Raw genomic sequence first — 121,896 nt, forward strand, 5'->3', positions numbered from 1 at the left:
TGCCATGGGGAGTGCTGGGTCTGGACAGTGCTCTCAGGGGAGACACTGATCCCCACACATGCAGATGATCATGCAAATAACTCTCCTTGCACTTGATTCAGGAGGCAGTGCTCAGGTGGAGCTGGCAGATAATTACAGCACAATGCATGGGTCATAAATATACATTTTCATGTCCTTTTTGGTAAGTAGGGAGGTAGTAAACCAAGATAAAGGCACAATGGGACTCTAAATACCAAGAGTCAAGTGGTATTTAACACCCAAATGGTGAGTTTGCCTCCAGTTTCCTCCCCCTTTTCAGAAATATTGGTGGAGAATAATCTCTTAGCACTTTTGCACAGATCTCAGTAACGGGAGCCTTTGAGTGGCTCTACAATACAGTGCAGACAAAAGCAACCATCGTTCAGAAACTAATTTTAACTTCACCTCCCCAGTCTGCATCCAGGGCACCACAGGCATCTTCGAGTCATGGCCTTCTCCTGGCCCAAACCCCACGTTGCTCTGATGGGTTTCACTTCCATGTTGTGGGGAGCAGCTCTGTTCAGTAATTGCTCTGATACACCAGACTGGGAAGTACTTACATGTATTCATGTGCATTTCTAGCTTTAGAGGGAAGTCATCACGTATGTTTGAGTGCAGTAGTGTGGAAAGTTATTTAAATGCAAATGCTACATTAGGCCCATAGAAATTAATGTCCTCATTGTTTATACTTGAAGTCAATGATTATTAATCTCAGGTTCCCGCTTCAGCCAGGGAACTAGCCCTGTTGGGGAGAAATTACTCGGGTCTTAACTATCAGCTGAGCAGAAAGATGCTCAGGAAGAGCCATGGGGCATCTCGAGATCCCCAGCCTGTTCCTCAGCAGAGCAGCAGGTTACCCACGGAACACAGAGCACCACACGGGTACGATCAAGGAGACTGACTGCAGGAGCACTGCACAGAACCGTCACGCACCCGCCAATCACTGGTATTCAGTTACGGACTTCTCCTTACCGCCGGCCGCTCCGTAGCCGTCCCCTCCTGCAGCCGGAGCCGTGGGTGCCCCGCGCGGAGAGCGGATGAATGAACCCCCGGAGCATCCCTGCTCATCCCGGCTCGGAGCGGGGCAGCGGCGCCGCAGGACACGGGCCGCGACCGCTGCCGGCCTCTCGTCAGGTACGCGGTCGGCGGGCGCCCTCTGCTGGTAAGAGCGGCTCCCCTCCCGGCGCTGCCGGAGCTGCGGCTGCTCCGCGCGTGTGGAATCGGCATCAGCCGGGCTGGGAGAGACCCTGATGATCAAGTCCAACCGTTAACCGCGCAGTGCCAAGGCCACCACTAAAGGAGCTCATCTATACGGGTTTTGAACACTTCCAAGGGTGGTGATTCCACCACTGCCCTGTTCCAATGCCTGACTACCCTTTTGGTGAAGAAATTCCTCCTAATATCCAATCCGAACCTCCCCTGGTGCAGCTTGAGCCTGTTACCTCTTGTCCTATCACTTGTTACTTAGGGATGTGCCTCAACACGAGCTTGACCCTCACAAGAACCCAGCCACAGCCCAGGGACCCATCAAAGCCCCACAGGGTTTATTTCCTAGGGAGGTGCCCAGAAGCCTCCCCCAGCTCAGGATGTCTGGCAGCGAGTGTCGGGCTGGGCCAGCACTGGACTCAGGTGCTTGCCATTGCTCTGGATGCCTGGGGAGCTGGGGCACGGTGATGAGCAGCTCCAGAGCAGAGGACCCTAGCAGCCTGGAGCCAGCCCTGCACTCACCTTCCTGGGCTGTGCCCAAAGCTGCCAGAAAGGCCAGGCAGACAACTGCCTTCAGAAGATGGAGCTCCAGCAGCACCTGAGCCAGCAGCCAGCCCACTCCCTGTTAAAGGCCCGCACAAACCACTGCTAAACCAGCGCCAGCTGCTCCTGCAGCTGCCATGCATCACGAAGAAATCAGGGAGGTCCATTCTCTGCACTGCCAGGACTGGGAGGAAAGGGAAGCAAAAAACAATGGAAAGAAACATAACACAGGCTCTGAACAAACCACCAGCCGCAGCCTCTTGGCAGCTCAGGTGTGAAGTGCACTCTGGCTTCACTGGGGCTGCTTATTTAGATGTGGAGTATTTTATCCACTCAGCAGCTAGAAACACTGCCCAGAGTCCTGGCATGCCCAGGGCAGAGACAGCATTTGATAGTGCACAGGGCAGGGAAGGGTGCTCCAGCCCCATAGCAATGCTTTGCACCTCCACAGTCTGCAACGGGAACCCTGGAGGGGCTATGGGGAGGGACAGGGCCGAGGGTCCCCCATGTCCCCAGGCACCCCATTGCCTCCTTTGGGGTGACTCCTCCCCATCCTGCAGTGAAATGGTCTCCATCTCACTGAGATCACTGATGATGGCTGAAAATGTGTGCAGCACCGTGCAAGGCAGCGGTCAGCAGAGTGGCAATCAATCAGGAAGAATTATAACAAGGACTGAATTAAGAAGGTACCCAGATGGGATGAAATTAAATATTAATAGCCACTCATCACTCAAGTCATCTCCCCTCGGCAGCACGCTTGAGTGAGGCCACACGAGCCATATGCGCACTGCAAGCCACTGGCTGTCTGAACGACTCCCAGCTCTCCAGGTCCTGGTGTCACACTGTCACAGCCGGACGCGCCTCACAACAGCATGGGGCTGAGGCATTGCACCCAGGACTGCTCAGGGGGAAGCACCCAGGAGCCAACACTGGCTTCCAGCAGCACACCATCAGCCCTGGGTAACTCATCCTCCCGTGGGCTGCAGCGGCAGCTTTGGAACTCCAAACCAGCCTTAATGGAAGTAAGTTTATAAAGCTGCCTGCACCTCAGCACAGGTACTGAGCCCCAACCTTAAACGCTCTCAATGCCCATTCAATAGATATCCCAGTTCTGGCACTAAAAGCTTTGCTGTCAGGAGAAGAAATGATAAATAGCTTAACATGAGCCTGTATTAGTTAGGAGTCCTGGGCAACAGGGAGTTTTAATTGGAAATCAATCATCAATTTACTGATAATGCTGACATTTACTCTCAGACCAAGGCTTCATTTGGCTCATTAAGTACCAGCATCACTGTGGGGACCTGCTCAACTCGGGGAGATCCCAGAGGAAGAACAATCTGGACGCAGGACAGACCTTTGATGAAACCAGCAGTGCGTGTGCATTAGGAAACTGTTTAATTAAGTTGCTTTATCTGGTAATAAATCTCATGGGTTAAAGCCTCCAGTGCACAGTGCTGAATGAGGACTGACCCAGTGTGGTGGGGACCTCTGGTGAGGTGGTGCCATTGCTGGGAGCTGGCGGGGAGCATGGGGCTGTGCCACACGGACACCTCCAGGGCGGGATGCTGACTGCACAGTGTGGGCTGTGATGGATGATGCCCTCCTGCACTCATCATGGTTTTCACATCCACTTAGCTGGCTCTGCTGGTTCTTTAGAAGCAAATGGGACCAGACCGTGAAACATGGTGCCAATGGGATCTGCTGCCCTGCAGGAAGGGCCTTTGTTCATCTCCTTGGCTTGAGCAGCCGTCTAAGCCCTCTCTTCCCTTCACTTTGGAAGAAGATAATCGCTCTTGCACCTTGTCCAGGGGAAGCAGCTCTGGCAGCTCAGCAGGTATTTGTGGAGAGGAGGCAGTTGTCAGTAGCAGTGGGCAGAGGATGGAGGCACAGAGCTCCTGGTCCTGAGGGGCCGCACCAGGGAGCAGGCAGGGGGCAGCAGGTACAGGCAGAGCTGCTCGGGGGACCAGGGATGGAGGAGAGGAACAACCCCTAACAGAAACCCACACTTGACATGAGAATAAGGGAGCTGCCACAGACCTCCATCCCTGGAGAGCCTATAGGCACTAACAGGCTCAAGGGGTGAGCTGCTGGAGGGACACGAGTGCTGTGTTGCGGTCCCCCTCTCCAGTGATAATTAACATCTGTGTAATCAGCTCTCGGAAAGCAAGCCTGCTCTTGCAATGCTTCACTGCCAAAGCCGCCCTCTGCATTTTGAGAGCAACACTAACCTCACACTGCTGCGCAGGCGAGCACTGACGTGCTGAACTGCTGAGATGGGCAGTTTGGTCCCCCTGCCTGTCCAGCGTCATCCAGCTGATGGTCCCCCTAAGGCACAGACACACCGAGGTCCTGGGGAGCTGATGTAGGCAGAGGTGATGGTGAGGTCCCTCTGGAGCAGGTGTAGAGTACAGCTCCCTGGCTGCCATCCTCACCTAGCCCTTCCCCACCCGAGGCAGCCTGCCCTGGGGGCAAGCAATAACACACCCGAAGGTGCCCTCACGCAGCAGGCGGCTTGTGAAGTGATTTCGTTACCTAAATGGATTTTAGATAAAATTTAAAAGCAGCAATGGTCCCTCTGAAACTTGGGGTACATCTTGGCTGGTGCAGCCCAGCACAACTCCTCCACACCAAGGGAAATGGGCAAGTTTACAACCCCTTGGAAGTCGTGGGGTGGTTTTTTATTGGCTCACATCTCCCTTCCCCCTGTATTTCACCATATGCCCAGGGCTGGGAGGAAGGAGCCCATCTGTGCTCTCAGGGGTTCATCTGAACAGACACCGTGGAACACACGCTGTCAGCCTTGGTGAGCCCCCACTCATGGCTATGGGGGAAGATGCTGTGGAATGGCCCTGGAGCAGGACCCTCGCCACCTCTGACTGAGGGTGCTGGCTCAAGGGATGAGGCATGGGAACGCCACAAGCACAAGTACAGGCACAAATGCTCCCAGAGGCAGCAAACACAGCCAGGGTTTTTGAGAAAAGTTAAGCAGTTTTATTCAACGGGATGAGTCCACACCCAACCAGTGGCTTCATCTACATGGCATCATCAGCATACATGACAGAGGACCCACTCAGACACTCTAGCTGAACGGCATCTCACCATACATTACAGGGACAACACCAGAGGAGGAGGACGACCGTTACAAAGGGCAGCCAGCCAGCGGTTTCCTATGGCTTCCCAGCAGAACTAAACCCATCCTCATCAGACTTCAGAGCCCACCCACTTGGAACCAGACCAGGCTCGGGACATCTACTGCCGCCTCATGAAAACCACAACACTGCTAGTTAAATAACACAGCCCAGGGTTTACAAAAAGGACCTACCAGGGGTACTTCAGCCTAAGGAAGAAAGTGCACTGTCACCACCACCCGGGGACCGACACACTTGAACGCGCTGCTGAAGTCTGTACACAGAAGAGGCTGCCGTGGGTGCCGCTGCTCTCGAGTCAGCACCATCGAAGGTGATGCTGAGCCCCAGGGAGGGAGGGCAAGCACCAAGGAGCCCCTCGGCATGGGATGGGGAAGGTCTGCGGGAGCCGAGCCGGAGGCCAGCACTTGCTCTGCACAGCAGAGAAACAGCTGCTCCATGAACACCTTGCTCTTGGTTGCCCCGGATCCCACCACCCGCTCCCGGCAGCGGCGCGGCCGGAGGTTGTCACAGTGAAAGCTCTGTGAGCTCTCTGAAGCCTACAGTCTTTATACCTTTAGAGAGGTATTGAGGATCGGGGTAAAGTCACTCAGCATATGAGCAGGTTCCAGTTATGATACTCCTACAAGGTAACGTGTTTCAATTTTGTGCCAAGTCAGCTTACAGAAAAATACATTTCTTCCCTTAAATTTACAGTAGTTAAAACTACAATTGGAATAGCGTGTTAAAAAGGGGTAGTTTATTCTCCAACAAAACGTCCTGGTATTCTTGTCTTTAAAAAGAAAGCAAATCAAATAAAAAAGGACTCTAAAAGCAATCACCCCAGCACAACGCAACTGTACAAAGGAAATCTCGATGTGTACAGCTCCTAGGACATTAAACTCCAAGCATTTGTTCTGGTGCTCAAAAAGGCACTTAAAGATAAGAAAACAACTGTATTAAAAACCCACAACGAAACAAACCAAAGGAAAACGAAAGGCAATAATTTAATAGGAAGACACTGGAACTTGTACCGCATCTTCAAAAGTAAGAAGGGAGGAAACAAAAACCCCAACCTCATAAACATGGTTTTGCTATCAAGTCATCTTGCAAAGTATATAAAAAAACCAGAACACTGGCAAAGTGAATGTTCTCCAGGAACTAAATGGAAAAGAAAGAAATAGAATTGCTGGCAACGAACAGACAGCTCTCGTGCCAAATGGGTTTCTTCCCACCCCCTAGAAGCACATTTGCTGGTTCATTACCAGACCAGACTGACAGCCTGTTTGAACATCTGCTGCCCGAAACGACAGAGGCGTTGACCTCCAGGTTAGCCTAAGTCAGGAAAAGGGGGAAAATCATGAGGAAAAAATAAACATCAGTACGAACCAGCTGTGGTAATTACAAATGTCAACAATGTTAATAGACAAGTACATAAACACCATTTCCCCTCACAGCATTATACGGAGGAACAATGACAGAATCACTACATACAGTACTTCTCCCCCACTGTACACTGAAAGGTTAGCTTTGCGGCTTTGTTTTTCACTTCTTTTTATTATTACCATTATTATTATTACTGGGTTTTATTTTTACATTGAGCTACCTACTAAGTGCAAAGATTTGGTGAGTGGCTTTCATCTAATCTTAGCCTATTTTTTTGTACAGTTTACATGTTAACAGTTACTTTCCAGCATTTAAGCAAGTACAGCAATATTTACAGAGCCGGGCAGGGAGGAAGGGACACATGCTTGTGCACTGGCATGGGAACAACACCGGGCTGATCCCGCCGGGGTTGTGATGGGTCTGGCACACGTGGAGGAACATAGGGCAAGCTCCCGGCTGAGACACGAGATGCAGCAGGACCCATGGGCTCAGCCATCGCTGCCTTCCTGAAGCCAGGCTGCTCCTCTGGCCATGGGCAAGCTGGGTGCTGCAGTGGTGCTGGAGAGAAGAGCAAGATGAAGGGGGGAACAAAAACCCACCATGGGCAGGGACTGTTGGATGAGGCTCGCTAGCTGCTTTGCCCAGGCACAAGATAACAGCAGAAATCAGAGATAGCAGGAAGGAAGGATGGACATGGAGGAGCCGTTAGTACACGGTCATGTGGAAGTGACCAAATAAACCATGGGTCATTGCATGGAAATCTGGGGAAGAAAAAAGTGCAGGAGAAGCACAGAGCGTCTTGAATTCAGCGCTTACAGGAGACTTGATTATCAAAGTACCATGCAACCCCCAGCTCTTTCTGCATATTTTTTTTCTCTGGGTGAAATGTTCAGACGGAAAACAAAATGTAGATTCTTTTGCATAAACTCAAACTGTTGTATTATATAGTACAGTATGGAAAGTGCAAAATACCACCCCATCAGATCAGTTCTGCATCTGATATGGTCAAATATGGCTCATGCTTTTCATGCAAGAAGATGCAATCTGAATCAAGACCCTCATGTGCTGCTGTGCAACTTCAAATAAAGGAACGTTATTGTACCAAAGCCTCCTCTTGCCCACTGAGTCCCATCTGTTGAGATACCATTAGGTTTAAAAATAAAGAAACAAATGTGTGGGGAAAGGGAAATGAAGCATCTCAAAACTGTGTAAGCGACTCTCTGCTTTACCACAGGTTTGTCACTAGTCCTTGTTCAGTCTGAAATCCGGAGTCCCGTGGACCCCGCTGTGCGGCAGGGCAGCACCGTACCCCAGTGCAGCAGCAGCATCCTCCTCCCTGGGTGAAGCAATGGAGCACACCTCGCTTTGTGTCCCTGCTCCTGGCCGGGGCATCACGGCGCACGCAAACGTGTCTCAGGATCCCGCTTGAGCAGACACTCCAGCCGGCCTAACACACACTGTCAATTGTGAACTTCCAGCTCTTCTCCATAGGCCACCAGTGAACAACATCCACTGTATTTCCCCCCCACCCTCCCCTTTTTGTAAATGCTAAGAGGTGCAGAAAGTAAACTCCAGGATTGTCCTTGTATTGCTCGACGCACAGCTGCTACGTACCTCCACGCACACACACGCACACAAATAGCCTGGGGAAAACTCAAATCAACCCAGCATCTCTAGAGAGCACATTTCAGAGCCAGTTTCTGAGGTAAATCTACTTTTTTTAAGAAGTCACTGAATTCTGTACACTTTGTTTTTAATATATACTTCTACAGAGGGTGTATTCTCCAGTGCCAACACATACACCCACCGCCTCCTCCTGCCGTCGGGCTGCAAGCTTGGGAAGTGTTTCTGTATGGATGGGGAGGTGTGTGTGCACACATATGTACATACACACACACACACGTATGTACAATCAACCACCAGGCCTAGGCTACGCACTTGCTCCCGTTCAGGAGAGGTTCCTCTTGAGCATGGATCTGACTTCCCGCTTGGCAGAGGGAGGCTTTGCCGAGCTGCCGGCCCTGCTCCCACACCATCCAGGCGCTGGCATTCCCGGCCCCAGCCTACATGGTGCCTGATTTATCCGCCGAGCTGCTGGGGAACAGCTTCTCGGTGGGGGTGACGGCGGGGCTGCCCACCCCTGAGCTGCTGCTGCTGCTGGAGCGGTGCTGCACCACTGGCCGCACCGGCCGCATCGGCGGGGGCCGCAGCTGAGCCCCGGCCAGCCGGGCTGACAGCGCTGGCTTGAAGGTGGTCATCATCTCCGTGGTGGAGCTGCTGCTGCGCCGCATGGCGGCATCGGGGTCCCGGATCAGGATGGTGTGCAGGGGGCTGGCAGGCTCTGAGTTGGCGGCGCCCATCGGGGGGTTCTTCATGGGCTCCAGTGTGTCCAGGACCACGTCAGGAGCCTGCTTGGCTGTGTTCTGCCTCTCCAGCTCCCGCAGCTCATTCAGTGCTGTGCTCATGGTCTTCTCGATGTCCTGCAAACGCCATCGACAAAGGGATGTCAGCACCAAGCCACAGCACCACCCAGCTCTCCTGCATCCTACTCTGTGGAAAGGCCCCCCCCATAATGGCATGTGTGTCTGTATGGGTGTCTCTGACCTAAGACAGAGCCTCCAGGCAAAGCAGGAGTCTTGAGACAAGATGTAAAGCCCCATCTCCGGCTGCACAAAGGCGTCCCATATCCCTCAGGTCAGGAGGAGTTTTATTGCCAGCTCAAAGGCAGCAAACCCCAACCACCACAAGTGGTGGGGTGAACACCAGCCTCTCCACATCTCCCAACAAGTCAGGGCATCTGCACACTCCCCCACAGCACTGAGGCTGGTTTTTCCCCAAAAAAAAGAAGGCCCTGCAGCCTCCATCAGATGTACAAGACCTCTGCTGCCCCTGTGCCTACAGGGTAATGGCATATGTGTGGCAGGAACACACAGGGACGTATGTGGAGTAAGCAGCATGATGGCAGCTTGCTCTAAATAGAAGAGTAAGAATTCTCCCTGCACGCAGGGAGGCAGCAGGGTGAGACCAGCCCCAGCCCCTCATTGTGTCTCTAGGGCATGGCCTCCATGGGTCTGTCCACAGGGACCCTTCAGAAGGTGAACCTGGTTCAGCTAGAAGTGTCCCTTTAAAGTAAATCAGCTAAACTGGCTACAACTGCAGTATTGATGGTCTCATTCAGAAAGAGAGAGGCTCTAGTTTGGCTTCACTTAAATCTGCCTTAACTCAGCTAAGGCTACTGACTCAGAAAGAGACCATCTGAAAGTGATTTAAGGCAACTGAATCAAGTGTTTAAAAAGTAGGCGTAGTTAACTCTTTGCATTGTCCTAGGATAGATAAGTCCTTAATTTTATAATGCATACAAAATGCTTGGTGAGCCTCAGAGAGCGTTCAGAGGATCAGCAGAAAGGAAATAATGATCAAGTTGGCTCCAATTAATTCTTTTAGGCTGGTCAGGTAATGAGTGAAAATATCCTCCCAGAGCTAAGCCACAGGACTACCAAGTCCAGCAGTCCTGCAGACCCAAGGTAAGTATTCATTTATATCAGATGAGTGAGAACCTTTCACAAGGCTTAAAAACAACCCCCCAAAAGCCAAGAAAATTGTGCCTCTTGTGCTCCATCCTCAGCATTCACTCATCCCTCTGGAGGCTCCACAGCCCTGCATTGCTGCAGTGCCCATCTGGGGCTGCTGGGGACTTCATGGGTGCTGCTATCCCATCCCAAGGTGGACCTGGTCCCCAGCTGAGCCATCCCTCAGGGCACATACTGCACTACGACCATAACTTGTAAATGGATCACACCAAACGCAAGCTCTTGATGGTCAGAAAAGCTGGATAGCATGCTGCAGAGCAAGAAAACAAGGAGCGTGGCTGGTGGAAAAGCAAACAGGACAGTCAGAGTGCTTCATCTCTGCAACCATCATTACTTATCCCACTGAAAGCAGCTGGTTCTACACACAACAGCCTGCCTAACCCCACGGCACACAAACTGCTGCATCAGTGACCATCCCACAGCTGCTGCTGCTCCTGCCTGAGGATGGCATGAAGCAAACTGCTGGAAACTGCTGAAACTGGGGACACTGAACAGCCATCCACAGCACTGCCAGCACCCAGGGCCCTGCCACACACATTGGTGGGGACTGTGCCTGAACTAGGTGGTCCCTGAGAGGCTGGGAGTTCTGAAACCTGCTCCCTGAAAGGACCATTCTCTGAGATGTTAACAGGTTTGGCCTGCAGGCTATGCTGAAGGTAACATGTATTTAATGAGCATTGTAGAACTGATGGCTTAATGTGCCACTGATGATGTTGCATGGCTGGAGGCATCATAGTGGGATCAGTCTAACAATTCTGAGGTCCTAGCTACAACAGCCCATACCAAACCTGATGCCTGTTCTCCAAACACTGATCATCAGTCAAATTCTGATTTGGCAAATCCAGTTTTCTCCTCTTAAAGCTCCTTATGGAGCGCCAGATGAAGATAACGCGCTTCCTTCCCTGCGGGAGGTAAGAGCTGCCAGCACATTTCAGTGGTGGATCGAATGTTTCTGCCTATTGCATTGAACAAACAAGGTTTGTGGAAGGAGGCAGCATCTTTTATTAGACCAACCGACACAGTTGGAAAAGCAGGCAAGCTGGCGGCTGCTCATCTTTATCTTTAAACCACTGCAGCCTCAACAGCACTGTAATTCTGGAGTGTGTTGAAGGGGCTCTGCGGCACTACCCCAGCGACTTATACTTCAACCTCTCGATCCCTGGGCACCGAGAGCCACTTCACAACCCTCTTACCTCAGCAAGCGCTTCTGCTTCTAGAGATTTCTGATCTCCGAGACTACTGTGTCTAGTCGATCCACAGGTCGATCTCAGCGGGTGGCCATCAGACAAGGCCTTCCTGTCTGGGAAATTGATGCTGCCTGCACTGCCGAATGTCGCCATTCTGCGCTTTTCAGGACTGTCAATCCTGCCCCTGTTTAGAGGTATTTTGTGGGGGCTGCTAGGGCAGGCCGCTGCTCGAGGAGGAGTGTCTATGCCAGGACCCATCCCTCGGGGCGGGCTGTGGGTGTCCCCCCCACTTCGACGGCGAGGGATAGCTGCACCGTCAGACCTCAATCTCACTCTGCAAAGAATCCATCACAAGACTAAGGTCACCGTCCGTCAGATCAAAAGCATTTGGTTGCATGCTGTAAGACAATCGCTCAGCTCTGAGAGCTCAGATCAAACCGAACTCAAGCCCTTCAGCTTTAGAAAACTGAGGCAAGAGGGAAGACAGATATTTTAGCCAGTGCCAAGAAAGGGACAGCATTGTACCTTCTTTACCTGTTAAGAACTACATTAGCAATGCACATGAAAACCCCCTCCATGCTTGTATTATTCTGCAGGGCTTACTGGAGCCTTCCCTTCTGTCTTGCCCTACACCACACACTGACTCTCCCCACACAACAGCAACCACATCTGTGTTCATAGGAAAATGAGAGTTTCCCTACCTGCCCATGACTCCCCCAAAGCCGTAGTCCACAATATGATCCGTCGGAGACTGGATGTCGTTCTTGGAGGAGGCTTTATCATCCAGCAGCGGTCCACTGCTTGCCTCGCTGTCTGCCTTCTGGCTCAGGCTGTCAGAGAATGCATCATCCCTAGGAAAAGGAGATCTCCATCAGTAACACGGCTCTGCTCCAGGAGACAGGCTAGGGCCCAGCCACAACATGAACCTGAGTATCACCACTCCAGCAGCTCTAGAGATTGTTAACAAAGGCCTGGATCAAGGCCACCGCTTCAGACAGCACCCAGAGCTTGGAAAGAGCAAACATCATGTCCCCATATCCCCCTGCACTGTTGTTGCCACTTTAATCTATCCAGGTACAGTACTTGTAATAGCAGCGGCATCTGTGAAGGACCCTAGGATGTGCCTACAGGCCAGCTGAACACTGAACAGTGCCAGATCAATGTACACAGGCAGCAAGGCCAGTATTAAGCTTGGGGTCAATGATATATGTGGTTCAGGCACACTGAAGTACACTATTTAGTGCTTGGCTTTATCAGCTTGAGGAAACAGATTTCTCACAGATCCACACTTCCACCAAAGTCATTAAACCTTGGGAAATCTGACCACCTATTTCAGGTGGCTAAAGGGAACCTTGTGAAGACATGTGATTTTAACATCCTGGATCAACACAACTCACATGTCTTGTACCACAATGTACTGGTGGGGTATGAGGCCATCCACACCATTGTGTCTCCCTTCCCACCAGTCTTCTGATGCCCGATGGTACAGGAGGAGCGAGGCCCCTTTCTTAAAGGACAGCTCTCGTGGAGATCGTCCGATGTAGTCAAACTTTGCTATGGCTTCAATCTGCTCCACTTCTGCCAAGGAAAGAAGCACAGATAGAGAAGAGCTTAATTCAAAAGTCCCCAGAGCACAATAAATCTAGAGACATCTCACCAGAATGGCAGTAATGCTGCTGCCCTAGCTTCCCAAGAGCATCTTTCAATGAGTACAAACCATCTTATTTTTAGATTGATCAAGTCTTTTTGTTCTTCCAGCCTTCCTGGGACTTCTCACAGACTCACAAACTACCAGCAATTACAAAAAGCTACAAACCAGATGGGGAGTAGTTGAAATTTCCCTGTGTGCACATGGCATCACCACCCACATTCCCATTTTCTACCTAAAAAGTGATTTCTTTAGTTACAGAACCCCATTATCCTCCAGACTGGGATCCTGTCAAGCTCTGTCAGATACTGTGATCAAAGCCCCACCTACCTTCTCTTCTTTTCCTAATCCTGGAGACAGTTTGGCCTGAATTATTGATGAGTAACGAATCCCCCTTTGGGGATGCCCATAGAAACGACGATACCGGCTCTGGTGAAGCAGCTGCTCTGCATCACTCCAATACATCTGCAGACCTTCCAGCACTCTATCTCACCACTTCTCCACTTCTTCTAATAGAAACTCTACCAAACACCAGGGATTCACAAACTGGGAGTTCAGGGCCTGAAATTCAAGTGGGCTGCAGGATGACTTCAATTTGGGAGGTCGTGAGCACACCAGGAACCTCTGAGCCCCTGGCCATGGGCATCACAGTGGGAGCTGCTGGTGTATCCAGAGAGGAGCCTGTTGGTATTTGGGAGCCTGTGGAGGAGCCCAGCTCTTCTGCAAGTCTGTTTCCAGCTGGGAGCACTGAATCCCAGGGAAAGCGCTGCAGCAATCAGAAGGTAGTGGCAGTGTTTCTCTCTGCAGTGGCAGAAGTCCCTGTCCTGCACTCTCTCTCACCTTGCTCCAAGACAAGGGTGAAAAAGCAGGCTGCTACCACCCAGCTACCTCTAGCTACCTTTATTGGAGCCGGCAAGCAAGCAGTTAATGTACCTTGATTATTTGAGACTCCAGATTTTAAACCCCACCTGGAGACAGGCAGACAGGCGATGAAAAAGCTGAAACAGGGCAAATCCACCAGTTCCTCAAGATCTGTCATGTTCGCATTAAAGTATGGAAACTTGCTCAGCACTGTCTGCGTTATCACTAACCACAGGCTCAGCATCAGCAGCAATCAGGATGTGATCTGTTGGTCTATTAGGCAACAAAACCCACACAGAGGAGGAGACAATAGAGGAGGACATGGAAGATGCTGCATCATTCCCCACCTCATGTGAGACAGGAGAGGTCACTTCAGCAGACTGATTTTCACCAGCTTAAAATACACATCCACATCAATAGGAGTGGCAGGGTGTTTGGGATCAATGGTGAATGCCCTGAAGGAAACGTGCAGGGGAAGCAGCCAGGAGGGCTCTCACAGCCCTGATGAAATGTTGAGTTTCCCATTAGGGAGGGTGTGTGGGGCAAGAGAGAGAAGAAGGAATAAAACAAAATAAAGCTGCTCCTCTTCTCTACACTTGCACCACAGTTAATCACCCAGAAACTCCAATCACAGCTCTTAATGCGACCATGCAAGCATAAAATTGACTAAGTGGCAGCTTGCTCGCCTTCATCATCTAGTCCTGTTGTCTCCTGTCTGTAGCTGAAAGCAGGTCCTGAGCTGTCGAGCCCAGCTGTGTCTTTCCCCTCCTCCCTGCATCCAGCAAGCCCTCCACCACCCTGAAAGTGTCAGTGGTTTGTCAGGGCAGGAAACAGCAGATTAATGGAATCTCATTGAACAGCTCCAGAAAACTAATCCCTGTATTCCACCATAGAAGCAGACCGCTGCAAAGGTCCATGTGCATCCTATGGTGAAAACCTATATGCAACTTCTTTTAATATTCATATTCATTACTCTAAGCACACAAAACCGCTGTCTCCCACCAAAGTGCCAGGCACTCTTCCAGCCTCTATTGTGATCAGGACCGAAGCGCACACTGCCCTCCTGCAGGCACAGCTCTCCTAACACAGACACAATTTTCTGCTGCTCACATTTGTACTCACCATCATCACTGGTGTGTGGCTCCGTGCCGTTGTCATGGTCAACCTCATCGATAGTGCCTGGCTCGCTGTGCGGGCTGTCACTGAAATGAAATACACCCTGCTTTCAAAGAAAGAAGGAGATTCTGTTCCTAAGGCACTTAATGAAAGCAAGCTGTTGAGGGAAATTCTGGCCACAGCGATACTTGAGAGAGTTATGGCTTTAGTTTTCATAGGACTGATGGTCATTGTAAATCACAGTAGATCTCTGAAATTGCTTTGAGAACAGCAGACACTCGCACCACAATCTTCAGGCCCAGAACACCATGTTCTGTTGCTCAAGCATCTTACTCATATTTGGCAAAACAAACACAAAGTGATACCAAGTTAAAATGTTCCATTCACCCATTCACAGTGGGTTTTAGCATTTTATTCTCCACTTGCATCAGTAGGGATGGTCTCAGAAATGTGTAAAACTTGTACTCAAATCAGTTCAAGTCTGTTATAAATACAGGTTTGTTAAAACTCAGATCTGGGTGTCAGTTTAGAATTCCAGCATCCTCCAGACAACTGTGTAATATCAATGTTAAAATCATCATTGATAACTTAATACCACATTAACCACTTCTAATGTGAGAGTTTGTTTAGGGAGTTCCTCCTGAGTCAGCATGAGAAAAGAGAAATACTCATTGAAACTGCCTACTCTGTTTTAACTAGCAAAGCTAACATCAAAAGTAAAACTGATACATCTAAGTAGAGACTAACTGGTATGCAAAATCCTCTTTAGTTTTAATGAAGGGAGTTATAACTAAGAACCGTGCAGACAGCCTGGTATGGAGTAAGATTCTTAACCAGTGTAAAACTGCACAAGCATATCAAATATATGTCACTTGCACCCCTAATTCATAACGTTAACAGGAATAAATGCAAAATGGCATGCCCCTTCTGCAGAGGGGCAAATTCACCCCAGCACTGTGCAGGGCTGCCCTGAAGACTAAGTCTAAATTTCCCCAAAGCTCTCCTCACACCCCGTCCTCTTAGGGATCTGCTCCCAAGATCCCTTCTCCTACACTCATGTGAGCTGGGGTCAACTCTGTCAGTCAGGAATCAAGCCAAAGCTCTGCATTTTGTCACAGGCTCACTCTTGATGTACAGTGCCAGAAGATAACCCTAACAGGGGATCTGGCTTGAAGTTCTCCAAATAATGAAGTCCTGTCCCCACTCCTTACCAGTACTCCTCCCCTCCAGTCATGCACTTCTCATAGACAGGTCCTTCCAGTTCTCTATGACTGGGGAAGATGCCCTCGTGGTTGATGATGATGGTTTTGATGACCTCATTGACATGGGCCTGGCAGGACACCGGATCCTGCCCATCTGGAATGTGCATCAGAGTGGGCCCAAAGCAGATGGCCAGGTTGTAGGGATCCATCATGTTCTCATCGCTGTACTGCGACAAGCTGCAAGCACAAGCATTAGGGAGGCACGGTGCTGACTTCCTGTTCCCTTAGAATAACCTCCCACCACCACCATCACTAAACCCCCACCACCAAGAAAGTGATCATCACTGAGCTCTTCACCTTTCCCAGACACACAGCTGTGGCTAGGCAAGGCCCATGTAGAAGCAAAATACAACTCTCCATGGCAATACCAGGAAGGACTTGAGCAACAAAGACAGCGGAGCCCTCAAAAAAAAAGGGAGGGCAAGGAGAAACCCAGTGAAAGAGGAAAACAAAACCCAAACTCACTGATTAAGGAAAGCAAAAAGATATCTCATGACAACGATGACAGCCCGAGGCAGAGTGATGATGATTTGCTGGATCTGGTGCACTCTCTCAGTGGGGTTCTCGATTTCTGGAACACATGGAGAAAACACATCTTTAAACCTTCTCAGGACCAGGCAATACAGCACCAGAGAGACTAGTTACAGATCTAGTAGCCCACCATGCAAGGAAAACAGCCTGTTTCCAGATTCAATCCACTGGTTTGGCACTAAGGTGCAAGCACAGAATCAGGCACAGCACTCTTCCGTGGGTGGATTCACACACACGTTCAGATTCAGTTCAACAGCAAATAAAGACATCTCCACAGTTTCACTTTTAAAATGTTTATGAATTATTTAGTTCATTCCTCAACAACTACTCTGTTCCTCAAAAGCTTGAGTCACCACGGCCCTGGAAAATGGAGCACTGCATTTCTACTGCAGATCTTTAAATGAGGTTTTTATTCATGGTACTCTCATGGGTTAGGCATCAAGTCCTTCTGAGCCTTTCTGCTCCAGTCTCCCATTGATTAAATTCCCACTAGGAATTTAATCGGAACTGATTCTGAGTCAGCACTTCAAGATTCACTTCTGCCCACAGCAATGCACAAAGCCCATAGCTGCTATCAGAAAGCAGCTTCTTCCTGCAGGAAGGAAGGAGACTTAGAGCCATCTTGCCCCCAGTGCCAGCTCTCTCGCCTGGGACCCCAGTGCTGCACCCTCATCATCCTGAAGCTCCACATCAGGAGGATGCTGAAGCCCCTGCTCAGGAGCCTCCTTCACCTGCATTGCTCCAGCACCAACCCACTGAGGGGGCTCAGCACCATCCTGCAGCAGCTGGCAGCACATTTCAGCCCCCAAGGGTTTTTTTAAGCTGCTTAGTGTATTATGTAGTTAATCAATCCTTCAGATTTTATTGTACAGAAGGCAGAAAAATAGTACCAACGCTTTCTGAGAGCAGTCAGCCTCAGACGCGTGGAAGAGATGCTTACTTTACTGTGCTGGCTCCAACTTTGACATTTGCTAACCATAATAAAATCCACAACAGCATGTAGCTGGGCTGCCATTTGTTCAAAATTCTGAGCAAAATCTGGCTTCAGTATAAAGATGGGAATCTTTATAGCATTTCATTTTGGCAATTCTTCCTTTTGAGGAATGCATTTATCCCCTGTTATTGCTTGCTGGGTTCTGTACTTCTTCAGCTTGCTCTTACTTAAAAGGACATTTGTTAAAAAAACAATCAAATAAATAGAAACTGGATAAAAAGCTGCAGCAATAGATATCTGTTCTGAAACCCAGAGGAACACATTGTCTCAAAGCACTTGCCTTTGTCACTTCGCAAAATGTTTCAATTGCCTGGAATTCAGAGAACTAGAGTAATCATCAATCACTGTACCACACTGGCACACCTCTGAATGAACCTTTGCAAACAAAGTGCCTTTTCTATCCATCTATTTCTCATGTGCATTTGAGAAACGCATTCATACAAACTCTCAGTCCCCCATAAGCAAAAGGAAAACGAGCCTTTCCTCTGCCACCAGCAAGCCTGGCTTCCCCATCACATCAGCTGGGAATGATGCAGCGTGGCAGCTTCCGGGGACACTCAAGAGGCCCTCAGACTTATGCAGCTGCAAAAAGCTCACTCAGAATAACCTTAGCAGGAGCCCAGGGAATCAAAGTGGCTCTGTGATGCACTGTGTTGGGGAGCCCAAACCACACGGCTGCATTTAACCTTTCCACCATAATGACAAAATGAGGCAGAACCTCTTACGGCGAGGGTGGCATTTTACTGAGCAGTGGCTCTCAAAGAAGGAAGGTTTCCTCAATCTGTTTGGACTATGACACCAATTACACAGCCTGTATTTATGTGGCAGAAAGTCAGATGCGGTTAAGGTCAGATTTTTAATGGGAACAAGGCACTTTAATTCATTTAAACTCCAGCCTTAATTGCAAGGTAGCAACAGCAGCAAGAAAAGAAAGATGAGAAAAAGGAAAATTCTTGTTAAGATGAGAAAAAAACAGAGAAAAGAGGATACTGTTCTGAAAATCAACAGATGATGTTTGCAACAAAAAAACCCCAAAAGCTTAATAAACTGTGCAAATTGGCATTAATTCGGGATGGTTCCAAAGCACAAACCTATCTGCAGGCACAGATCACATCACCAAGCGCATTTCCTGGCACTGAAGGGGATCTTTGCAGGCTGTGCCTTCTCAGGCTCCCTGCTTTGCTGCTGCAAGCCCCTTGGGGAGGGCAGCTGGGGCAAGCACTAAGCCAGGCTAAAAATCCCTGTCTGGGGCATGAAAGTGATGCAGGAACAGCTCCTTTTGCCATGTTACAGGTGTGCTGCCTGTTTTACACATAAAATTGAAAGGCAACAGTGAATTTCCTAAAGCTAATGTACAAAAAAAAAGCTGTTCTTGACAAATAAAAGCACATTCTTCTCCTTCTGGAACAAGCCCATCCCTGCATCATTCCCCTCTAGATATCATCTATCTTGACATCACTAAATCTCTAGCAGTAATGCACATTAAGGGGGGAAGGAGCCATGAGCAGTGAAAGCCAAATGCAGGACATCAGTACACGCTTGCCAGTCATTCCCCCTGAAGCTACCCATGTACTGAGACACTTGAACCCCCAAACAACCCTGATGCCTGTAAAATAAAGTCATCCTGTAGCCAAAGCGTGCAACACTCTCCTCCATCATCTCCAAAACATCAGATTCATTCTGCTTTCTTCTTTTGCCCCAGGGAGTAATTTCCATGACTTGCCAATAAATATATGTCATCACTACAAGGTACTGAGAGAAATAAACCCCAGCTGGGATATCTGTTTCTTCAGTTGCAGCAGAACAAGTGGACCTGGGAGGAGAATTCAGGACAGGACAAGAAGTAATCAGGCTGTCCCTGACAGGAATCCCAGACCTTTGTGACTAAAAACCCTCACATCTGAGAGCGCTTTCTGGCTCCCTTTGGTATGAGGAATGCACATAGCAAACACTTGGAGAACAGCTGACGGAGTGAGGTTGAAACCAACTCTTTAGATCCAAGGGCTGGAGAAGGGTTGTGAGTAGCCAGGAGTTACTCATCTTCACTATGTTTAGTAGAAGACACTGAGCTAAAGCAGCAAAACTCCTTTGGGTCCCAGGAGCCACGACTGTGTGACACGTGATGGGCAGGCACAGGAACCATTGTTACCCACAGATCTGTGCAGGCAGGACCACAGCTGACCCTGTTCAAGCAATTAATGACCCCCATTTACTTGTACTTATTCTCCCAGGAGCTGTCACATATACTTACTTATAGTAGATATCAAATCTTGAAACCTTTCCTTAGGAAAGAGGGGGTTTTCCAGTCCTCGGAAATACAGCTTCAAGACTCCAGCCACTGAATTAATGTCCCGTTCATTCTGATCATCAGCAAGGGGATCTTCACCTGCCCAGAGAACAGTTTTCATTTCCAGCATTATTATCGAGTGGGACTTGATATGTGGTTTTTAGCTAGCTTAGAGGAAACTCTGACTTTCCCACAGACCAGAAAACCCTCCTCTGTGTGGTAATGCTCTGCATTTTCCCAGCAAGAGAAGAGCTTAATAAGGTACTCTGTTACACAGCATCCTGCTGAGACATGCTATAGCCCTACCTACTAAAAACATGCTTATTGTGGATATTTTGAACCTTTCCTGAAGTTGAGAATGTTATTAATCAGTTTTCCTTCAAAGTTTCCAGTCCAGTGCATTTCTGCATTTAAAGCAATAGCACAGAGAGCTGAGCAGATCTAAATGATGGTGAGTGAAAGCCTAAGACAGGCTTAACTGGAAGATGCAATTATGCCTCTAGAACAGACTGAACGGTTCTGTATAGCATTGTACTGACTTAAATCTATAAAAGGCTTTCAATGCCTAAAGGATTTGGATACTGATTCCTCTTAAATGGGATGTGCAAATCATCCAGCCTTTGAGAATCCCACCGCTGACTTATTCCTGGCCACCTTCACCCTGAACCTTCCAATGCTCTCAAAGATTAATGCCATGGAGACCATTACTCCCATCTAGGCTGTCCCTTCCACAGCTCCACCTTCGCTTTCTGACAGCAGGACTGCTTTGCCCTATCTTGCCTTGCACCTTCGATGTGATTTTCTCAACAGAATCACTGTAACTCCATAACCAACACTGTTCCCAGGTACACACAGCAATGCTGCTCCTCCCTTGACAAACCACTGCAGGAAGGAGGAAAATTGATCCCAACAAACTATTTTATGGCTGTCATGCTCCTCATTAATGACAGTGGAAAAGATCTCTGCACCTACCCCTACTTCTCATACTCTTTCCCTAAGAGATTCTTCACTACTGCTGGAGATACAACACTGAGATACCTAGAAGGGGATAAAAGCTCCTTGTGTCTCAGCAGAAAAGCCTTCAGCACAGGCTTTACACAATGTCTAATGCATCCACCACATACTGAAACTCCCAACAATCTTATCTGCTCCCAGCAGAGCATCCCAGCTGTAGCTGCACACCCCAGTAACACACCTCTCTCAAATGAATTCTTGATGTCATTGACTTCCACCTGGGAGCCAGGGACTCTGAAAATGCCCTGCTGCTGAAGGCCTGGAAAAGAACAATGGTTTAGAGGAGATTTCTGTAACTGTGTACGTGGTACTTTCTGGTACAGAACAGCAGAAGCCATGAGTCCATGCACCTGGAAAAGCTCAGAGCAAGAAGGCCTGTTGCAATTCATTTCTGCTTGTATTCTCCAATCAAGACCCCCCCAGATCAAAGTGTTGAAAGGGCTCCCGTTGGCTTGGGGCCTGAGAGAATCACTTAACCTGAGTAAGGGCTAACAACACCTAAATATTTGCCAGCCATCAATGCTACATCATGGGCAACGGCACTGTAATTATTACATGAGCCCATGTATCAAGGGCTGCAGGCATCTCTACTGTATTTCACTGCTAACTACAAACAATTTCCTTTGCAGAAGGTTTGTTGGAATTACTGAATCAACTTACCGTACAAATTGATGTAACGAATGCAGCTTTCTACTACAAGTGGAATAGCCTGTCCTGAATCCTTCGTGAGAGGAAAGGAGAAAAGTTAAAAGTTACTGGTTTATTGACAACAAAACATGGGAAATGCATTAAGGATCGCAAAACCAGAGATGCGAAAATCAGTGTCATGGAGTTTAGTAAGAGGACAGGTAAGAAAAGGAGGTGTTACGCACATTAAGCCATCAAAAAGTGCTGAGTATATTACGCGTAGTCAGCTATGCACAAAAAAACGCTTTCATCAAAGTGTGTGAAAGGCTGCTGCTCACTATTTGGTGGAGACCGGGGACCGATGCAACGGGATCATAGCTACTGAATTTCAAAGGTGTAATGTGGAGCCGAAATAAAATTTGTGCTATATTTGATGAAACAGGCTTCCAATAACAGAGTTTATAACAATATTTTCACCTAAAAAGCCATTGTCAGCAGATGCTAAAGAAACCCAAACACCAAAACACCACAGGGCATGAAATGAATTGCTGGTATTTGAACCTGTGGTGAGTTTTGGCTTGTGTTTCAAAGCTGCTTCTCTCCAGGCCCCTTGTGGAAGGAGCTCAAGGAGAAACGTGAGCCGCGTCTGACTGCCTAAGTGGACATTTATGTTCCTCAGGGGCTTCGTTTGGTTGTTTTTTCCATTAGAGTACAGTTGCATCTCTCTGGTTAATTTACTCCGTCTCGTAGACGGGCCTCCGGTAAATACCTGATTTCTTGTTCGCGCATTCCTCCTTCCTCTGAGAACACAAAAAAGCAGCAGAGCGGGAGAAAAAGAAAAGATTAAGCAAGGGTAAGTTCAGTTAGAGGCGAGCATCTCTTTCGAAGGCCATGAACGCTCAAATGCAATGGCAGCTTAGCAAAGTCCAACCCAAGCCTTCAGGCTGTGCACCCTCCCTTCCAAACCCCATTTGGCACACTGCACCCGAGCCTCAGCGACCTGAACAAACAGCCTCTTGGATTTCTTCCCTCCCTGATGCTGTGGCATTCTCAGAGCCAAGGGATGCTGCCAGCCCCTGCCTGGGCTGCAGGCAAAGCTCTGGGGAGAGCTACTCTGGTGTGGGGGGACCCTGTGTCCCATGGGGCCCCCCAGACTCAAGAACAACCCCAGCAGCACAGCACTGTCAGTGAGAAGTCTGTGCTGGCACAGGACACCTGCCTGCTCAGATGAATTTCCACTGCAGATAATTCCTCCTCCACAGCCCTGGATAGGCTGGACGTAAAAATCAGTTTAAGGAAGGAATAATTACAAGTATTAAAGGGATTACTGGCTTTGTCAGTCGGGTCTGTATATTACTTGTGACTGTGCACTGTTTATAAACATCGCCCTCAAGCTTATTGTTGCACTAAAAGAGCCTAAGAGAATAAATCTCAGACATACAATGCCCATTAGTTTTCCTAATCCAGCAGTTTGTCATGACTGCTTCCTACAGTGTTTTCACGAAAGCTTTCTTCAGTGCAGGATTTAAGCACTCTAAGCAACTGGAACTGCATTGCTTCCTTTGGAAACCTTTCCAGCAGCCAAGCAATAGCAAAGTGCTGGATTTTGGAGGATTAGCAGCTAGATAGCTGGAGGTGTCCTTCGGGACAAATCCCACATCCACAGCTCTTCATTTTTCTTCTCAAATCACTTCTTCATGGTAATTTCCTGGGACAGGCAGAGCCCTTTCCATTGGGACTGCACTGATATTAATTGAATTCATCTGGGTTCATCCCAGCTTAAATGAAGAAAATACTCTGGCCCACATTTATGAAGGCTGCACATTATCAGTGATGGTTTGGAGGAGACGACTCGCAGCCACTTAGGAATTACTTTGCTCCAGCACTGGAAGCTGAGTCCGGGGCCCCAGCTGAGCGCCAGCACGGGCCGCAGTGCAAGCTGCAGTGTCACCTCTCCTGGTGCTTTCAGAGCTCCCATGGGAGCAGCAAACAGCTCCGCACTGACATGGCTCTCGCCTGCCCTCGCTGCTGGCTATCCCTCCTGTTGGGGCTGCGGGAAGGAGCCTTCAGACTCCCAGTAAGTGCCGAGCTGTACGAAATGTCATCAGCCACTGATCAGCCATTGGCACAGAGATGAGCCAGCTGGGCTGGTTATTATTAATGTATTTTATTTAAGGATGAGGATAGCATGTCTACCCTCCCACACAGCCAGCCATATGCGTAGTATTTCAATTCAAGGCTTACAACCGGGAAGCACTTTCTGGGAGCTTGAGTCATTTTGTCTTCCTCAGCTACAGGGGAAATGACCACGAAAAATGGGTGGAAAAGGGGAAGGTAGGAGGCACTGCTGATCCTTTGAGCGGCAGCCCTTGTTGTCTGATCTTCCTTCCCAGGATGGGTGGAAGCAGCACAGGATGATGTGGGCACTCAGCCAAGAGTGCTCTGTGCTACACAGCCTGCCAGCATGGCCAACAGCCACCAGCCACGAGGGTCCTCACTGCTACCTTGCCTCGTGCTGGTGACAGGACGAGAAATGCGAGGAATAAATGAGGACAACTATGGAGAGAAATTGTCACTGAAGCAAAGCTTGTGCTGGCCACGTCAACTGGGTGCAGGGCGGACCAGAGACACCACCGAGGAAGGAAAGCAGCTGGCAGTTAGGACATGAAAGCCACCATTACATTCAGAGCGTTCATAAACTCTTACTATCAGCCAGCGAGTACCTTAATGAACGTTTCCATATTGCCGTTAAAGAGTTTATGATTATAGACTGAGAGAGGCCTAGGTCTCCTCATTTTCTGTGGCTTAGGGGGAAGACATGGGGGCCTGGGAGAAAATGGAACAAAATAAATCAACAAAATACCAACATAAATGCAATGACAGGGTGAGATCTCAAAGGTTATGACCGAGAATAAGAAATAAATCAAACAGAAAAATCCCTTTGTGAGGACTCGACATGTGGCTCCATGCACTCTGCAGCCGCTCACGCTTCAGCATCTCCAGCATGGACATGGCTCCACCGGGACCAGGGGACCTGCAAAGCACTGGGCTCCACACCGCCACATCACACAGTGCTACTTGAGCACTAACTTAGCTAACTCATTTTGGAGCCCATGCCATGATGGCCTCACTTCTGCAGGTCCCAAAGGTGAGGCTGAGCCCGGGTGCAGCTGGCAGGTATCTGAAGAGCAGCAGAGCCAACCTGTAGGCTGCCTGGAGTAAAATCAGAGCTGTTCACTATTTTAAGTCAAGGTCAAGACCGCAGCCTTTATTTAAGTAATAAATTCAAGTTAATCTTGATAATAGAAGCACTTAACAGCAATAAGCCAAACTACTATCCATCCAACCACTTTCCATCCACATAATCTTCCAGTATTTCCATGTCAGACACACTTGAGCTGCAGCCACATATAGCAATCTAACTAGCTGTTGCTGAGGACTTCCTGGAGTCCTAGTTCCTATGGTGGAAAACAGTTGTCTCCAGAAGTAAGACAGTGACAGAGCAGTAACTATACTAGGAACCACAGCCTGAATGAACAACAGGTGGCCAGGAACACTATTCATACAGGACTTGCTTCATTCAAGCCAGAGAGTAATAAAGCTATTAAACACAGCTGGTCCTAACTGTCTTTGGTACCCACAATATGCAGCTACAATTCTCTCTCTCTGAGATGCCAAGTATCAAAACTGCTGCTCAGTGCTTGTGCTAGTGCCAGGGATGACATTGTAAAATGTCATTGTAAAATTAAGGCTCTGGTGCTCAGCAGGATTGTTAACACCTGCCTCCTACCTCCACCAGTTCAGTGCTCCATCAGTCTGAAAACGGATCGAGGGCAGCTGAAGAGTTCCTATATATTTCTTGATATATCCAAAATAAACCACAGCTACCCCTGGGAAACTCTAGGGTATTCTGTTTATAGAATCACAGAATCATAGAATAGTTAGGGTTGGAAAGGACCTTAAGATCAGCTAGTTCCAACCCCCCTGCCATGGAGAGGGATACCTCACACTAAACCATGCCACCAAAGGCTCTGTTCAACCTGGCCTTGAACACCGCCAAGGATGGAGCATTCACAACCTTCCTGGGCAACCCATTCCAGTGCCTCACCACCCTTACAGTAAAGAATTTCTTCCTTAGATCCAATCTAAACTTCCCCTGTTTAAGTTTTAACCCATTACCCCTTGTCCTGTCACTACAGTCCCTAATGAACAGTGCATCCCCAGCATCCCTATAACTCGCCTGCAGATACTGAAAGGCTGCTATGAGGTCTCCTAAATGGAATAGCCAGCCAGAAACAGGAAAGTGGGAACATCTCAACCCCCCTGTAGCTAACTTCTGCTTGGGATTCACAGGGATGTGAATGGGTTTTCATCTTTCGGGCAGGCATTCCCACGATTAAAGCCACTAAACAAAAAGGTGAGCCCAGTCACCACAGATAAGCAAACCCACCAGCACCTCTATAAGAACAGAAAAGGTAGGCATGAGCACTAGGAAGCGGCATGATCCTGCCCCTAATAGCTAGTGACTGCGAGTGCTCATCAGTGCAGAACAGACCTTGAAGATGCTGTTGACTTCAGCAAGGGTAACAGACACCTATTGCTTCTGGAAATGAGGCCATGGAAACGTGTAACTTATTTTAGTGTAGTGATGAGGGCTGCTTTCATTAATGCTATTCACATTTTTATTTCTTCTTCTGATAATGAAGGATATTAAAACTGAAGTGCCTGGATCTAATAAAGGGAGAAAAACAGCATAAAATCTCTATCTCTAACCAATTTCTGATCTGTCCTATACCCCCAGGCTGTACTGATGTCTGTAGAGGAGACATCATGACTGCAAATACAAACAAAATGAGTGCTAGGAGCCTTCATGCAAAAGTTCTCACAGAGCAAAGTCAAATGGGCATGTATGATTTACACAGAGCTATGATGCAAAGGTGACAGTTGTGATCTGCTGGTCCCTTAATCAGAGGCCTCTAATTAAGAAATTGGACTCAATGCTCCTATAGCTTCTAACCACTCCTCCAACTGGTAACTGAGGAGCAGAAATGACCCCTGTCCCTTATAGTGCCCGTCAGCTGAGCAGCCATGTGCTGCAGACAACAGCCCCAGAGCAGTTTGCTGCTGTGTAATCTCCTGTCCTGGGTGATGTCCTGGTGCAGGGTGGTCTGGGCAGCCTGGCCTCAGGCTCTATCTGGTGGGAAGGTTGTTCTGCCTACATTTGCAGCACTGCCTCACACAAGAAGATTGTCTCTTGTTTGTTTTCTTTTGTGAAGGAAAAACAACTGCTGAAGCACAAGCAAACAGAAGCAGCAGGGAGTTGTGCCATCATCCCTCATGTAGGAGGCTGCTATTCATTCCTTTGATTGCTTTGGCCTGCGACACCACTACCCCATGGGTACCCACTCCTGATAAACAAAGAACTCCAGAGCAAATGCTCCCTGTGAGGTTACCCAGCCGTATGGCTGTGCTTTCCTCCACCAGCTCTGCAGAGCCATGCTGGCACACCCCAAGGTGCTCCCCTCCCAGGCTGTGTGTAGCCCCACCAGCTCTGTGCTTGCAAACACACGAGGGGCAGCAAGGGCATCAGGGTGCTGCAGAGCAGCACTAGGATCCGCAGGGAAAGGATGCAGCAGAGGTGCTGATGCAAAGGGGACCTGGGAGCACAGTCAAGGGGAGCTCCATCAGCACAGCGTTACACTGCCTATGTGAGGCAAGAAAGGCCCCTCTTTGTCCTCACAGCACCTTGCTGCCCTGCTCTGCCACCCCAGTGGGTGCCCAGTGTTGACGCCACTCTCAGCCTGGCACTGGCAGCACAGTCCCCTCCGGCCGGAAGGCATCCTGCTGTCCTGCCACCCTGTGCTAAGGCAGCCTCTTTCCTGCCTGGAAAGGCAGCCCAGGCTTTGCCATCTGCTGCAGCATTTCTGACACGGAATGTTGCTCTTTGGAGGTTTTTTGCTGGTATGGAATTTTATTAAAAACTGAAACAGGGTTGTAAGAAGATAACACAGAGAGATTGTACATGTTCTGGGGAGATGTTTGGAAGCTTTGCTGGCCCATGTCTTATTGTCAGAAAACTCATGGCAAGCTGTGGAGATGCTTTATGGACTGAACAGAGATCAAAGTCTCCTCCCTGTTATATCCACCCCCAACACTACCTCCTGCTAGAGGGATGAAAGTTTGAATACAGGCATGCACTGCACTACTAGACAAGGAAGCCAGAGCTGGGAGAGGCTTATCAAAGTCCTCAAATGAACAGGGGTGGTAGGGAGCAGGTAGGCACCCAGTGTCGCACTATCTGAACACAACACAGCTATGCTACAAGGCACTGCACCGTGCTGACACAGAGCTTCCAAGCACTTCGGAACCAGCCAGCTAGAAATTACACTGCAGCAAAAACAAGGGCCTGTTTGTCATCACCCTAATTAATCCACTCCAGGCAATGCAGCTGAGGAGTAGGGCAGTGATATAGGGAGCCTGGGATTGCCTGCCCTCCAGCCTGCCAGCCCAGGGCACCTGGTTAAATGTGAGCCCTGCCAAGCTGTGCCAGTAGCAAAGCAAACAACCCTTCCCACAGCCACCCTCCTCCTGCCAGAGCGAGCCCCTCCCAGCAGCAGATGAAGTGGAAGAAACCTCTCACCTGGTTGTTCCGCATTCAGCTCTTTCACCTGTAAGAAACACAAGTCTCCATCATGTCTCCACATTAGTCACCACCAAATGACTGTTAAAACACATCACACACTCACTCCTGGTTCTGTGAGCTCTAGGTTAAAGGCTTCTGGCAAGAACCAGCTGAACATGCCCTGCAGGCTGGGGAGATGCCGAGCTGGCTGCTATACAAGCCGCCACCACTAAAAGACATGTTGGAAACTCAGGATTCAGCCACAAGAGAGGGAAAATATCTTCAAATCCCACTCATATTAAAGGTTTATTTGCAATAGGAAGCCCATCCTGTAAATAACCAGACGCACTGCGGGTCCCCTGCAATAAGTGCTCAGTTACACCAGCTGGGGATTGGCCAAGCCAAATGGAAAAGGGGCAGTCTGATAAGGGCTGAAGCCCTCAGGGAGGCCCCTGAGATTATCCAAGTGCCTCATGGAGGATGGCTAATAGCACCTGGATGCAGCAGAGTATTCAGTTCCCCAGCTTTTCCTGTGAGATAACAGCCCATCTAATCACGATCACGCAGACTCTATTCTGGCTGTCAATATTCTCATTCCCTTCGTGTATTTTTAGTGCTTGGATCTCAAATAAATGGCAGCTATCACCACTGATAAAATCTGTTCATTTTTTTAAGCGTATTTGTCAACCCACTGAAAAAATCTGAACTAGTTTCATATTCCGTTTGTGCCTTTCTCCCAAGGCCAGGAAAGCTGATTTATTCTTCTTCTTTCTACACACATAAAAGGAAGCATTTGGCTGCACATGCCTCCTTCCTGCTCTCCCTTGGCACCTGCAGAAAGCAAGCTTGCAGCCAATTCCTCACTGAAAAAGCAAAGAATTCCACACAAGTATTTTGCAAATCCAGACTTCTTCTTAATGAGAATCAGCTCATGCTGAAACGCAGCATTTGGTATTTCTGGGCTAAATATTTGCTGAACGCCTACACGGCAAGACGATCCCATGGCCTCGGAGAAATTCAGACAGCTTTCATGTGAAAGTCTTCCACAGGGGCTTTTTGCACAACTCTAGAGAACTCAAATGCCTGACCCTGCACTCTTCCTCCTAAGTATGGTGATAGTATGGCTCTTGTGTGAGAGAGCAGGATGGTGATCAAATTGACCTTCAACAGATTCATCGCTTCCTCCACCAATCCACAGGAGTCTTGGCACTGTCTCCAATCAACAGAGTTCTTTTCTGCACCAAGATCTGGGATCCTGGGGGAGAGTTTAGATGGGTCCAATCTCTGTGCAGCATGTGCTGCATCCCCCTTGCTGAAGTCAAAGCCTGAACTCGGACCCATGCTGGAGGAGGATGCAGAAGGGATGGCACTGACCTGCTGCTGCAGGGTGATGAGGGGCTAAGGTGCTACATGGAGTTCTGAGACTCCTGGGGAAAGCAAGTGTTTTAGTGTCTACCCTTGCAGCCTGCCTTGTGTTTACATATTGTGCCTTGACTGGGCTCAGTATTCACTGAGTGGAACATACCGCAGGATCTAACTAGAAGACAGATTTTAAGGCGAAATAAATTTGGCAGAGAAAACGTTTGGCAAAACACCCAAAAAAAAGCTATTCCTTCTTTTTTTTTTTTTATTAACTCTGCAATGAGGAGTCCAATTTTTGTATCACTAAAACAAGACCATGGACCATTTGTGTACCTTAATTTAAATACATTCTCTCCTGTTGAAGCGTTGGGACACAAGTCACATCTATCTTCTTTACACTGGAAATCATGCAATTTTTTAAAGCCCTTTGAAAGTGCTAAAAGCTTCTCCCAGGGATATGGTTGCACATCAGCAGCAGTTTAACCCACCTAGAGCAATTTGCTCCTGCCTCCCCCAGGAGGTACTACCCTTCTGTTGTATGAAGCCTGTTTGCGTGTATGTGCTCTAAACCAAACCTGTCAAGTTATCTGGGGTAATAAAAGCTTCCTATGGAAAAAACTAGTTTAAAAACAAGGATGACTTTGCAGTTCTAGTTTAGAGCAAGTCAAAAACCTGTGTTCAGGGGGGACATTTCCTGCTGTCAAATCTGTAATACAGAAACACAGCATCGAGGACAAGAAAATGGACATGTTCAGGGCTGCACTAAGAGGGGGAAAAAGGGGGACAGAAAGAAAAAGGCAGAGGGCTGGAGCGGGTGGGAAATCTCCTTGCTGCTGGAGAAGTAACACAGCACTTTAGGACACACAAAGATTCCAACAAATCTCTGTAAGTGCACTCCCAAAGAAAGGTGGGAAAAGAGTAATATTCCAAGGAAATAATGATTTTAGCATGTCACTAGCTAAACTTAGTAGTAGCAGCCAAGCACAGAAGCCATCAGTCACTCAGGAAAACACAGACACAGGTAACACAAAGATGACGCCTGGTTTAAAACTGTCTCCTGTGGTGAGAAGGTTCCTCCCTGGACCTAACCCCGCGACTCACCTTCTCCAAGAGTCTGCTTCAGCAAGTCGTGTTTAGCCTGGAGCTTCGTGATAAGGTTACTGCCATTCAAATACTCTTTAAATTTCTGGAATTAGAAATAAAACAAACAAGGTGGGTACACACTCTTGGCAAAAACAGCCTGTCATTGATGTACACATTTGCTCAGGGGGCTGCTGGAGGGGGGCTCGGCGAGGCTGACAGGCTCTAACAACCCAGACATCAGATGTGCCGCAGGGCTGAGCGCAGTCTAATCACTTCTCACTGCTCCAGCCACAGTCCTGATGATCTTATTAGCCTGGTCTCCTTGGTGCTGCACCTCCTGCCTGGGAATGCAAGGAGGTCCGAAAAGTTCAAAGCAAGCTTTCTTTTGTCAGGCCTCTGGGAATGGCCTGGAAAATCAAAAGAGGCTTTCCCTTCACTGCCTTTGTGCAAACAAGTGCTGCAGAGCGAGAACTCCCAGTGCATGAGACCTTCCCAGGTCAGGCGCTTTATGTGCTGGGCCACACTAACTGTGCAGCACAACTTCTCATCTCATTGTGAGACTGTTTGACACCCAGTAACACTCAAGAGAAGTAATTTTACAGATAAGAGGAATGAGAAAGAAGGAGATAGAAAAGGAAAGAGAATGGGAAAGCTCAAATTCTTACAAAAAGCATAACATAAAAAAACCCCAAGCACAACTCTAACAAAAATTGCAATTTTCTTGCCCCCTGAATTGGAATAATAACAATATTGTTAAGAGAAACTAGAAGATTTTCTGTGCATATGTAATATGTCACAAGATGCTATTATCTTTAGCCTATTAACTATGCTTAAATTAGGGCTATTTCAGTGCACAAAAAGACAGGCTGTCACAAAGCCTCCAACACCCTGCATCAGATGCGACTACTTCAGCTCGCCCCATGCATCAAGGGCAAATTTTAGCTGTGTGAGCCAGAAAAGGAAGGGCTTCACTGATGGTTCAAAACTGTAAAGGCCTCCAGGAGCAGGCACTGAATGGTGACACAGTGTGAGGCTGGCTGGAGCCTGCTGCCCTGCTCTGAGCCACTCACACTGAGATCTGTAAGTTGTCGGTCACAACCGGTTGCTGCCGTTGTTCCTTCAAATAGAACAAGGCAGACCCTGGATTGTCATTCCCTATGCATTGCCCTGCCACTGAAAAATGCATTCTAAACCCAAATCAGCAGAAGACAAATACTTAGAGACTGAATTGGTTCTTGCTCTTTCCTAATGAGCACTTATATTGTACTCAGCCCTAGCAATTAATGCTTTGTGTCCTTTATGGCATGAGATGAGACTCACTGTAAAATAGAACATTTCAGTTTCCTGCTGGTTGGCTCTCCTCTTGGCGATGTTTATTTTGCTCATGTAGGTCTCTGATGCAGCCGATTTGACTGACTCAGTGGAGCGACTATGCTGGAAGGCATCTGAAACATCAAAATCTTCCACTGTCAGCATGTCCTGCAAAGTCTGCATTGTGGCATCGAGAGTTTTTCGTACCTATCAGAAAAAGAAGCAGGGTTTTGAAGCAGACTGGGAAAGTGACATATTCTGAGCCAAAAAAAAAAATGGCCAACACACAGCTTCTAAGCACCAGGCTTGTGCTTGCACTCACTGGGTACTCTCAGCACTGTTGCTGGAAGGACTCCACACCTGAGCACCCCAGGAAACCCACTGTGTAACGGGTAAAAGGCTCAATGCTGCCCATGAGGCCAACACAAGACCCAGAGCAACTTCTTACCTCTTCATTCTCTATCTTGAGGGTGGCTAGTCGCGACTGCAGCTGGTGGTACCGCATCAGCAACTCGGTCTGCACAGGCTGCTGGGCACTGACCTGACACACCTGAGACAGGAGAGCATGCAGTGGGTTATGCATTGACCATACACACACATTTAAATACCCAAATGATTCCCTCCAGCACCCACAAGCTCCTCACTGCCTCCAGGGACACTGTATCACCCAGTTTCTCATCAACAGTGCCCTGGACCTGGGCCAGCACAAAGCATTTTCTACCCAGCATTTGAAAGCAGCCATCTGAAATGTTCCAATTACAGCAGGTAAATCAAAGCTCTGCTTTACAAATCTGTTGGGCAGTTCAGCTGAGAATCAAACCACAGGCATCCTAATTGGCAGAAATAGAGAGCAAGAGGCAGATTGAAAGGAGGAGCCCTAATGAGCTAAGTGTCTCATTAAGAAAGGAAACAGGAATAGCAGTGTGTGAAGACAGCACAGAGGGGTAAGGAGTCAGAAGTAACTTAACAGTGATGGTTAAGAAGAGAAACCCAGCCCAAGCCAGGCTGCGAGGGCTCTGCAGCCCCTTGGGTGAGTACAATACCTCATCCCCCATGTGAGGCTGGAACTCGAACTTCAGCGGAGGGCAGAAGACCTGGTTGCACATGTCCATGATGGTGTGCTTGTCGCTCCGTGCATCCAGGTTGTCCACAGCGTTCTCGATGATGTCCAGGCCCTCGTGGCGGGAGGTTTCCAGGTTGTATTCAGCAGACAGATATGTCCTGAAGGTCCGAGCGAGGCTGGCGTGGAACCCCAGATCACAGCACTGAAACACCAAGGAAGGGTCTCGTCACACAAACGCTCCCACCCTTGCTCTGGAGGGTCATGTGTACATTGAACACCCTCAAAAGTATTCTATGTCCCAGAGAAACACCAGCCCTGTTGCAACAGGGCACATTTAACAGTGTACTCAATACCACATGAAAAGGCAAGAAGGAAAAAGGACTGAAGGAGAAGAAGTATCAGGGAACAAACAGCCAGAGAGTACCGTGACCCCGCACTGGACCTTGACAACACACCACGGTTTCATACCCTTCACTCCACTGGGGAGGACATAGGATCTTTTCAGACAGGATAGAGGAAAATAATCATCCAAAAGCATAGCTCTCCCTGGCTGCTGGCTCAGCCCCACGGCCAGTGTGACCAGAGAGGCCCCACTGATGGCAAACCCTGTACCCTACAGAGACCCCCGGGAAAGAAGAGCCCAGAGGTCCTGTGCCACTGCCTGCCCCCAGAGCTTCCCTTCTCACCTTGCGAACTGCCCTGCAAGCGCTTTTTACACAAAGAAACCATTTCCCAAAGTTATCAAACACAGACGGACATTTGAGCAAGGCAGCCATGAGAAACATGCCCTGCAGTATGTGCAAACCCTTTTATCCTCGCTAGGAAGTTGCCTTCCTCTCTCATGATGGAGCAGCTTTTTCTGCATAACTGATCATTCTCATGTTCACCTTGGGGAAAATGATAAAACTCAGAGCTAATTGCTGCCAAACTACTGTACATTAGACAAAAGCCTGTTTTTAAACTCTCTTCTCAATATAATTGAGTTTGGCATGTTAAGTATAGCAACAGCATAGGGATTTGCTGGTACGAATGCTTAATCACAGCTGAGCACAAAGCAACTTTCAGCAACCCTCCTCCCATCCCTGATGGGAGCCTTGACAGAGCAAACCTCTGCAGGGCTGTGGTCTGACCAGCTGGCTCTGTCCTGAGCGAGGGGGCAAGGATAAACACCAAAGCAGCACCCAAAATCCAGAGGTTATCAGATGTTGTTCTGCAGGAAAAGGCAAGACAGAGGATGCTGGAAGCAGGAGGAGTGCAACACATCAGCCTGAGCCACACTGTGGGGCTGTATGAGAGCGCAGTGGAACAGAAGGGCTGCAGTCCAAAACTGAAGCACACATACTTCTGGGATGTAATAGAGGGCTGGAGTTCCTGATAGAGGTCATAAAGTTAGATGATTATGGCTTTATCCTCTGCGAGGCATTTCATAATCATACATCCCCAGTGCATGTCTTCCTGTCTCCTGGCACAGCACAGGTACAGCTGTGGCACGCTCATGGTCTGAAGCTGTTCAGGTACCTCTACACGCAAACACTGTGATCTGCAGAGATGTGCCCAGGCACTTCCATGGAAGAAAAGGAAGCCATGAGAAATACCTTCCATGGTATGTAGCACCGAACTAACCGTGGGCAGCAACATCTTATTACATGAAAACCATCACAGGACAATTTACATGGCAGAATAATAATCTGCTACACAGATTAAGGAATGAGTAGGAAGTTCTCACTGTCTGAGTTGTAACAAAACCACCCCAGCACAGCATGAGCAGGCCTACAGTGAGTGGCTTCAACTCCAATGTATCCCCACCAAAAACAGCCAGGAGGATCCAAAACAAGACCAAGTTTTCCACAGCAGCTCCTTTTGGGAGCTGTCATTTCAGAGGCACCTTCCCCAACTTTACAGCATCCACAGGCATTAACTGAACCCATGCAGAAAGGCACAAAAAGTGATTCTGCATCAGAATATCAGTACTGATAAACTCAAAAAGTGAAATATGAAAACTCAGCTGGTGCCACAAGCACAAAGAAGTCATCTTGTGCTTTCTGCCGATCTGAAGAGACAACTCTCAGCTCAGATTAAGTCACACGCAGAGCTGTATTTGATTTAGTCTGTGCTAAAGCGGCAGTAAAACCACAGCGGGCTGATTCCTGCTCACAGATACACAACAGCCTGCCTGTCCCCATCTAGTCTTTTAAAGCAGTGAAACCACACATCCAATAATGAGGATTTTTACAGGACCTATTGAATGGTCATAATCCACCACTTATCCTGCTTCTATTTAGCTTCTAATCTTATTAGTTGAAAACACAGGCAGTTAAGGACTGGTACAGCTCTGCTTTAATAAATCACCAAACAACATAAAAACCAAGAAAACAGGGCCAATTTCTCTTCACCACTTGGGGCAAAACCTCATTCTAGCGCCGCAAGTCTCTCCTAGGAAATAATCTTAGCATGAATGTCTGTACAAGCGCTCCAGGGCTGCACACAGAAACCGATGAGTCAAGGCAACACAGCACCCCAGCTGCCCTGCTGTCCTCAGCACCCGGCAGGCCCAGAGCCACAGGAGACAAGAGGCGAGCTCTGTGCTTGGAGCACGAGCGTGGACCTGGCCCCCACAGCCTGTTTGAGGCTGAGACCCCCATGTCAATGCTGGAGAAGACCCTACTCTCCCTCCATGACCAGTCGACTGCAGTTCTGCATCCTGAAAACAGGATTGCGCACATTTCCCAGTGCATCTCCCATCCCCTGGAAATTATTGCTGACTGACACGAAAAAAATAATATCAGAAGAAAATATCTGCCACTGTTTGAGGGTGGGAACTCCCAAAGCATACGAAACTGAGCTGTTACAAAGGAAAATCACTGAATGCCATAGAACCAGAGGAGACGGGGCTCAGAGTGTTGCCAGATGCTTTTGAGAAAGAATTCCATGTGAAATCTTTCCTTTACTTTGATGCTGAACTCACGCTGTAGCTAGCAGTTATTTGCAATGCCCGGAAATCAGTTGCTACTGAAAACCAGGGCAGGCAGTTCCCTAACATGCTACAACCCTTGAAGTCCCTGGTGATTAACACTGTGCCGGCTGCTTCACACGCTGGTGCCCAGAGAAGAAAAGACAGCTCAGGGACTTCCATGAAATTCCCAGAGAAACACACAAAGGGGAGGGGAAAAGAAAAAGAAAGAATAAAAAGACTTCAAACTCCTGCTCCCAGCTCCAGAACAAATGGCATTTTCTCACCCCTCTCATCCCTTTGATGGAAAATAAATTAGAACCACAAATAATAATCCTTAGCCCTTCTGCAGCGCCTTTCATCTGGAGAGCTCAAAGCTCTAAGTATATTAATTCATTAAGTCTGGTAACACCCCTGCAAGGGGTGGAAATATTACAGTGTTCAACTTCAGAAATAAACCGACACCCCAGAGCTCAAGCAAGCTGGTTTGGGCCAAAACACTGTGGAAGCAGCCAAATGTGTGTGTGTGTGTGTGTGTGTGTGTGTGTGTGTGTGTGTGTCCCACTGCTCACCCTACAGCTGCACCAGAGGTGGTTGCCAGGGGCTGCAGAAGACCACTAATGGCTGTGAATCCCAGTGCCAGTAACCCCATTTTAGATGTAGGAGTGGAAACAGAAACACTAAAAGGTTCCTCGCTGGTTAAATACTTCAGAGATATTTGATGTGTCTGTTGCAAACATGAAATAATGTTTTACCAGAATGATGTTTGTGCTTGGCCATGACAACGCTGGGTACTATGTGAGAGCCTAACTCACACCTCTATCTTCAGATCTTAGAAAGAATGTTCAAAGAGAACACAAACAGGCTGTTCTCATTCATTTTTATGTAGAACATTTATTTGCTAGGTGTTAAATATGCAGAAAACAGTCACACCTCTGCAGCCTGCAATCACTGCACTTCCCTCAAAGCAGAGCAGCATCAAAACAAACCCTACTACAAAAGGTATATTGTAGCCAAGGTATGAGAAATGCTTGTGAAAAAGCAATGCTGCATCACACCAAACAGGCTGTGCTATAAGATGTAGCCAGACAGTAAAGGAAATTAAACCACACCACGAGGAGGCAGAAAGGGCTGAGATGCATCAGCAGCCACAATTAATTGCTCAGAAAAGATGGGAACAAGCAAGCAAATGCAAGGGCTTTCTCTCTTTGATGAATATCACCCATAACATTCATTCCCCTGCAGGTTTGATGCCACTGTTGGGGATGCTGAAGTGCATGGCAGTGCCAAGGAGATGAGATGCAGTGATGGAGGCACTCACCACACTGTGCCAGGGGGTTCAAGGGTTGCTGAACTTCTCAGCATTGGGAAGTGGGTACAGCCCTAGAAAGTGCACTTCTTAAATAGAGAGGCAATGAAAGACCTTGTCTTTTAAGTTTTAGCAATTTGAGGCCTATCCAAACCTAATAAGCAGCTCCTCTGCCAAAGAGGGCGCTGAAAGAACCTGAAACCAACCTGAAGGCAGGCCCCTTCGCCACGCAGAGGTGAGCTGCAGCCCAGCACCACCCGGCAAAATCCTTCCTTTGCCCACAGAATGCCAATGCTGACATCACTCCCCAGACACCATCCACATGGAGGGGCTCGGATGCAGCTCATGCCCCAGACATCAGCTGCATGGGGTGAAGGTGTGATCTGCACATCTGGCACAGCACGGGACCAAACCACCCTGGATTCCCAACGTGAGCTCCTGTATTTCTGACTCACAACAAAACCATGCCTGTATCACAACACAGTACATCAGCTGTCGTAACACATTAAACAGGGAGCTAGTAGGTTTCTGTGGTCTGAGGCCAGGAATAGAGAAGCCCATGCCATAACACTAGGTGGATGTGCTGTATGCTGCCAGGTGGGCTTTCTCCTATACCCAGTGACAAGTACCTGTTTTTAAGGTGTTTCCTGAACTGAGTGAAGGGTCCCCCATGCACGCCGCAGCCTGGCTTGCAGTGTTTGACAGTCACCATAAATCCCTTCCAGAGGAACAGTCCATCAAGTTCAGTGTTTTGCCTGAGGCAGCAACCAAGACATAAAAACTCCTGAACAACTGATTTATTTTTAGCCGAACAGGGAATGATGTGTGGGTACTGCAGGGGAAGGACAGGATCCTCCCTGACCCTTGCAGTAATCAACTCACGCCCTGAAGCATGAGATTTGATTATCTCTAATCAAAGGTTCCTTAACTGTAAGTATTACAGAGCCAAATATTACGTAGTCCTTTTTGAATTTAGCTATCGTTAATTAATCCTATGGTCCCTGGAGCAGGCTTCTTTCTGGAGGGTTTTTAACCTACACCCTCTCCCATGTGTATTTTCTGCAGGGTTTTCAATGGGGTTTGTGGTTGGTTGGGTTTGGGGTGGTGGTGTTCTGATTTTGCTTTTAAGATTAATGCATTGGTAAATTGATCTCTTAAGGACATTAAAACCTCGAGGCTATTCTTTCAAGCTACTGGGAAAAGCAGCCTGAAGCATCAAGAAGAAATTCTGCTCTCTAACAGAAAGTAGTGTTGCTTTTTTGTACCAGGCTAACAAGGTCTATCATCCAAAGACTGATTATAGTCTTCAGGTAGTAAGATTTACAGTCTGCATGACACTTCTAAATCATAAAACAATCAGCACATGGGCTTAATTAACTTAGCAAGCCACATCCAACGTCTGTGGTATCCACGTGAGGAATAAACTGTTTGCTACATGCAAACTTTGGCGAAAAAACGTAGGTTTGCCATATTATTAAAGCCAGGACTGGCAAAATTTAAGAAGTGGGTATTGGTTCGATTCTTGCAGTTTAATATAGTACTGCGAGAACAGCTTAGTTACTAGAGTATGGTGATTTATGGTTCCTGCTTACAAACAGTGAGCTATTATTAATTATTAGCTGCATACAGAAGAGTAATGGAAGTTTACTAAACTGGGGTATTGGTAGATGAAAAAATTATGTCAAATTTTATGTCAAATTCTATGACCCAATGAAATTCCTGAAAGGAGATCAAGTAAATAAATGCAGCTCCTTCCCCTCCTCTCCTTCATCCACAGCAGCTCTGTGTTGAAAGAAGCCATACATATCTAATCCTTTTTACTCCATTAATTCTCTTAAAATGCATAAAGCATTAAAAAGCATATGGATAGTTATGGTTTTATCACCCATTTCCACTGACAACCTCTGCCCTGCCCAGGCAATTCACACAACAGGACTACTGCCTGGGGCTCCCTGTAAGCTCAGGTGTGTTTTGTTGCCCCCACAGTTGAAGCTCAAGGGTTAACTCTGCATCCACAGCAGCCGAGGGCTTTGTTCTTCACCCCCAGGGCCACACAGCATCCCCTGCATGTGTAGTCATGGACGGTCACTAGCATCCACTGCAGCCTCCCACTGAGAAGCGCTGGCACTCATGTGTCTGTGTAGTTCCTCATCTCACTGCTCTCTGCAAAGTCAGTGACAGCACCTCCTAAAAACACCTATTTTCTGTTTTCCAGAGCTCCCTCCCTGGCCGCAGGGACAGTTGTGGGCTGTGGTGGCATTCCCAATCTGCTGTCCCTGCAGTAAACCGGGTAAGAGGGACACAGGAGCCGTGTAGTAAAGAGCACTGAGCCTCTTGAGACAGCCTAATTCCTCCTGGTGGAAGCTGTTTATTCTTTTTATTGCTGCACTGTTGACTTTATTTGAAATACCCTGAAGCCAAGTCTCCTAGCTGCAGCTGCCCACATGGTAAGCTGCTGTACAAGCACTCCTCCTGGGAGAGCTCAAGTTCTGAGTTACAGATGCTGCTCTGCATGACAGTGTGGTGATGGTGATGCTTTGCATGGAGTCTCCATGATAAAACATACCTGGCTCTTGGGGCTGGCAGGAGCCTAGTATCTGGCAGAGAGCCCAGTCAAAGGACAGGGTGGGAGGAACCTCTGTGCCTTTGTGGAACCGGAAAGCTCTTTATGCTGGAAAAAATCACTTCAAACAAGAGAGTAAACCCCCAGAAGAGACCCTCTGCTTGTGTAAATCAGTATCTCTTCATTAAAGCAAGTGGCATCACGCAGAGCCGCTCAGGCCAGAGGAACATCCCTGTGCAGTCACACAGGGAAAGCGCTGCACAAAGCAAAGCTCTGCAGGCACAGACATGCCCAGGCATTAGCCATTGATAGAAACAACCATGACATGAGCTGCAGGAGATGCCTAAAAATAGATCCTAATAAAGTGGTGTGTGGCTTCCGCACCTTTGAGTCTCCTTCTTATCTGGCAGGCTGAGACCCACACATGGAATACAGCCATGGTGTCTGACAACCCAGCTCAGACAGTCCCACTGCCAAGGCTGGTGGCACGGCACCGGACCCCGTGCCTCATCGGCGCAAGTGGGAAGTCTCAGATTAAAACCTGAGCATCCCAGCTAGTCTGCCATCGATCACCCTACTTACCAGGTAACATCAGCCTAACTCCTAGTCCTGCACAGTACCCAGTGCTAGCTGGAAACAAATAGCTCTTATTTGCTCTGCTCTGTTCCCCTTCTTCCTCATTTTTTCTTTACTCCTTCTTTAAAAGATATATTATACACTTATATTTTCTGGCCTCTACTCTCTTGACATTGCTGCAAAACCTAGAGTTTACTGTGCAGTAAGTAAAGCCAACTGAAGATTTTTTGGCACAACAACTTTGACTGCTGTTTCTGTTTTGTAACTTCAATAAGCATCACTTGACCATGTGAAAAACGACAATGCCATCAGCTCAGTTTCCTAGGGACTGAACCATTTGGCAGTAACAACATTAAATTGCTCACAATTCCTCTCTTTTACTTGCTTGTTTGCCTCAGATATGCCAAACACACTAATCCATAGAGAAGCAAGCTGCTGGTTTAAAAGGATTTACAGGAGGCTGAACAAGTTTTGGTGGCTCAGGACGCATTGACACTGACCGTTACGTTTTACTCCACTAAATCTAGTGATATCTTTCATGTGACCATTTCAAAATATTTCACAGCCATTTCACACAGATCTCCGGAGGGACGGGTAAGCAGCTTTATCTCCACTTCACATATGGGGCCAAAGAGATTAACTTGGTCACATAGCTAATGACAGAAATGAGAGATGAACCCAGGCGTTTTAATATAAACACAGGCTTCTTTCGAGGGAAGAGGCACAGCTCTTTGGGCCCAAGTCTAATTGGATCTGTCTCTGCTTTCTTCTCTTCCTCTCTGAAGGACAAAACAAAGGCCACTGGAGACGGAGGGAGGGCAGACATGCTCTGTGCCACTTCACGGCTCCTCTGATCGAGTTTTACATTTCTCATTAAAACCACAGCCCCAGGAGGACTCTCCACCCTTTCCCGGAGCAGCTGAGACCTCCTTTCTCGCCAGAGCAGGAGATTAGCAGAATGGCTTTGTTATAGAAGTCACTGTGCTGCGGTGATGCCGAGGGCACAAGATACGTCAAGGCTGTGCCTAATGGGTGACACTGAGCCAGGTGGGATTTGGGGGAAATGGTGCTAAATTAGCTGCTCCAGCATCCTGACGGTTCAGATTTGCCTACAAATCAAAACCTGCACATGGCAATTTGTGCTTGATGTGAAGCGTGTGCGAGAGCACCATCACCCCTCCTGCGTCCTGGAAAGACTGCCCGCTACATCATCAATCATCCGCCTTGGTGACACAGGGTGGAGAAGCCAGGAGCACTTCCATAACTGCAGTACACGGGCACTGGTGGGATCCCATCAAAGCACAGTTAGCCATGGTCTGAGCTAAAACAGAACTCTGCTCCTACCATGAAGCCCCTCCGCACTCAAGTCCTGCAGACGCACTCCCCCTGCACAGACACAGAGGGCCCTGCATTGCCCACTCTGCTCACGCTGCTGCAGTCAAGGGCTCTGCTGGCTCTTGATCAATGGCAAAATTCACCTTCTGTGCTCAGAGCCCCTCTGCTGTGTCCCATTAAACAGCAGGGCTGCCCCAAGGGGCAGAGGACCTGTATCCTGCATATCGCTATGGTACAGACCTGGTGCTTGCAAATGGCACCATCTTCTTATCATGGTTAAACGTACTAAGATTAAAATTCTAACTCTAAAACTACATCTAAAAATATCTGTTTTCTTCATTTCAAAACACTCTCTTTTCTTTATTTTCCTATAGGAAGCCCAATGCTGCTGGATCTGATGGCTGCCTTTTCTTTCAACCAGTTTCAGTACTAGTGGGAGACAGTGAATGGAATCTGTACTGAAACCCTCCCCGCCATGCATGTGCACAATACACTGAATATGTACAAAAGTCTGCTCAAATAATCTGCTCTTCCTTTGAGGATTTAAAATTAGGACACCTGTGAGCAGCTCCCACAGCCAAGATTTTGTTTTCTTTGGTGAACAGAATGTATATAACTAGGGGAATTTAACTGCACGGAGTTGAAGATGCTTTAGCTAAAGTCCCCTGAAGGGATTCCTGGAGTGCGGAAGAAAAGCCATCTGCTGACTCCAGTGGAACTGTCAGCAAGGAAATAAAGTTGGGAGGAATCATACAAACAGCCAGGACTAAAATGGAACTCGGCAGCTCTCCAAGAAGTCCAAGTCCCTAAAACTCCATTAATAAAAGTCATTCTTGCTTAAAAAATAAATGAGAAAGAGAACATAAAAGCAGAAGCTCCACAGACTGATCAAGGTATTATCATACCTTGCTGTTCAAACTCCTCTATGATCAAGTTAGTAGTTTTTTTCATATGGCTAAATACATCTTAAAGAGAACAAAGAATACGCTAAGACTATTTTATCTCAAAATCTTGAGGTCATCAGGGGGGTTGTATCAGATTTACTTTAATTAATGCTTAGAAGAATAATGTAACTGAGTTAGGAAATGAGATAAACACTCCAGCACATTTTAAATTATACAGTTGGGTAACAATGAAACCAGCAGACTAACTCGGTACTTACAGATCAGTTATTTATGTGCTCATTGAAGCGACTCTAGCAGGAAGAAACTGCATTATGCACTCTATGCCACTATGAAGAGGACTATTAAAGGAAGAACTGGAAATCCCTTCTCTCAAGTCATTTAAGAGCAGCTCATAGGAGTCACTGATACAGAAACAATTCCTACCATCACTAGAAACCTGCTTTCAGCAACAGCAACTCCTGCCTTGAGGCTATTTTGTGCAAAGAGCACTTCAGATACAACTCAGGAAGCTCCTCCCTAGCTAGAAAAGCACTTCCACATGTGCTTAACTGCCTGCGTGTGCTTGATGCCACCAAAGTTGAGAGCTACGTGCTTGCTCATCCTCATAGAAACTGCAGATGTACGTGGTAGAGAGAAGAAATTCTGTTTCAACAACAAAACCAAGGATGTATCTGATCTTCATAAGAGTTTATCTGTTTCAAATGCAGACTACCCAATGGGCCAAGAGGAAACCTCTGGCTCACCTGGCTTGCCCCAAGGCAAACTCTCCTTCAAAGGCTCTGGACTTTGAGAAGCTCCAGCTGCAGGACACCCTGCTCTGTGGGACCCAGCAGATGAAGGCATTAACATGGTCCCTCCATGTCTGCATGGTTCTGAGGGCAGAACCGAATATACCAGTAACAAGACCTCAACATGCTCATAATACAACATGGAAGGTGCAGAAAATACACAAGCAATATCTAGTTTGTAAAGGAGGTTGCCTGAACCACAAAGTTCAATCCACATTCCCCTACTTACGCACTCAGGAAAGCATTTGGCTCAGGCCGGTTCAATACTGCAGTTACAATGAGAACCTTCACCTTATTTCCAGGCACTGATGAAAGCAGTTGTACGTAGCATAAATATGAATCAATTATTCTGTTGCGTGATCATGTAGCCACCATAAAGTTCAGAGGAGGCTGACTCTGAGTGGTGCCCAGAGAAGCTGTGGCTGCCTCATCCCTGGCAGTGCTCAAGGCCAGGCTGGATGGGGCTTGGAGCAACCTGGACTAGTGGAAGGTGTCCCTGCCTATGGCAGGGGTTGGAATTGGATGAGCTTTAAGGTCCCTGCCCAACCCAAATCAACCTATGATTCTATGACTCCCATTTCATGGCAACTTTGGCTCGCTCATATATGCCTACATCAACTTAGGGGAAAGTTGGATGTGTGCATTCAGCTCGGAGGAAAACACACCATCACAAAGAAAAACAAAAGAAATCCAACTTTAAAGCACATTTTCAGGTCCCAGTTAAGCATATTTTAAAGCTCCAACAATCACCATCTTCATTACCACCACATTTAAGGATCCTACGATTCAGCTGTGCACTTATCAGTAGAAAATGGGCAGGATGCACACAGGGGGAGGAAGCACTTACATCAATGAGGTCAGAGACGTCGTGGATGTAGTATTTACTGACAGCGGCATTGGTGGCTGCCAGGTTCAGCAGGTAGTCGTTCCTGGCTTTAGTACACTTCAGCTTGTTTTCAGAGTATTTGGCTTGTCTCTGAAAAAGCAAAATGCGCTGTCAGAGCACAAACAGGATGCTACTTTCACAGCTTCTCTTGCTGCAGGGCCCCAGAGCACCCTGCAGCCTGGGTATGACGTGTTAATTTGTTATCAGCTATGAAAACAGGCACCCTTTCCAGGTTGGAGGAGATCACATCTGAACATCCCTGGTACCGTCAGCCAATGCACAACGAGTGCTTTCTGCTCAGCTGCATCCAGTGCATCCCAAGCGCAGCTGCTCCTCCTTCAGCTGTGCATTTGTGGAGGTTTTAGCATCAATCAAAATTAGAAGGCCAAATCTCCCTCCCAGAAATACTGACATACATTTGGACTTGCTCCACATTCATGCAGCTGTATCAAAGCGGAATCTGGCCCAGAGGCCCAAGCTACAAAACTTAGAACAGGACCCAGAATTCAAAACTGTAGGAAAGCAGATGTCCTTCTGAGCTGGGGCATTCGCTCAGGCACATCGCTTGTCGGAAGGTTTAGCACAAAACAGTAACCCTTCAAAGAAGCACTGCTAGACAATGTCCCAGTGCTGGGTCAGTGTGTGAGCAAACTCGTCCTAACTGGAGAAGCTACTGCTTTTTCCTCCAAAACTGGTAAAAAAATTTCAGTTTTGGAGATCCCGAGACCTGGGGGGGATTTGCTGAAGCCAGAATGGAGTTCAGTGTCTTGACTGGCGAAGCCAACTGAATATTGCACTTAAACTCCCAGACAGTCTGCAGAGGAAGAAACCCTGATATTCTATGTATCTGACCCTTTTTCTGCCTGCCACAAGTCTCTGACTGCAGGAACTGTAGGACAGCTGTTGTCCACTGTTAAAAGTGCTTCTTTTACAAAGCAAGCCATGAACAAACCATAGCCTCTCATAGCAGAGTCCCATGTCCAGCTCTGAAAGCATCACTGTGCCCAGCCAGACACACCAGTGTGCTGCTCTCCTCAGCCTTCCACACAGCCCTCTGGGTACCAGCCATGCACAAGCACCTTAACCACCAGTCTCTGACACATGGGTCGACATCCCCCCTAACCCTTCCCACAGACACTGGAATGGCTGCATGGAAACGGACAGGGCTAGACCCAAGCCCTCCTGCCCGCCAGGAGCCCTGACCCAGCCTGGCTCCCCCATCCTTCCCTCTTACCCACCTTCTCCTTCATCTTCTCAATCTTCTTGACGGAGCTCCGCCGCTGAGGCCTGTCCTCGTGCCGCAGCAGGTTCACGCTGATGTCCCCAGACTTGTTGAACTGCTTCTCTTCCTGCTTCTCCGCCTCCTTCAGCTTGCTCTCAGCGCTGATGCTTTCTGCATGATACATGTGGTAGGTCTTCATCACCTGAGGAAACAGAAGCCTGAGAGTCACCTGCCCAACAGGCACACAAAGCACCAGTGCATGAGAGGGTGACAGCCTCAGGCAGCATGGAACAGCCTCAGTTGTGCCTGGGCTGTCTGAGGCTACTGTGGCATTAAGAAACAATAAGGTGGGAAGGAAACTCACCCAACATTAACCCCATAACTAGTCTTATTTCAAAATGGCAGAGGGCTTGTGTAAGAACCACTATCCCTGCTCAGTCCCCATTCCAGGGGCAGGCTGAGATGTGCCTCTTGCACGTATCGGAGTTCAAAGAGTAATGTGCATCAACCTACAGGGAAATGAGAAACAACATCCAGTGCTTTGCAGCTGGGATAAAGGGTCTCCATGACAAGAGACTGTAAGGAGACCAAAGTCAACCTGAAGTCACTTTCAACCCAACCCCTCTGTTCCTACACTTGAACTTGCTAAGCCAACCCATTGACATTAACCCCTGCTCTACCATCCTAACAGCAGATCCCATCTTGAAGCTACAGTTTCCAAGCAGAAATGGAGTTTGTCTCTTATCACCACTTAATTCTCCTCTTGCTGCTGCCAGGAAGCAAAGTTAGTGCCAGTGTGGACTGCAGCAACACCTAGTCCTTTAAATTCAAGATCACCATCAGTGACTCTGGATAGATGATGCTGATCTACCGCCAAGAAAACTCCTGCAGGCAAAACTGCTACCACAGCCTTTTCTTTCAGATACAAAAGCCCAAAGGGCACATTGCGATCATTTTAATGGAGCTGGCAAGAGGAACACATCTGCTCTTCTCTCTTTATGCCTTTAGTCACGTTGTCCCCTTTTATCATCTCCCCTCAGGATTTGGATGTTTTATTTCACATTGCCTTGACAAGGCTTGAGATGCCTGACTTCCTGCTGAAGATGAGCCTCACACAGAGCCTGGGCACCACTGGCAGTGGCACTGGGACAGGCTGGCCAAGGCCCACGAAGTAAAAAAGAGCAGGAACCCACAAAAGCAGAGTATCTTTGCACAAGCCTTAATGAAGAAAATACAGTTTTCCTCAGCTGCGGCTGTCAGCAGGAACCAGGAGTGTTTAACTTGGATGAGGCTGCGCTGAAACATATGATGTCTCCTCTTGCCAAGCGCAAACGTCAGCTGCAAATGAGCTCCAAATGCCGCATCGAAGCCTGCACAAATGTGCCATCACTGGCAGTTATAATTTTAGGCAACTGCAAAGAATCGTAAGCCAAGGTGTGCTCCTTGTTTCTGAGCTGCTTTATTCCAAAATCCTGCAAATTCTAAACCCAAACTGCAGCTTCCACAGTGACTGTCACAGGACACACACAAACCAGATGATTTCTGGGGTCTTCCTAAGTAGAAGGCAAGAAGGCTTCACTGAGCCCTCCTCATCTTTGCTGTTTCCATCTTTCTGTGAAAAACTCAGAGGAAAGGGAGAAAGAAAAGTCCTGCCCTTCAGCACAGTTGGGCAGTCATGAAAGAGGTTTCTCCAGCAGCCAGAGATGCCCAAATGCAATGCAACAGAAAGCACAACAATTAGTGGTCTAAATTGCATGGGTTTTGTGAAATCCAAAGGTTATGAGACTGTAACCTAACCAGAAAAACTTCAGCACAATTCACTGGTGGTCTCTGCTCGCCCAGGGCTACACCACTGCTGCAGGCCTCGGGACACGCTGCTGTAACCCCTCTTTCCATGGACTTCAGTGGCTCTTGTGAGTGCAAGAGGAACGTCGGCAGAAGGAGCGCAAGGCAGGCCTCCATTGCGCAAGGGGGGGTCTGAACCTCACTGCTACCTGGTACCTTTGCACAGGCTCTGATTGATCTATCTGCTAATGACCGGAGAAACCTTCCTTAACAAAAGCCCTTTTTCTCCTTCTCCATGTTTTCTCCCTGCTTAAACCTGGAAAGGTAACATGGGACCCAGGTTTAAAAGTCCTGCAAAAGTCTCTTTAACAAAGTGCAAAGGACCTAATAGCCATTAAAGTACTTCCCCCAGACTTCAGCATCCATGTAGCTGAAAACAGATGCCTTAAACAGCTCACTGTGCCAACCATGCTCCTCATCAACTGCGAGGCCACCCAGCTCACACTTAGAAATTTGGGGGATACTTCTGTTTCAGTATCTGCCTTAATTTCAAATGGTGACTACCTACACTGCAGCAATCAGCCCTTTGATCCGCAATTCCCTCGTGCCTTCTCTTGCAATCAAGGAACTTGCAATCAAGTCACTCTGTCCCTGTCTTACACTATTGTGCCATAGAGAAAAACTGCCACAGCTGCGTCCCTGGGATCTTTTCTGCAAATAAGTTAATTAGCTGCAGTGGAGGGAGAAAAAATGTTCCAACGCTCATTGGTTATTTAACAACACAAGTTGTGTTTTCCAATATTAATAACATGTTCTGGGTAAAGGCCATTGCCAAAATGCCAGCCACAAATGGCACTGTTTGCTGTCTTCAGCTAGAAGTGCTTTATATTTCTAAAGAGCTGGTCATTAAGGTTCTGACCCAGCAGAGGAGCCAGATCAGAAACACGGTGACCTGTGTAAGCACAGGCTCAGGTCTTTCTGAAGTCGAGGAAACCAAAACACAAACTCGGCCCACAGGGTGAAGCAGAGATGAGCATGGCCATAGGTGGAAGCCTGCCAAAGACCCAAGCCCCTTTTTCTTTGGATGGAGCCTATGGCACAAGCTCAGGGACACCCACAGCATAAGGTCTAAGAAAGGGAGAAATCCATCAGACCAATGCACACTGACCTCCCTATCCCTGGGACATGGGAGCAAACATGTCCCTTTCAGAGGATTTCTATGGCATGACAAAAAGCAACATTTCCACCATGCCATACAGTCAGTGATTTCTACAGCATGACACTGACAGAAAACATCTGTAAGCCATGAAGGTATTGCCTTCCCCATCGCTGCATTCCTAATGGAAAGGGAAAACTTCCAATTCATGACCTCCTACACAGGGAATGATGACTCTTATTTATTACTTTTAATGTGGGTAATGTATCTGTAGATCTTATTCTAATTAATACAATTCATTTCACAGTTATTACTCCTCTTCCATAACACCTTGTGACAAAGAATCACACCGGTTCACATGACAGTACTTCTACAGACTTCAACATGCTTCTGTCTTCAGCTATAGCCATGTCGCTGCATTATGGCAAACAAAGTCCATACATCAAATAACCCATGGCTAGTGCCATACCCCAAGTGGTACATCATCACCTGAGCCTACAGAAAATACTACCAGAACAGTGCTCTGGGGTTACTGTTTTTCTTACCCTAATTCTGGCCTGACTTCTTTAGGTAGGAATGCATACAATACAAAAAGAGATAAGCGAGCAGAGGAACAAAGAACCTCCAGCCTTTACAGACTTCAACTTGATATCTGTCTGCTGGAGTCAGTAAGCAGGAATCAAAAGAATGAGGCTGCCTTTAATTCACAGCTGAATTATTTCTGTGTAAAGCTGTTCACAAGCAACTCCTACTTCAGAACGAAAGTCATCTACTTCCTTTTTAATTAAAATCAGCATGGGTTTTGGGTCTAGTTTTTTCCACCCAGAGTCCACAGGGTGACTTGCATCAGAACAGCGACAAGGCTGGATTAAAATCAATTTAGTTATTTTGGTTTGAGACAGCAAATGCCTGAGAAGGCTGTAAAAAATGTATCATTTCCATACAGTGCACAGAATTTCCCTCTGAAAGGCTTACAAAGCAGCCTAGCCAGAGCACAGATGTACTAGGGCTACAAGGCTTGGCCACAGGCAAGATGAACGACTTCCTCGCATTGACAGCAGACAAATGACAATTCACAAGCAGCAGCTTTGTGTCCTTTGAGCCAGGGACCCTTACTCTGTACCTGATTTTGTCAGCAGCCACTGCTACTGAACGTGCTGCTCTTGGGTAGCCAGTACATTGCAATGAACACATCAACATCGTGCCAGTCCCGAAGAACACCCCTGGCCTGCCAGATCAGCCTGCAGACCAAGCCTGCTTCACCTGATGTCTCAAGGACAGAAAACTACTGACTGGGGGAGAGCTGCTTTGCATTGAGCAGGTTTAACATGCTCTTGCTTGCCTAACACAGCCTGCTTTTTCTTCACATTTCATCACAGTCTCTGAAATAAGCATGGCTCTCCCCTGCTCCTTCCCAGCCAGATGACACAATCGGTTTGTTATCTCAGCAGCAAGGTCAGTTCAAAGAAAACACAAAGTTCTTCCAGCTGTTCCAGCCTGTTTCACCATTCAAACACATTCTGCTCAGCATGTGGGAGCAAAGCAGTGAAGGCGGGGGGGGTGTGTGTGTGTGTGTGTGTAAATCTCAGCTCCAGCAAAGATGAAATTTGCCACAGATTCAGTGGGGGCAAAACTATTCCCTACCCTCTTCCTTAACCAACTGCACATATTCTGGACCTCAGCACACTTCTGACCCTGAAGCTGACCTAACCATGTCCCTCAGGTGATGCTCTATCCCATGTTTGAATTCTGAGTACGCTGGCCCACAGGTATTCAGGTCAGCCCAACCTTAGCCTTTCCTTGTTTTGCATCTGTTCAATTACAACAGTCATGCTGCTGTTGTAATTAATCTTAATTGATCACCACCACAGCTTGTGACATTCAACCATCAACAGCGCACTCCCAAATCTCACACAGGCTTTTGAATCCAATCTGGCTGTCCACCCACACTGCAAGTCTCAGAAAAACTGAATCCTCCAACTACCAATGCAGAAACAAACCTGTTTAGAGAAGATTTATGGCAGAAATTTCAAATAATACCATTCGTGCTCTGTTGTTTAGGCCTACTTTTCAAAAAGATGGAATAAAGTGATTGTTTGGGAATAAACCTACTGCAGCGTTATTTATGTACCAGTAACAGATACAACCAAAGAAACCAAATACATCATCTCAATTTTCCGACACAAGACAGACTTTATACTGCTTTGTTGATCCTAAACCACAAATAAAATAAATAAAACAAACAAAACCAACTGCTACAGGGCAAGAGACAGAAGCAACACAAAGATTTCCACTGCCCTATTATGAAAACCTGCTTGAAGAGCAATGTCCTGAATAACAGCGTACAATTTCACCTGGAGGCACAGAGACAGCTCCACAACCCAAGTGCTCCTGGCAGCAGGGAGATGCAGCTGAACACACACAAGTCTTAAGTGTTCCTCAGCAGAAGGCCATGATCAGGCATCATCCACAGGCCATGAGATTCAGATGAGCAGGTCAGCTCTTAGCCACAAGCTAGCACTGTCAACTGCTGAGCCATTAGTACCTAGCAGAAACCACCAACCCAGTGAAAACTGAAAGGGGCCCAAAGGCAACAACACGGTGCAGGGGGCCTGGCAGGTGACAGCATTACAGACACCAGGGACCACATCGGATCATGCCTACAACATCTCCATTTATGCTTAAGTGAAGCAGTTAGATGGCATGATCCGCTGCGTGATGCGGCTGCAGAAGCACTTCACGGGAGGACCGCTGGGAAATCCTCCTCTGCAGCCATCAAAAGCAGTGAGGAGTGAAACACTCCTAACAACTGCAAGAGGAACCGATGGGCTGTACGGCAGGAGGGAGCCTCCTCAAGCCACTGAAACATTGAACAGACATTTTGTTCTAACAAATCACGTTGCCTATGCTCCCCTCGCAGCACAGGGTAGGCATGGGTAGGGTCAGCTCACTACTCACCGTGTAGAGCTCATTGGTGACTTTCAGGAGTTCTTCATGCATCTGTAAGCCAATCTCCTTACTCTGGAAGACAGAAAGAAGAAGAGTTGAGACTGTTATGCTCACAATATGCATTTCTGAAAGGAAAATACATTTTGGAGGGAAGAGTAAAATTGTATGACCTCCAAATACTCTGTGTGTATGCATCTTCATCCTACCCCCAAGCTGCATTCCCCAGAGCTGTGCCACACTGTGAACAGTCCTGTGACACATCCTCAGCTATGGCCAGCAGCAGAAGCGCATTGCCCTTAAGGCCCTGCACAGGTTAAGTGTCAACAGCAGCAAACAGACACTCAACCCTCGCTCTGAGTGCTCCAGCACACCACAGCTCCATGTCACACTCCAGCGACAGACAGGAGGCATGAAAAGGGGGAATGGGATCCCTACAAATGCCCAGTTCAAACTCAGGAAGAGGAAATGAGGTGATGGGTTTCTTCCTGCTGGAGTCCTGACACAGGATACCATGGCACCAGCAGGAGCAACAAAGTCTGGGACACTGCTGAGCTGGTAGGACAGGGAAGCAGTGAATTGTTCTCCTCTTTTCTTAAAGCAAGTGACCAACCTGATTCCTGATGAAGGCAGTACTTCTTCCCGGCCCTTCCATCCCTGTGCCCAAGCAGATCCTGTTGGTCTCCAGCAAAGGCTTTCACACCCATCCCACAGAGAACAATACCCACAGCAACCCTTCTCATGCCCGTACGGTTTAATTTCCTCCTCTCAGGTGACAATGGGGCAGGTGGACCTTGGCAGCACAACTGGCTTCTGGTGATGCCCTTATCTTAAATACCTTCTGCTCCCCTGGAGATCTGCCCTCTGCCCCACCAAACACAAGACTTGACGTGTTTTGTGCTCTAGTGGAGTTAAAGCCATGCACCTTTTAAGTCTAGATATTATTTTAGAAAACAAACCAGCCCCAGCAGCATGAGAAATGCACCAGGGGCTGTATTTACACCACTTCAGAAACCCCATCTAACATCCTCCTTGCTCCACAAGCTGAAAAGACATCATCAACAGGGCTGGCAATCCACATCTGGGCTTGGTTTTTTTCCATTTCTAAACATTAAAGCCCAAATACAGATGGCCTCCCCTTCCAATCTACCTATAACTGTGAGTTTAAAAGTAAACTGGGATTTCGATTTCTTTATATTTTCTATAAATCTTTAACAAAATGAAACGTGTGATTGTAAACATGAACACAGTGCAGCAAATCCTCATGCTATTTCAGAATTGCTACATTCTCATTTGAGGATGATGTTTGCCCATCAGCCAACCTCAACCAGGGTTTCAGAGACCATCACACGATTTATTTATCCTGCAAACAAACAGGATAAATAAACAGGATGAACCTGGAACTACAGACCATATCGCTTTGTCCTTCCACTGGCAGCATTTGTCTCCAGCCCACAGCCAAATCACTGCATGGATGTAACACATAACGCCCTCCCTCATTTTGTGCGCTTGTTTCACATAAAGATTGGCAGAGGGCACAAAAGCTGCGCCTGCTCCATAGCCAGAAGTGTCTTACAGCTTGACTTTGCCTGTTTTTCAACAAAACCTGTATTGTTGGATGTGGGTAAGTGGCTGTTGCATTCTCCGCACTGAGCTGGCTGTGTTCGGGCTACATTAACTCCTCTGTGTAACTTAAATTACACAATAAGCATTTGTGGGTACACAAATCACTTAGATACACATTCTCCAGTCATACAGTATCATCTGTCAATCTATCTTGATTTGGTAGATTCATTAATGACACCTGCTGCTGGACTTGCAACTTCCAATCAACCGGCATTTCAGAATGGGGATTATCACGGCTTCCTAGCCCAGGCATGTCAGGTTTTACTTTGACCACCTTCCTCATTTGTCTTCAGTGGCTCATTTTCACTATTCTGACCCGAGTGAACCAAAATATCTCTCAAAAAGGACATTTTATTATGAAATAGCTACACCACAGTTATATAATAAAGCTTCCAATTTCACAACTGGAGTTTGGCAAGCTCAGGACAAAGCTCACAGAGTATAAGATCTCCCAGCATCTTCCTCCCTCCACCCTCATCTGCTGAAATCCTATTATCAGTTTGTATTTTCACTGTTCTCATCAGGCAGGATGAAGCAGATCCAGTCATCAACCTCCTACAGCATCAACACAGCGTTTCACAGGAGAGGCCACAACCTGGGGAGCCGCAGAACATTTACGCTTTGGCTGCAGATCAAGTCAACTCCTACTCAGAAAGCCAGCGGTTGGATGCTCCTGGAGATGTTCATGCACTGCTTTCCTGCCCGCCTTGTAATTACACCCCAGATCTCTCTGTGGAATCTTTTTGGCTAGGAAACATTTATTATAGCTTGGAGATGTGTTTAAACTAAGTATAGGCACTCTCCTTCCCCCCACCAAAAAATGAGTCAAAACAACAAGCAGTTTCTTTCAGATTTCCTCAAATAACTCCATTTTTGTGCATGCTGTCAGGGAAAACAACATCCTGTCAGCTTCTTGGCTGGGTGGCTAAAGAAGCTCATGGCACAGAGAGGTCTAACTAAAGCTAATTGGACAATCTACAGACTTGAGACTTAACCTTAGGTGATTAAAAGTTAGAATTGAATACAAAGAAGGAAACAAGGAATACGAAGAGTAAAAGCCCTCTGCATTCAGGGAATATCCAACAATTATAGTTTATCTGTGAATTAACATCATGGTATTATGAGAAGTTTCATCCTCAGAAGCACAACTGATGCACACTTACATGTGCACCATGTCAGTGTGCTTCCTTACATGCATAAAGTGCCACGAAGATGTCAGTTACCAGGGGGGGTGATAAATACCCTGTAGAAACCTCTTCTGCTGGAAGCCCCAGTGCCTCTTCTCTCCTTGCCAACACCAGCAGTCACTGGCTGCTCTCAAAAATCTCACTGTGGCTAGCTAAGAAGCAACAGAGCTGTTAAAAGCATGCACCCCTCCCAGATACATCCAGAATCTGTTACTGAAGTCAGGGTCTACAAACAGGGGGGTTCTGGAGCCCATAGGCCCCAAGCCTACAGGAGTTCAGCATCACACATAACCCTTCTGGCCGACCCTGCTGTTAGGAGTCAGAGCGTTCCCAAAGCAAAGGGAGGAGGAGAGACTTGTGGTAGGAGCACTGTCCCCAGGTCGGCTGCAGTTCTCGCCTCTGCCCCAGACTTCCTCTGTGGTAAAGGGGAAGTCCACAAAGCCGTAATTTTCAAACCTAATTTTAGACACCTAAATAGAGCACCAAAAACCGGCCCAGTAGTCAGCAGTGTGCCATCCCATCTGATGAGGGGGGACCACAGGTGGCTACTACATTTAAAGACCCATTTGCTCACATCCTGCATCCTGTTCCTGAAGACCAAAGTGGTCTCTGGCACCATCAAAAGTCTCCCAGCATCCAAGAGGGTGGTGTCCAGCCTCAGGATGCTGAAGCCTCTTCCAGACACAGGCAGGAATGAAGCTGAAGGACTCGCCTCTCCTCTGAGCTTGCTGCCTCCCCTTTTACAACAGTGAAATTACATTTGTGTGTTTATGGAAGACAACGCCAAAACGTCATTCCAATTCCCTGGTACCATCTGCAAAACTCAACTCCAATTTAGACACTTTCTTTATGCCTTCCATTCCTACCAAAAAACAATGCTGCTTGCTGCAATGGCTTCAGTTAGCTGGTTTATTAAAATTCCTGCAGCTGCAGACGAAGTAAGGGGAAGCAGCAACACAGACTACTGGCAAGGAAGAATGCCTATTTTAGATAAAGAAAACAACTCCCTCCCAGACAGACACCACTTCTTCATTAAATCTCCATCCAGGACACTGCAGTATAGGGCATAATTAAATTCACTGTCACGGAACGTAATTAAATCTCACACTGGGGAATAATACAGCATGGTTATTTCGGACATAGCAATGCTCTGTCTCAAATGTGTAATTTCCTGTATTCCATACTTAGAAGAAGCAGCAAACTTCTTTCCTTCAGCCTTGGCAGGAGAGGAAAGGGCAGAAAACACCAGCAGTGCAACCCTCACCCAGGGTTTGCCGTTGCCAGAAGGATGTGCTGTGGGATTTCACGGTGATGGAGACTCTCTCCAACAACAGATCAAGTCAGATCTTTGCATTGACATTTAGCATCTCCATTTATTGCCCGCCTATCAGCAACATTGACACACTTGCCTTGCACCAGGAACGTGACTTAATGCTGGAAACTCCAGGGACATTTGCCCAATTGAGTTTTCTTCTTCTATTTTCCTCATTAGCAGGGCTTGCCTGTCTGCTGGAGCAGGCTGGGAGGCTGCCTGTTCATTCCAATTGCACAGGCTAAGCTTCAGGACAGGGATGCTGGAACAGAGGATGCTGGTCCTCTACACTGCCTGTGGAGCTCCTGACCCACCTTCAGGTCCCCACTGCAGCCATGACACCAGAAAAGACTGCAAGGAGAAGCTGCAGGCTGAGCCACCACCAAAACAAAACCACCCAGAGCTGCTCTGATCTGCATTCAGCCCCTGCGCTCTCCACAGCAGTCTGAGCTCAGAAAGCCTCCTCTGGCTTGGTCTGCCAGTTTCAGCAGGCAGGGATGCTCTTCTGATGTAAAACATCTCAGGCACCAACTATCATGCAACAAGAAGCCATACCCACTAGAGCATGAGTGTCATTTGTCACTGCCACCATAACCAGTCAGTGCAACAAGTAAATGATGTCATTAGTGGGCCTTTTAACAAAAATGTTAGGACATGTTTAATATCCCCATGGGCTCCTCCTTCACTGTGACAGACATCAGGAGCAGAGCCTCCAGCCCCGCTATTGCTAATTAAAGATGTTGGTCTTGGGTCTCTAGGCTCCAGCAAACTCCCACTATGGAAACTACCATATATATCTATCTATACCTATCACGGCTTCAGATTAGAGGGTTGCGGAAACAGGGCCAGGTGTCAGGAGAACCCCTAATCTACACTGCTATTCATGCCCTCATCATCCACACACAGCTGAAGATCTCTATTATAGCAGTAAGTTAAATACTGGATTCTGAAGCATTGCCAGGATTGCACAGTTTCTTCAGCTACTGGGGTAAAAATATAAGTGGGGGTTTGGATTATAAGCGTGTAAAATTACACAGCTTCAGTGTGCAGGGTTTCAGCTGAACAAACCGAGCTCAGAGGACAAGCCAAATCATACTCTCATGAAGCCAGGTCACTAGAGACAGGAATTCCTATAATTCCACATCTGGGAAGGGGAGAAAAGGAAAAGGAAGAAAGAAAAATCACTGGATAAGAACAACTACACATTTTGTGACAAAAGAACTGTCAGAGTCTAAATCCAGACTGGACTCATTTTGCAAATGGTTCCTGCCTTAACAAATGTTAACTACAAGCATCTCCACACTCTGCCTTGAGACCACCTTTGCATGAATCCCACAGCTCAGTACCTTTTTCCTGCAGGTCTTCAAGAAGGAGGCAAGTTTCTACAGCTACAATTGGCATCCCTTTGGATGCAGTTCAGAAGTACCTGAAAGGCCAACAAGAGAGCTGTGGATTGCTCAGCTGACATCAATCACTGGACTTGAACACCAGCGATGCCAAGACTGCAGCTTCCCTGGGAGCATAACCACCAGCCTCGAGGTACCACCGCAGCTCACCAACACCCTTGCAAAGCTGTCCTGTCACTGAACACAGCCACAGCCAGAACCCCAGCCTACAAAACCAGACTTGCCAACGATTCAAGAAATGTAATCTAATTTCTCCTTCATCTCTAATAACCAACCCGACTTCTTGCAAGCCCTGCTGGTAAGTCCAGTGCAAGCCACGCCTGACCCCAGGTGAGATGAGGTCAGACCTGGAGTAGGTTCAGTTAAATGCCTCCAACTCAAACACTACCGCCTCAGCCCCCACTGGCTCCTACTTTCCCCCTCTTTTGGGTTTGGGTAAGCCCTGGCACTCCTGAGTGATGCACAGCTGAACACCAGGGGCCGTACACTGCTGGTCAGAGGGAGGACAAAACACTTCAGTGGAGATGAACAAAACACAGCACTCCAATTTACTGATGAACGACCTCACTGCTGCAAAGCACATCCAGGGAGGCTGAGGGGAGAAGCAGCTCAGCAGCCAGCATCTTCCCACCACACTGATCAATTGCTTCTTAGTTATGCACATCCTTGTACCCCTGATATTATGTCCCTGCATCTTTGCCGAGACTGTTTACATTTATATAATAAACACACAAACCATAAAGCCTTCCAGTTCCCCCGTGTACCCGCAGCATGTCACAACCCATTAATAAATTCTAGATGGGAGAAATTAAAAGTGACATCTCTAGAAAAAAATGTTACCCTAATTTACCATCAAAGAGCAACTACAACAAAACCAAGCAGCTGAATCACAACTGCAGATGCCTTTAACCCTTCTGGAGCTGGATTGTTTGCCCAATGGTCCTCTATAGCACCATTTCTCCAGGAGGAGTGCCACAAGCACTTCACTCATCATAGAATCACAGAATGCCTTGGGTTGGAAGGGGCCCTAAAGCTCATCCAGTTCCAACTTCCTACCATGGGCAGGGACATCTTCCACTAGACCAGGTTGCTCCAAGCCCCATCCAACTTGGCCTTGAGCACTGCCAGGGATGGGACAGCCACACAATCATACTCAAAAGCAGGACAAATAAAAAGCACAGTCTCAATTTACATCTCAAAACCAGGTTCAGAGTAATGTACAAACTGGAAGTACATTTTGAGACAGACTTAGAACTGACCTAACCAATATATCCCAAACCTGTCCCATTTCTAGAGGTCAGAACAACAGGAAAAGGGGTGATATCCCACATCAGGTCAGCAAATCCAAGCCTGACCTTGCGGTTTAACTTCTAGGTTACATCTATAAACTACAGGAAACCAGTCATAAAAATATTACATTAAATTTACTCCCCGGCCAGGCTAAAATTTCAAGATAAGCAGTAAAATGAGAGCCCTCCTCCTGTTTGGAGAGGCAGGCAGCCCAGCGGGCTCACCCTGCTCACTAACCACAGCTCTGCAGCTACCCCTGTTGAAAACAAGCAATAAAAAAATAAGGAAAACCATAAAAGCCATAGAGCCAGGCAAAAGTTCTGTCTAGCCCAACACAGCACCCCTAAGGATGGCCATCAGGAAATGCCCAGAAGCGGAAGAAAAGGGCAAGTGATGCCACCAAGTACCTTCACCATGTGATGAACTGCAGGGCCATGATTCCCCAAACCCAAAGCTCTGCCAGGCAGCTGCTGCTGGGGAACACCCCTCCACATCTGTCTGACTGCCTGAGGACTCTGGTTACACACCTGGCTCTCAAAACATGTCATGAGGCAACAAACACGTACCACTGCCCTCCTATTGTAAATATAATATAATATATACAGTATTAATGATGTTAGAAAGCCTTTCCTTTTTACCTTCTCTTTCTGCCCGGTGCCTGCTGACCTTCCTTGGCTTATGGAAGCAGGCACAACAAAGTCCTCATTCCTACTTCCTTCCTACAAACGGCCAAGAGTCTTCATGCTCTTACCACATTACACACTCTGCCCTCATTTTCAGCTGAAGAGTTCTGGTCCACCTGACTGTGATTCCTGCAAGTCTGATGCTCATTTTTAATTTGCTTATCATTAATAATTCTGTAGCATCAGCAGACTTTGTCACCTTCCTATTCATCTTTTTTTCCAAATAATTTACTAGGAACTCCACTGAAATTCTTCTTCCTTTTGTTCTCCGTCTTTTAACCAGTCATTAATCCAGGAAACCACCATTCTGCATCCTTTAACAGCTTCTTTTCTTCAAGAACTTCAAAAAGAGACCTTTTCTGAAGCCTCTAAGACACTGAAGGGACTGTGCCAACAGATCACTGGCTCCTAGAAATACCTCCACTAGATTTCTGAAGTGTGACTCTTCAGAAAGCCATGCTGACTCCTCTCTATCTGCCTACAAGCCTGTCATCCTGCTCTTTACTAAAGCTTCACCCAACAAAGTCTGTTCTTAAATTCAGATTGCTGACCTGTTCTCTGGCACAGACACCAGTTTAAGAATCAGGTCACACCTCACTACTAGCCACTTGACAATTTTGTGTCTCAGTTTATTTAATATACTTGGATAAACATTACCTGGAAAGGCCTATAAGCGATAGATCCTTTTACAGATTTGTTCTGCACCATCTACTGACAATTCAGTTGGATAAGGTTCCTCAGGTTGGTAACACCAGCACTTCCCCAAAAATCTCTAGTCTAAGGTTTCCCATAACAAGTACCAAACTAAAAGAAGCCAGGTGGCCTTTGGCTGTTACCACATAGGGTTTTTTTCACCTCACCATCTATTCCCCTTCACATCCTGCAGCAGGCTTCTTTCTTGTGATTTTGGAGGTTTTGTTAGCTCTGTGTCTGTAGTAAATTGTCTCTCAGAATTTTACTTGGCCTGCCTTAATATGGTTTTACATTTTCACTGCCAAACTCCTCTCCAGTTTTCTCATTAAGATGTTACATGTACTTTGTAGAAAACCCTATTACCTTTCTCTGCTTTTTAACGTTGGCCTTTCTGTACCTCTTTAGACTTTTGGGAGGTCACAGTCGCGTAGAATTCCACAATAAACTTCTATTTTTGACCAAAATGCAAGGATGGATCCTCACTGAGCAGAACTCAAGGCCAGGTTGGACAGAGCTTTGGGTGGCATGGTTTAGTGTGAGGTGTCCCTGCCCGTGGCAGGGGGGTTGGAACTGGATGATCTTAAGGTCCTTTCCAACCCTAACTATTCTATGATTCTATTCTAACTCTCCATCACTGCTTTGGTTACCTTTTTAAAGAGCCTGATGACATCCTCGCTGATCTGTGACAGCCGAACGATGACATTGTTCATGAAGATGTCATTGAGGGTGGCATGATCTCTGCTCTCTCGCCGGGTCTGTGTCAGAACCAGGTACCAGCAGTTCACAGGGGAAAGGAGGTGCTGATCTTTCCTAGGGAATTGGGGAAAAAAATAAATCAAAAAGGTCAAGTGAACGAGTCAAAAAGGCACATCATCTTCAAATGAATGCTGACAGCATACTAACATCGCCTTCCTTCACTGCACACATCCCCTAGAACTCATTGCGCCCCCAAAGAAAAGCATGTGAGTTCCTCTGGGCTGCCTCCCATCCCCAGAAACCGTACACTATGGGCTCTCTACCAGCCCAGAGCCATGTCCTTGAGGCAGACACCACAGGGTCATTGGAACAGGTCTGGGTGCTGGCCCAGAGCTGCTGCCCAAGCAGGAATGTGATCGGGCAGACAGCCCGTACTCAGACTGCCTGCCCACCAGCTGACACAGTGGCACCTCCTCTTCAGTGCAAGGAAGGTGCTTAAATATCTCTCTGCCAACACTGAAGCTCCCAGGCTAAATATTACATACGAGGGTTTCAATGAGACCAAGGAATTTCCATTCTTTACCCCAGGATGTTCTCTCTCACACCTTCATCCTTATTTACCAGCCTCCCACAGCTGGTGGTAGCAGGACAGAGGCTTTCTGTGCAGGAGAGATGGATGCTCTAATGCTGACCCATGCACAGCCCTTTGCTTCACTCAACACGCATATATAACAAAATCATAGACTGGTTTGTGCTGGAAGGAACCTTAAAGCTCATCTAGTTCTAATGCTGCTGCCATGTGCAGGGACACCTTCCACTAGATCGGGCTGCTTAAAGTCACATCCAGCCTAGCCTTGAACACTGCTAAGGATGGGGTATATATGGATCTTCATATATAATCTGCCCTACACAGCTTGGTTTTTGTGCCCTAACTCAACTTTTGGAAGCACCCCATGCGCTCTCTGGTCTGCTGCTCCATACCTATGCTTTAAAAGGTCAGTCAGCAATATTACGGTAATACAGTGCAGATAATCCAGGCAACAGCTCTGAGGGACCTGAACACACGTCAGCCGGAGACAACAGGAGAGCTGGTCCCCTGCCCCAGCTGGGTAGGGATCTCATCTGTGGCCCTGCTCCAGTTTCCAGGAACCTCTCCCAGAGTTCCTTTCCGTGTTTCCCACAGGGAAGTCTGGTGGCACTTGAGCACACATACCTAATCTGACCTCAACTAAACCCTTCCCCAACTGGGTGCTGGAAGATGGTACAGAGGAGGAAACACCCCTGGCAACCCCTTCAAAGAACAGAACAGAATAGAATAGAATCAACTAGGTTGGAAAAGACCTTTAAGATCTTCAGTGCTTTCCAAGGGATTGCTTCTTTTTTCTACTTTGCACTATTAATACAGCTGTCACTTCCTTTTCAGGAGGGGCTCGCTTGCCACACAATCTGTTGTACTGCATTTAGTCCACTAAACAGTGCTGGGGAAAATGTTTTGCATCCAACGTTACCATGAAGTGTCTGTGCACAACATGAATACATTCATGGTTGCTGAATATTTACGATGCTCTTAACCCAACTCATGCTGCAGACAACAGAGATTGCTGTGAGCGGCAGCAGGCGTCAGGGCAGGCAACTTGAAGAGCCCCCAGGAGCCAGGCAACATCCTCAGAGCAACACCATCAGCACCCAGCTCCACTGAGTTAGACCCTGCAGAGGGGCATTCCGAGACCTTGACTCGTCTGGAAGCCAGCAGGGGTCAGAAAACCTCTCGAGGGAAATTTCAGCAAACATTTCACACTTGATTAGGACTTAACTCATTTTGACGTGTTCCATCTCAACACTGAGAGAAACCTGCACTGCTCCCCATGTGCTGTGTCTAGTACTGAAGGCAAACTAATCAAAACCAAATCAAAATCTCAATGAATGATACAATTGAAACAGAACATTTCACATCATCCAACTGAGACACTTTGAGATAAATCCTCTAAATGAGGCAGCCAAGTGATATGTTCCAAATGTTTCACCTACACCATTTTCTCTGGTTAAACCAACGCTTTCCTACAAGATGTGCTGATTCCAGAGATCTGACCCCTTCTGGCAGAGACCTCCCTTGCCACCATCCCTGAGTGCCAACAGCCATGCACAATGGATGTATTCCAGTCCCAGAGGCTTCTCCCTTCCCAGCACCTAACGACACGTGCAAGCTGCCTGGGAGCACCCACTGCTTCTCCCACTGGGGACACAGGTCTGTTGCACACCCGGGTTCAGCAGCCTGAGTGCACCGACAGCACTGGCAACGTGGCCATGATGGAGATGGGCCTCAGACCCCCTGTACTCAAACAAGAGTGTCCTTCCCAAGAAGGCCTGCAACCAGAAAGCCAGCCCATGCTTGCTACAGCTACAATGTGCAGCCAAAGCCTTCACACACATACTCCTCCTCAACCAAGATGTTCTCACCCATGGTACTGCGGCTGATGCAGCCCACTTCACTGCTGAAAAGTGGAAAGGAACTCCAGCAAATCTCTGTGTGCTCATATAGACAAAACAACCACATATAAAGCATGAATGAGTCTGCCAACCTTCTGGAACCTCCCTGAACAGCCCAGCAGCAGCACTGCAGCAATTACTGCTATTAAGGGCTGGGCCACAGCCTGCTGCACATGGCTACACAGGGACAAAGGAATCACTGAAGGTACTGTATTTCTTAAGAGTGCCAAAAGCCTCGTCAGAATAATGACATTCATGAGCAAGCTGGGGAAGCAGGGCAGACAAACCTGACAAAGGGCAGGTAGAAAGCAGTCCAGAAGAAAAACATATTCAGGGAGTCAACGCAGAGTGAGACTGTGAGGGCTCAGCACAAGTGAGCACTGAAATCAAGCTGACTCTATTAGCACTATCAATACCATCACAAACCATGAGCACTTGTGCCCAGGTAAAGGTCATGCACAACTGCATCCTCCCAGTATTGCAGGTACAATAAGCAATGGCAGGGCTGTAATAGTGCTCTCAGCTAATGGGAGAGGCACACACACACAGCCTGAGCCTTCATGGGCTCTGCCTCTGAACAACCCATACTGGGCAATTCGTCCCCCAGGACAGTTATCCCGGATACCATGGTACAGCAGCACCAGCCTGGCACCACACAGCTGACAGGCAACAGTCAGATGCAAAAAGAACAGACAGCATTGGAATGGCAATTCCTTTTCAGCAGACTCTCCGTAAGACAACAGTAAAGCTTTGCTCACTAGAGAGACCAAGTAAACAGATTAAATGGGATTTAGTAATATGGAATAAATAGGATTCAGTAATGTAACAGCAGAAATCGCTGCTCTTGCAGTGGAACCAGGAAAAAACAAATCCACAAGGGGTTAGAGAAGGAAAAAGACTGTGAAGAGCCAGGGGCTAGCAAGGCTAAGTGCATCAGACCGGCAAACCCCTCCATCTTCTGAGAAAGGAGGTAAACAGAGGCTGTAGTCTTTGGCATTGAATTGAATGACACTAGTTTCATCTTCAGCAAAGGGCATAATCCCAGTTGAGAGACTATTTCATGCACACTGCTGTCAGAAGATGACTGAGACAAAGAGGTAAAGGTGGGGAGCTTGAGCTGACGTGCAGGGACCAGCTCCTGTGCGAGCAACAAGACAGCCGCATTCACAGGAACCTTGAGGTCAAGGCACCAGCCACCCCACCTAGCAGCACAAGCTATGTACGTACCCTCACCACACAACACAGCCACCTCCAGACTTCAATCCTGCCTTCAGTTTCGGGTTGGTTTTTTGGGTCTTTTTTGTTCCTGCCATTCTCAAGTGTGCGGTTAAACTGAAAAGATGCCGCTTTTGAACACTTGCACATATTCACACATTTTCATCATCAGTTCGAGTTTCACACAATTCCAGCATCCAGTTCATGCTTCCTATTTCAAAGCTTTGTTCCAAAACATTTCCACTGTGGATGTGCCTCGCTTCAACACTGTACGGGTGTGTGCACAGAAAACATACGTACTTCATTTTTACATACTGAAATAAATGAGATTTCCAGAAACTGCCTCCAAGTCTGAGCCTGTGAACAGGTCTGTGCAACGGGAAGCACTCTAAGGATTAGACTACATAGAGAAACCAGGGTTTATAAAATGGGCCTACCATTACTTGCACCATCAAATCAGTGGCTGAATTCAATACTCTTTAAAAAAATATCAAGGGCCTTGACTCCTTCCTAGTCCTTCATTTCTGTTTTTATAGCATTGTATTTATTGTATTATACTCAAAAGAAGTGCACAGTAGGTCTAATTCAGGTCAGCAATGCTGTGCTGAAAGTCTTGGGAAAAGGCATTTCAAGTTCCTTTTGTGACCCTTCACAGTGAAAAGACAGATAAGGTCACCAATGGTATTTATCTTACTGCACTTTCAGAATGTGCAGCTACAAGCAAGCATTCATCTAGCGCTCGAGGCAGTTCCAGTACCACTGTGCCCTCGGGCACCGCCTGCTTACTTGAACTGGTGCTCTCTGGAGCTGCGTATCTTGGAGGAGAACCGCTCAGCCAGCTTCTCCAGGCTCCTGGAGTACTCCAGCTCGATCTCGGCCTTCCTGCGGAAGAACTCCTGCAGGTCCTGCAGCAGTTGCAGGCGCGACTCCGACTGCTGCTCCAGGCATTTGAACTGCTCCACCAGCTGAGTTCGGATTTCTGTACGGACACAAGAGAGGAGGAGAAGAAAATGCAACATCAGCAACAAGCACTGGCCAGGAGGGTTGTCCTTCCTGCCTCAGAGTGATCGCACAAGCTCTGCAAGCCTCGGGTTTAATTCAAGGCTTGATAAAGCGAACAGATTTCTTTCCAAGCGAGAGCTGAAGAGTGTCATTCACCAGTCTCCTATTCAAACCTTGTTCTTTGTCAAAATAAACCGCTGTGTAAGTACACAGAGACCAACCCTCAGAGCTTTTCAACTGCCTCTTCGAAACTAGAAAATGATACTTCAATTTATCTAGTACAACCTGAAGTCCTGTATTCTTTACAGATAAATACATCTTTTCTTGATAAATGAACATCTGAATACCTACCAAACAGCTGAGAATGACCTGAAGGAAGCTGGCACTGTAAATGCCAACAGAGGATGAGAGCAGAAACGAGACAGGAAAGAACACTATTTTGGTGGCACCAAAGCTTACTATTTCAACTAGCATCACCCCCAGCTCAGACAGCACGCAGGCCCCAGGTCACAGCCTTCCCTCTATCACTTTATGAGCTTACAACACACTAACAGTTAACTTCAAACCCAGTGCATCACCAAATAAGATGAAGCACATGCACACCACCATGCACACAAGAGTAACACAACCTGTGGTTACTGGAGAAGTTGCACATCAGGGCCCGCTGAATTGGGCAGCCCCAAGTTCTCTTTCCCAGTACATCTCAGGCTTGATGACCAGCCAAGGAGAGCAAGGACACAACAAGAGGAAGGAGGATGCCAGGCATTTGTGGGTGCTTGTTTAGCTCAAAGGCTTCTCCATACAGCTCAGGGTTTAGCCATGCAGAATAGCAGGCTCCAGGCTCCTGGAGTGCTGGGCACTGCCGGATCATCAGCACATCCTGCAAGAGGAGCAGAGCCCTCGCCTGCCTCCTGCATTGCAAAGGGGCACTTGGCCACCCACAAGGCTTACCAGGATCAGACTGCAAACATGAACTGTCACGGTCTGTGTGATAGCAGGACTCTGCCTGTACCAAGAAGAAAGTCCTAAAGTTGCTAGAGCTCTTTGGCAAGGGGGCTACACCTCACCCTTGGTTCCTTCTGCAAACTCAGCATAGTGAGATGACAAACAGTAACTTACCCACAAGAGCCACAGCAAACTAGAAGTGTCTGTACTGCCTGAGCACATGTGCCTGAAATCGCTGCACTGTAACTGGGAAGCTCAATGACCTAACCAAGACAATACAGTGGTGTCATTCCAGTGACTGAAATAATCTTCAGTATACATATACATACATATATATGCACGCAAGGCAGACTAGCCCTACCAGTTCCCTGCCAGCATCAAGCTGTCCCACAACTTTGCAAGCTCCTATCCAGTCATTTCTCCATATTGGATGCTGAATTAATAAATTATTAAGTAAGGATGATGCAAAGCACTGACTGAAATCACAAAAGATTTATGGGCAACTTCAAGCTCTTCAAATTTGTGAGATCCCATGTGGAGGAGGTTAAAATTGCCGTTATAGGAATGTGGCAAACAGCCACGTTTGGTACAGTGGGTATTTTCCAACATTCCCTCATATAACAACTTGCATGTGAGACTGAGCCACTTGCAGCCTGACAAGTGAACTCCAAAGAGCTGCAGGAACAAGGGCACCTGCAGCAATCTCATTACTGGGTAATTTAACAATGGCAGTAATGGGACCGGAGGCTGCAGGCTGCGTGAAGGTCACCTAAAAACCAAAAGCTCCTTGGAAATAACAAATGCTGAAATCTCCTAAGTTAATCAGTCACTTTATGTGGAATCCTCCATGGGCACTGCTTTTACAGCACTTCCTTTATGTTCTTGATACTTTATGAGAGGATAGCACAATTGTTCATAAAGATGCATCTGAGGCTCATAGACAGTCTTGGCAAGAGACTTGACACACTCCACTGAGCCACTAGCAAAGCTATTTCCCATTCCTTAATATGCCTGAAGAACTGCGTGACCATCCCTGCAGCCATGACTGGTGTCAGAGTATCCTGGTCTTTACTCTTGCATCAAAGTAAGTGGTATCCTATCCCTGTGGTATCCAGCACCATGCCAAAACAGAGCTGCACACCTCACACCCACAGACAATGCTGCTTCTCCATCCCCTCTTGTTCACATTTGTGCTCATAGGCAGAAAACAGATCCACTCCCCTCGCAATGGCGCTTTCTCTGGAGAGAGAGGAAGGATGCTTTAATGCCACACAGCACCATTTAGCCTGGGTTTGCTACAGAGATGCTACAGGAATGCCAGGAGGAGCTGAGTGAACCTCCAGAAAGCAGTCCTATACCACCACACCTGAAAGCTGGTCCAGTCCAGCTGTGGCTTTACAGAGAGATCAGGTGTACACAGCACTGCGGCTTCAATTCCATGGGGGAAGACTGCTCTTGAGGGACTGTGTGTGTGCAGGAGCAGCGATGCCTTATGGGATCAACAGGAGACGGCCACCTACGCAGCCATGGCTTGTGACAGCTCCCTCGCTTTCCACACGAGCATAGCCCGGGTGCGGGAGCAGCTGGTGCCGAGCTCGGCTTCCCGGGATACAGCATACATGCCACGTTACAGCGCTGCTCCACATGCACCCCTTTTGAAGGCACATCCCCCTTACACAGCTGCTGCAGTTAGCAATGGTGTTCACCAGGGCTGAGGATAGAAAAGAGAAACCGCCTTTGAACTGAGCCTTAGAAACCCACTGCTGTGTTCCTACAGGATACAAAGGTACCGGTTTCATAACAAAACCTTTTTAAAACGTTCACATTCCCCTGCCAACAAGAGTTTCCTTCCCACACAAGGTCAGTGGAAATTTCATTACATCCCATATGGATTTTACATTCCTACTCCTGCTGGTGCCAACACAGGACTTGCTTTACAGAACTCTGCTTTCCTGAGCAAGTTTGATATAGATTTTTATTTAAAGCCACAGAGATTTCATCTTTAGCTCACTCTTTTCATAGTGGATTACAACCTGAAGTGGTCTCCAGAACAGCTCTTAATAACCCTGACAATGTACAGAAATACAAGGAATTATCTGTAATGCTTATCCAATCTTTTCCATTTCCTATCTACTCCCATTTTTTTTCTGAATCTGAGCAACTGCTGCTTATCTGATCTTTGTATCTGCATGAGGATTTCTCCTTGACTCTTACAGGGTCATTCAAGGCAATTCAGACAGCAGCAACACATACAGAGACTCACTGAGGCTTTTGTAGCTTTCACCACCCCCTGCTCCGAATAACAGGAATGTGCAGTTTGTGCCCATCAGACCCACAGGCTCCACCACAAGCTCGGTGAGGGTCACCACACCAGTGAGCAGGCAGGACCCAGCTCCCTTTCCTTCATCATCCCATGCACGCTGGCTCACCCCAGAGTCCTGGCACCAAGAAGGACTCAACAGTGGCACATCAGTTCCACCAGCAGGCAAGGATGCTTCTGAGCATCCCAGCAAAGCACGTTTTGACCTCTGTCAACAGAGCTCCTTTGTTTTCTGCACTCCTGCAACGTGTTGTTTTCATACTTCAAGTTTCCTTGTGGAAGTTCTGCCAGGCCAGCACCATCTAAGCATGCAAAGGGCAGTCTCTCCAGACATGGAGAACCTGCTAGCCATGACCCTAAAGCCACTGGGCTTCGAGCAGTCTCACAAACAAATGGAGAGAGCCACCGACCCCAGGAGCTCTGGCTGCATGTTAAATGGAAAAGGTTTGCAGAAGAAAACAAAATTGAGGGCTGCTGGCACCAGTAATGCAAAAACAGAAGCACTAACACAGAAAACTACATTCTTCAGTGCTTCGAAGGTCTCTGAGTCAGCCACTCACAAACACGGCCCCCGACAGTGCCTGCATTGTCGCTCCCCTGCTTCCACCATTACTTTGCGCTGCATTTAAGAGGCGCTCTCCATTCAATTAAAATGAACTTGCTCCTAAGTGGCCTTTTCAGATAATCATGAAAAAGGGAAAGCAGGCAGGCAGAAAAGCCTTTTTCCACCCTTCACGCCTGCTGCCTAGGGAACAGCAGGAGCACTCGGAGGACATGCATTTTCTCCCGCCTGCACAGAGGAGCTGGAGACCAGCCCCACCGACAGAGCAGCCATCACTTGCTGTTTGATCCCAACACCCTCCATCCTTACCCTCTAACCTGGCCTCCTGCTCATGCAGCGGAGACAGAGAAAGTGGATCCCCAAGCAAACCCAATCCCCTCAGGCCTCTTACTAACATCCAGGGTGACACCCTAACGGGTGCCAGCCAACAATCCCGACCAAAACCCACACCGGCCTTACCAGTGCTGTTTGCAAGCAGTTTTCTGGCCAGCAGCATCAACGTGAGCTGCATCAGCCCTGTACACTATGGGGGATTAATAGGCTTTAATTATAACCTTCAATTGAGTGCCAATTATGTTTTCCATGTTAGACAACTAACTTTTCAGCGCCTGACCCCAAAACTTTAAAACTCTTGAAGTCAGAGCTAGAAAGCAGAGGAAGTTCACGGGAAGAGATGCTTCTGGAACCGGAGGGAGGGGAATCACCTCCAGGCACTCAACTGATGTACATCATGGAAACTGGCTTTTATAAATGAGCGGATGAGACAAGCCCAAAGCACAGGCAGTTGGGTACAGGAAAGTTCATGTTTCCTTGGGTCACAGTAAAGTCTACAAGGAAAGAGCTAAAGTGTTAAAACTCTGATGGGTGCCCACCATTACTCAAGGATTAACCCCTTCATTCCCACTCTTTGGCTGCAGGAATCTGTGGTCAGCTTCACCTTCCCAGTTGCACGCTTCCACATAATGGTTCCTATGAAACTGCAGCAATAGAACTGCTCCTACTCACAGCTGAAGAAACACATACAGAACTGGAATTCACATAATGGTGGCGGGTCCTTATTTACAATGAATAAACTGGCAAACTAAAAGGAAACGGGATACCTCAGAGGGCATCACTAACAAGTTATTCTGGGAAAGCTAAAGGTTTTGCAAAGAAATTACCCAGACTGGCTCAGCCCCTTTCCTGGTTCAACTAGTACATAAGGGGGGTTTTAATATCCCATGTTCAGAGCTGTCCTTGCTAGATTCAACTTAAGCTTCTTTCCATGAAGAGCAAACCTCACCAGGAAAACTCTCTAACTCTGGCTTCTGCACAGCACCATTAGGATGTGAACAGAAATGCTGCAGATCCACACAAGGAAAACAGCCACCTTGTAATCTGCGTTTCCTAACTTGGAATTTACAGGAACTTTTGGTAGAAACCATTAAACAGAAAACTACCAAACTGCTTTAGGAAGAACTGAAAAGATTTGACAGAAAGCAGAATATTAAATATAATTGTGTAGCTGGTCACGTTTCCAACAGCAGTTTGTCCAAAGTGCCCCCATGATTTACGTCACAATACAGGAAATCACAAACGGCACCAAGGGAGAAGAGAGTGAGCCATTCTGCAAACAAGGATGCTAAAAAACCCTGAGTCCCCTTGAACTCTGCTGGCCAGCTGGCTTCCAAGACTTGCTGCTTTCTTCCTCCCAGTTTGCTTGGTTCTCATTATAAGAAAGGAGTTTCCAGTGTGAGCAGTCCTGTTGTTTGAAATGCAGAATCAGAGGCTGCAAATGCAAGAAATATGATTTCCTCAGCTCTCCTGGAACACAACAGCAGGGATGTTGGAAAAAACAAAATTCCTTGGCAAACCAAGGACAGCAGCAATGCTCAAGATGGGCCGTGGGACTGCTAATCCAGCTGGGAGAGGGAACATCTGTAATCAGAAAATCTGGGGATTTGGCTTTGGTAAATATTTTTAAGTCAATTGGCCCGTATCACAGCCAATGGCTGCTCATTAACCCATGCGGGATGTCAGCAGCAATCAGACATCCCAAGCAGACTTGTTCCAGCAGCGGGGCCTGGCAGGGCGAGATGACAGCCACCACTGCCTCCAGGACCATGTTTAACATGGCCCAGCATAGAGCCCCAACGTCAACACAGACTGCCAAGATCTCAAATGAGGCACAAGTCCCTCATCAGTCAAAGTGCCCCAAGAATGCTCACATCCTTCTGAAAGCCAGGGAAAGGAGTGTGACAGGGAATGCAGAAGGAAAGCAAGTGTGACCATCATGCACAGGCTGAGTGGGGATAAAACCGCTGCAACCAGCCCTATTGTCAGCAGCCAAGTGGTACATGAGTGTTAGAGACAGCACAAAGATGAGAAAAACATTTCACATCCAGCCTTGGGCAGGACTGTAAATGAATGGCAACATTAACAAAACGCACAACACAAAACCCCACCCAGAAACTTGACAGAGCTATTCAAAAGCCAGCTCAGGCCAACACCTTGAACATAACACAGTGATGTTTATGGCCAGCGGCTGGGTAGGATGGCTGGGCAGCCAGTCCCCAATGGCTCTGCAAGCCTATGGTGGGGCAAGGGGCTTAGGCGTGGCATGTTTTGACATTATAGTCACTACAACCCAGCTACAACACTGAGCCTGTTTGAAATTCTCTGTGTGTAGTTTGCAGCAGAACAATGTGCTTCTGCAGCAAAAAGCTACGCAGAGGAAGCAATCCTTTCCACGTGGGTTTTGTAACGTCGGGAGCTGTTCCTCCTCCAATACAAGAAGACTTATCCAGGTATCATCTTCTATCAGGCATCAGCCTCTGCGGCGTCAGCACATGAAGGCAGTGTTTGATATCAACAGAGTAGGCTGTTGCACAAAGCAGCAGAAAGATCTCCATGGAAAGGTGTTTCTTGGTTGCTTTCTTAATGCAAGACTCGTCTCCAGCCCCAGACATCTGCAGCTCTCTGCACCAGTGGAAGACAGCAACACTGTGGCCAGTCCCACGTGCCCACCAGCTGCACTGAGCTCTGTTGCTCAGGGGTACTGCAGCAGAACAATGAGCACCCCAGGCTTACAGCACGCAGCGCATCACCAACAGCAGCTCACACAGGGTCCTGAGATGAGCTGATTCCCAGGGGCACTTATGTTGAACATCAGGAAACACGGACCTTCAGAAATGCTGGAGTTCTTATGATTACCACCACAGCAAGAGCAACTCTTGTACCTTGAGGGAGCTCTGCATTTGGGTTGGAAACTGATACTCATCAGTGTGCTGGTGAAAGAGTAAAGCGAAGGCAACTCCCCAGACCCCTTTAAGACTTCAGAAGTGTTGTTGGGGTTGATGTTAACATCTTGGCCAGCAGATCAGGGTAAGTCTCATTTCTAACTTTGCTAGGCTGTTCACTTCATCCGTTCTCCAGGGAGGACACTGCTGGCAGGCATGCACAGAGCCCGAGAACAATTACACACATCCAAATAGCATTCCTCTGACAACACTGATGATGCAGTGTTTTACAAAGAACAAAATTATTTGGGACAAACTGTGGCCAATTTGAGTGCTCACATTAGAATTAACATGCTTATGTGAAGAGGTCAAGATGAAGACAACACACTCAGCTAAAGTTCATTATTAACATGCCACTGCTTCAGCTGGTCGAACCCTCAGCTTTGCTGAAGGATATTTTCCATATGGTCTCATTTCTTACATAAAACAAACTCTAGATGAATGTCATTAGATAGTGCAACTCTACCAGTGCTATTCAGTATAATTATTCACTTATTCCTTGTGTTTTCATACAGTTCACATTCTCCTGGGCAGCAGAAGCTCTGAATTTCAACAAATACCATGTTGAAATCCTAGCCCCAGCTGAGACTGTGGCAAAACTCCCACCAGTTTCAATGGAGCTAGGATTTCATCCTTTGGCAGCAAATGGAACAAGTGAGACAATCTTGTTCTCTGGCAGTTATTTTGCAAGCTTCCTCTTCTTCCAGTAACCCCTGGCTCCAATACTTCTTATTTCAGTGCTGATAGGGGCCATGCTCCTCAACTGGCATCAACCACAGTGGAAACCAACACCAGCAGAAGTACATTGCTGATCCATGGTGTACTGCTACTCTAGAAATTACTTTCTTCATAAAAAACAAAGCACCTTAAGAATCAAAATGAGTCTGAGTGAAGCAATCGCAAGCAGAAGGTTCAATAGTTCACAGCTACGCTTACTTTTGCTTGTCCCATCTTAGGTCAAAGTGACACGAGATGAACAGTGGCACTTTTTGCTGCTGCACCTTCAACACAACGCTCACAGCCCAACACCACAGCCTTTTAACAACTCACACAGTTACTCTCATAGCAGAAACTAAAGACGCCCACTGCCAGAAGAGGCAAGACTGCGCGTGGGAGGCAGGACCAGCCCCTGGACTTATAAAGTTCACATACGGGCAACACATGGGAAAATCAGGATGGCCTTATTAAATATATCAAATTCTACATGGGCAAAAACCAATGAGAAACAGGCAGTGGAAAAATACAGTTAGTTAAGAGGTGCACAGCCTGAACTGAAACGCAAAAGACCACAGGAAAGCCTGAAGCTGTGGGGATGCACCGATGCTCCAGCCGGCAGAGCCATCAGCTGGGAGCCCCACACACCCCAGCCCCACCAGCTGCATCCCACAGCCAGGCCCCCTGCAAGCCAGCACCCTCCTCCTCAAGGAGATGCTGGTTTTGGCACGCTGCCCCCTCCACAGCCCCCAGAGCCAGGCTCCGGCTGCCCAGACAGGGACAGACAAAAGCAGAGGTTTCTCTAGCAACGGGATGGCTGGGATGAAAGCTTCCAGAGACCTCCTCCTCCAGCAGCACTGCATGCTCCCATGAGCTGGGAGAGCAGGACCAAGCCCTGCTGTCACTCGGCTCCAGCTCAGGGCCATCCACCACCCCTGCCTGGGGATGCTGAGTTATCTGCCCAGAACAGTGCTGTCGGCTAATCCTCCAAACGGGCAGCCTGGGACAGCCGCTGCTCCAACATATGTTTCACCCCACTGATTTGTGACAAGTGAGAAAATATGCTTGGCAACAAAAGCCATTATTTTTCTCACAACTGGGATTAGACCCAATAGTTTAGTGCAAATATAGCATGGTAAGTTGGACTCGGAGGAGAATCCAATTCTTCTACAAATACAGAATGCACTAAGGCCATTTGACATCCAATTTCTATTACTCCCAGCTTCAGCCTATTCATGTGCTGTCTTCACTAAAAGCTGAGCCCTCTTCACCACAGAATTACCTCTTATGTATTTTCTAGTGCTTTGTCATCCTGTTTTTCAACAATATGCACCATTTCCCTTGGGAGAAACACACTTCTAATGCACCACTAGCCTGGATTCATGATTAGAACACCAAGCAGGCTCTTGCACCAACCAAAGCCATTTGTTCCGGGCCCAGAGAGTGGCCAGAACACCCCGTGGCATGGTGCTCAGGAACCTGCACTCAAACTCCATGGACTGCTATGTGTGTTTGAAGATAGACACTCCTGTTCCCCAGCACCATCCTTCTCATCCGCCCGTCTCACCCCACTCCATGGCCAGCTCCACCAATGTGGTTCAGCAGCAGAGGGAATTGAGGGATGGTGCTGCCAGAGGAACATCCATCTTGTGACGGCTGAATCCAGGGCAAGGCTTCAGCAGGTCCCAACAGTGACACTGTTCAGCTTAAGCAGCCAAGAAGGGACAAGGACCATGGACTGGAGCACCTGCTTCTTCCTGCCACACAGAGCTCCAACCTGCCAGCCTGAGGGTGCCCTTGTGGTGATGAATACATAAAGCTTCAGGGAAGGCACAGAGCAAACAGCAAAGAAAACAAAGCAAGAAAACAGCTCAAAGCAAGCCTCCCCCCTTCTCTTACCTGTCACTGTTAACAACCCTGTCTAGGAAAAGACAAGAGATTTGGCTTTTCGCACAACAAAGAGTGAGACAAGCCTTTTATCCAAAACTAGAAGTTTTGGATTTAGAAGAGAAGAAAACACTTCCCAAGCCTGAAAACAACCCATGTGGCATTCACATTTTCCATACAGTCTTTTTCATGTGTGTCTTTAATCCCCAGTCCCAGGGACTGCATCAGGAGCCAGCCAGCTCCCGGACACGGCACCAAACCAGAGGCATTTCCACCCGGCAGCTCTGGCTTTGCCTTTGTGCCCTCACTGAGCCCCACGCTGTTACTCTCTGGCTGTAAGGTAACCTCTGGTTTCATAACTACTACAAAGGGAAGTGAAAGCATCGGAAATTAGATCTTCTCCCTCCTGGGAAAGCCCCTTCTCTGGAGGGAGCACAATGGGCTTGGGGGCAGCATTCCCCAGGAAGGAGACACAGGAACACAGGATTATGGAAGCCCCAAGTAGCAGCTCAGGGAAAACACCACCTTTGTTTTGCTGTGGACCAGGCTGGTTTCTGGACCTGCACAAGCCCTTTCTTGCTCACTATTGCTCCTGGCAAGGGGCACAGCCAGGTCCTGGGTTTTCCTGCAAGCCTGGACCAAGCATCCTGGTGCACAACGGGCTCCCCACTACACCTGCAGGAAGGAAGTGGCCAAGCCATGAAGAAAAATTCCCATTCTATGGGGATATTTGCATAAACAGTTTTACACAAGCCATCCTTTCCTTCAAATTAACACCAACCAAAGCATGATAGAAATGAACCGACTGTGCTGGTACCCTTGAGAGCAGGGCACGGATATACCAGAGGGCTGGTGCCCAAAGTCATGTCGGTGCCATGTTCTAGCCCCTAAACACCTACCATCCCATCCCAACAGCTTCCCGAGTGGCCATGCCACCGCCACATGGGGAAGACAAGAGAAACCCTCGCAGCATCTCCTCCCAGCAGCACAGCAACCAGGCAGCAGGTTACAGCCTTCTCCTGCTCACTTTGGTATCAACACAACAGGAACACCCTAACTACTGCTCACAGCTTATTCTTCTCCCTCCTGCTCCCTCCAACAGATTTGGTTTCTAACAACAATCCCCTGAAACCCACAGAAAAGTGAACAAGTAACTAACTGGGTTCAGCTGCTTTCCACGGGCCCCGTTCCCTGGGTACAGCAGCCCTGGCCAAGACAGGCACACACAGACCACCGGATGAACATGTGCATTAGGGTGTACTGTCTAGTGCTGTACTGCCCTTCATTAGGCTTCTTCCATTAACATTTTAGTACTGTGGTCAGCCCATCATATCAGTGGCTACAAGAATGATCTCTGCTTGCATCCCCTTTGAGATGCAAAGTGGAGTGCGGGTAAATACGGGTTTATATAATGGCTTTCCAGCCATCTTCAGGGAATGTAAATCCCATCTACGGCACTGCATTCCCAAAACAGTGCCCTGGTGTCCTGGTACCAGAAGCCTCCTGACCCCAGGGAACTCAGCCAAACACATAAAATCTGAGGCAAGGGCAGCAAAATGGTTGGATTTGATGAACTTAAAGGTCTTTGCCAACCTAGTTGATGCTTTGATTCTGCGATTCTAAGTGTTACCCTCTTCATGGAATCTGCTGGCTCTCATATCCCAGTATGAACAAGCTTTACAGCTCCGTAAGTAACCAGTGGTCAGAAGTGTTCAGCGAGGTGTTCCTCTGATAGAGAAGCCAGTGCCTTTGTACACAGACAAGACACAGCAGCTTTAAACAAAGCAACACAAGCCGAAGGGTCCAGCGTTGTGGCACCCCAACAAGAAATGTCATCCATGGAAAAAGTCCTGCCAGCCAAGTCATTCCCTTCTTCCCTCACTCCTCCCAAGAGTCTGCAGGAGCCAGACCAAGAACCTGGGGAGACAAGAGCAGATACCAGCAGAGTGCTCTAAGAAACTTCAAGAGCTGGAGGAAGCACCAGACAGTGCTTATGGCCACCTCACTCCCCACTCCTCTCCAGACCACTAGGACTCCTGGTAGGAAGCAACCATATGGTTAGAGAAGAGACAGGGAGCTGGATTCCAGAGCAGAATAGTTTGTCCCACCTCCTCCCCTCCACCAGCACAACGTACAACCCCTCTGCAGGGATGAATCAAGCCATGTAACACAACATATAGCTACTCAAGGCCTTAACAATGCACGTAAATGGGACCTGATGGAGAAGAAACCTTCCGTGGAGGTGTGCTGAACCCCAATGGGTCAGGCCACCTGATCCTGAGACGTATGGCAATGGTTCATTTCAAAGTGGCTCTCCCAGCTAGTAGCGCCAGTATGGCTGCTCTGCTCTGAAGCAGCCTCTCCCAGCTCCATACCAAATCACGTATGACAGAAACTCTACTCCCTTATCCCCTTCTTCTTTTTAATGAGGCACAGACAGTCACCTTATAGCATCCAGCGCTTCTCAGGCAGCCACTGCATCAAGGGAAGCAGGTTGGGCCACATTTAAGAAAATACTGGTAATTTCCCCCTCCCCCCCCAATGTTCCCCATTGATATTCAAAATGCAAATGAAAGAGTAGTAAAATTTCAAAAATAAAGCAACCAAATCTTTTTTTTTTTTTTGCTTTTACACTTGCAGAACATACATTAGCAAGGCATTCTTCATAAGAAAAGCAGTCGTAGAACAAACCTGATCTTCCGATACTCTGGTTAGAGCTAACGCATTGATTTCCATTTTGCTGTTCACCAGCACTTCAGAGAGGGGAGTTCCATCCCACCAGAAGCAATACACCAGATTCACTTATCTTTCTAGCTCATAAAGTATCTTCCTAGACGACAAACAAGCCTAATACCACAAAATGATTAAAGGCAAAATGTAACTGCTAAGACAGCACAGGCTCCCACGGCAGGAGACTCTGCATGCACAAGGTTTGCCTTACCCACTCATTTGCTGCTGTGCAGGACCTGTAATCATCAGTGGCTTTTGAATCAGTTGGTGGTGCCAGCAACAAAAGGAAATAAAACCATGCCACGGATGCAATGACGACTTTTCTCCAACTGAAATTTCATGGCATCAACCTCTGCCCTGAGAAACTTCTCAAATCAAGTTAGTCCTGGTTTAAGCAGACACCATGCTTACAAAAGCACTAAATTTGGCTCAGGACTTATTTCCCAATCACAACAGCACTCCATCAGTAGCAGCAGCAGGACCGATGCTTCTTTTCAGGCCTATCTGAAATGTGCTAGAGATGCTCAGTCCATGTTTACCTGGGGGGATCCTCCTCAGCTGAGCCCCTGAGCAGCCCCTCATCTTACACAGAGAGCAAGGGAAGATGAGGGCAGCTTCTTGATGCCTGAGAACAAACATCAAAGCTGAGGTGGAAGCAATGAAGCTTTGAAATAATAAAAATAAGCTGGCCAAACACTTAAGAACAAGGTGCTAAAGCCCTGCTGCCAAGAGCCACTGCAACAGTGGATCTCACACATCGCTCTTCATGCACTCCCTTTCCCTCTCTTTCTAACCCATCCGCATGATGGTGGCTGCTTCAGCTGGCAAGCTGGTGGCATTTGTCATAAGGTTTTGCAATCCAAAACTACAGAAGTCACTGTCAGTGTATTCCCTGTTAAAAACTGACTCTGGATGCAGATGGAAATGGCCAGCCTGGCTCATGAAGAGACACTGCCAGCAGCAGGGAAGAATACTTGTTTTGGGTGAAGCAAAGCACCCAGTTTTCTTCCATTTGCCCTCAGCATCACCACGCTCAGACAACTCTGCCCCGCTAGAACAGCCTGTGCTCCTTGGACAGGAAAGGGAAGAAAACCAAAAACCAAACCAACAGAAAACCCAAACCATGTTTATTCTTAACTTCAGCCAAGCCTCACGATCAAAACTTTCCATGGATAAAGACTGACTGACAACAAATATAATGGTGTGTTGCAATTATGTTAAGTTTACAAACAGAAATAGAACTTCAAACCATGCACGCACCAGATGGAAAGCTTAAGCCTGGTGTCCAAGAGATTCTGGACCAGACACCAACAGACATTTCTGGCATCAGCCACAGCTTCCCTGCTCTTTGGAAACACTGATCACAGCAGAGAGTGGTCGCCTCCCCCAGTGCTCACAGTGTGAAACAAGGTATTGTCAAGGGATGACATGGTCCATCCTTTCTAAGGCCAAGGAGAAGGCAAACCTGCTTCCAAGAGAAAGCCCAACTCAGAGGAGGAAAGGTCACCATGCCATGGAAGCAGGCTGGAAAGCAGGACAGGGTGCCAGGAGCAGTACAGCTCACAGTACCCAACTGCTGTGCATTATCACAGACAAAACACTTTTGGTATTGCTGCTCACTATAAAACTTAGCAGAGGGGATTATTTCGCTATAAAGAAATTAAAAAACTGAACTCCAGAGCCAAAATATCTTTTCCTAATACGAGAAACAAATTTAAGTGTGGACAAAAAAAGACCCAGATAAATCCACAAGCAAAACTGGTCCTTAAGCAAATGTATTGCAATTTTTTCCATGGGGCATCACCTGCTCTCACACAGTGTCTAAATGCCGACCCCTAATAAATTCAACGTGCTGATGACTGCACTGTTTCTAAAGCACTTGGCAAGATGTTCAGCATTATTAGAGAAGAGGGAAAATTAACCAGAATTTGGTCATTTAATACCCGATCTTCCAATAACTGAAGAAACATCCCTGCCCTCTTGAGATAACTACAGACACTTCCATCAGAGGCAGGATGATGACTCAGGAAGGACTACTGGGAAGAATGGCCAAATCCTCATGTATGAATCCCAATTTCCCATTGGGAATATCTGGGGGTTAGATTGGTTCTAAGCCAGGATCCTGAGTTTCTACTAATCCCTCAAAGAAAGAGCGGGTTACATAGATGTGAACTTCCCGCTCAGAAAGCAGCCACAAAGCAGAATCCCGATACCACCACCTTCAGCTTACACCCGTTGGTAACACTGATGGACAGAACTTCTGCTTCCTGGTCCAGTCTTCAAAGAGCAATTTTCAGCAGCTGAGCAGTTGAAATCCTAATGGTAACATGAGTTTAACTTCACCATAAGAGCTCCTCTTCAATTTCAGTTTCTAACAAGCTTTGGCCAAAGATTCTGTGAACAGCAGGGAAAAGCCAACCATGTAATACCCTAAAAAAACTGGTCAGAGCACTGACATGAATTATACAGGTAGCAAAAATTTCCTGGTCAATTCTTTTTGGAGAGTAATTTTCCTTCTTCCTTAACAAAAATTGCCATGTCAGCCAAAAACTACTCAGCATTTTGCAACAAAATTCTGGCACAGAAACTACATCTCAAAACCAGACTAACGCAGGAAGTAGGAGACAGTCAGTGTGTGTGCATGCATGAGTGTGAACACAGAATCATAGAATAGTTAGGGTTGGAAAGGACCTTAAGATCATCCAGTTCCAACGCCCCTGCCATGGGCAGGGACACCTCACACTAAACCATGCCACCCAAGGCTATGTTTAACCTGGCCTTGAACACCACAATGGAGCATTCACAACTTCTCTGGGCAGCCCATTCCAGTGCCTCACCACCCTCTCAGTAAAGAATTTCTTCCTTATATCCAATCTAAACTTCCCCTGTTTAAGTTTTACCCCGTTACCCCTTGTCCTGTCACTACAGTCCCTGATGAAGAGTCCCTCCCCAGCATCCTTGTAGGCCCCCTTCAGATACTGGAAGGCTGCTATGAGGTCTCCACGCAGCCTTCTCTTCTCCAGGCTGAACAGCCCCAACTTTCTCAGCCTGTCTTCATACAGGAGGTGCTCCACTCCCCTGATCATCCTCGTGGCCCTCCTCTGGACTTGTTCCAACAGTTCCAGGTCCTTTTCATGACCAGAACAGAACATCAGCGTGAGCCCTTTCTCCCAGGGATGGGAATAGGAAGGCAGAACATGGCACCCCTATAGAGCACAGAGACGAGATCTGCAGCATCAGCACAGGCAGTGGATTGGCAGATCTGTCAGTGAAGCATATCCACTGTAACAGGAAAGGCCAGTGTGTGCAATGCTGCAGAACAGTCACACCTGACAGCCTGCCATGAGCATGCTGCAAGGCACACGGAACACGGTTCAGGATGTCCACAAGAAAGCAGGGACCACTGTCCTGGAGCCCCCCCTCCAGGGGATGACAGATGTCCTTTGGTTTCACAGCAGTGCAAGGGACAGTGGCAATGATGGTGGATGAAGAACCCAGAGATACACAGATCAAGCAAGGAAAACACAGGACCCAGGTAACAAACCTGAGAGATTTGGTAGAAAGTATTAAAAACAGAAATCAAGGTAAAAATCACAATGTAAGCAATTCAGTTCCCCAAGTCCCTTACCAATCACTTCAACTAGTGAGGCTCTAACATTTAGAGCCAGGAAAAATGCAATACAGTCCACCTAAAACTACCACCAGGATTACTCCAGTGCTGCTGAAGGTAGAATCCAGCCCAAAGGAACTGCAGCAAGAACACATTTAAGCAGTCTCTTAATACACCTATTTTTTCACAGTTGCCTCTAAGCAGTATGGAACATACATTAGCAGAGATGTGATGGGTTAAATGGAAAGCGGCAAAGGCGAGGAGGAACTGAATGAGAAGTAGAATCATCACTGGCATGCTAAAGCTGAGCAAACCCATGGGCTCTGTGCGGATGGCAGCTCTGCTGGAAACCATGCCCTGGCCAGCTCGGGTGTTGCATGGCCAGCAGGCACCCAGCCAGCCCCGGTTTGCAGTCGGGGGGACCAGGTCCATGGAGCCTGCTCTGGCCAAGAGAAACCTCTGCAGCCACAGAGCAGAACCTGCTTGCACAGAGCGGGTTTTCGGCAGAACTTTGCACTTTTCAGGCTGTTTATCAGCAGTATCTGAGCAGCTTTCCCAGATACAGCCTGGAGTAACTCCTGGAGCTGCCTGGCACTCAGCACAGGGTCTGTTTTATTTCACTATGTGCCACAGAAACTAAACAAATTAACTCAAACTGGTTCTTTTTCCTTCCTCTTTCCAGGAAGAGGAGTATGTGCACAGCCAGAATCTGTGCAGCACATATTTACCCACATCCTTGTTGGAGATACGCTGGAGATGTGGCTGACCCTCACTTTCAACCTGTGGTTTACCACACGAGTTGCCATTGGGACCAAACAAGCTTTGGGGGCTAAATTTAGGCAGCAGAAATGCATATTTTCATGTTTTCTCCTGCTTCGTAAGGCCAGCCAGAAGCAGGATTAGCATTCCTGGGAGAGCAGCAGCAAAGCAAAGGTTATGACCAGACACTGCTCCACTTGTGGTGCCCTCGTGAGCCTCAGCCCAGATTTCTCCCATGGCTGCAATAAAAGCACTTGCCTGCAAAGAGCAGGGCAATGGAAAGCACAGCAAGCACAGGCATGTTAAGCCTTCTCATCCATAGTCCACCTCCTGGGAGCTCTGGCAGCTCGATGTCTGCTCCAGCACTTTGCTTCATTTAACCATTGCCTGCTTCAGCTGAAGGAAAGCTCACATCAACAGACTGGTCCTTCCACATCCCACCTCTGACAGCCTCAAGGCTTTCCTCCTCTTGAATCCCATGTAACACAGGGACACCAACACCGACCCAAGCAAGAGCAGCTGCACAATAAAGGGAAACAAGGCATCCTCGTGCTGCTCTTCCCCCCAGCCCTCAGCACCTTCTTGTGTGCTGGTGAACAGAGACATGGCCACTTGTAATTCACAGCAGTGTCTGCAGAGCCCTGCTAGGGATGAGCTGGACATCAATGCTGCTGCCTGGGAGCAGAGAAGGAGCAGCACAGCTCTCCATCAAGTTAGAGCCACGCAACATGAACCCCCCCTGCCTGCCAAACACAGTCTCTTCTGTCTCCAAACTCTACACAAAAGAGGATGCAGAGAATAACCCTTGAGATACAGCCATGTTTGAGGTACCTCATGGGAATACCATGGATGCCCTTCACATCCTCCCCACGAGAGCACTGCCTGCAGCCAGGCAGCATGGATACAGCTAAACACAACAGCCGTGAAAAGCCACAATAAATGACTGAGGGAGCTAAAGAAGCTCTTCCAGAGCCTATGGACAATGGATCAAAGTAAAACACATGGGCATCGCCAGAAGCACTGTAATGGGGGAATGGGCACAGAAAACGTAACCACATTATGTTTGCTGCTGACTTCTCCTTCAGCCACTTCACTCTGTATGAAAAGCTGCTATCAAACATCAAAACCTTCACTGCTGTTTCTCCTACACTAACAGTATTTAGACATCCAATTAAAAATGAAACAAAAGTTAGCATCATTAATTTGAAATTCTAGCATCAATCTTCTTGAAGTTATTTACAGTTGCATTTAAGTAGATTAAGTCTTCCCATTACAATCAGCAAGACTTAATTTTCTCTTTACAGAGTCTTTCATAGGATCTTTTAAGACAGCAGAAGATGAAAAACTAGCAGGTAAATGAGAAAACCAGTAGGGTCAGACATGCCAGAGGAGAAATAAATGTGGAAGCTTTCAATGCATCCTGCTCTGTTTTGCTTGGCCACCAGGCACAGAACCTCCCAGATTCCCAACCAGGCCCAAAACTGGACACAGAACCCTAGACAGGCTGCAGCCCTTCGGAAAAACAAATGGGATATGAAAAGCCTGTCAGCCTGCCACATTTGATGGGTGTCTCCGCTCAGTACTATATTTTTACATGTTTTATAAAGATAAAACTATAGTTTTCTATTCTTCTCTATTTATTCGATTTCTAAAGAGTCACTGTCAGCAAACCCCGAAAGCTTATTTTTCCCATCTCAACTGCAGGTGTCTACAGCAGAGTCAGAAAGCAATTAAATGAAAAAACAGGCTTGAAAAAAATCAGGCTCAAAACACAGGCTCACAATCATCAAAACTGAGGCACTGGAATGGGTTGCCCAGGGAGGTTGTGAATGCTCCATCCCTGGCAGTGTTCAAGGCCACGTTGAACAAAGCCTTGGGTGACATGGTTTAGTGGGAGGTGTCCCTGCCCATGGCAGGGGGGTTGGAACTTTATGATCTTAAGGTCCTTTCCAACCCTAACTATTCTATGACTCTATGATTCTATGATCAAAATCCACAGCCACAGATTACACACTATTTATTGCAATATGTAAAATGAACACAAGGACCTCAACCCCTGATACCAAACTGAAGAGATGAAGGTGGGAGCTCAGAACAGGATATTCAGATTTTTGGTGGTTTGGGTTTGTTTGCAGCTCCAACAGTATCATGGCCACAATGCCCAAAAAAAGAGATATTCTCACAATGGTGTAGCATGGAAATAAACATAAAACTCCCTGGACTTATTTTTTCCATTTCCAACCCCAATCCGTATCTCTACCCAAACCAAGGAAGCTCTTTGGAGAAGCAGCAGTCTCCAGCAGCCCAAGAAAGGTCATACTCTTCACCAAACCCCGATGCCACCAGCTTTTGCAACTGACAGTTACTGCAAAAAGGAAGGATAAATTGTGCAATTGCATAGAAGGTATTGTTCAGTGAGAGTCACTTGAGAGGAAGAAGAGTCAGCTGCTCTCAAAACAAAGTATCAAGCCAAAGCCCATGTACCGCAGGACCTCCTTCTCAATGAAGAGCACCCTCTCACCCCAATGCAGCAGGAGATGCTGATCCTAACTCCGCAGTCTGCAAACCTGTCAGCATGCAGAGTGTCTGTGCCTAGTCACAGCTTTCTGGCCCATGAGTCCATGGAGACAAGCAGAGAAGCCCCACTAATCTGACCAAGAACCACACAGCCCTACACAGGTACAGGGAAGGACAGGGCACACCCCTGCATACCTCTCAAGGTCAGCAGAGCTGCACCGTAAGGTAACCTGTAAGCACAGGCAACAAAGACCAAGTCCAACTGACAAGAATATGGCTTATCACAGCAAGTCAGTCAAATTTTGCACACAGCCAGAACAGTAACCAAACCTCCTCCTGCTGCCATCAGCAAGACCATTAATGACCCATTCCGATCACACACTTTCTTGATACTCCTGCTTGACATAAGGACATAGGCCTTTCCTTTATTTAATAAATCAATCCCTGTAATCACCCAATTTCTCCATATTTGCTTTCCTTTAATCCTTCCCCTCCTTGATTTTGTGCTGTTTAGGCACCCAGCTTTAAGGAGAAATCCATGCAGACCACAGCAAAAGGCATTGTTCTTTCTACTTTACAGAGTACAAGCATTCTCTGATACCAAGGGATATTCTGCACTAAAACCCACAAATGCCCAGAGTGTATTCATCTATCAGCAGCCCAAGCATCCTCTGTGAATTACAGCCGGGTTGTGCACAGGCTGAATTGGCTGCATCTGCCTCCACTTCTGTTTGACTGAGTAACACCAAGGAAGTAAATCTCACTGACTCCCTGATACACCCCGTTGTCCAGGCTACATGGCCCTGTATTGATTATGCTGAAACACTGGGAGGGATAATTTACAGGACTGAAGGTGGAGTGAGCCCGAGGAAATACACAGCCACACAAGATTTTGGGGCTTTTGGGGCTGGGCTTTTTTCCCATGTTTTGTTTGTGTTGTTTTTAAAGAAGCCAGACTTTGAGCAGGTCCATTCCAAGCCTCCAGCACCCAAATGCTCCTGGCAATCCTCCGCTGTTCATGTCTTTTGGGGGGATCCCTGCCTCCACCTTGTGCACCTCAGCCAAGAATTCAGACCAAGTGACCCCTGTCCCCAACTGCTCTCTAAGCAAGAACAGGACAAGAAAGAGGGAAAGCGGAACAGCTGGCTTAGCTGGGTTTGTTCCTCCTCTACTTTTTCTTGTGAGGGAAACAAGGAAGATGCAAGAAATCCATAAGAAGCAGTTAAAGCATGAAGAAGAAAGAGCCAAACCGATCCATTGTTGTGTTTGTTCAAGATCTAAGAGCAGCAAAAGGAAGCTTCACAAAAACAGATGGTGTTTTTTTACCCCCAAAGAAAACAGATCTTCTGGCTGCCCTCCCACCGCAGCCTGCATCAGCTCCAAGAGCCTTCATCTGCCCGCTCTGTCCAGCAAGAAATCACAGCACATTCAGTGCCTGGCATTGTGTCTCTGGGATCAGTGGAGAAAATCTTTATATGCTGAATGCCCCTAAATGACGTAACCGTAACTGGGGCACTGTGTTTTGGGGCTATTAAGATGCAAAGGAGAATGTATTCAAGCTCAGAGAAAAAGCAAGCTGTACAAGAATGTGAATCATGCCCTGAGTCACTGAAATGGAATAAAGGAGCAGATCATTAAACAGTTCACTCCAGCACCTCGCATTCCTTAATCCAGACAAGGAAAGATTTCACAGATCATTAAGAGAGTGGAGCTTTACAGTTAGTTACAAGAGTTAGCCTTGGGTATCCCCATGAGCTACCCAACCTCTTATACAGCAGTAACAGGATAACATACTATACACAGAAGTCAGATCAAATTATCAAGCAGTGCCTTCTGGCCCAAAAAATGTGTGCATTTGTAGATCCACTGAACCAATTCTCTTCTAGGCTAATGCTTTACACCTCTACATGCATTACAAACACAAATACTTGAAGGACTTTTCATCTAACACCTCAAAGCATCCTCTAAACTGTAATCGTTTAAGCCTCAAAATCTCTAAGAGAGGGAAGGATTATTATACTAATTCTACAGATAGGTTAAAGAAAGTCTTTCCTCAGGCTTCTCTGCCATTGTTCTGTCCCCCACCATGCCATTCTGTAGTGGAACCAAGCTTGAACTTCCAAACTGCTTACAATCTGAGAAGGACACAAGAAATGACAAGGAAAAACTAACTGCAGAAGAGGAGACTCACATTTTGGATAGTGTAGATTTCAGCATGTCTGACAACAGCAGTTGCCCAATTTCTTGTATTTGCTTGATTTAACATTCCTAAAAATATCATGGACAACAGTCTCCCTGAAGACTGCACCCAGCCTAGATGTGCCCAGCTCTCCCCAGCAACACCAGCACTGTCAGCTCAATGGCAGTGAGGTGAGTGTCACATCCCTTTCAATGGCCATGGAGGAAGACCTCCATCCCAGCCAATCTCTTAACAACTGCTCACCCTACCTCTTCCAATGCCCCCACCAAAGCAAGACCAGCTCATCCCAGAGGAAGTTAGCCAAGAAGAGGACAATCCTAGCTAAGAAAGGCACGTGAGGTGCCATGAGCTCGTGCCCAAGGGCAGATGTGCTCAAGGCGAGCGCATCACAGCTGATACCCACTGCAGTCAGAGGGCTGGTCTGCACCTGTAGGATGCTCAGCTCACAAGTCAGCACAGCTCCTCCAGCTGCAGAGTACCCCTACACCCCAGGAAGGGCAGTGGAGTTGGCTGCTGCAGGCACACACCATCTTCTCTGCAGGCATCCCCAGGATACCCAGCAGCTCACGCACCATTTGTTTAGGGGCCACTTTAGCATCAGCTGCTTCTGGTCTCTAGGGCAGAGGCTTATTAGTTCGAAAGAAAAACAATCACAGACAATAGCCTCAAAGCTGTGCGTGAGGAGAAGAGCTCACTGCAGCGTAACAGACAGAAAGCAGCCTCTGGTCCTGCTGCTCTGTGTGGATACGATGATCCCATTGCAGAGGCTGTAGTGAAGTACAGTGCACTGCAAAAGAGGGAGATGAAATACAGGGAAAGCCAACATACAAACCATGTTAGAGGGGAGGTTCAAGGAATTCTGAAGCATAAGAAGCCCTAGAAGGGCTGCCCAGGAGAAAGCTGTCAGACTGTGAAACCGACCAACAGGGCACTCCAGATTCCTGGTACAATTCATTGGAAGGTAACTTACGTATGCCATGTACTTGCCTCTCCATACAATCCCTCACTCCCAGCGGGTGGAGCACCACATATATTCTAGGCAGCCCAAAACTTCCCATTGTAAGTGAAAGAATGAATGAGAATACACACAGACACCCCACGCACACTCTGTTTATAAATACTAATCAAATTGCACAAGAAACCAATTGTTTTCCCGTCTGTGGCAGCATGGATGCCTCATGCATTAGCTCACAGCTCATCCTGATCCAGACGGCTTATTACAACTTTTCCTTAGGGCACCAAAAGCATTTCCACATTTAAAGTTTCGACATCCCATGATCCATGAAGGGCTGAAGGCCACAAGCAGGATCGGCTGAGTTCATGCCCTGAGCCTGCTGGAACATGGGATCCCCCCTGCACCAAGGAGGAGACACCAAAAGGAGCAATGTCCACCCTCAGCAGCTCCCCAGACCTCCCCAAGGCTCTCCAGCTACAACCCTGTGCTCTAAGGGTGCAGGAACAGTAGTGGTAAGAGCAGTAACTCTGAATACAAAGCAATGCTCTCCTCCCTCAGCCAAAGGAGATGGCTGTGGTTATCTCACTCAGCCTCTGCTATGCAGGAATCCCAACTAAAATGTAAAACCTCCCAGTGTAACACCTGAATGAGTGCATTTGTAACATGGACTCATTAAAAATGAAGGTAATGGTGTATCTGTCAGGAAAAGGGTTAAACCAAATCACCTGGAAGTGTAACTGCTGAGCACAGAGGAGAGCCAGTGATGGGCTGGTACCAAGCACCACGTTTGAGAAAGCTATGCCTGCAGACAAAAACATCCTGTGCATTTGCAGGGGCTGGTTGTGCTTCACTTGAAGCATATCCTGATTGCCTACAAACACTGCTCTTCCATGTCCCCTTTGTTAATTATCCCCACTGTGCATTTGCAATTCCAGCAAGTAAGAGACAGGCTGAGGGCACACACAGTGTGCTCTGCCTGCTGCTCTCACCAGCACATGATGGGAAAGCCTCAGCTGCTGCCAGGGAATCAATGGTGCTGCTTCCTCCAGAGCCTCTGCCTCAGAAGAAACCAGCCAAACGTCAGCCCAAGGCCGACACTCCACTCCTCCTTTCCTGGAAATGCATAATGTTGGAACAGCAAAGGAAAACTATGCCGTGACCAATGGAAGCACATTGTCTGTCCTTGGATCCAGCAGGCTTGGGAACTGCAGGGAGGAAGCATAAAGATAAGGAGGAATTTCACTTTTCAGTGCCTCTGAGAGGCAAGAACCAGCATAAGTCTCCCTGATGGCTGCAAAGCCAGCCTCAGACTGGACGAGCACAGACAGCTCTGGCACAGGGAAGAGAGATGGAAGAGACCTGTTTGGGCCTTTAAAACCTAAATGAAATATACAGGTTTGACTGGGGCCCCAACCTCATCCAATCCTCATCCCAGCAGTATGAACATCACACGTTCACATGCACAGAGGACAGCAGTGCGTGCTCCCTGCCGGATCCGGGACAAGCCTCTTGGCTGCCATGTGAAAGCAGAGACCCCTTACATCCTGCCTGCAGCTCTGGGCAGCCATTCAGGTGAGGGGCAGCCAAAGGACACCTCACACATCAAATACAGCCTGCTGATCACAGTCTTTATCACAGCGATGCAGTTAGGAGGTGACTGATGAGTTTTCTTCATCCACACCAGCAGACCCTTTAAACAGAGGGAAGAATTCCCTCCAGAGTGGGCATTCAGCACAGACTGCAGCAATGCACTCTGGAGTGGTTTAGTATTTGATGAGACTGCTTTGATCTCAAAATTGGGCCAGGTTTGGGTACTCATTCTCATATGCTGAGTCTATTTTTAACCGAACTCAGTTTTAGGGTGAAGACAGACCTGCTGTATCTTACTATTGCACTGCAGAAGGACCGCATGGATATTCAGAAGGTAAAGAACATACGATAGAGGAACCAACAGCTGTGGGGAGACAGTCTCCAAAGGGCTTTCCATACCAGACAGGATCCAGCCAAATTCTTCACAACCTCATCAGCAGTTCATCATCTACTCAGGCCTGGAGCATGTTTCAGGCTGCCAACAGCTCAACTTGAGGCTAATAATACACATCGCGTTGGGATCACTGGATTGTGCAGCTGCCACCCACAAAGTAGAGATAATCACCCTCATTTGCTTCATTTCTGTGAGAGTCATCACATCCTCTGGTATGAAGTGATCACATTACTCCCTCCTAAAAGAGGGGAAATCAGCATAAAGCATATTGTCTCCTCTCATCATCTTCCCCAGCATCCCAGGCTTTATTTATTAGTGGGCACAGAACCAGATGGTTATAAATAAACAATACAAATGAAAACACAAGAATAGCCTGTTGCAGTACATAAGTATGAAATTTCCACCCAGAATATAAGAAAGGGCATAAGCGCTACAAAGGTACTGGGGCAGCTCACAAGAGGAAGACAAGTCAGCAGGCAAACACAATCAGTGTGCGACAATGTATGTGCTTTTCCTGAAGCACCATCTGAGCAGAAAGTGCTCCCAGCAGCTACAGCTCTGGCTAAAATCAGCTGTCCCTGCAGGTGTCTGTCACTGCTAGAAAATAACCCCTCAAATACTTTACTTTATTCCCTTGGCATGCACATAGCCAGAATTTCTGCAGTGCTCTCCTGCCACACTTGCCTTTTATCACGCATGCAAGGAAGATCTGGATGTAAGCATGCCTTCTGTTAAGGCATCAATTAAAGAAAACACCTTCCTTCTTTTCTGCTCACACTCATATGTGCAGAACTCATCAATTCTTTGACTTCATATGCCTTCACACATGGCAAAAATATGGAGTGTGCAGGTTGACTGAGGTACCAATGAGATACGGCATTCACTTAAAGAAGTAACATGTCATCCTAGCAGGGCAAAGCAAGTAAAGGTTTTCATTTGTTTATTTATTTGACTGCCTACCCAGAAGCAGAACCTAACCTTTGTTCAAAGCTCCCACACAGGGCGAACTGGAACATGCCACATTCCCACCTCAGCTTTCACCAGCAGCATGAGTAAAGCAGCACTGAGGGACATCCTCGAGCAGCCTGTTCTCCTCATGGGGTTTTGCAGCCCTCAGGCTACAAACACATCTGTGTGGCCTGTACAGCACTGCTGAGCCTGTGGGACTGCACCCTACATCTAAAATACATCAGAAAACAAAAGCAAGCACAGGAGCTCCCACATTAATCATTTGCAATTGCTTTATTTCAACTGCTGGCTGTCAGCAGAGATGCTTGCACATAAATGTTGCACTGATGTCCACACAGCCCCATATGCTGCCACGGGGATATGCTGGCTAGAAGTTAGTGAAGAGCATAAGCCCTTTGCATGCGACAGAGCTGGTGTCTGCTTTTTTAATAGCTTCCTCCTGAAGCAGATTGCTCCTGATTTTTGCTCTTCTAAAATAAGCTTAGGCTGCAATCTGCACAGACTAATGAACTGTCCGCCCACCTGAAATCCAGACTTCAGAGAAGGCAGGCATGAAGGCAGCCACTAGCACCCCTCTCTATGCCACTGCCACCCCATGCAGACACCCTTAGGCCTTAAGATGTGTTTCTCGTAAGCAAAACATCAGGGACCCCATAACACAACATGGAGCAAAGGGAGGAACTCCATATGAGAGGGGCAGGGTGAGGAGGGGGCACACAAGGACCCTTCCCCATAAAGCAATGTATTTCTACCTAAACCAAGCACTGAAAGAGAAGACTAAAAGGAAGTGCAAGAAATCACATCACTGCCTCACTCAAGCAAAAGTAGGGAAAGCACTGGGAAGTGGCTTGATGGGCATAACCCCACAGCAGAGGGGATGAATTAAACTTGTCAGCCCCTGGGTTACTACCATTCATTAAATAAAACAATAACAAACAGGGCTGCAAATGTCAGCTCCAAGGAGCAAAAGGAAGCAATTACGTAAACAAATCTCCCTGCAAATACACATCTCGTGTAACACAGTTCATGACTTTATCACCAGATAATCTTCAATAGCAAAAGCACATCAAAACATTATTTTCTCTTTAATCTTTGTGAACTGTCAGCTGCGACTGTGACAACGTCAACGCACCCCACCATTTAGCACTAAGCACAGCGCTCCAAGACACCTGCCAGCCATCACTGCTTTGACTCTGCTTTCAAACACAAGAACACCACCAATTCCTCCACTCACCACCCTGCAGGGAATCAAAATGTCTCACATTCAAACTCAGTGATGCTCCTGCGGACCAGAGACTCGCTGTCACATCAAGGTAGGGGAAACTCACGTGTGAAGCCTGTAAGCCTTTTATTTCCAAAACATCTGCTACACAAAAGCATGCATGGTCCTGTATATCAGTGAATACAGAGTGACTACACATAAATCAAGTCCCATGCTTAAATAACCTCATTACTGCACAGTCACGGCAAATACACACGATGCATGCATGATCTGGCACACAGGTGGACATACCATCTAACATGCATGGGAAAGCTGACAATACCCATGCTAAGCTTGGGCATCTGTACAGCAAAGGGGCCATACCACGGCAGAACAATGTCATGCCTTACTTACAAGGCCAGCAATGCTCACCCTGCCCTGTGTCACTGCCTAGGTGAATTCTCTCTCTGCCTACCCATACACAAGGACAGGCATCTTTATTGTCAACTCTTAACTTTTAGTTGGTGAAAAAAACAACAAAAGAATGAACAGTGCAGATGGTTTCCCCATGAAGAAAAGCCCTGCAGCAAAGCAAGGGTAACAGAAAGGCAAATGTCTCCTTCAGGCAAGTTCTTAGAAATTAAACCAGTCAGTACACAAGGGAGAAAAACACTACCTCTGTGGTCACTGCACTCCTCGCGCCACTGGCTTCCCCCAGCACAGATCTCCCTGGAAGAACAACATGAAGCCCACTGCTGCCCTAATCCTGGCAAGTATTAGGAAGCCTACTGCTGTTTGGAACTTGTGCATTATTGGTTTTAAGTCAATTTTTCCAGGAGACCAGACAGCTCCCTTCCTTTCCCCCTGCTCCCTCCTGCTGCAAACACAAATTCCAAGCCTTAAGGATTAGACAAAAATATTCCCATTTATCTCATGTTCTGTGCACTTCCTCATTTCTTGTTTTACTGGGAAGATTGCCCTCACAATCTCTCGTATACTTATTCCTATTTTTGAAAGCTGCTTCTTGCTTTCCATGCATGCTTCCCATCACTGCTGCCCCAGCTACAGCCCACACCATACAGGTGACACACTGGGGACCACAGGCAAGGCCAAAACGCAGGTCTCCATAGGAACCTTGCGACAATGATACACAGATAACCCATTCTCAATCCTGCCACCTTCATTCACATAGGCACCCTTGTCACTGCTCTCTGGCAACACTGAGGAATCAAGCCTTTAACCCATCCTTCCTTTCTCTGAGAATAGAGTTCAGCCTTCCCCACTCTCTCCTCTGCATCCCCGTTTGGCAATCCCTCCTGCATTCTCTTCCATCTCCCAGTATCTGCTGCAAGCACTGCTGCCATGGCATGCATCCTGCTGAGCGAACAACACTCACTGGAACCCAGCACAGTCTTCTCCAACATCTCTCTCGTTTACCCTCATCTGTTTGCCAGGAATAATTAAAAGATTCCACATGCCATTTTATTTACTCAGGTTATGCTTGCAGCAGTGAACAGCTCTGTGGGCACCTCTTCAATTCCACAGTTACCTGGACCTCTGCTGCCTTACTCATTAGGTGCTAGGGTCTGGGTGAGCATGGATGCAGTTGAGTACATCCTGAATATGCTCACACCTAAACCTTCGCATCTCTCAAAACCAGCACCTATAGCTAGTTATTGTACATTTTCTGGTTTAAAACTGTTCAATTAAGGGCTTATTTACTGCTGTGAACTCTCCCTCCATAATGCTGGACATTTAGATGTAAAAGCAACGCTATCACTGCACTGGTGCATGTGAAGTCAACGTGAATCTGCGAGAGCTCCCTTCCACCACCTGTACAACTGAAGTACAAGTCTGAGTCACCACTTCAGTGTTTTCATCAATCTAACAGAGGACCTAAGGAAATCAACCATTTCAATCTGCATCATACATCTTGAGAGCACCTTGTAATTACCAGTTCTGGTTCTCTTCTATCTATATCTCTTCTATATCAAAATATCCTGCAGATCTCTCAGCACATCCCTGAACCTCCCAGCTCACTTCTCCCCTAACTGCCATCCCAGCTGCAGCTGCTGCATCAGCTACGGTATTTATATCCCCTCTCTCTGCTGATTCATTACTGTTCCCTGCTTATTTAGAAGCTGCTTTAACTAAATTTGCTTTTGAAAGCATCACATTTATCACCCTAAATGGGACTCTGACCCATGTTTTGCCCTTCCAAAACTGGTAGAGAAAGAGACATCCTTTGCCTCTTTCTGTGCAGACGGGTGGGGGGTATCCAGTATTTCCTTGCAGTGCACTTTCTTTCCTCCTCCCCACTTCACAAGATCAAAGACACAGAACCCTGCTAAATCTGTAAGAGACACTGCCAGTTTGGCAAGAGAGCTGACATCACATGGGGCAGCCAGCTCAGAACATGCCTGGTTTGACGCAGGGGGCATTTATGAGCAAAGATGCAAAAAGCCACTGAGTGGCTGTCCTCTATTTTGAGCTAATGGACAGCTTCTTTTTAACCCTCTTCCCTGTGTATCTATTCATCTGGTCTTAGGATGCCCAATCACACTACGTTAACATGGCTAACACTAACTTAGGCTAATTGGAAAGAGACAAAAGAAAGCAATTAGAACTGTGTTACAAAGAAAGATGAAGGTTGGACAATTACAACTGATTGACAGATACAACTTTTTAATTCATCTATATATTTATATTTAATATGTATTTATCATTTAAAAAATTATCTGTTCAGAAGTGATGTTTCTTCAACAACTAAGTCTTGCTCAGGATGAAACACTCATTTTTTGGAGCACAATTCCCAAACCTTGGAGAAGACCTTTGCCTAACAGACTTGCTCCCATTCAGAAACTGCCAGGAACTCATAATTTGGAACATATGAGTATTAATACTTCATTAAACCATAGAGGGGTAGCAGCATGCCTTACATGCACCATTATTTTTTAATGTGCTTCTGTTATATATAAGTCTATATTCCACATGGAATCTTTTTTCCCAAGCTCTCCCAAAACCCTGTTTTGACACACTATTGACAGGTGTCTTAAGCTTCCCTTGGCCTCAAGATCACCTCTTGGGGTCAATATTCTCAGTCAATTTCTAGCCATTTTTAGGACAGGGTTTGACATTGGAACAGCCTCGAAAACACAAGGAATGGACCCTCCCCTGTCCACTCCCAACAGGGACTGATTGGAGGCTCTTGCCTCCTTTGACAAAGAAGCACATTTGTAGTCCTCTGAAAACCATTCTCTTTCTTTGCTTGACCTGCATGACAGGAAGAAGCTGCTTCTCCTGATTTGTCAGCCTAAGAGTGAAAGAGAAGTAAAATTACTTGGGAATGTGTTTATCCATCACTCCTGCATGTATGAACCCCTCATTGACAGCTTGATGAAATCTGGCAAAATGTTTTCCTTCTAAAAGTAAAAGTAGTACAAAGTTGTTAGACAAGTACCTGATGGTTATCAAAATACACAAAGAAATGACCTTCCTAACAAGCGCAGGTCCAGCTTAGTAAAACAGACAACTTAATGTTCTTGATATTTGCTTCGTCCAAGTAGCCTGTAGGCTCTTCTATTTTAAACATAATTCCCTGAGCCTATAATACATGCACAATATGTTATATGTTGGTAGCATTCCAAACACATGTTATATTTTCTGCTCTAACCATTCTGTGTTTTGAAGCCATCAACCACAATTTTGCCCATCTTCAAACTGCAGAATTCAGCACAAGAGCTTCTTTGTGAGTGCTCTTCCTTGGCCAGCGAGCCCCTGACTGCCATCAGGCTCCACCTTACAGCTCTTCTCTTTCCTGGAGCGGAGTTCCCTTTGTGCAACACTTTGTCATCATTTATTCTGGTGAACAGCATCACAAAAGACATTGTCCCTGTTCTCACGGTAAATGCATCAGCTCATTCGGTAGGACCTTTAACCTCTGCCCCCAAGATACCAATCAGCACTCGCTTGGATTAACTCTCTTAAGAAATGGGCGCCCTTCAGGCTCCTCCTAAGGCCATCCTTTGCCCCATGCTATTCTCATCCTCTCCCATACATTAGCTTGCCCAAGTTGACAAGTTTCTGAAATATGCTTCGCACCATCTCTTCACTTAACAGCTAGACCTAAACTAAACTAAAGCCTAAATCTCCTCATCTCCCCACTCAACATACAGCTATTGTATAAAATGCCTTCTGCATATTCTTATCCCTGAATGCCATGGGATCTCAAGGATACTGAAGAGAAAATTCTTTATTTCGTATCACCCCTTGGCTATAAGGTACTACAGCTTTACTGCAAAGGCAGGCACCACAGATGCCAGGATCAGTACCAACCATCAAAATCATCAAGTCAGGGAGTTCTTCTCTGTACCAGCAGTAGCCGCCTGCCCTTTTAAACCCATTTGCTTTGTACTTGTTTCTATCCATCTAAGGTCTCTCCCAGGTGATCAGTATACTAGAAGTTGACTAGCAAGAGAGCCAGAAACATGATTCTGCATCCTGGGCAATGCAGCAATTCCCTCCCAGCATCGGAGAGAGTAAGGCAGGAGCAACTCCTCAATGCTGCCAGCCACTACTGACAGCCGGAGATGGGCTGTCAGTCTCCATCACCGACATCTCGGGATGGAACGCACACACCCACCAGCAGCAGCACAGCATCCAAAGTGACTTTTCACTGTTTTCAAGGTTCCTACAGCCCTGGTTCCACACCACCTGCCCCCACCCATAAGCTCTCCCAAAGGCACTGTCTATCCTCCTGTCCCATTGCTACCAGGGTTCTCTCTGTGATACATCAAACACCAGCAGAGCAGGCAGCTTGTAGGAGCACGCTGCTTGTTTCCTGGTTTAGGCATGTGATGATGGTAGAAAACTATTTTCCTCATATCCTTATTCCAGATACAGACTTTTTTAAATATCATTTTTTTAAACAAATAAATGTGGCAGCCTGCTGTGACCATTCCTCATGTGAATTCCCGATTTTAAGTTTACATCCTGCCATCGGTGCTAGGAATAAGCAAAGCCTACCATCATACAACTGTGTTCTTCCTTTAACGCAAGTCTCTGTGGTGGGAGCAAGCCCTGATACAGCGCACAGATTCAGAGTATCCTTATTGGAATTTGACAGCACAAAGATGAAGCATTAAATAAATAATCTTAGGGTGACTTGCTCACTTAGCCATCAGTAATGAACATGGAGTGTGCTACAGCATATTAATGATGTGCAGCAGAATACACAAAACCAGCCCGAGCGGCATTCCAGCTCCGCCTGTACCGACGCAGCACATTATCTGAGACTAATCAAACTGACACCCACCCTCCCCTGCACACGAAGTGTGTAACCAATACCCTGACAAGCACTCCTGAATGGAGATTTCTGCTCAGCCACAAACACTTTGTCAATGTCAGCAAAATAACCCAGGAACTGCATGTAATACAACTCACTGGTATTTGGGTTTTGTGCAAGCACCATTCCTTTTCTCTGGCACTCACAATAAAAGATGATCTGTGCTAGCTACAACAGTCAATATTGACCAGTATCACATGAAGCTATCAGGCTGTTCCTGCAGAGCAGCACCAGCTGATCAAACACTGGCAGCATCATGCACAGGAGCAGTTTCAAATTCGTTGCAAAAACAGGAGACTTCTCTCACTGAATTGAGAAAACAAGGTTTCAACTGCTGAAGCACAGTAGGCGCCAAACCAATATATGATTACTCTTCCCTTCCAATATGCTTATGACCACTGAAGCCTCCATCTACACTCCACTGCTCACTCTGTCCCCTGACCTAAACTTAATCTTGCCCTTTCTTGCCCTTCTCTAATGATTACTCATTCAATATCTTTTGTCTACCAAGGCACTCTTATTTCATCACATAACATTTGGCTTTCAGAGCAGCATCTAACCCACTGTAACCCAATGCAAGGAAGCTTAGTAAGTATTTTTAGGCCCCGTGTTTCACGTGACACCAGGATTTTCATCTTCATTGCCTAGCTCAGCATCAGGAAAGACCAAGGGTAATCTAGAGACAGCAACATTTAACAACACCCAGATCTGACTGCACTGTCAAAACCTTCACCCCTACAGCAGAAGAAACACATTGGCCATGGCAATGAAGATGACTTCAGTGTCTGTGTCTGCAGCCGAAGGTAAGCAAGAATCTATTGTATTACCAAGCGGCATGTGCTCCCTGGTAATAAAGCACTTGAGAATTTAAACGTACCTGTTCAGGGACAGGCAAGCAACTTTCTAATGGTAGGATGACCTAGCATGTCTCTTTGTCCATTTTCATACTGCTGCCCCATAAGATGACGTTTTTCCATGTTAAAGAGATACAGAAGTGAGAAGAGCATGACTGGACTTTTGAGGTGGGGAGCACATTTAACAGATGGCCTTTAGCACCAGCCATCAAACTGAGTTCAAATAACAGCAATTTGAAGGGGAAAAAATGACAGTGACTTGACATGGTCTCTTACATAAAAATGCCCCATATTTCTTTTGTGCCATATCCTTATTCACTTTGATGTATGATAATTCCCTGCTTGTCTTGATTGCTTTTCAAAAGTGATCTAAATTAATGTGAATTGGTAAAGGGTAATTATTCCTATGAATAATTAGTGCATGCTAATAAATGCAAAATAGGACAAATTTTTTTTGCTTTTACCAGCACTGACAGTTCTTGTTCATGACACCCACCCCAGTAAAAGGACACCTACTGAACACCGACAAAGGAACAAGGAGAATAGCTACATCCTTACTGTGACAGCAAAGAGCTGCTCTGTATGGCAAGGAATGACAGAAGGATAGCTTCTGCTTTTTGTCTAAAGCATGATCTTACCAAACAAAGGCTGGTTTTCTCTCAGCAAAATCCTACAGGAACCTATATTATTAAAGATACATGATACTACAAAAAGAGGAAGAAGATACTACCAAGAAGAGGAAGACAAAGATGCTGCTAAGAAAAAGAAGATATTGACAGCAATAGGAAGAAAATAGAAGGTTTTACTCGTACAGATCCTTGTCACTAACTGTCCTGCTTTGCCGATGATCACAAAGAGCTCGGTGCCAGTGAGCACCGGGTACCTGCAGGGCCAGGGCAAATGCCCAGGAACAGGAACTGCTCAAATCAGCTCCGGCAGTGCCATCAAACATGACACCGCAGGCTGTGCTCCACGGCACACCATTCCATCACCGCACTGCACAGCCGGCCCCGCGCATTGCCCTAAGCAAGCATTTAACATTTATAATTCCCATTAAACTTTATTAAACTGAATAGCTTCACACAGCACTATTTAGAGGCACATCCAGCACACTAATTGGATTAAATGGCACACAAGACCATTGAAGTGCCTTCTCAGCAATCACAGAAAGCTCCACAAGTAAGAAGTAAGATCCTGCCTAAAATAAATAGTTCAGAATTCTCTGCAAGTTGCATTTGCTACCTCCTCAAAGTCACAGCAGAAATTCTGGCATCATAATGGGAATGACATTAGTGAATCATGTGAAACGTTTTCAATCCAGTTGGAGTCCAGCCCACCATAATTTATTGGAGTGCTTTTAAAGAAGTTTAGCATGTCACATGAGTCTAAAAGGGCTATTTTCCCATCTTTTCGAGAAAGACAAAATTCAAAACCACACACACAACTTTCATGTTTGCACTGAGACACGACTATGCATATCTCTATCAAAGATAATTATAAACATGGTGCAGTCATATTAGCAAGAAGCAGGATGGAGAAAGAGATTCAAGTTTGTCTACAAGTTGGTTTTTAAGCAGACAGTAATTACTAAACTTATTAGAGGTTGAAACACCACTTAGATGGTGCTCCCTGTTTTCCACCCAGGTATGAATATAAGCACTCCCCCTTCCCCAAACCTTGCCCCACAACTCCCAAAACCTAAGAATCAGCACTTACCTTCTCTAAGCCTGAGGTCTCAGAAGGTGCCTGGAGCTTCCACCCACCTATGGGGCTCCAACTCCACAATCCTTTCCCGAAAACACACCTTCTGCTACAAAACTGCAAGCGTGTGAGTTAAAGTCTGGATCTGAGCAGACTGATTTGCACTCACCATTTCAACCACGCTTTAAACCTGCAAGCAGGAAACCAATCTCAGTGTGGTTTATATCTGTAATCTGCAGTTATTTTCTTTAGGAAATAACAACTGATTATCAGTGGCAGGCATAAAAACAGCATTCTGCTACACAGGGAGATCCACCTATACTCCTACACACATATTTAACCAATTTTGTAGCTTAAAGCATGTTTACTTAGAGATTTAATGCTTCTGGTTTTATTACACTAAAAGGCATACCCCTTGACCTGATGGAGAAGACCTTAACACAGCCAGGATGCTCTCAGCCTCCTTTGTCACAAGGGTGCATTGCTGGCTCTTGTCCCACCTCGTGTCCACCAGGACCCTGAGATGCTTCTCTACAGAGATGCTTTCCAGCCAATTGCTCCCTGCCTGTGCTGGTGCCTGGGGTTGTCCCTCCCAACATGCAGGACTTGGTGATTCCCTTTGCTGAACCTCACAAGACTCCTGTTGCCCATCTCTCCAGCCAGTCGAGGTCCCTCTCAACAGCAGCACAACCACCTGGTCTATCAACCGCTCTCACTTTGTAACACACAGCAACTTCCTCAAACTAGGCCCTAAGAAGAGTTTTATGATTGAAACAATTTTCTCCGTAGAGTCTTGGTGCTCCCTATGCTGCCCCTCCTGCTCAAGCTTAGACTAATAGCTGATAGTTGTTCTTTATAGGGTAATTTCCAGTTGCTGAGGCCAGGCCACTCATCGCTTACTATCAAGTCACCACAGCACAGAGCACAACAGCCAATGCAGCTAATGAGGCTGCCTTAAACAATATGATAAATGCATATGCTGATGAGCCAAGGCACCACTGCTTTTCCATTTGTGCACCTCCATGAGTGATGGGTTGTGAAAGCATCGCCCATCATCCATCACGCTGAAACTTACTCATCGGGTCCAGAAAAAGCAAGCCACATTTCCCTCTCACTCACAGAGCAGTAATGGGTATAAAAGGAGATTTATGCCACCTTCTAAATTCTTTGCTAAGCAAAGTAATAACACTTTAGCCCATATAACTATTCGGGTTTACAAAGGACATCTACTCGGTTTAGCACATGGCAGTACAGATGTCAATCTGATTTACAGGAAATGTTTAAAACAGGTTTAGCTTGGATCCATCATGTACCTAACTGGTAGAAGTAAAGTATGGTGGAAATACAGCACTGGTGTCACGGCTTGCTTTCAAGAGGGAAGAGTTGCTCAGGCTAGGAAAGACAGAACTGGAGGAAGACATGGTAACAGCCTTCCCCTGCACGAGGAGCTGTGCGAGGGTGGCTGATCAACTGGTCCTCATAAGCACCGAGGGAAACACACAAACAAGTCAGCTTCTCTTCACAATATTTAGTTTAAATACTGGGACAAAAGCAGTCTAATCAGAAACAGTTAACAGACTAACCAGGGAGGATGTCAGATCTCCCATCACTGCAGGCTTTTATCAACAGATTAGATGAGCATCTGTCAAAGATGTCTATGCTGCCAGGAGAATCTAAAGATAGAGAAGAGACTTTTGGGGGAAATAATACAGTTTAATAAGGCAATGGATAAAAAGTTAGTTTGAAGCGAGGGGGGGAAACAGCCTCTTCCACAAAGCCAGGAGACAGTGAAAGCATCCTCCTTGTCCCCAGCACAGGGGTGGCCAGACTCGCTGAGGACACATACCGGCTGCTAACCTGGCAGCCCACCCAACGCCCCTCACAAACACAGTTATCACTACAAAAAGGGTACAGCTAATACTGTGTTAGTGAAATAAACATGAAACTTCTCCCAGTTGTGTGCTGCCTCTCGAAAGGAGGGGCAGGAGGTGCCTCGTTCATCTGAGCATCCAAAGCAGCAGCCGGAGCTCTCAAGGCCTTTTATCATTTTGATGACCTTGTGCTCATTGCCTTTTTGGATAAAAAAAATAAATAAATTCACACATAATGGCCTTTAGGGAACTAATTAAGTAAAATATGCTGGAGCTTTGGAAGGCAGCAGGCTAGGGACAGACCAACCGGGGAGGCTGAAAGAAAACATCTGAGACCCTTGCAAATAATGTTATTTTTCTAACAACACTGGTAAAGTCATTTTCAGACCAAACTGAGATTTATACTTTTTAGCGGAAGCCTTTAAAATGTAAATTATGAACAAAAAATACCATCGCTTCCATCTTTTCATTGAAGGTTACATATTAATATTTCCCTGAAACAATGTCAGGCTGTATGTTATGTGACTGTATCTTAGCAGAGATTAATTCCAAACTCTTGAACCCAGTGAAAAAAATCTCCCCTTAACTTAGGAGCCCTTGACTCAAACCAACACTGAAACTGAATGAGATAGTGAAGTTGTCCAGTCTTGTTTTATTGTCCAAACTAAGCAATGTGCAAACACTGAACTAAATTTAGCTACAGATTTCATTAATAATTATAAGAAAATTAGCTTTTTTTAAATACATGGGGTTTATCCTAACAGTTGTAATGTAAACGTTAATCAATTATTTTCTCTCCCCCTCTCCCACCAAAAAATGTCACAAGATCCATTTACACATAAATTATATCCAGCGAGTTGCCTCCAGCTAGGATATTTTATTAACTACTGGATAAAGAACAGCTACATTATACAGAGCTATAATTATGTTGTAAGGAAAATATCTTCATTGTGGAAGTATGATTTTCTATTTGGATTTAAAACTAGCAAACAAAATCAACCCCCCACGCCAATAACCATGTACAATCTCAGTCTCCTTTTGAGCATCTCCACATTTCTGGCCTGCTTTAAGAGGAGCTGCACAAGCAGACACATTCGTTGGCAGGGTTGCAGGGATTCAGCTGAAGCCAAGGCATGCTGATCAGCTACAGAGAAACAGGACATTAGCCAGAATCTCCATCACCACCTTACAGGCTTTTCCACTCTGCCCGTAGGACACAGCCGCTTTCGCCACACTGATTTCATATGAGAGAAGGAACAGAAAATACAGCATTATTTTACAGCTGCAACGGCCAGGAGAGCTTAGCCTTGATGCACACTGAAAGCTTATGTTACAAGACATGATGCAGGTTCCTTTTTGCCTCTATTCTGCTTCCCTTCTGCATTTCCTCCTCCTTTTATCCATCCATGGTACTCAGTGGTACGTCCTTACTCGATTGATCTTTATAAAGGAGCAAGAGAGGCTGGGGAACTGCAGAACATCCCCCTGCTGACAGACTAACCAGCAAACTGTCACTCTGAACTGTAAACTGTATTTACATGAATAATTTTGTCCAAAACAATTTCCCCATGGAACATCATTATCTGCATTTTTCATCAATAAACTACAGCTTGTTAAACAGGAGGGAAAAGGAGAGGAGAATCAAAGGGTTTCTATTTGTATCCAATGAATTTCAGAAAATTTCTTATTAAAAAGCTGTTAACAGTCCTGCCAGCAGCAGGAAAGAGGCACTGATTAAGAATGACGGGGAAACCAAGGGTTATAACACAGATACGGGTTTTGGGATGACAGCAGTTATCAGTTTCAAATAGCCCAACACCAAAAGCCCACATTGGTGCGACACTAAAGATCTGAGCTAAAACAGGGGATTCAAAGACTACCATCGTGATTGCAAGCAACACAGCACAGGCACAGCAGCCATCCCATCCTGCTCCAACCACTGCCGTGGCACAAGAAGCTTCCACCCATTTGGGGAGCATCTGTCAGCAAAACTGCCAATCTGGCCACTTCAAGCCACAGACTGCTGCAGGCCAGAACCACAATGCTCACAGCATGGGGCAGATCTCCATCATTTTGGATACACAGCCACTAAGGACCCATGCAGCAACTTCACCCCGCTTAAAAGCAAGCTGGTGAGTGCAGCAGACCAGGACCACCATGCCAGGAGAAGAATGAGTGGCACTGCAGGGCTGCAACTGCCAGGCCACCCATCCCACTCATACTCCTGCCTGGCCTGGACCATACCATGTTACAGTGCATTTCTGCCACAAAATGATGGCAGGAATGTATTTTCTCAAACGGACCTTTAATTGGCTGGAGATTATTATGGAATGGTTTGGGTTGGAGAGGACCTTAAGATCATCCAGTTCTAACCCCCTGCCACGGGCAAGGACATCTCACACTAGATCATGTTGCTCAAGACTCCATCCAACCTGGTCTTGAACACTGCCAGGGATGGAACATTTACTACTGACAGATCCAGGCACCAACCCTTGTTGAGGAAGATTTGGGTTCAACTCACTACAGCGCTACCAAATACCCTCTTTGACTCCATACACCCTACTTTCACAGCTCATGTCAAGGGACCAGCAGGTACCAGGCACCCCAACAATCCGGTTCATCCTCTCAGCCCCTGGAGGTAAAGTGTCCTATCTCACACTCACACTGCAAGAGTAGCTCACCATTATAGAAAAATGTTCAGTTACTATAGTAACAGGGAAATAAAATTTAAAAAAAACTTAAAATCCGTATCAACACAGGTTTTCATATGCAGATTGCAGCATTCTGTACTTCCAGTTCATGCTGATTTATGAATTTTCAGCTATTCAGCCAGCCAGCAAAAACTGAGTGATTATTTCTGAATATAAAAGTTAAAGGTCATTCCTAGATAAATCACAAATAAAAACAGGCCTGAAATTTCTCATCTATAGTATTCATAATGACTAATTCACCTCCAGTTATATGTCAAAACCTAGTCATGTTAATTTTAATGGCTTAATGTAGGGGGCAACTCTTCTCTGTTTCCCTCATGCTAAATTTGTTTCCATACGTGCGTCTCTGCCTTCTACCCTTTGTGGATAACACACATAGTAAACAAGGAATAGAGGCTTTTAGTGAATGCTTCTAAAAGTCACTATATTCAGCTTTGAACTGCTGGCCTGGGGGTGAAATCAGTACTGATTCATAATGTCTCAGATCTTTCTTTAAGCTGCAACTGAACATTCACAGAAAACCTAAAATAGTCTGAAGCAGCTCTGGTTACCAGTTGTAATGGGTTTAAGTTCCAATGTCCTGATACCACTCATCTATTTTTCTCCTTTTCTGAGCCTTTTCAAAATCGAGTTCCAGGAACACAGGCAGAAATAGGAGTCTCACACCCCAGACGCCTGCCTACTTCTCTTGCCTATTTTCTACATGAAACCCACCAGGAGACTGCAGCTCCCAAGGAGGAATCTAGTCCTACCTCAGTTATCAAAGAATCTTCTGGAAGATTCGGAATCAGCTGCACCCCTCCCAGGGTGGCCAGCAATCCTGGTTCCCATGGCTGTCGCAGCAGCCAAACGGCATGGAATACACATCAGATGGATCTCTACCTCTGGCCCTTCCAAGCAGTTCAGGTTTCTCTGCTACCCCGCTCTTGCGCTCCTTCCTGCATGCTCCTAACACCAACAGCTATAACTGCACTGCAGAGAGCTCACCCACCAGCCTGCATCAGAACCAGCACTCTGCAGCCACTGCGTTAGCACCCTCCATCATATCACACACTCCAACCATGCTGTAAGGCTCCACCCTGCCCGATATCAAGCACACGTTTTATCTCTACGTGGTTTACATAGGATTTGTTATTTTAAACATTAATTCCCTCTGTCCTACAAAGAACAGGCACACAAATACACGTGCAGAAAGCTACCATGCAGCTCCAGACAATGCCAGCACAGGAACCATTCAATAACTCAGCAGCAATAAAGGCCTCATATTATTCTGGCAGTGACACCAGGCAGTCCTCAACCAGATGGATGTATTTGTAAATAAGGCAGATCAGTTTTGTCAGGTTGTAATTGGTTTTAGAACAAGCAATTCCCACGATGACAAACAATTAAAAGAGCACAGAGCTCCCACAGTGTGTAACACTGAATGGGGTTTTAGAAGAGGGGCAAAAGCGGAGGAGAGCAATGGAAGTCTTACCAACACTACGCAGTTTCATCCTGGACGGGCCTAAGGATGCCACTTATGAGAACGGGACAACCCAGCAGCACTGTCAAGGTGCCTCTTTGACCTCTAGATGTCTGGTGCCCACCATTCAAGCTGCAACTAGAGGCACAGCAAACACCTTGGCAATTCAGAACCTGCAAGGATCAGCTGTCCTTCCCTCTTCGCAAGTCATCTGGATGGCAGTCAAACAAGGAACAGTTAGGGTACCAGGAAACCTGACAGTCTTCACACAGAGATGCTAATGGGAACACGGAGCAAGCTATGCACGCATGCAGCCTGGTAAAGACCCCCCAGAAAACCCAAGGAAGAGGTCATTGGTGATTTTCTTTCTTTCAAAGGCATATCGCCACCATGAATTTCTGCAAGCTCAGTAGGTAGTTTGCTGGCCATAAATGTCTTATTTTGTTGTCATTGTGAGGTACACCACGGACAAGGACACTGCAGCAAACACCAGCGACAATGTGACCAGCATTCACAAGTCCTTGGCACGCTGATGAGACTACACGCGCTGGAAACCAAGAGGATAGCCAGAGTTCATGCCTGCCTCTCACTCACAGCTGCAGAACTCCTGAGGATAAGACCTGTGACTATTCCCATGACCAACCACCACTCTCATGTGGAGCTTATCACTGAAGCTCTGTGCAAACTAACTGTCAGAGCAGCTGGACTGCCTCAGCAATGACAGCATCCTACAGCTAATAAACAATGGGCCCATTTCACCACAGTCAAACCAAAGAACCAGTTCTGCTGGTGTGCTCATCTTTAATACTCCAACTTGAACCTGCAAAACACTATCCCTCCTTATGAAATCTCTCAGGTGCCACCCACTGAGAGACAACATCACTGAGAGACAACCATTCTCCAGATGAAGAAGCTCTGGTGAGAAGCCTCACCACTCAAAGCCCCAGCACCAATCCGCTCTCAAGCCTGGTGCAGGAGTCAGGACTGCAGACCTGGGTCCCTGCTGCTCCCTCCAACATCAAGGAGATACCCCAGGCAAGCCCACTGCTCCCCATGTTTCCACAGTGCACAGCACCCAGAGGCGCGATGTGTTTGGATGCAGCAAGAAGCACAGCTAGCTGGACACTCTGCATCGGTTATAGAGTAAAAAAAGACATCTGCCACAAGCTGTCACAGCCCTGATGTTACATCTTCCAAGGCGACTGGGAGCACATTTGGGTCTGAAAACAGAAAACAGCAAACAAACATTCACATCTAGCCCTGTGAAGTAGCTTCCAAGAAAGGTTCCTGAAGGTATTTTCTTGAATATTCAATTTTAATCCCCAATGCAAGTTTCATTCTGAAGAAGTTATTCTCTGGCTTTGTGACCTGCAAAATTATCTCCTTCCAGCCGGTGCCTCAGGAGAAGTACACCATCTGCTATACGCTCCTCTCCCATCTGATACGGATGTCTTCTCACCACGTTCAAAAAGAAGTGTTTGTAAAGCAGGAGGCAACTACACCAACAGCACAATCCATGAGATGTACCAGAACACGCTGTATGCTTAGGAGAGGCAAACAACGTGCATTTCTTTTCTCCTCTTCTTCCCACTCATCCTTAGTTCTGAGCTGACCTCTTACATGAAACAGATCATTGTTATTCCAACAGTGTATCTCAAACTGCCATCCCGCAAGAACAATGACTACATGAGTACTCTTTTTGTTATGGTTTCACTTTCAAGGGTTTATAATATGACATTTTCACTTACAGTATGTTTAGTTGCTGTTTCTTTAGGGGTTTTAGCAAGAGTAGGTCAAGAGCATAGAAGCACTGTGCAGGAAAAACTGCTTTTAAGAAGTGAATCACTCAGCACAACATCATGCAAGGATATTAAAAGAAACAAAATTGCTTTGGAAGAACCTTTTGCTTCCCAATTCACTTGACATAGTCCAAGTTAAAACTGGTTCAATGCTGCTATTTGTTTTTGCTTGGTTTGCTGCCATATCTCCTCGGGTTCTTCTTGAACTATCCAAAAAATACAATTACAGTGGAGATCCTGATTTCCAGTTTCATTTATTACAACAGTTGAAGTCCCATTCACTGAGTGGTAAAAAAAGAACATGGCAAAACAAAAGTCCCTACAAAACATTTAGTGTTTTTAGTGGAAACTGAAATGACAAATGGTTTAAGGAAAATCTGGCAAAGCAAGAGGTTAATCTTGCAGAGTTTCTGCATATGACTGCTGCAGTCGTTTCAGAGAGCTCCGACTGGGATGTCAGTCTTTCTGTTTCCTCTGGGTGCAACACTGCATGTTCAACATCTTCACGCCTTCACAGTGCACTTACAAGCAGTTTGCTGCAGAATGACCTGTGTGGTAAGTCTTGTCTTCTCCATCTCACTCTGGCTCATGCACATACCCAGTCCTAGCCCCAAGACAGTTCAGTTCCCCTAAGGTGTGAAACGAACTGGTTTCCATCACAGAGCAAGGGCAGCTGTCCCAGGTTATGGTATTTCTGTACAACACCTCAATAACTCACATTTTCCTACCCATGCTGGATGCAATCTTCCTTTCTCTGGGAGCCACAGTACATCTTCAAAACGTGAAGTCATGCGTTACATGTACCATGGTGGTGAAGATCCACCTATTTCTGCATCACAGAGAGAGGAAGACATCATGCTGCTCTGAGGAGCAGACATCCTCACTTGAAAACAGGAAGCGGCAGTTGAGTTGAGCAAACAGGCAGGAGGTGGCCAGGGACCTCGACCACACTTATCACCACAGATCAGCCAATCACACAGCTTTTTAGACCTCACAACACAAGCAACCTTCAAACAGACAGAGGGGAATCACACAGCACACACGTTACCCAATTGCTGTGGTAGCACAGAGGACATGTCCAACCAAAGCAGTTTCTGGTCCTCATGTGAGACACAGAGTTCAGGCACTTGACTTTTGTTCCTACTCTTAACTACTGCCCTGTTGTCTTCATGCCTCTGCATCACCCTGCCAGCCAAACAGGCAGAACGCTCCTGCCTGCCTCTGGAAACACTGGGAAAATAATTTCAAACATTTTGAAACCATTACATGAGTATTTACAGAAATGCCAGCATTACTTAATCCAGCATTTTGAACATTGCTTTGATGCTGCAAGGGAAACTATAATGTATCCAGCCAATTGTGTAATGCTCTACATGGGGATAGAAATTGTTTTCTGATCTCTCTAGCAATCACATTCCACCCTGAAGCATGATATTCGATTGTGCTGACCTCAGCATACTTAACTGTACATAGTATTGACTGTAAAAGTACTCAGCCCTTTTGAAAATGTGCCCATCTCCAACAAGAAACAATCATCAGGCAACACTGCAAAACAAAAACACATCATGATATTCCAGCCTGTACTTGATAGAGTGTAACCCAACTAAGCAATAATGTGCAAACAACTTCCTATCAAAGTAGTTAGCATCCTCTTGCACACTACACTACTGCTGAAGTAACTCAGTGTGACAACCAACAGGTCTTATCCACAGTAAGAAACATACCAAAGGAGGTGCCTTTGCCACATGTCCCACCACTGCCGGTTTCGGAGAAGTGAATACAGACAGGCTTCAGTGGCTGTGGTATGAAAAGCAAGGTGAAGGATTCACTGTGACTCTTTTCCAACCTTGCAACGTACGTTGCGTGATTCCTCATGCAAGCAGGGACTTCAGCACATCATCTCAGAGGCATGAAGCACTACACACCAAAGTCAATGGAAGATCTCACCCATTCAAGAGGGCCTTCGCTCAGTGCCATGCTCAACAGCAACAGAGTCTTGTTTTCAAACAGAACTATCTTTCGGCCAGAGCAGGACTTTCCCACTCCTTAATGGTCATTTAGTGCATGCTGTCCTTTCGAGGGAGTTAGCACATCTTCCCATGCAACAGAGGAATGAAAACCTCCAATAACATTTTCTAAGAAGGCCTAAAACATCTTCATCAACCAGCAGCTTATCTCCTTCCAGTGGAGGTCACTGCTGATTAGTGGTCCACAGCATCCTTCTAGAGATGCTGTTGAACAGACATCCCAAACCAGCTCACAAGGTCTGGAGACACAACTCCACAACAACCACAGGTCACTTGCTGCAACACCAGGGTAAATCTGGAGTAACTAATCAGCTTTTGAGGGCAAACAAGAACAGAGATGGGGGGGAGTTAAGAAAAAAGCTAAACATACTCTCTGCTTATGGCAGGGTAATCTTGCAGACAGTTCCTTCCCTAACTGACCAGCTCAACGCAAGTGTTTTTTGATACTCTCACACAGCTTTAGTGTTATCACTTTCCACTAAGGACACAAAGCAGTTTGCAACAAGGTCAACAGCACTGTTTCCATCTTGTCCTGAGCTACACACAGCCCCCAGTTTCACACTATGTTCCCACTCCATGGCTAAATTCCCAAACTGGACTTGCCTGTGCAAGGCTTCACCTCCTGATCATCACTGCCTAACGATGCAGCTCTGATCTTCAAGCTCTCTTGCAGCTCTAATCCTGCCACGCTGCCAATCCTGTCAAATGACAGATCAAAGCCTGTACCTTTAAGATTTCACATATTAACAAGCTGTCTTGATTGAAACATCATTCAGGCTCTTCCCAAGTATCAATTAACCTTTTTTCACACAAAGAAAACCTTGAACTGTCTCTAGAGCATTTGCTAACACAAAAGCTTTAGACTGCCATACAGTTTGATCTCTAGTTCTTACTCTCTTATGAGTTCTTCTGTAATCTGTGATTAAATTATAGCATCAGTTTAATTTCCATGAAGTAAATAGAAAAGTGGGGGGACACAGACTGCTACCCAAAACCTAGCTCGCTTAAAGCCACTAGATCACTAACACTGGACAGAAAGTCCCACCTATTGCAGTAGAGCCTTGTCTGACCCAGAAGCTTTGAACACCACCATCAATACAAAGAATAACTCACTACCTGGAGTTCTCTCAGATCTCAGCCGCTGGCAGACTGCACACTTACATAGAAGCTATCCTGAAAAGCATTTAGTTGACTTGAGTATGTCACCTTTCACTGTGTTTTAAGGAGGAATTCTAGTCACCTTGGGCAGTGGGGAAGCATTTCCATTCCACAGCAAGAGGTTTTACTCCCATGAAACAATTATTGATTAACCAGTGCATTTGACAGAGAGAAATGTTGGATACACACAGGGCCGGCAACCTAACATTATCTAACTGGTGATCTTGAGCTAAGAAACCTGCTCCTGAGGTCATCTTCTCTAAACCAGATGTTCCATGTAGCAGACCATCGCCTCAGGCTCTAACCACACCACAGAACAGCCTCAAGACCACAGACAACAATCCCAACAAAACAAAGTTAATTGATGCTATAACATCTAAAAGAAAAACAATCTTTGGGGCTTTCCCATGGTGAAAGGGAAGCCACTGTTTCATGAAGTCCCTGACAAGGACTTCTGTTGTGAGCCTTCAGTGCGTGACACTGTTCAACAAAGTTGGAGCTCAGACGTGAATTTGGTCCAACAGATGGAGAAAGGCAGTGGAAAAAAACCTGGCTCCCTTCTCCTTAACGGGAATCACTAAAGCCAGACCTCTGTCTCCTGATCTTTGGTCAGTTACAGTTTTGTATCCTACTTTCATTTTCAAATATTTACTCTCACAATACAAGCCAGATCGTAAAACACCACTGAGTCTCACCTAATCTCTAGAGGTAGCTTTGTTATCTAGATAATAAGCAAAGCAAGAGCCATATGGATAAAATCCTTGCCCTAAAGCCATAGCCCCAAGCGTTCCCAAGAGCAACACAATTAGCAGTGGCTCAAAGAGCAGCATCCGCTCTTCTCTATTTTACAGACAGGCCACTGAGGCTCAGAGACCTGGAGGGACAGAGCTAAAAAAAATCAGGGATCTTCAACTAAGGAGGAACCTCTTTCCCCATGTCTGACAGAGACACAAGCAAGAAGCTGTGGACAATTTAACCCCACAGTCATTCTAACAGAAGATTACTGAGCTTTCCTGCACACCTGCTGTTGCTACAAGACAGAGCAATATTTTACAGAGCTACTTCGAGAAGCAAGATGCATTAGAGTGACTGCAATCCCTTGCCACACGACTGTTCCTCCCAAAGGCCTCGGTGAAAAAGGGAAGTAAAACCTTTTTTCTTCCCCTCCTTCACAGCTATTCTTCAGTTCCGAAGGAAAAGAGTGATAGACACTAATGCAAATTCTTCTCTGAGCTGTTGGACACAGAGGGGTCCGTAGCCTTCTCAAACCCTCCCACTGCCAGACTAGCAGCCTGCAGCACCAGAAGTCTTCACGGAGAACCTCCCCCCTGAATGTCAGCTGGGCTTCAGTGGTCAGGAAAGGACATCAGTAAAGCTAGCAAACAGCTCTGTCATTCTGGGAGGCACACTGTAAAAGGCAGCTCAACAGCACAAGATGGGTAAGCAAGAGAACCTCACAGATGTAGCTTTCACAGTTTCCAGCTCCCCGATCCCTCCCATCACTCCCAGGCCAGGGGTTCCCAAACTGGGAACTCAGACCAGTACAGACACACCACTCCATGGCCAAAATCGAACAAGCACATGAGCACCAGCCATGAGGCACTGCTGTTCCCTTAGAGATAAATCTGGGGACTCACCTAGAAGAGACCAGGGCTGGGCCAGAAGCACCAGTTTCCACTCTGGAATTAGCCCACCACACCTTTTTACATATCTTTGTTTTTAAAACAAAGGGAAAGATTTAAAACAAAGAGAATTATTTAACATAAAAGGGATGATTTAAAACAAAGAGGATGATTTAGAACCTCTTCCCTCCCTGCCAGGGACAGGATCCTAACAGCTGCCTCCTCATTGATGAGTAATGACAACACTGGGATAAATAAAAGGCTGTATATTCCCCGGCCTGGCATGTGAGGGCTGCTGTGCTATCGATGGTGCCATTTTTCACATAAACTCTGAACCAAGCTGCTGACCGCTCACGGTCATTAAGCAATCCCATAGCATCATGGCAGTGAGAAACACATTAGCGCTATCACACCAACTCCACCCCAGCCCAGGGAAGCTGACAACAACTACATAAACTCCCTCAGTTTAATGTCAATACTCCACTTCCTCTCCTAAAACTGTCTGTTGCAATAAGCTGTTCAGGAGCTGCCTCTTCCCAAACCACTGCAGCTGTCTTCCAGAGGAGAGAGAGACACCAAAATAAGTCATCTCGGGCCAGGTTTTCAGAGAAAAGCTTACAAACAGGTTCTTGGAGATGTGAACAACTCAAAGTACATGGAACAACCGCAGGCACAAAAAGCAGGAACACCAGGAGAGGACTGGAAGCCCTAAGGAGGTCATCAGCGACAGGTACAAACCTTTATTACCACTGTCACTGCATGGGTTCATGCTGTTTATTTGTTTCTGGGTCCTCCCTTGCTGCTATGATACACACCAATAAAATACAGAGGTGGGGCACAGCACAATAGCTGTTAGTAAGAAATACTCATCTTTCTAAAGAGGAAGGTTTGCTGGCAGCTCAGCAAAAGCCTCATGGGATTAAATCAACTTTCCGGATTAAACAGCCACCCAGGTTGTAAGAAAAGGAGATTACCTCATGGTAGCTTCACTGGAAAGTGGCATGAGGAACACAACTGCACACACACTGCTGTGCTCCTCTCCTGCCTTGAGCTTGATGCCAGGCATTACATGCTCGAACTGCTCCATCACCAGCTGCCTGTCAGGAGTACAGATGCCTCCAAAGTCAGTAAATGCATTTCAGGAGGTGATTGCTGTTGCTGCCATGGGTGGTGGCTTAACAATCAGCTACTGAAACAAAGCCAAATTCAGGCAAAGAGAAAATTTAAGAGCTCAAGGGGGAAGGTTTCCCCCCACCTTCAATGGGTCAGTGGAAGGAGAGAGTAAATCCTGCCCCTGACAGGTGCTGAAACTGTGCACACAGAACTTAAAATACTACACCTTGCAGAGGCTTATAAATATCTGTTAAGCACCTGAAGCACATTTGGTGCTGCACTCTTAAGGCCCTTAAAACTCTCCACCTGGAACCAGGACTAGCTACAGGCCATGAGTAAGTGTTGTAAGAGGTTTTTACTGTTATCAGGGAAAAGGGTAGATTGACAAATAGTGCCCAAAGACAAGCAATAGCAACCACAGTGCCTTGGCACGCTCCAGTTCAACCTTCTGCACCAGCGCCACGAGGCCAACTGCCTGGCTCTGGTGAGGCAGTGCCTGGAGCTGCACCCACAGAGAGCTGATGCTGAGAGCATCAGACCACGTATCAGCTGTGTCTGACCCACAGCAAGGCACCCAAACACAGATGCACGCACATCTCTGACCAGTCACCATGAGCTAGCAGCTCCTCCTTCCCCCTGACCACAGAGGAGGCCCAAATCCAAGGCATTTTAGGAGGGTCGATCCCACCAGCAACTGCATAGAACCACTGATGGTCGGCTGCATGCAGGAGCCTGCTGACTCCGGTTGAACCATTCCAGCCTCCACCAAAGCGCTCAGGACGTTAGCTTTGCAGGAAACATCTCTAATAGATTCAATTTGTTTCCATTAGAGACTGCCAATTCATCTTTATTATGAATCACGTACATACTTGCTGCTATTCTCTGCATATGGCTGTCCCCGCACATTGAGGTCTCATGTAAAACCAGGACCACACTATCAGACACCTCTGAGGAAACACAACAGGTAACAGGAAGATAGCAACAAGTAAACCAACATGGGAATCAACCGAACAAGGAGCAATGCCGAGCAGTTACTCTGAAGTCTCACAGCAGAAACTAGCTCGGATTCATCAGGATCTGCTATCTGTTGCCAATGACTCCACTGATGCCGACAGCTACACCAAGACATGCCAGCTGGCCCTCAGGTCACACTTCCCCACATTTTGCTAAGCAAAACAAGCCAATGGAAACTTTGTATCTGTTTCTGTGATGAATATTTAGCAGTTTCCTAAACGGGTGGAACTTCTCTTTTGCACAGAACCATTTTATTAAATGGGCTGTCAAGTTTCAAGCCTTGATGCCTCTTCCAATAAGAAGCCATAATCCCAGAAAAATAATTTGGTATGGGAATTATCCCAAGATTTTCTGAGCTAAATGGAAACAGATGAATAGGTAGGAGATGATAACAGACATAAAAGAAGGAATGCAGCTACTGCAATAGAAAAAATAAAATGAAGCTAAAAACTAATGACAAATCAGTGTAAGCACACATTAGTTTTCTGTGGCCCCAGGTTTGCAAGCCTTTTTAATGGTTTTGTAAGCTAAATTCATCAAAACTGTAATTCTATTATCAATTTACACAGCAACTAAGAGTCCTAGAAGTGCAAGAAATCATCCCTTCACCACTATGCAGCCCGGTGCACCATTTAAAGACTACTGTCTTTAGAATCACCAGGGATGCTTTTCACCAGCCAGCCATCTGACAGCAAAAGATGCCATTGACTCACAGCATTCTTCCTGCCAACAATAACCAAACAAATCATACAATGACCTGGATTTTGCCAGAGTTAAAGAAAAGCTTCAGGAAGCAATATGAAATTAAACAGCCAAACAACATGATGCCCAATTTTCTGCAAGATTTACAACCTTGACCCTTGGATGGCTGCATCTACATAATTAACACTGGTTAGTTTTAGTGCATTAAAGCATCAAATCACGCACCTGACAGTAATGAGGAAAAGACGTTTGTTTATTTTTCTGGCCAGATAAACCAATTAAAATTGCAGGTCTGAAAACATTCGCTTTAAATCGTACATCCAAGGATCTACTGCATTCTGTATTCCACAAGTAGCTTTAAAGTGGCAGTTGTAAACATGCAGCCACATCTTTATGGCCATTTATTTTTAATGCGACCATTCCTGTCTGCAAATCTCAGACAGACAAATAAGAATACCTGCCTCCTAAAAAAGTGTCCTTAATATTTTCTTTCCAGTACCATCAAGCAAGCATCTGCTGGCAATCCTGGGGACAACTCTCTGCTGACAGCTAAAGAAGGATACAGATGAGAAGCAGAAGGCAAGGACGGACCCACAGTGTGATAACTGACAGGAGAGATGACACCATGGGAAGGTGTCTGTCAGCAATGCATGTGTTCAGGAGAGGTGAAAGAGAGAGGTCTCCATGCACGGGCAGATGGCAAACACTGCGGATTGCCGCAAGGACAGCCAGCCTGCAGCAGCCACGGGCAGCAATGATTCGGTATTTCCACTCCTAGAAACGGAGTGGGAGCAGCAGCGACCCAAAGCCTCAGGCACCCTGTACCACTGCCAACAGTGTGTAACTGTGCCCCAGCTATTAGCCCCCCCAGCCCTCCGCAACATCCAGCAAGAGGGTGTGCAGTGGCAGCACGCACTCAGCCCTGTGCACACGCAGCACACACCCTTTATCTCTACAAAGCATTTCCAGGACAACTCCTTCCCACCATGAGAAAAGCAGGCACAACTCTCCAGGGAGGGAAAGAAGATAGAGTCGTTAGGGCTGACAGATCACCCCCTGTGCACAAAGATTATGCACCAGTTAAACTCCACTTACACCAATCATGCACCCCCCATAAAGTGTGGGCTCATCGATTTTTTAACTGAGGGTGCAGCACCTTGGAGCACAGGAGGTCAGGGCAGGGCTTAGTTATTGATAGGCTGCACCTGAACCATTTGGGGCCTTTGCTCTATTCCCAACAGCCTGGGCAAGAGGGCTTTCAGCAAAACCTTCCTACAAATCAAGCATAAGCAACATTTTTATTTCTCCTCCCCACCACCACCACATTATTCCCAGTTGTTTGTGAGTAACTCTCTAGTAATACCTGGGCAACTGAGGGCGTTTATGCACTTCAGGCACTGCACATTGGTTACTGCTTTGTGAGAGCCCACACACCTTCCCAGCTGCCCGGTGGATCAGGCTGGCCAGCACCCTGAACACTTCCAGTCACCTCCAACATCCATCTTTTAAATGCATTTTAAACACACCTCTGCTGTGAATTACTCTTCCACCCATGCCAACATGTTCTCTGGAGTTCACATCCAGGGTTTTCCAACTTTCTCCCTGCTGTCTTCTTGACCACACCACGGGTCCATCCCTGTGCTGCATTCACATTTCAAACCCACCCTCTGAAACAAGACATCACTTCTTCACATTTCCATCTTTTATCATCTTCCTACTTCAGGTATTCCTTGCCACCATTTTCTTTGTTAGTCTTACTTGCCACAGCTCCCCCTTTTCTTTCTCCCTATTTCTTTTCCATTTTAGTCTTTCTCTGGAGATTTGGGTATCTGTCTCCATCAGGTTAGCAGGAGTTTAGATATGAATAGGATAATGACTAAATCCCTGAAGGAAATAAATGGGGTATCTGGATAATGAGGTGGCCTACATGAAATCCCTCGGTCAAGCCAAGAGAGGTCGAGCCTCACAAAAGGGGGGCAGAAGTGGAGGTGGGTGTTTATGGTCACTGTCACAGCCTCAGAAGAAGGTCTAGATGATGACAAACTCTCCCCATGTCAGGTTTTGCTGATACTGAGGACATACAGGTTGTATTTGCACAGGCAGTACACAACCAACCAAAGACAAAGCCCCACTCCCTCTGCAGTGCCCTCCGCAGCCGGTCCAGCTGGGGTCCCCACCAATATAACAACCAACCACCAACTTATCACTAAACATTTCTGCCCAGTTACATTTTCCTTTGCCGCTCCTATTTAGCAATGAAGCACAGGGCACAACAGACCTCTGTGCCAATTCCTCTGGACTCAGATGTTGCTAAACTGTCCTCCAACAGTTTAGCAACACAGGAAGGTCAGGGCCGCCCTGATCCCTGCAGGGAGGTGACAGTGAGGGTGACAGCTGTCAAGACACAACCACGAGCACCAGAGCCCCTTCACCTCACCAAGGTCACCCCAAGACCACCTTGGTCCTGTGGCAGAGCTGATGCTCCTCAGGGATGGAGCTGCCACCATCTCAAAGGTGGCGAGCAGGCAGCACACACAGACGCTGGGTTCTGACTTTGCTTGCCTTGCCCCAGCTTCAGGCGCAGTTAAACCCCAACCACATGGGAATTAACCTTTATTCACATGAAAACACAGACCATGTACCCAAAACCAGAAAATGGACATTTCTTGAGGTATAATTATATACAGAATAGCATAAAGGAAATTATTACTGGCCCATTAGCAAACTCCGTGTCACAGCTGCCCAAAACGTGATCGCTGTGGTGCAATAAAACACCCTTCTACACAGCCCCAGCATTAACTAACATATGGAAACCATGAGGCTACAGAAGTCGGGCCAAGAATGATCATGGCAAATGAGTATTCCAGTCACAAACAACAACAAGAAAAAACACTGGCAATGTCTGCAGTGAAGCTTTTGGTACAGATCAGACCCTGTCCTGCTTCCAGCTACCCCTCTGCAGCCCCGAATATCCAAAAAGCAGGAGCTGTGCAGCCCAGCACATCATCAAGAAGATGGAAACGTGGGGCAGGCTCTATGAATAAATGCAAATCCCCTCCCATAAAACAGAACAATACCACAGGCTAAAAGAATATTTCATCTGCTTAACTACAGGGTGCAATAACATCAATTTGCCCAAATTACACACAAGCAGAAAGGTAATTGGCACTGAGCAGAGCATGTTGTGACTGCTACTTCACTCTTCAAAGCCAACTACAAAAGACTGAAATGCACGAAAGTAAACAATGGCACAAAATCAACAGACAGCCCCTTTCCCAAACCCCTCCATCTGGCATTGCACTGTAGCATTTCAGCAGCTACTTCTTCAAAATGAAGAGACATCATTCAGCCAAGCTCAGGATCCAACACACCAAGTGACCTCTAGAGAAGGCAGGAAACCTGTTCTGTTTGCACACTCAAGGGTTAACTTACAGGAAAGCTATTGTATATCTTTTTTAATTAACTCTCTCTTAACCCAAGACTTGAACATAACAAAATGGTGATCGTGTACCTGTATAAAACAGTCATCCAAGGGGAGACTGGAGCCAATTTTATATAATAGCAAAGTGACTCAAAGGGGGCAACTCAATGAGAAGGCATTCAGTAAGCAGTTAAGTACTCTCAGCTGAAAGTGGAAAAAGGAATTGCCATCAAACAACAGAATGAGGAATTGTTGCAATGAGGAACAGGTTTACAAACTGAAGTTATCAAAAAATATCAGCTAATACAGTTTGCTACCGATACTAAAACTCCTATTTTTGAAGTAGAGGGATGGCTACACAGACTGATTCGTTCCCGTCTGACCACACACGCTCTGACACACTTGGCCTTTCATCAGGCTGCAGACATCTGTGATGTTTCAGAGAGTACCAACTTTCCCATAAGGAGTCTAACTGTCATAAAAATTAATCCAGAGCCTGGTGGGTGATGCTTAGCAGTCTCAACAGACATAACCACTAACGATGTTCTTCTCCGATATTTATTAACAAGGCGGTCTGCTTCCCAAGGTCTTCATCCTGCAATAACGCTGGGACTTGCATAATAATGATTATGTCCCTTGAAGTCGCTGGGCCTGATGCGCGGCGAAGTTCCTTACGTAAGACCCGCAAGATCAATGTGCTTCCTACCGGGCGGCCCGGGCAGAGCTCACTCTGCAGACACCGGCATCAGCAGGTTCCCTCCCGCTACCGCTCCCGAGCCGCCGCGCACCCCGCAGCCCCGGCGCTGCCCAGGCGGGTGCCGGCCGCAGCCTCGCACCTCCTTCCCCATTCACCGGGACCCGGCTCGGTTTGGGGCTCAGTAACCAGCGACCGCGGGCGCTCCGCACGCCGAGCTCCCCGCAGGGCGATGGCACCGGGCGCGGCCGGTACCTCCGCGGAGCCGGGCGCGACGGGAGATGCCCACGGAAGGGAAGTCATCGGGGGCAGCGGCCCGGGGAGGGCAGGGCGGTGCAGGCCCCGCAGCCAGGGCCGGCCCCAGCCCGCCCCGCCCCGTACACAAAGGCGGGCATCGCAGCCGTGCTCCGCCGCCCGCCCCGCAATGCAGCGGCCGCACTCCGCACCTTTGACTTGCGCCTCGTAGTCGGCGATGATCTCTTTGTCCTTCTTGAACCTGCCCTGCGATGACATCTTGCGGGGGGGCGCGGGCTCCGCCGGGACACTCGCCCCGCCGCGCTCCGCCGCTCCGCGCACCGCCGGCCCCGCCGCCTCACCCTGCCGCGGCCCCGCCGCCGCCCGCTGCTGCCTTCATTGGCGGTGCCGGGGACACAGCGCGCCGCACTCAGCCCGCCGGGAGCCGCGGCGCCACCGGCCTCCGCACCGAGCCGAGCCCAGCCGAGCTCCGCCGCCAGCCAAGGCGGGGCCCTGCCGCCGATCCCGCGCTCAGGTTGCGCGCTGGGCGAGGCGGGGCCGCCGTAAGGGGCGGGGCGGGGCGGGACGCGCGTCCCCGCGCCCCTTCCAGTCCCTCCCGGCGGGGGTCGGGTCGCTGTGGGCGCGGTGCCCCTCGCGGAGCGGCCGCTGGTTGGAAGGGGCAGAAGGCTTCGTCGAGGGAGGGCTTGAGCTGCCGCCTCCCCATCCTCAGCCCCGGTCCCGGTTCAGCAGGGCCCGGCTCGTACCGCCGCTGTGTTCCCGCAGCTCCGTTAACCGGCGCGCACGATCCTGCGCCCCCAGGCGCGGTGCTCCCCGCGGTGGCGAGGCCCGGCAGCGCTGACCCCGGCACCGCACGGATCCGCTGCGGCCTCCCCATCGCCCCGTTTCCCAAAGGGCAGGTTTGGGATCTCGTTCTGCAGCACCTCCAGAACTGCCCTCTCGCAGCCGCGGCACGCACTGCCTGCAGACGAGTCAGTTTCCGTACTGCGGCAGGGCACCGGGCTGGAAGCTGCTCTCCAAGGCTGAAGTATCAGATACTACGCTGTTAACCCATATAGTGGATTTAACAGCTGAGGTACCCTGGTGGGCACCGCCACAGCACCCGTGTCCTCACCACCCCTTGCAGCTCCCCCTCGCCCCCGTGACCACACATCTGAGCTGTACCTACAGGCCAACATCCAGCCACAACGGGTTTATCAACACAAAAGCAGTAATAAACATGAGTACAGTGGCAAGAGAGAGGTTTATGGCACATGTTTAACTCAAAGGCCATTTGGCTCAAGCTGGAATATCTTTTGACTGGTGCTATCTTTTGAAACTGCATTGGGAAAGCACCAGGTCCAAAAACACAGCAAGCCCTGTTGTTCAGAGTGACAAACACAAGTTTGGTTTTGGTTTTCCAGCCCCAGGAGAAGGCCCCCTCACACATATAAAAGGCCATTTTGAGGAAACTCCTGCTTTGGGTAACACAGAGCATCACCTCGTGGTGTGCCTGTAAGCTGGCTTGTGGAAGTAGCGCTTAATTTTCCCTTCTGTAATCCATCTCTACATCAATGCTGGCCTTGGGTCAATCACTGAAGTATGTTTGTTTTGGGAAAATCGTGTTTGGAAAAAGCACAATTCAAAAGGCTGGGCTCTGTAGGTGCCCCATGTTTGGGGCAGCCTCCCCAGGCACTGCTGTACCACTTTGGCTTCTCTTCAGTCCTCCCCTGGAAAAGTGTGTTTTCTAGCACTACATTTCCCTCCCAAGGTTTGGAACTGTGAGTGCTGAGAGGGCAGAACTGACTGCAAACCAAAGTGGCATCTGACTACACTGCTGTCCAAAGATACAGATTTCAAAGTGAAGAGGCAGCTTGAAGGGTGGCCCATGGGAGCTTCACATCAGGCACGCACTGGCTCAGTGGCCCCAGCACCCATGGGAGCAGCTTCCCCTCTCTCTGGGCTGGGAAAGCTGGCATCCAAGGCAGCTAAATTAGGGGTGTACATGTTGGGAAATCTCTTCTGTGTGAGCACCATTTCTGCAGAAACAGAGCCTTGCAAATAACAACAGAAACGTTCAGTGCAGAGCCCCTTGCAAGATAGGGGTGTGACATAAGGGGGACCGGGGAGCGAGAGGAAAACCCACTTTGCAGACTAAGGGTCTGACCTTAAGGAGTTCAGGGTTCTTTGATTTCATTCAGAAGCTGTTTTGAGTGAGGGGCTGCACTTGAGCAGATTTGTCATTTTTTGTTAACAACTAGGAAAAAAAGGGAAAAAACAGGGAAAATCTGCTCATTCCATCAGAAGCAGCAATGCTATTTAAGGCTCTTTTCCAGAGGTTTTCTGCTTGAGTAAGAAAGAGCAGTTAGGAACCTGTGTCATGAAAAGACCCATACACTTTTGTCAGCAGAGAGTTTTCAAAGTGGCACGTACGAGTGCCTGTGTGGCAATGCCTGTGAGCACAGCCTCTTGGGAAGCCAGAGCCACTGTGTGCTTCCTCTGTCCAGCCCCATGCACACTCCGATTACTGCGCTACACAATGAATCCTTTTGTTGGTGTCTTGTGTGGAGTGAATTCAGGGAGATTTGATGATTCACAGTTATTCTGCCAGCTTACAAAAAATAAACCAAGCCTATTAAACAAATAATTTACCTAGCCCTAGCAAGCAAGACAGAAGAGCATTCTGC

At 47.2% G+C, this 121,896-nt stretch overlaps 1 protein-coding gene across 2 annotated transcripts; it reads right to left on the reverse strand.

The window, feature by feature from the left end:
* Nucleotides 1-8,341: 8,341 nt before the first annotated feature.
* SRGAP3 (SLIT-ROBO Rho GTPase activating protein 3) lies at nucleotides 8,342-119,695 on the reverse strand (the record flags this gene model as incomplete). 2 transcript variants are annotated; one of them, XM_080625756.1, is made up of 22 exons in its annotated part: nucleotides 119,425-119,695; nucleotides 64,639-64,831; nucleotides 60,102-60,264; nucleotides 51,270-51,332; nucleotides 45,387-45,572; nucleotides 44,110-44,238; nucleotides 32,817-33,038; nucleotides 32,222-32,323; nucleotides 31,783-31,980; nucleotides 30,481-30,565; nucleotides 28,036-28,063; nucleotides 22,165-22,195; nucleotides 21,429-21,489; nucleotides 20,950-21,027; nucleotides 19,719-19,853; nucleotides 16,408-16,513; nucleotides 15,892-16,119; nucleotides 14,687-14,766; nucleotides 12,453-12,633; nucleotides 11,757-11,906; nucleotides 11,062-11,389; nucleotides 8,342-8,758 (listed from the first exon to the last, which is right to left on the reverse strand). In XM_080625756.1, the coding sequence occupies exons 1-22, from the start codon at nucleotides 119,489-119,491 to the stop codon at nucleotides 8,342-8,344; spliced, it is 3,231 nt and encodes a 1,076-aa protein (XP_080481882.1). In that variant the 5' UTR covers nucleotides 119,492-119,695. The 2 variants fall into 2 exon arrangements, with proteins under 2 accessions (XP_080481882.1, XP_080481881.1); XM_080625755.1 differs by lacking the exon at nucleotides 22,165-22,195 and adding an exon at nucleotides 24,119-24,221.
* Between the last annotated feature and the right edge of the window lie 2,201 nt (nucleotides 119,696-121,896).

This window comes from Psittacula echo, assembly GCF_963264785.1.
Source record: "Psittacula echo genome assembly, chromosome: 9".
Lineage (NCBI taxonomy): Eukaryota > Metazoa > Chordata > Aves > Psittaciformes > Psittacidae > Psittacula > Psittacula echo.